We start from the raw sequence: 143,800 nt of genomic DNA on the forward strand, positions 1-143,800 counted from the left end.
TAATTTACCCGTCGGTCACAACCTCTGCAGGTCTCAGCTCCCATCTCTCTGCAGACTGGGTAATATTCACGTCCAGTTTGGAACTGGGTGTTTTTCGCCAGCACTGGGCTGAAATGGGACCCTCCAAAGCTTAACGGGTGGGTGGGGGATCCTCTGCCCCCGGTTTCTGGCAGGGTCCAGAATAATTCGCCCATTTGAGTGGTTTTGTTGAGGAATACGCAGGAAGTATCACGGGACTTGCACAAAACCCAAACCAAGCCGCCATCTGGTCCACACGGGAGGCGCGTGAGCGTGGGACGGGTTTGAACATCCAGGCCTCACAACCAGCTGGCGGGATGGACGGACGGACGGACGCGGCTCGGGGCTCACTGCTTTGGTCAAAATGAAACAAAGGCAGCACATCTGAAAGAGCGAGCAGCAAGCTGGTGGCAGAATGTGGCCCCACGTCTCCCCAGGGCCTCCCTAGCAGCACCAGCACGTTGGCCGTGGTGAAGAGCAAACCAAGCGGCTATTTTTAAACTCACTTGATTCAACACATACGGGCTGAATTCTGTTAGAAATAATGGCCTCCTGATGTAGTTAGTGAAATTGCCACTAGACAGAGCTGTTCATCTTATTTTTAACCTCAGAAATATTTACAGGCCCAGCGATGTGCTAGAAATCCAAGAGGGGTTTGTGCTATAGGCTCCTCCGAAAAGCGCACGTCTGCAACAACTGCACGGCGCTGGCAGCCAGGCTGTGGGGTTAGCACTGCACTATATATAATCTCGTCGCTGGGGCCGAGGGCTGCAGCTGTGTCTCATAAATTCTCCACCAACAGATAGTGAGAAAAAGATGACAGATTAAAAAAAACCCTGTTTTTCCTTGGTTAAACTGCAGTGTGCGTGTCGGACCTGAAAATAAGTGAAACATCTGGAACTCCGAAAGCGCCGGGACAAGTCCCTGACCTTTACTACCAAGCACATTTTGCCAGGATTCTGGAAAGGCGCAAACAACGGCACCTTTGGAAAACAGGGAAGTTGTAATTGCAGGTAGGGAACACACATTCAGAAAGTCACTAAGTGTGAGAGCCAGCAGACTGGATTCAGTGACTAACACTGTATTTTAATCACTAGGTAATGATGTATCTTACTGCATACTCGACTATCCACACACCCCACTGCCCATCACCAAGCAGCAGTTCTTCGCACTGAAATTACCCTAGAAATCAATGTTTGTTGGCGACCATGGAGCTACAACTGTTTGTATCATCCAATTATCTGCTCTTTTCTGATAAATGCAGGGTAAACCAGATTTTCTTTAAGGAAAAGCAAGCACTGGTTTTGGGAAGAAGCGGAGAGATGAGCATTCAGCTGGTTCTCCCCTGCTCACACCCTGCTTTGCATTGCAGGCAACCCGAGCAGGAATTTCTGGCATTTCTGCAGCTGTAGCTCCGGATTGATTTCATCCTGTGATTGCAGCAGCCGTGGAGCCGCCGCCAGCGCTCCCGTACAGCCCACGTGTGGAGCGGGCTGCGGGTGAGCACCACCAGAAGGTTTCATTCATTTCCCTGCTGGTTTTGGGTGTGGGATTTTAGGTTCTATTTCAGCGTCGGGCACAGTGAGTGCTGAGGCAGGTGAGGGCAGGGGCAGGTGAGTGCTGAGGCAGGTGAGTGCTGAGGCAGGTGAGTGCAGGGGCAGGTGAGAGCAGGGGCAGGTGAGAGCAGGGGCAGGTGAGTGCAGGGGCAGGTGAGTGCCGAGGCAGGTGAGAGCAGGGGCAGGTGAGTGCAGGGGCAGGTGAGTGCTGAGGCAGGTGAGTGCCGGGGCAGGTGAGAGCAGGGGCAGGTGAGTGCAGGGGCAGGTGAGTGCCGAGGCAGGTGAGTGCAGGGGCAGGTGAGTGCAGGGGCAGGTGAGAGCAGGGGCAGGTGAGTGCAGGGGCAGGTGAGTGCTGAGGCAGGTGAGTGCAGGGGCAGGTGAGTGCAGGGGCAGGTGAGTGCAGGGGCAGGTGAGTGCTGAGGCAGGTGAGAGCAGGGGCAGGTGAGTGCAGGGGCAGGTGAGTGCTGAGGCAGGTGAGTGCCGGGGCAGGTGAGAGCAGGAGCAGGTGAGTGCAGGGGCAGGTGAGTGCTGAGGCAGGTGAGTGCAGGGGCAGGTGAGTGCAGGGGCAGGTGAGTGCAGGGGCAGGTGAGAGCAGGAGCAGGTGAGTGCAGGGGCAGGTGAGTGCTGAGGCAGGTGAGTGCTGAGGCAGGGGAGTGCAGGGGCAGGTGAGTGCAGGGGCAGGTGAGTGCAGGGGCAGGTGAGTGCAGGGGCAGGTGAGAGCAGGGGCAGGTGAGTGCAGGGGCAGGTGAGTGCAGGGGCAGGTGATGGCAGGGGCAGGTGAGTGCAGGGGCAGGTGAGTGCAGGGGCAGGTGATGGCAGGGGCAGGTGAGTGCAGGGGCAGGTGAGTGCAGGGGCAGGTGAGTGCTGAGGCAGGTGAGTGCAGGGGCAGGTGAGAGCAGGGGCAGGTGAGTGCAGGGGCAGGTGAGTGCAGGGGCAGGTGAGTGCTGAGGCAGGTGAGTGCTGAGGCAGGTGAGTGCAGGGGCAGGTGAGAGCAGGGGCAGGTGAGTGCAGGGGCAGGTGAGTGCAGGGGCAGGTGAGTGCTGAGGCAGGTGAGTGCAGGGGCAGGTGAGTGCAGGGGCAGGTGAGTGCTGAGGCAGGTGAGTGCCGGGGCAGGTGAGAGCAGGAGCAGGTGAGTGCAGGGGCAGGTGAGTGCTGAGGCAGGTGAGTGCAGGGGCAGGTGAGAGCAGGGGCAGGTGAGTGCAGGGGCAGGTGAGTGCAGGGGCAGGTGAGAGCAGGAGCAGGTGAGTGCAGGGGCAGGTGAGTGCAGGGGCAGGTGAGTGCAGGGGCAGGTGAGAGCAGGAGCAGGTGAGAGCAGGGGCAGGTGAGTGCTGAGGCAGGTGAGTGCCGGGGCAGGTGAGAGCAGGAGCAGGTGAGTGCAGGGGCAGGTGAGTGCAGGGGCAGGTGAGTGCAGGGGCAGGTGAGAGCAGGGGCAGGTGAGTGCAGGGACAGGTGAGTGCAGGGGCAGGTGAGTGCAGGGGCAGGTGAGTGCAGGGACAGGTGAGTGCAGGGGCAGGTGAGTGCAGGGGCAGGTGAGAGCAGGGGCAGGTGAGTGCAGGGGCAGGTGAGAGCAGGGGCAGGTGAGAGCAGGGGCAGGTGAGTGCTGAGGCAGGTGAGTGCAGGGGCAGGTGAGAGCAGGGGCAGGTGAGTGCAGGGGCAGGTGAGTGCAGGGGCAGGTGAGTGCTGAGGCAGGTGAGTGCAGGGGCAGGTGAGTGCAGGGGCAGGTGAGTGCTGAGGCAGGTGAGTGCCGGGGCAGGTGAGAGCAGGAGCAGGTGAGTGCAGGGGCAGGTGAGTGCTGAGGCAGGTGAGTGCAGGGGCAGGTGAGAGCAGGGGCAGGTGAGTGCAGGGGCAGGTGAGTGCAGGGGCAGGTGAGTGCAGGGGCAGGTGAGTGCAGGGGCAGGTGAGAGCAGGAGCAGGTGAGAGCAGGGGCAGGTGAGTGCTGAGGCAGGTGAGTGCCGGGGCAGGTGAGAGCAGGAGCAGGTGAGTGCAGGGGCAGGTGAGTGCAGGGGCAGGTGAGTGCTGAGGCAGGGGAGTGCAGGGGCAGGTGAGTGCAGGTGCAGGTGAGAGCAGGGGCAGGTGAGTGCAGGGGCAGGTGAGTGCAGGGGCAGGTGAGTGCAGGGGCAGGTGATGGCAGGGGCAGGTGAGTGCAGGGGCAGGTGAGAGCAGGGGCAGGTGAGTGCAGGGACAGGTGAGTGCAGGGGCAGGTGAGTGCAGGGGCAGGTGAGTGCAGGGACAGGTGAGTGCAGGGGCAGGTGAGAGCAGGGGCAGGTGAGTGCAGGGGCAGGTGAGTGCAGGGGCAGGTGAGTGCAGGGGCAGGTGAGTGCCTCTGCTAGCCCAGGACAACATTTTCTATGAAGCTTTGGTGTGGAGCTGTGTTTGCAGGTGCACCTGTATTTCGGATGCCAGTCAAACCCAGGCTTCCTCCCTGTCCATCCTCCTGCCGTACCACGGTCACGCTCCACAACAACTGGAGGCGAGACAGAATACCCAGTGTGACGTGGGGTGACTCACTTCACCTTGAACAATAACCAGGTGCTGAATACAGTTGGCTTTGCTCTGTCATCCCCATTTCCTCCCCCCAGACGCCCCGGGCACAGCGGGGTCAGCACTGCCAAGGGAGCGGGTTCGGGGCACAGGTTCCTGCTCTCTGCCCACTCAGGACAGAAACACTGAACTCCACCTGCTGCCCCGGGCACAGTACGGAGCACAGCCCAGCTATGAGCACATTCAACGATTTTAATATACTATTTGCAATCTCCAGCACTAATTACTTCTCTAAAGCTTCTGAACTCTGTGGCATTTCTTGCATCTGTTACCTCCTCACCCCTTGCAGAATTTTAGCTGAAAGCAGTCAGGTCATATCCAGGTGGAGATTACAGCAAAGAAAGTGATGATGCCTTGTCAGCTCCTCTGATGATCTTTGGACACTGGCAAAGGGTTAGTCAGGTTTTGATGAGCTGTAAGGCAGAAGAAGGATCAACAGGTAAGAGAAACCCTTCAAGAAAGAGACATGAGGAGAGGGCAATGCACTGAACTTCTCTCACTAACGCCATTAATCTACCCCAAACAGCATTTGAATGCTTTGGAAGAAGAGAATGTAATAAAACAAAGAACACCACATGTGGTATCTACTCTGAAAGACAGACTTGACTTGAGTGGAAATCAAACCACTGAAGGCAGAGGAATGCCACGAGAACAGGCAATTCCTCCTTTACTGTTTTAGAAGCCACCTGCAATGTCTCGGTGGCCCAGCCAGGTCCGCTCTGCTGCAGCACCTGGACATGTGGGCTGAGCAGCCGGCGGCACCGACACCCACAGGGAATGGGGGGAGTTCATCCTCTTGGGACATGCAGAAGACACACTTTCTGGTGTAAAAGCTGGAAAGGAGAAGGTGGTACAACGGGCATGGAGAATAAAGCCTGGCCCATCTTTTCTGTTTCAAATGAATATAATAACCTGAAAAGCTTTTGCTTCCGAATTTGGGACCCAGAGCAAATGCCGTGCCGTGACTGCTCCTGACAGCTGTGCCACCAAGAAGAGCCGCAGCCGAGCGCTGCCACATCTTCCACAGCGCGTCCCCAGAGCGCAGGTCTGGAGCAGGACCTGCTGCACTGACCAGCTCGGCTCCCAGAGCCCTGCTCCGGATGCAAGTGCCTGCTTCGGGATTTCAACGGTTTCAGCCAATTTACAATTGAGAACATGGTACAGCCTAAAAAATATCTGGTACCGTGTAAAAGATCTGTGGATCAAAGTCAGGTTTAGATTAGGATGAAGCCAATCAAATGCTCTAGCTCAGAAGCCCCGAAAGCTCAGCAGAGCAGTTCACACCCCCCTCCCTGGCCAGGGGGCCTGCAGCCCATTCTGCCCCGGCTCGCACGCGGGCCCTTCCCACCGCTGAGGGCAACAGGTTGTGAACCACGGCCCGCAATCTCAGCTCCTCATTTCAGTAACTGTGTCTGTGTAAAGAGTTTTTACGTGTATCTGTTTCCCAGTTTCACCACAAAGCGGCACTACAGCAATTGCCATTTGTTTGGCTGGAGGATGATGAAGAACTTGTGGCAAACAGCTATTTTTTATTTCCCCTGCACTGAGTCCCCACTAATCACCCTCTGCTCACACCTTCATAACCCCTACAGAGGGTTCACTTCGTTAAACATGCAGGAATCATTGAGATGGGAGTTTCCTGCCTCGATTACACAGCAAAAACGTTTTCTTGCGGTACTTTCTGCTTAGTCCATCTTCCAGCACTTGGCTAATCTAAACTAATGAGAAGTCAAAGGAGACACTTCCTTCAGCAGAAATATAAAGTATCAAAGTCACCAGTCAGCGAGCGGTGGAAACACAACACTGGGAGAACAGCAATAGTCCCTGACAATCCACTGCACGTTCCTCCTCTGAAGACTTAATGGTTCAGGCCCATTGAAACTCTTGCAGAGATCTCCATTCCTGTCAGCATCAGATAAAGTTTATATAATTAGGTTTGCTGTTTTCTAGCGGGTAATACCTCAAATTTGTACTGTAGACTAAGGGCAACACACACTCCTTCCTTCAGTCCAACCATTAGAAGTTTTACCCCCTTACAAACCCATCATACCTTTGTCCTTATCCAGCCCCAGCTCAAGGCACCGCTCCAGCAGTCTCCCTGCAAGACTTTGCCAGCAATCCCAGATTTACTGGTAGTTTTGAGGTCTCTGGCACATCCGTTGGGAGTTTACCCTCTTCCAGCTCCCCTGACATGCTTTATCACCAGGGCAAGGGTTATCCTTTAGGCTTGGCCACCCCTCCTGTCTCCTCCCTCACCACCCGGAGCTGCAGGCACAGCTGGCTGGGCAGCCCTGCTCCCCCAGCCCAGCCGGCAGACACCCCCCGGCACCCTCCCACCCAAGGGCTGGTGCTGGCTGCCCTGCTGCCCCCAACAGCTGCTGCTCCCAGCACGTGCGGAGGGGCCCGGCTGGGGCCGCTCCTGTCCCCGCTGGGTGAGAGCTAAAGGACCACAAAGGGAACGGAGAAAAGGAGCAGAGAGGAGACGCCAGACGCTCTCAGGAAAAGTTCCCAATAAAAGGAAGAGTTTATATAAAGATGAACACAGAAACATATGTTGGGTTTTAGAACTGCATGACATGGCCCATGGGAGAGCTGCGAGGCTTGAAATGCTTCCCAAGCAGCACTGTGGTTCGTTCACATGGCACTACTGTCTGAAAGCCACTGTAGGTATCCAGTAGCCCCGCGGAGGCTGCCGGGGGGAGCCTGCACAGGGCGCCCACAGCCGTGTTCGGCACAGCGTGTCCTGTCGGCACCAACCCCACACGGTGCCGCCGCAGCTCAGCCCGGTCACCCGCACCGCTGCTGCACAGCTCAGCGGGGAAACCAGCGCAAACCAGCGCAAACCAGCGCAAACCAGCGCAAACCAGCAGAAACCAACACAAACCAGCACAAACCAGCACAAACCAGCACAAACCAGCACAAACCAGCAGAAACCAACACAAACCAGCACAAACCAGCACAAACCAGCACAAACCAGCACAAACCTGCACAAACCTGCACAAACCTGCACAAACCAGCACAAACCAGCACAAACCTGCACAAACCTGCACAAACCTGCACAAACCAGCACAAACCAGCACAAACCAGCACAAACCAACACAAACCAACACAAACCAACACAAACCAGCACAAACCAGCACAAACCAACACAAACCAACACAAACCAACACAACCGCTGCCCAGGAAGCACAGCCAGGACTTCACCGACATCCTCATTCCTGCAGACCTCGGCTTGGGAAAGTTTTCCCTTAATGACTCTTGGAACAATTAGCAGGGCTCAGAGACTCGCAGCATGCTGGGGGTGTGACCGGCCCATGGTCCCTCTTTCTAGAGCTCGCTGCTTTCATAGCTCCCGCTACATCATAGCTTGTCATTTATCCTCAACCAGTCATTTTCTAATTGCATTTATTAAAATCCATGGTTAGAGATATGTTGTGATGATAGAGTTATGACACACTGATATAATTCCGTGAAAATTAAAGCTTATTCCCAAAGAGGAAAAAAACCCACTATTAAAATAAATGCAGTAAATGTATGTATTTAAATAGAAACCATTTTCAAATAAATCAGAGAATTTTAAAATTTCAGAAATAAGGCTATGTCCTGGTTTTGTTAAAAACAAGTTTCTCTTTTAGTGAATTTGCCTGTCAGCTAAAGCCTTCATGTCAGCTGCATTTTCCTGGAGAACCCAACACATGTTTTGGTTAAACCCAGCAAGGGAATGCAAACTTATTGATAAGCACAGATGGACATCTCGCGAGAGGGGCAACGAGAAACTGATGACCGAGAGACTGACAAATGGTGTATAACATTCCATTCACGTGAATACTTCATATAAAAGTGGGAGATCACGAGGATCTCGGCCCTTTTTTCCCTTTTTTCTGCATGGCCGACATCAGGAGAGGACCTTGCTGGTCGTCCCTGCGAACTGAGGCCAGTGACAGACTGAATCCAGCTCCGGTTGGCTACAGAGTCCAATCCAGGACTTTGGGTGCTGGCTCTGCAGTTGCTCAGACTTACAAGATTGGTTTTGTATATTTTGTATTATTTTCTCTATTCTTATCAGTAGCATTAGTAAAACATCTTTAACTTTTCCAACTCTCTTCTCTCTGTCCTTCTTCCCCTCCCGATCGCCTGTGCTGAGTGGGAAGGGGGGAGAGGGAGGGGCAAAAGGGGGAAGTGGTGGGGAGAGGAGGTTGACAACACATCTGCCAGGGTTTGATTGTCACCCCGCAACCTTAACCCTCGACAGGCTAGTATGAGAAAACACGAATATAAGGGTTATAGACACTATGAGGATCATCCAAAACTCTGTTGTTAATGTAGAATTAAGGTGAAAACAGTCAATAATGGCCAGTGAAACCTGAGGGGGTGGGTTTTTATACAAAACCTCTGCCAGAAATACATGCAGTGCAATTTCTACCGCTGTCGATAGAAACCACCACAGTGCCTTTCCAAAGCGGAACAGGAGCCCAGAGATCTTGTTTAGGTGACGGGTCTTCTGACCAGCCTATTCTGCTTTGTCAACCACGTAACCGACTGATCAGAACACTGCGTCTGATACTTACAGGAGAGACAGGACAGGTGTTTGACTGGGGACAAACGTCCTTGGACCGTTCTCAGGGGGCACAGGGCAGGCCACGTCTGGGCTGGGAGGATTGCTCCACACAGCACGGCCCCAGCTCGTCACCTTCTCCGTGCTGGAGCCTTCCCAGAGCTGGTCTGATCAAAATAATGAGAGTAATAAACATTACAGCACAAAATACAGGTATTATAATAACTAAGGAAGAGCGTTTCATCTAACCAGTACACCTGTTTACCGCCCTCCGAGCTGCAGCAACTGCTCTGCAGATAGGTCAGGAACGTTACAAACATTTCTGATGGAGCAGTACGTAAGAACATGTCTGAGCACACTCCAGACTCTTATTACTGAAAATGCTCTAAAATTAGTCTGAGAGAGAATGAAGGACCCAAGAGTTCATTAACAAAAACCGATATCACATCACATTCTTCTAATGCTTTAGCTTGCTCCGAAAAATATGAGCTCACCTTTTAATTAACGTGGGGTGCAGTGCATTGAAATGACTCAAGTGTTTGAGACAGAGGACGCATTGTGTGGGCTCACCCCCCGGGCCGCGGCCAGGACGTGGAAACACAAACGGTTATGAACAAAACCCGAGGCAGAAACCAAAAGGCCAAATACCAGTAAAGCAAGAGAGGGAAACAAACCCTTACTTCTGAGGTGTATCAAGCAAGAACCAAGTACAGCTGCTTATTCAACCTTGCTACTGATTTATTCCATACACATCTGTGACATACATGCGACTTCAAAAATAAAAATCTTGGGGTTTTTGGGTTTCAGATGCCAGATGTTACTTTTATACTTCTGTAAATATGGACATGATATGGACATGTGTGTCATGTAACTGTGGTCTTGCCTGGATTCAAACTGAATAGTAATCACCACAGGAACCCCGAGCAGTGGATGTGCCCGCCAGACCCTCCCGCCAACGCCGCTTTTCCTGTGAAACCTGTGGGCTGTGGAGCCCAGCAAACCCTTGTGGAGCCCAGCAAACCCTTGTGGAACCCAGCAAACCCTTGTGCAGCCCAGCAAACCCTTGTGGAGCCCAGCAAACCCTTGTGGAACCCAGCAAACCCTTGTGCAGCCCAGCAAACCCTCGTGGAACCCAGTAAACCCTTGTGCAGCTCAGCAAACCCTCGTGGAGCCCAGCAAACCCTCGTGGAACCCAGCAAACCCTCGTGGAACCCAGCAAACCCTCGTGGAACCCCGCAAACCCTTGTGGAGCCCAGCAGACCCTTGTGGAGCCCAGCAAACCCTTGTGGAACCCAGCAAACCCTTGTGGAGCCCAGCAAAACCTTGTGGAGCCCAGCAAACCCTTGTGGAGCCCAGCAAACCTTCTGCTCCTCACCAACCGTGTCCTTCTCCACCTGAGTTCTTGCTGCCAGCACAGGGAGAGCCGGTGACCCCGAGTGCTCTCCCTGCTCGGAAAGCACACGCTCGCTTTCAAAACACCAGATCACTAAAAACTGCATGCACTATTCGTAGGGGTAAGCAGCTGGCTTCCCACAGCAGATTTGGTACTGCAGTCACATGCGACCACTGCCAGCTAAAACGCTACATGCATTTTAATACACATAAGACTTGATGTTTCCCGCTTTTTGGCCACAAGCCGCAGTTTCCGCAGAGCGCAAAGCTGTAGCAGTACAGCACAGCACAGCGGATTCCTGACAAGCCACAAGCTATACTAAATTGTCTCTATTTACTAACTTCTTAATGAAAGTGACATCTTTACAATGACATCATACTAGGCTAAATGTATAATCACATTATACTAGACTAAATGTTGCTCTGCTGGAAAAGATATTTCAATTTTTCTTTAATTTGTACATGTACAATGAAAACAGCGGAAAATCCGACTGAAAGTAATTTTTGTTACCTTTAACAAACAAGCTCTTTTGAAACAAATGCCAAATTTCCTTTCCAGGTTTTTCCCGAGTCGGAACACACCCCACACTGCACTGAGGAATTCCCAGCATGGGATGAATACAACAGTAAAATGACACAGCGCAGCTAACGTGGCACACGATTCCTATCGGGGCTCTGACCGCTCCACCTGTCGAGCTAAGCGGGACACACAGAATGAACTGTTCAGAATCAGCAGCCCGAGGAAAGCAGTCACCGACATCCATCCACATTTCATTTGTAACTACTAACCTTGACCCCCTAAATGAAGACGATGTGTCCTCTGCAATTCTTGCAGTTGGAAGTGGGATGAAAAGCCAAGAGCTTCAGGACTGGATGGTGACCACCCTGGTGCTGGGGGAGCTGGGACCGGCACTCATGCACCTGCTTGTCCTCGGCCGGACCTGCTGCAGGGCAAACGGGATTTCTGCCCCACCTTCTCTTGGACCCAGGGGATCAAATCGTTAAAAGTTAATGCAGGCTGTCTCAGACCCATCTGGAGTGGGCTCTTCCAAGAGAAACGGGACCAGCCACGGGAAGGACAAAGAAGAGGTGCCAGAGCAAACACGTACATTAAAGACCAGTCCTGAGCCCAAGTGCAACATGCTCAGAGGTTTGGACACTGAACGGCTTGAAGTTTGACATATTCCATTTACGGGGGCTGCCTCGTGGTGATGTGAAGACCAAAGGATGCTGGGGTGACCGTCCTGGGCCCCACGATGCCAAGGTGACCGTCCTGGGTCCCACGATGCCAAGGTAACCCTCCTGAGCCCCACGATGCTGGGCCAAGCACTCAGCGCAAGCCCAGGCAGCAGGGACAGAGCCACGGGGACAGCAGGACAGGTACGGACGGCAGGACAGGTACAGACAGGTACAGACAGTGAGGAGGGGCTCTGGTGAGCAATTACCTGCATCAAGAGCTCCTGGCATTCCATGGGCTTTGAAGCTACAGGTGTTCACTTTGTTTTTAATAGGAATGAGAAAAGCAATATTAGCTGTACTTGCTGTTGCTTTGTTACCCTTGGTTCGTGGAAATCCTTTTACTACAGCCATCTGCCAATTTGCAGTAAATGATTCAGACACGCTGAGTTTCTTCAGTTGCGCTAGAATGTTAATCTGAGCCATCTCGGCTGCGTTTCATCAGCCGGAGCAGCGTGTTCCCTTTTGTTGTCACTGCCGAACACATTTCCCAAAACGGCCCAACGTGAAGGACCTACAGTACAAGACTTTCCTCTTGATGCGTTGAGAAACTTCATCCTTCCGTTCTCAATGATTAAGCAGAACCTGGGATATGTTATTCTGATTTTTTCATTGAGGTTAAATGTATACTTAGCTACAACTTACTGTACATTTCTGTAAATAAGCATCCTTCTGCTTTCATTATTTTCCCCATACATTACAAGGCAAGATGGATTTCCAAAGCTTTGAAGACAAAAATGAATAATGCTCTGGATATTTAAGGTCGCCTGTTGTTCAGGCAGTTAATGAAAGCGCAGATCCACCCCAGGAAGGTGCAGCTGCTCAGGCCCTGCTGTGTCTTTGCATTTGGAGAGACACGTTATCACTTACAGCCCCGGAGAAGTGGGAAAGCTCTTTTTGTCATATTTTTGCCATCAGCAGCTGAAGACAGTCAGGAATCGCATGAACCTTCTAAAGAAAGCCAAGAATTTTCTCATGTCAAAACACGGCCAAAACTTTGCTGCTGATCAGGCAGATGTGTTGCACATGAAGAGGGTCCTCGGAGATGAAGTGGTAAGCGAGGATTCCCGGTGCGGCAGGCGCGCCAGGAACAGGGCTGACATCTGGAGCGGGGCTGGGCGGCCAGCTTTGTTCTGTCAGCAAGGCTCCACTGAAATAAGCGGCTGCATTCCTGCAGAATCAGAAAGCAAGGACCGCTCTTACACAATGATCCAGCCTCCAGCGCACACCCACCTCTCTTCCATTAGCTCTGATTCGATCTGGTTTGGCACAGGCTGGTGCAAACCCGACCGGCTTCATCTGCCCTTCAGGCAGCGCTGAACCTCCAGTGATTCCTGCAAACCCATCCCCGGCGCCGTGCCGCCCCGCACACAGCGAGGCTTTGGGCATTCAGGAGGAGAGCAGCTCCGGCCCAACACGTACGGCAAACGGGATTCACCAGGCAGGTCTTGGTGTGGGCTTCTCACAGCAAGCGATCTCTGTTCCCAGCAGTACCCAGACACGCTGCCCGAGACCAGAGGGTGGATTAATCCTGAGCAGCTTCCACCAGCTCGGTCAGGAGGTTCCATTCACAGCAGCGTTTCACTGCCTCATAACGCCACTGCTGAGCCCCCACCAAGCGAACGGAGCAGGAGTGCCCGAGAGGCTGAGCCGGAGCTGCAGCTCAGCCTTAACTGGGGTGGGATTACTGACACATCAGGGCTGTCTAAATGGCTTAGTACGGCCTAATGCCACACAAACCTCCCGCGACCTGGGGCTCTATGAGACCTACACAGATGCACACTATGGGATTTTCAGTGTTAGAGGGGGGATAAAAAGAAACAGCAAATGCTTTCCAGCTGGCATATTTAAATGCTTTTCATCTTCCTCTGAGACATGTGCAGGTTTATTTCAGCTGATGACAGATCTCTCATCCAAACGTTGCTCCAGATAACGTGAAGTCATCATACCTACCCTGCAATGAGCCTAAACAAGGGAACATTCTTAAAATCATATGTCTGTATCACTGCAATCATAACTCACACATATTAACTTTAAATATAGAAATAAGGCACAACACTTGAACCCACTGCCTTAAACTAATTCCAGACTTTCATAACGAAAGCCTCACAAGTTAAGTACCGAGGGAGTTAACACCTTCGAGACCAGCTGCTCTGGGCTGTGCTCTCCATGTCCTGCTGTTTGCGGTAAGAATAAGAAATAGCCTGGCTGCTAAAGCCACGTGCCAGAGACCGACCATATGGCAACGATGCCACCTACAATTAACAATAATACAGACACAGAAAATTAACGTCCTACGGTTGCCAGATGCTCTCCACGCACTGAAGAGGAAACAGAACGGACCCCACAGCCATTCGGTCCCTGCCATTCGTTTTCCCACTCTTGAGAGCTGACGAGCTCCACGTCCGGCTGTGGCGGGGACACGTTTGTCACCCCGCGCACAGGGACCAGCCGGCGCTGCCCGAGCCGGCTCCGTGCTCCTCAGACACACAGAACTCTCCCAGAGCCAGCGGTCAGGACCGGGCAGCTGCTGGGTCCTCAGCGCGAGCCTGCGCCACTGTGAAAAGGGTCAGTCATCCTTACCGGAAAGGGTCCAACAGAACTATGGACCCTGAAGGCATCTGCCGTAAAACACTGTTAACAAGAGAACGGCCCGTGGCATCCATCGGCGCAGTGTCTAGTGCTACTTCTTTGACAACCCAAAATTAAACAGGAACAGTAAAAGATGATGTAAAAAAATAGCTTTACAATATGTGACTAACTCCAGTAAAGCATATGTGCTCAGTATGAAAACATATAGTCTGTCTTCATCACACTGAACGCGGGCCAAGCAACAGACAATTCGGATTGTGCGGCTCTGTTTTTCTGAGCGAAACCCAGACCACGTGAGAACGCAGAAGCGTTTGTCATGTTCTGTCTGTGCGAGTAAAGACCACGTGCGCCTTGGGCTGTGCTCTCTCCCGGGGACTGATGATCATGAGATCACGCAAACGAAGCTGCAAAGCAGATGTAGCACTTCACTGCTTGTGGAAACGCAGAGCAATGGGAAAGCGGAGCAGAAAGACAGAGGCTGCGCTTCGGCCTTTGTAACCTCCCGGGCACTGTTCTCCAGCTCACAGAGGGGCAGTAAATCCAGCACAGGGATCCCTCGGTTACACTGTCTGTGCAGATTCGACGAGAGCGAGAGGAGTGGTAACAGGGACGTATAATGGGACCCTGTGGCAGGAAAGCTGCCAGAGCTGTAGGGCTGTAAACACATCCAAAAAGTCGAGGAGATGGTTCTTTCCGAATGGGGATGAGAACGGAAAAAAAGGTATTTGACATCCAACTTACATTAATCACAAGACCTAAACTGCCAACAAAATATTTGGAAATGACTCTTCATTTCTCCACTTATCAGGTACCCAGGAAATGAAGATTCTGCAAGTAGATCATTTGAACAGAGAAACATCCAAATGCTGCCTCAACGCACTGCTTGTTAAACGTCTCCATCAGCGTTCAGCGAAATCAAAGGCGATTCCCACCGACCTCCGCGGACAGGATCGCGGTCCCAGGGCCCCATCCAAAGACACCACAGCCAACCGAAGATGCTCATTGACTTCAACAGACTGGATCAGCTCCGGATCTCAACCAGTCACCACTGCACATAGGGGAATTTTGCCTTCAAAATGGAAATGAAATAGCTTTTCCCCCATATCATCAGGGGAAATTCACAGCATAATTGATGAAAAGGCAAGATGCAGTCAAAAATGATGTTGTCTTTCAGTGAGCAAGAATGGTCTCTTGGAAACAAAGGCTCTAACAAGAGACATCCATAAACAAAGCACTCAGAAAGAAACTTGATAGCAATCATACGCTAAAGAAAAAGCAATGAAGACCAAAGCCCTTTGTGTGTGTGCTCGGTGTCTCCGCTGGGAGCTGGGGAAGGACGCCCGGCGTCACTCACTGCGTGCTCAACTGCAACGTGCAGGCATTGCCCACACAGCACAGCCCAGCAAGGGGCTGGCTGCGCACTGCCCGGTTTGCTGGAGAACAGCTGGACAATTAACACCCGAACCAGAACCACCACAGTGCTGAAAAAAACGCAGAAGGAAGAAGGAAAAATTAGGGAAAGTTGAGCAAAATGGAGCTGCATCTCAGTTCTTGATTTCTTCTTATATCTTAAATCAGATTTTATCAGATAATAGTTTGATCAACAAATGTAATACAAATAGTAATTCATGCTGCAGCTTTATATAAAGACCGATATAACACAATATGGAGTCTATAAATTTAAAAGGGCAGGGATTCACAACTCTGCAGCATTTGCACCCTGACAGCCCTGGCGTGTTTGTGTCTCCAGCACTCCCCAGTCACCGATCCCCGACTGGGGCAGCAAATCACGGCAACCACAAAAGGAACCAGATCCGCCACCAAAATTCTTCAGTGATATCTACACGCAAGAGATGATAGTGTCAACTCTGCTGCTCTGCTCGCTGTGGAGCGAAACACTTTGTCAGTGCTGTGTCAGGCGCGGGACAGGACTGCAAGAGGCGAGCCCTGCAGTCACCAGCGGAGCCGCACGGCTCCAGCCCACCTCGGTCACCTTTGAAAGGGCAAATGAGGTCGCTGTAATTGCTTGATAATTGCTTTGCAGTGGCACTTGATCAGTTCGACAGATCCAAATGAAGATCTGAAATTGCGTCACTAAGCACCATCCAAAGGACACGCTTGCACCTCCCGTGTCACTGTTCCCAGTGCTGGCAAAAAACATTTGGAGGAATGTGAAATAACGTCTTCTCTTAGTGCAGAGAAGAACGGCCAGGGACGCGGCTGCGCCCCTGCAAAGGGATCAGGGATCTGAAGGCTGCGGTTAAGGGCCAAAGCAAAGACGGCAGCAGACTTGACTTGGCATGTGATGGCAAATCACTGGTTTGGAAAAGGCAGGTCACTACTGCAGAGATGCGAAGCAGGACGAGCGCTGGCACCACGCGAAGCTGAGCAGGGCGGGCGATGGCTGGAAGGAGGATCCGTGTGGGGCTGCGGGAGCTCAGCGGCCCCGGCCCCCAGGACCAGCTCCGGCTCGAGCACGTTCTGAACTCTGACAGTGCAGATGATGCAGGTTCCCCCCGTGGTTCCCGGCCTCCGAACAGACACCGTTCTCCCTAATCCACAGATTCTCTCCCACCAAAGCCTTTTTTTTCTTCTGGCAGATGTTGAACAGATGCTTTTTATTATAAACAGATGGAAAAGATTTTTCAATTACCAACTATTCAAAGTGACAAAAAGGCCCGTTGCGTAACTTAGATATTGAAATAATATTTATTCACATTCAAGAAAGAACATTAAAATAACATTATTAATCTGGATTGCATTAAAATTATCGCTCTCTTGCTCATGTTTGCGATCCTATCCCGCTCCAGTGTAACCCAGCGCAGTCCCGTGGGGAACGCTGCTGCTCCCCACCAAAACTGCGCCTGGCTCCTTCACCCATCCCGGCAGCGCCAGCGCCAGCGCGCTCAGCTCCAGCAGCACTGCTGAGCACCAGCACAGCACCTACTGACTCCAACTGCAGCTCCCAAGTGCAGCTGAATTTCCAACATCCCAGTGCCCAGCGGTTCCGAGAAGAACAAAAGCCTGGCTGACACGAAGACAACCCGTGGCACCCTTCCTTTCCCGTGCCCGCCGCCCGAACACACCTGCAGGGAGCAGCCACCGCGCCGCTCCAGAGCCAGGCGCTGGCTGGGAGGGCTGGGAACCAGAAACACACTCATTCCCAGCACCGCTACCTACAGTAGTCAATATGAACTACATCCAGGAAGTTGGAATGTATTTTATAAAGCACTGGCTTGAGTCTGAAGAAGAGAGAAAGAGGAGAAAAGATCACAAAACAAGTAGAAAATGTCATATCATGTTGGTGTAACGTTAAACCAAGCCTCTGCTTGCTCACTAACCTTGGTGATGGAGTGCAGAAAGAAAATGCAAAGTAACAAAAGCACAGGGCTGAAGGTCACCGCGCCGGGCGCTGCCGCCATCCTGGGATGGGATGGGCTGGGATGGGATGGGACGGGACAGAGGAGCCAGGAGCCCAGCAGGAAAACCGGCGCTGGGTTTGTGCGAGCAGAGCGGAGCTGCCGGGCCAGCAGCGCCAAAACCGCCCGCTCACCTCACAGCACCTGCAGAGCGATGGAGAACTAATGCTTGTTCACAAGCTAAACCTGTCACAGGGAGTTAATTCTACTTTCGGTACCACCAGCATTGTCTCTGCTACTGTTTGGAGTATTTTGAAGAAAAAAAAAAGAGGCGACACACTTCCTTGTAAGCTCTTCAGCACTCCTGTGAACTCAAACATCCTGGTACTGCCACAGCCCTACGAGATCCCCACGGGCACCGCAAGCCCAGTGATGTGCCCTGCCCTCAATCACTCGCGGGAGCAAAGGTGGAAAAGCTTCATGGAACGGCAAAGGAAAATCACAGAAAGGGACCAATTGTTCAGTTCCCAACCACCTTCATCAATGCCTCCAGCAATCGTAATTATTTGATTTTCAGCAGACTGCTTTTTCAAATATCAAAACAAGAACAGATTTTCCTCTCAATTCTTGTTTGATTGCAGAGGGGATTAATGTGAAAGGATATTCCTGGATATTCAAATGAGCCGCTAGAAATGGTGTCCCGTGAAATGTTTAGAAAACATACAAACAATGTGCATTCTTCAGGATCCTTTGTCAGGGCAGATGCAACAACAGGCCTCAGGAAACACAAGCAGGTGTTATTCTGCACACTCTTCATTTCGGAGTCTTTAGAAATTCATGAGGTCTTTTGTAGGTTTTGTGAATCTTCTAACAGGAGCACAGCTGCTCCCTCAGCCCCGCCGGGACGTCCTCAGCCGTTCACTTGAACCCGGTTTTGCAAGGCCTGGTCTAGAAAGGCCGAGCAGGAGGGTCTGGGGACTCCTCCTTCCCCTGACCGGGCAACTCCGTGGCCAGCAACCCCAGCAATGCCGGCTGTCCCATCGCCTCCAGCCCTGCTGCACACACATCAGGCAACCTGCTGCATGTTCCCACTTTAGACACGGCCAGCACTACCATTATTTTCTGATTTTACAAAAAGAATCGCCTAAGTTGTTAACAACAGCACAGAAACTCATTTACTGCAACACGCTAGTGCACGCTCATTATATTCTGGTCAGGCAAGACGCAAATCACATTGCAGATGGTTTCACTGCAAAATGTGCATTTGATCAACAACAACTGCACTGTGCCGAACCCGACGTGACTGCTCGGAGCCGAGCTGTTCGACACCGGCCCTCCCCTGGCAGAGCTGCAGTCCCTGCTGGAGCGTCGATGGCCAGATGGAATGTCCAGATCTTTGCTCATTCTGTTTTTGTTGGCTCACCTTGCATTTACTTCCAATTCACTGACGGTTTTATTTAGCTCTTTATATATTTTCCTAATCTTGAAAAGTGCTGCTTAATCTCACTCATGTGGTAACTGATGTAGTAATTGAATGGTCCCCAGAAGAAAAACATGTTTTAAATCCTCTGCCTCGCCACGCTCCAAAAGGTACAACAGTGCATCACAAGCTCCTGTCCTTGGTCTGCTTTTGAAAACCACCCCTCGATTGGCTGTAGTGCTCATTTCGTTTGCCACGAAAGCCAAAATGACGGTGCCCCAGTTTAAACAGGAGCAGAATGAGCGCTGTAACCACCGGTCAGCAGCAGCACTAAGTGTGCACAAAGCACCACACCGGGATTGTGCTAACTCCGCCAAGGGGATCCCCGTTCAACACTGAGACGGACCAGGCTCAAGCATTAAAGTCTCACAGAACAATTAAAATAGTGGTTGGGCAGGTCTTGATGGAATTGTGATGTGGAGACAAACACACCGAGCGGCAGTAAATGAGAAATCTCATTATGTCCTCCACCAGTAACCTTACTTCTTCTCATTTTAAAAAGCCAGGACAGCAGATTGTAACAAAGGAAGAGATGGTTCCTGTGGTTCCTGGAGAAGGATGCTCAGACAGCCTGCTGACTGCAAAGAGAAGAGAGGAGCGGGACAGGAGGAAGAGAGGAGCGGGACAGGAGGAAGAAGAGGGCCTGCAGGCAGGTGAGCGCTCCAGGCCCCAGCACAGGGCCTGGCTGCACGCTGCCCCTGCTCTTTGGCTTTGTGCCGCCAGACAGGATCGCTGGGAAGGGTTTGTTAGAGCAACGTCCCAACAAGCACAGCAGCTGCACTGATCTACAGGAAATGCACCTGAAGGAACGAAACGAAATCTGACAAGCAATAATTGCTATTTTCCCCAAAGGTCCTGCCCAGCAGAGCGAGCTCCCAGGGGGCATACTGGCCAGTACTGGTGGTGCTGGTGTGGTACTGTTTCTTCTTCCTCTGAATCTTGCTGGAGACTAGCTGAAATGGTAACTATTCTGATTAACATTCCCTTCATGATTTCAGAATCGAAGAAACCGTATTTTCCTTCTCTTCTAAAGACGACGCCTGCTCATTAGAGGTGGTGATGTCCATCTGTTTTCCCAGCTCAGCCTGCATCACTGCATATGGAATCGCTGGGAACAGCATCTCATCATGCGAAGGTGCTTAGGCTAATAAAGAAATGAGTTTGAAGAGACTGCCAGAGACACCAGAGCGTGTCCCTGGCGCTGCCTGGCGGCAGGTCCTGCGCGGGGACGCGGAGTCCCGGGGATGACCCCTGGGAGCTGCTTTTGGGGCCGTGCAGCACCCCCGGCCCCGCGGGACCACGTCGGTGCAGGGGGCAGCCAGCACCCACCGCTCTTTGAACGACGCTCACGAGCCCACTGGGCAAAACCATTTTAGGGAAAGAAATGAGAGGAAGGCATGTTGAAAGATACATTAAAACACCATCTTGTCCAGTAGTGTTTGCAATAGCTCAGGTCAACACTTAAAAAAATCCCCAAAAACCCCAACTTAATTGATAATCAAGTGCAACTGTTTGACACGGTTCTAATGGAAATAATATTGCCCTTGAGAATGAAGAACTAATTCCCTAACAGTTACCCTGGCACAGCTGCTATGGAGCATTTGTTGGACGGTGTTAATCCTTTTCAGCGAGAGAAAGAGATGGCCTTTTATTGCTCATTTTCATGGTTATTACCGGCCTCACACATACTATGATTAATTTCTACAGCTCTACACACGACTTGATGTGAACACAACTCTAAACGTGTCCGTTTCCACTTCTTCCATTTGTTTTACTTACATCCTAAATAAACAACTGTAAAACATACTTGTCCACATGGGGTGTTTTACAGTTTTTTAAACCTTTTCCAAACTGCTTTCACTTCTGGGCTGTCCAGGGACACCAACAATCTGTACTCAGCAAAAAGAGGACGAAAATAAATTCTGTGAGGCACAGAATCTGAGGAGGAGGGAGAGAGTGTGAAGAGAGAAGTGAAGGGTTCAGTGCTCAGAGATGCGTTAATGGCTCGGTGCGCTGTGTGCCCCTCGCCTTCAGCGCCGCCACAGAGCGCTCGGCAGCACCTGCAGGGGACAAAGGCAATGGGGGAGTTTTCTTTTCAGTCCTCGATGTGAGGGAACGCTCCCAGAGCTCAATACAGACTGGGGGGCAACTGTGGGGATGTTCTCTGAGATTCCTCGCAGTGACAAACAGCCCCAACGGCCACAGCTCAGGCCTGAGGCACCAGCTCCGACAGCGGCTCCGACACCAACTCCAGCACCAACTCCGACACCGGCTCTGGGAGCAGCTCTGACACAAGCTCCAGCACCAACTCCGACAGCAGCTCCAACACCAACCCAGCACCAACTCCGACAGCGGCTCCAACACCAATTCCAGCACCAACTCCGGCAGTGGCTCCAACACCAACTCCAACGTCAACTCTGACAGAGGCTCCGACAGTGGTTCCCAGCCGAGCTCTGGGGACATGGAGCAGGCAGGCAGGCTGGGGAGGGGACAGCAAACGTGCTGCTCTCTGTTGGGAAACCCAGCAACAAGCACTGTGTTCCAGGTTTGCTGAATCGCTAATGGAACAAATAAGTCAGACAGTTCAGATCAGAACTCCCACTTCCAGTCTGGGTGTAACCTAGGAGGCGACTGTCTGCCTTCGTCTTCATCCAATTCAGAGAAGATGACGTCTACACGGAGAGGTGTTCACCAGGGGGACAAGACTTTAAAAACTATTTTAAAACTCCCTGTGAATTGTAGGATTCTGACTTAGAGTCAGTGCACATCAGATATTTTTCAGTTTTACAGGCTTCGATGTTTAAGCAAAGTCTCGTCAGGCACTTTTACAGACAACATGACATGAAGAGCACAGCGTGACGCATGAACAGAAAACACAAGAGGAGCTGGGAGCTCCGGAGCTGGCGCAGTGTCGCACACAGGCACACAGCTCCCTTCCACAGCGCTGTTCGGCCACCGAGACGTGCAAAGCACGAGGTCAGGATCCGAAGCTGAGCCGAGCAGACACAGACTGGGTGGGAACTGTCACCCGGGGCAGGTGGGGAGCATCCCCACGCAGCTCCGGCTCTGCTGATCCCTGCTGCTCCCCGCAATGCAAACCACGGAGAACAAAACGCACCTCCAGGTTATCAGAGGAGACTATTCAATAAAAACTAATTGGCGGTGTTTCAGCTATAACACAAGCAGAGATTAATACAACCAAGATGTTACAGGGTAAGCCTCTGAACAAATTAAAACCACTAGTAATCAGTGAGAGCACAAGCAGCAGCGAGCCATTCAGGCAATCCGCGTGTGAAACGAGCACTAACCACATTAGGCTACTTTTAAAATGATCAGGGCCCAATAAAAACAATCCACCCACTCTCAAGCCCATGAAAACGGCCCAGGCAGCCGGAGTGGTTTAATCTCCTTTGGCTGGGAAGGAGAGCACAGCTAAGGCCCCGTGCTGCTACTGATCCAAATCCGTGCTCAGCACAGACAGACGGTACCGCCGCCCGGCCCGGGGACAGGGACGGAGAGGGAAACTGGGAATGCTCAAAAATACCTTTACTTACATTTAAAAAAACAAGGAAACATTACATTTATGCTTCTAATGTTATTTTTTTTCTTCCTAAGAATTAAACCCTCACCATACTAATGAAAGGCCTGAAAATGTCTAGTTTTAAAGGGCTTTGTCCTGACTTTATTTCTGTGTAATAAGTACTGGCAAAGCTACTCTATAATTTCGATTTAAAAAAACCAAACCTATAAATAGTTAAGTGTGGTTGATGAAGCAAAAGTGCGTTTCCAGCACAGGCGCACACACAACCACAGCACAACGCAGAAACAAAAGGCGCCACCCAGAGCTCTGCGCAGCACGTTGTCACCGTTGTCACCGTGCCCGGGCTCGGAGCCGCTGGCTCGCGGCCCTTCCCGCGGGTTGGGCTCCAGAGAGCTCCCCACCAGGGCAGGGCTCAGCGACAGACCCACACTGACTGCCTCTGGAATCCACTGATTTCTATCCTCCCCTTTCATCCCAGGCGCTTCCCCCAGTCACAGAGTCTCCGTCTGTGCCAGACAGGCCCCAGAGGAAAGGCCCGTGCTTGCCATGGTGGCATCGAGTCTGTGCCTTGGACGCGGACACACATCTGCTCTTCCACAGCCTATTTTTAGATCCAGTAGATCTTGAGAAAGCGCCTGAAGGGTTCCCCAGGGCGGTTTCCATCTCCCTCCGCGCCATGGGTGTCCTCGGACAGGAGGGCTCCATCCAGCACCTGCTGCCTGAGTTACTCACATCGCCGCTTCAGCTGAGGAATTAAACCTCAGAGCCCAGACTCCCACTCCAAGGGAAAGTCACACTCTTCAGTAACAAAGCCGGGAGTAACTCCTAATAACCGGAACAGCAACCAGAACCATTCCCAGCTGTTTGGGCTGACACACAAACACTCTGGCCGACTGCAGCCCGTCAGGGCCCTCTCTCTGCTCAGCCACGGCGGGCACGGACGCTGCAGCGCGATGGTGCTCAGACGTTTCCAAGGGAAGCCTTCGCAGAACAGACTACGGCAAAATTCTTGGGGTGGCATTGTTGGATTTTTTTGCAAGACTCCTACTGATCCCCTCAGAACCAGGAGTTTACCCTGCTGCTTCAAACAGCTGAGTTTAACAGTAAAGATGTGTACGGTATTTTAAACACAGGCTCCAGATTCTCCCCTTCCTATGAGAAATATTCTTTGTCATTTTGGTACTTAAAAGCTTGTTCCCACACTGGATATTGGGACGTTCTAAACTGCATTCACATATAAAAAAATATGTCCCAGTCTGCAATATCTCTGCTGTCAACAGAATAAAAATGGATAAGTGTATTTATCTACACGAAGAAACCGCCCTTTAATCTTATTTCAAACCCATGAAATGTAGGTTGTGTCTTGAGCCGTTCTGTGCAGCTGAAACAGGTGGAACTCCTCCGGAGTCTCCATTTCCCATGCACACAGCGTTATCACCTACAATCAGGCACGACACTCCAGCCAACACTGAGTTCACAGCCAAAGCACAGCGGTCTCTTTAATCTAAATTTGCCAGGCATTTTACAAAAACCCCCAACTACTTACTGATTTTACTTTCCTAGTTTCTTTGTATGTATAAATCATAAATAACTTTAATACTCACATTCACCAACTTAACACTGAACAATTCAATAAAATCTTGCTAAACACGGGCTAATTGAGCACGGTGATGTTTCTATTAAAAATATGCACACTGACGAAACCATAATGCAAAAAGGTTCCCTGGATCAAACAGATTTGCTGCGAGGGACCGTATCGTTTTAAAGGCTGTGAGCTCTGCCAAGACAGTTTCATCAGGAAGGGTTACACTCTGATCCCTTCCCCTGGCTGGGAATGCACACCCGGGATTTGCTGCCACGGGCGGCACTTCTGCTCCCACCTGGGATAGCAGGGCTCACGTTTAAGGTCTTTGTAAGCAACAAATGATGCAGGTTGTGCTCAATTCAAAAACTGCTTTAATTTATCTTTAAAAGCGACAGAAACAAAGAATACTTTATGTGCACATTAAGAAAATGTCAAAGTGTTCCCCCAAGGTATCCCAATTACCACGTGTGTAAGTTATGTGTCATTGTGCTTGCTCAGAACCGTCGGTGTGAACACAGCCCTGCGAGCAAGGGAACCAGTGGAACTAAACCCGGTTTCTGGAGCAGGAGCAGCGTGTCCTGCACAGGAACCTCTGCCGCCCGCCGCCAGGCCCTGCGCTCACCCCGCCACCTTGCAGCAAACGGATCCTACGACTTTGCTTCCGAACAGCATCTCCTTCACATGTTCTCAAGAGAATCACTTTCAAAGTATCATTTAAGCACCATCTGGACAACCCGTTTATTCACTGAATATGCAAACGGATATTAAAACGTAATGCAGCCAAGACAGTAGATTAATTAATTAAAGACATTATTTCCTTTGTAGCATACACCAAACCCTGCATTTTTTCAAAGCTCCTCGCTGTGGAAATTCTGCAGCATTGCCATGTAAGAGTTTATTGCTATGAACTCTTTCACAAGACTCTGTTTTCATTAAAATTCAGCCTAGAATATAATGGCCTTTCTAGGCAGAGCGTAAAGCTCAGGAGCGGGCCCTGCAGCTCCGGATGAACCCCTTGGTGCGCGGCCCCGCTCCGCGCTCAGCATGCGCCACACGCTGCTGCCTCCTAATGCCAGCACGCCTGCCAGTTATTGCCTAAACAAAATAGCTGTAGTAAGAACGTGCAGCTCCCAAGGGGGATATTCTGAGATCCACAGTGCTGCTCATCAGCGGCGCTATTGCCATGGAAAACAAGCATCAGCTTGGAAAATGGGATACTAATTTATAGTTTAGACTGTTGTTATTGTATCCAGCAAACCAGAAAAAGACCCCGAGATTTCTAATATTTAAGCTCCTTGAAGGAGCATCTTTATCTCCCCCAATCAGAACTTCCGCGAGCATCCTCTCTGAGAACGCAGCTGCTCGTGTGCTGTTTGATTCGGGTCCTGCCACGGTCCCTTCCAGATGCACAAGTGTGTGCAGCTTTTCCAGCGCAGGCTCGGCTCTGTCCATCAGGGAGACCGGGACAGATGACAACCGAACACCCAGCGGAGTAAAAGGAACAATATCTGGATAAGAAGCAGTTATGACATCCACAGTTTTGCAACGCAGCGCTGCCCAGAAGAGCATCCCGGTGCTGCCCACCTCTCATTTACAGTGTCTGATTTTAAAAGCTGGGCTCATCTGGACAAGGAACCAAGCGATTTTCCCTTTTGTTGCCTCCGGATGTTTTTAGGTGAGTTTGGAACATTCCTGTTTACTGTCTTTTAAACAAAAACCATTTTGAAATAAAGCTTCCTGCTGGGTGCTAGCGATGATTAACATGTAGTTTGTAAACATCATGCACATGCAACACAACAAACACTGGGCTATCATTCCTCGTTCCAGCCAGTCAGCTTTGCTTAACAGTGATGCTGTCATTTGGTTATTTGCTTTCAGCTTTGTTTTAATCAGTTATGATTTGATCCTTGTTGTATTCATTGCAACAATGAATGAGTTTAGGATCAAGTTGTAATTCCATCTAGTACTGAAATCCTGATTATTGTGCTTTGGTTTCCTGGAATCACAGGCGTTCTGAAATGTTTGTGAACCCTCAGACTCAGTTGAAAAGCAGTGTTTTCTGCAAACACCCATGAGAAGTTCTTGTTCAGTCCCGTGAAGCAAAGTTAACACGCACTCCCGTTTATCAGCCGATTTGTGTGTGTTTGGAAACCTGACGTGCCCAACAAGCTCGCAGCAGCAGGGTCACTGCAGGAAGCACACCCTGGGCGGACGGTGAGGGGTCTGGGCTGTCCTTTCACATTCACCTTGCTACCTTCTGCTGCTTCCGTTGAGTAAATTGATGGTTGATCTAAAAATTCAGCCAAAAAGAAAATAAATCCTTGAAGTTTCTCTAAAGAAACTAAACACATTTTCAAGTTTGTGAGGAAAAAGGGGAACAGGGTAACAGAACTACTACTTCTGGTGCTTGAATATGTACTTTGAAGTTATTCTGGCACAGTAATTTTCTAAACAACCACAGAGCATTTGGGCTGTGCAGTGCGTGCCCTCCTGCCCGCGCTGTGCACCGGCTGGGCTGCCCCTCTGCGCCACCACGAACCCGCTCAGGGTCAGGCGGCACACAACGCAGGGCAGAAGGGATCTCTGGAGGTCACCTAACGCAACCCCTTGGCCACAGCAAGGCCGTCTGACCCAGCTGTTTTCCTTCGGTAGCTACCAGTGACATAAACAACAAATAAAGCCCTCGCTGTCCTTTCTGCTGTGCCCAACTTGTGAGCTCAGCCCTGCTGTGGCAGCGGAGAGCGGTGGGTTGGAAGGTACGGATGATGCGTGATGGGTAACGCTGCTTCCTTGCAGTGTCCTGCGGAGGCTGCTGGGCGTCCCGCTGAAGGCCGTGGTTGTTCTGCAACAGCTGCTCTGGAACGTCCCTTCAGATGTCAAGTTGAAGAGCATCAGAGTGGGGAGGATCCACTTCATGTGAAAGGGATCCATTCTAGCAGCTTTTCCAGAGCTTCTGCCACAGCTTCTATCGACACTGACAAAAACATCACATGGATTCTCCTGGACAGCACATGGGTTCTAACAGTAAGAGGACTGTTCAAAGAAAGTTGGGCTTTTTTTCTCCTACAGCGCCCACTGCTATGTCAACAAGTACGTCGGAGCTTCCTAAACAACACTATCCCTTTGTAGTTCAATTGTTGTAGACGTTGCTTTCACAGCAGATAATATTATTGCATATCTTACTAAGGGCGTTACCCTGCATGATTATTTTCTGCCCATTTCATAGTTTCCACCCTTGTTCTCTTAACTGTTTTAGAAAGGCAAGCAAGTCTTGTCCATTCTCCCCACAGAGAGGAAAGGAAGCCACCTCCAATCCGTTCAGTGAGCCGCAAGCTTCAGCCCTGAAAACACGTTCCTGTCTGTGTGGGAGCAGACGAGACGCCAGGGTGCCTGAGGGACACGGGGGTCCCGCTGCCCCCGAGCCCGCAGGGAAGAGCAGCAGCAGCGGTGCAGCCGTGCCGAGCTTTGGCACCGCCAGCATCCCAGCGCTCCCAAAGAGCTCGTTTTCTGCACAAAAATACCGCAGCAGCACGTGGAACAGCACTCCAAAGTGCGCAGGATGTGTTCCAGCGTGGAACGGAGATGCCAACAGGCAGAAAGGTCTGTTCTGTACATCAGCTACCTGGGTATCTGGCTGCTGCTCTTAAGTTGGGCCAAACCTATTGGGAAGAGGCAGCAGTGAGAAACCTGTCAGTATTTACAAGCTTCTGGAACAGCTCCATTTTTTAATCAATTCTAAGCTTCAAGTAAGCAAGAAAGGACAAATGAACAGTTCTGACAACATCCTGACTGACAACATGTGAACATTTTTAAAGCGCTCCTAGGGTGCTTTCCAAATAGCTTTTGGAAGGTGAAAGAAATGAACAGAATGTGGCGTGTGCGGCCAGAATTACCGTGTGACGGCGGCTGCAGCGATTCTGCTGCAGCACCCAACGTTCTTTGGTTTGCAGAAACTCAAACAATCTGTCTCTGAAGAAACAGCTCCAGGATGTGCGACAGGAAGGAAACGCACTCTGTAAATGCTGAAGCGTCCCGTGGAACCGAGAGATGCTGTGTCTAAGGAAAACTGCTTAGGAAACGCTGAAGTAATACACGTGTCTGAGGAACAGGATTGATATGCCCTGAAACACAGAAAGCTGATAAATTTGAATTGCAACAAGACACATCTGTTATCCCACGTCCGCTACAAAAGTCATCTGACTTCTCATGCGGCTTTTTTGATTGCTTTACATCACCTACGTGTCAACGATGGAACGGCACAGAATGAGGAACGGGCTGTTTGCAGGAACGTTTGGGCCCAGACGGTTCATCCCTGCACAGCACCAGCAGCACCAAAACCAGGCCTCGCAGCTTCCAGGTGCTTCATCAGGCAGCACAGCAGCCCCGTCGGTCAGGAAGCTTCGCCATGTCCTGCAGCGCAGAGGGACCGCAGCGGCGGGCGGCCGGTCCCCGTGTCACCGCAGGGGCCGTGTCAGCCAGAGGCTCACAACAGGAAAAAACAGCCAACTTCAGAGAAAACCTCCCCACAAGACCTACGTGCTGGTCTGTGCCATCCTGACCCAGCGCTTCCTGCCAGCGCTCACCCAGAGGAAAAGCCGCCCTTGGGACTAAGGCACCCCCTGCGCGCACGCAGCTGGAACACCACGGAACGCCACGGCACTCCAGTGTGTCACAGGAACTGGGCACCAACAACCGGGCCACCTTTGCGCAGCTCATTCACAATGCAGAGCCAAAACGTAACGTGTTCTGCCACACAGCTACGTTACTGTAGGAACACTGTATTTACCAAGAGCGTTCTGCTGTGACACATTTGGATTTCAAATCCAGACAAAAAGAAGCGCTGTGTTTAAAATAGTTCATACGAGTACTTAACACACTTGAGTTTCTGTACCACTGAAGACACCCAGCTCGAAGATGGAAAAACGTGTGAATGCTTTTCACAGTGTCCTCGTCTACCTTGTGGACAAAAGTGACACCGATTTGTTCGCTATCCAGAAGCCCATGATGGGCATATTCCTACGTTATGCATCCTGGTGAACTGTATCGCTGTGTTCTGTGTGCGTTTCAGTTATTTTACAAGCACTCGTGTTGATGAGCATTTTTGATAAACACAGGAATACTGGTATGCCAATCCATTGTGATTTCCTTCAGGCATGGGAGTGGATCCTGCTCACTGAAGAAATTCATACTGCATACACATCATGGATTATTTAAAGCTTTTCTTTCTGATATTATTCTCATCTATCAGCACTTAAATGTACATGAGGTATAGAATGAACATTCTCCTTCAGCATGATTTTTCTAGGCAGTAAGAGCGGGAAGTTTTGATATTCTGTTCTAGTCTGTTCTGTTCTACTCCAGCTGCTGCAGCCCCCGGCACAGCGAGCGCTCCCGCCCCGCTCCATGTCCTCCTGTCCCACCGCTGCACTGGGCAGCCCCGGTCACCCGTGTTCCCGGCAGGACACCGCCAGCCGTGGGCTTCACACCAACCTCGGGAAGGTGAAGAACAGCAGCGACTTGAATCCAGAGCAGCAGGAACTGGGCTGGACGCTGCGAGCGCTGTTTGCCAACGGCGGAATCGCCCATTCGCACTGTCCCCAATGAACACTCGGGTTTAAGTGTCAAACTATAAATGCTGAAAGCTGTCTTGAACAACGGTGTCCAATGAAAACAAAACCATTCCACTCCAGGCACCAGCCAAAGGCTGTCATTTTCCTCAGAAAATTCCCCATTGATAGCACACACAAGAGCTTTCCCACCACCGGTATTTTTGACAATACTGCTTCTATTATCAGAATAACAAATGCAACCACTTGTGCTCTTGTGAGTGTTGCAACCACAGATTTATTCTCTCTATTAAACTGTCAGTAACTTTTCACTGGAACTGCTCTCATCTTCTGAAATCTCGTTGCCTCCAGGTTGAGAAACGAGGGGAAACTACCCATTCAAACTTGATGAAATCACTGCTTCACCAGTTCTCATACTGTATAACCATTGGTATGTCTTCACAATTGCTTAGCTTACTTTCCTCCCCCAAGAACATCACAATGAACACGGGCACAGGACTGACCTTGCTTGGCTTCTGCAACCTTAGCAGCTCTGGATGTTTTCTTACTGTGTCTCCTTACTCACTGTGTCTACAATTCAGACGGAAGCAGAAAAGCTCTGCGACTGCTTGAGAACCAGACTGGTAGGCTAAGTACGAGTCTTAAGAGCCAAGCAAGGTAAATCTAAAAACCACGAAAAGCCACGTAATAGGCAAGGGTGACACCTCATGTTAACGAGAAGGGATTCTGGTGTGCTAGATTGAGCATTAGAGAGTGTGAAACTTCAGGATGGTCGTGTAGAGCCACCCGTGCTGCACAGGAATTCAGGCTACATTTTACTGATCGCAATTCACATATTGTCTGAATGAACAGTCAATCGCATCTACAATAGCTAACAGGCTACAAATGGTAAGCTAATACACTGGTGGAAAACGGTGCCAAAATAATAAAGAGGCTATTAGAAAACAAGCAAAGTCAGACCCTGACCCATATTTAGGAGTTTAGTTACAGACCAGCAGGAAAAAATGCCAGGTTGTCAACTCTTTAGGCTTTCCTCAGGGGACACCGACAAGAGCCTGCAGGGCTGGGGACCAGAGGCGGGTGGAGAAACAGCGACACAAACCAAAACTTTGAACTCGGTACCGTGTGGAAGTTTGGGGAGTGCCGGAGCCTCCTGGGAGGCCACGTGTGGGACAGCGGGTGTCCCCGAGGCCCCGGAGCACGCGTGTGATCACCAGCACACACAAAAGGGGTACAAAATGAGCCATTGCAATCCAACACTTGTCAAGAACCTTCTCCAAGGTCTGGAGGGGCAGCAGATGTGCAGGAGGAGGGCGCTGAGCAGCGGGGGCACCTCGGGACAGCGCACCCACCTCGGGGGGGACGGGACGGAGCACGGGGGCTCCAGGACAGCGGTGTCACCGCAGGGGACACTGCCTGTCCCGCTCTGCTCCACCCAACCCGCTGACCCCTCTGGAAGCGCCTGGTCTGCTCTGCTCTGCTGGAACAGGGTGACCATGACCAAACGGTATGTGCGCTGATGAGGAGAACGGCTGCAGCAGGCGAACGCCCAGCAGCACCTCCATGGCTCTCATCCGCCCTGATTTCATCAGAAATCCAACTACAAGGGCAGGTTTTTACTGGGCAGGCCCAACCTTTTAAAAAGATCGGTCCCTAGCACACCATCAAACAAGTGAGTGGAAGTAGGGGAACACTGTTTCTCCACCCATTTTCCACATTTCATTTATCTTCTAAATTAAAGGTCACAAGCTGTAGCAAATGTGGAGTTTAAAATCCAATTCATTAGCTCTGAGGACTAGCAGCAACCCTTACCGTCATTTATGAACTGTATTAAGAATATAAGTTGACTTAGGGAGGAAAATGTCTCAGACTGTAAAGTCTATTTGTTATTTCTAAATGAAGCAACAGCTGTTGTCGAGGTGTTTTTATGCTAACTTGATTCACAGAGGAGAATGTCCAACGAGTGTTTTTCACAATCCAGTAAAATCGGAGCACAGCTACGATCTGCAATACAACACGTTTTCTTGTTCTCCCCCGATGCAGCTGCCGAGGCATGTGGGATAACAGCCCTCTGGAAGCCGCCGAGGCAACGGAAACCTCGCCCCACCAGCCCACACAAAATGTGGAAGCCCCAAGCCAGCACTAAATCCAAACCGTCAAGTGGCATTTGAAACAGTTCAGATAAAACTGCCCTAACAGGAGTGTGTAATAAATCCTTATCTGGAGTCATCCCGAATGTTTTGCAGCTCAGGATCTTGCTCCCTTCTTCCCATTGCCTGGACCCACGCAGGATGGGTCCACACGACTTGAGACATGAACCATGCTTTCATCATTATTTTCCCACTGAAGGAACACAGAAGGAATACTGCTTGCTTTGTTGGAAACTCCTCCTTTAGCTATTTTTGACCCACTATAAACAAGCGCACTCGTCCCAGAGAACCAGCACGCGTCAGGATGTCCTATCCATGGTACCAGCGGGGGAAGCCTCGGGCTGGGCTCCACGGGGATCCATGTAAGGGCCGGTTTATCCAGAGGCCCCGGGCAGGCCGTGGTGAGCGCTCAGCCAGGCTGTGCACAGCGCTCGGCAGCACCAGCAGCAACGCAACCATCTGTGTGTCAACTCACTCATGAAAAACGCGAGCAGATGACAAGTGAACATCTTGATTCACACCGTACTTCTCCTGCTTGTCAGTTGCTGGCAGTTATGAATAGTAACTTGAAAAAGTGCTAAAAATAACGCAGATTCAGGCCCTGGCTCAAAATTCTTCTTTTTCCTCCCATTTTCCCTTGGTACTGCTAATAATAGTTAGCGTGAGTCATAAAACCATTCCTATAATTTTAAAATAACAAAATAAATACATATTCCCTTTGAAAAAGAAGGTAACAGTTACATCTGGAATTCATTCTTATGTATCATTGGCAAGCTTGAATGATCTATAGCTACAGATCCGATGCGTATGTAATTGCACATGGAATCACTGCACGGCAGGTATTTCTTTTCAAATATAGAAGAGCTGGGAGCACGGCTGGGTCGCGGGCACCCAAACTCCGCACTGAGCGACCGCAGAGCCCAGCGGCCCAGCCCCTGCGGGCCCCGGACACCACACAGTCACCTACGGCTTGAGAGGTCACTTCGATCCCACACACGTGAAACTGCTCCTGGGTGACGCGCGGGCAGGCCCGGGGCTGCGTGTTCCGCACGCTCACGCCAGCCTGTCGCTCCGGACAGAAAACTAAACGTTTTTAAAAAGCCCCAAACCAACCAACAAAACTAAGACCTCCGGTACGGCCAGGAGCATGGCATTCTAAGAGCGAGCTGGCTCAGTTCTAGCACTCGTGTTAAGACTCGATCAGAACAGAAAAATATTGGATCAATAAAAACTTAAATCTCAACTGTTTCTGCCACGGGAGCACCTTGATCTAAAGCAGAAGTATCTTAGAATCTTAAAAGCTAATTGCTATGGGAGGAAAACACTGCACACAGCAGTTTCTCAGGGAAGCAAGGTGAGTGACATCCCCCCAAAGGAGATGGGCACACAGGAGCAGATGTGAACAGCAGGGTGAGCGCGGACGGCTCGAGGGTCCCCACGCCAGCAGAAAGCAGCTCTGACATTACCAGGGCCCAGAGGTTTACTGGAGTGTAACCCTTGCCAATAAGAAGCAGAGACTCACTTGCTCGTTCATAGAATTAAGAGTTGGTCCAAAGTTTCCTGAAAGTTTGTCACCATTTTTCTCCCGCGGCACAGGACAGGCTGCAAAGGTGACACATCCCCTCATCGCTCCCGCTTTCTTGACATCCTTTGAAAATTTCTCCCTCATTTCCCCTGCAAATCCCTGTGTAAGTACTTAGCGTGATAACCCTTAAGACCTAGCGTCTAGTCATTCGTTTTGATTCTTCACCACAAAACCAGGGCTTTCCAACCCAGTAATTTAAATAAAATAGCCTAGCGAACCATGCCATACTGTAAACCCCATCCCTGTTCCAACCACTACACACTATCATATCTCCCAGTTCTGCCCCTCTCTGCACTGGTGTCACTGGTCACCATTCCACGTCTGCCAACAGAAAGCAGGGAAGAGCAATGAGAGACGCTGGAGAACAGAGACAGAGCTTGAGAACTGCGCATATTACCGCAGTTATTTTACACATTGGTTTCAGTTCATCACTGAAGTGCGCTTCAAAGGGCATACATTTATCACCTCTAATATGGGAAGAGATTAATATAAAAACTAATTAAACATCTTGTTCTGATCTTATGACAACCTTTGCTCTATCTAGCAATTACCAGTAACTATGAAAAGTAAAGCACCTTTACAATAAGTGCAATGAGAATTTACGCCTGTTTAGCTGAGTATTTCTGGCCATTCTGCAGGGGAGGCAGATCCAGCACGGCTGGGCAGGGAACGCGTTCGTGCACCCGGAGCAGCGGGGCTGGAACGGGCGGCACAGCCACTTGGAGATGACAGAGCAGCGTCTGTCCAGAACATCCACAAACGTCTGCCACAGAAAACAGCATGTTCATGTTCAACACTTAGAGGTCTTCAGGAGACAGAGATTATTTTGTTTAGAACCAAACAATAAGAAGAAATGTTAACAAACCCCAGAACACCGCTGAGTTCACCCACGTCATACACGGTATTCCTGGCCTACCAGCCGCGCTCTCCCTCTTGTGTGACACCGCTCCTCTCCAGACGCCCCACAGACGCCCCAGCTCCACCACCTGACCGCAGGAGCACGTTGTGCCTGTGTGACTCTCATGCACGCGAGCAGGGTGATTTCAGACAGCTCACACTTCACGAGGCGACGCAGGGGAGCCAGCAGCTCCTGCAGCCCCTCTGTCCTGTGCCCCATCCTGCTGCTGGAGCTTCAGCATTTGCAGGGTTTTTCCAAACAGGTCCATGCAATGGGCTGCTTTGTTCACAAGCTACACAGCTATCACCCTTTGCGGTTATTTCCTATGTGTTCTCGCTCAGCTGTTTGTTTACAGGAAAAGCTCACTTCCATCCCACACACAAACAGGTCAGTTATCGCTCTTAACGCCTCCAAGCCCGACAGCCATGGCAGAAACATCACTGCATTTCCCACTTTCCAAGGAAAAAACCATCCAAAATAGGAACCTAAACCACATCATCGACTGTCACCTCAAACACATCAAAGGTCCAACGGAAGGCGTCGTTCCTCCCAGAGGAAGGCACGTTTCATTACATGAATATGCCAGCAGCAATTATCTTGCACAAAGGCTCCACAAGATCCTTGTCAGCATTTACAGACTGGTTCCAGCTATATATACAGTATTTTTTACAAAACTGGGTCTAAACTATGCATCGCTTTGTATGATGACATTGTGTTGTCTACAGATGGTTTCAAAACTCAAGAAATAAGGCTTTGAAACCCCCCAAAATACATTTACCTCTTGTACATCTTGAAATTACCTTGAGCATGTGATAAGGCAGAGCAAGAGGTCCAGTTAACTCGAGGATTATTCGGGAAGCATGTCAATTGTTGCCATCTCAGCAGAACTACAAACCTGCAATCAAAAAAACCATAAATAAATGTTTAAGACCTGTCCTTTCCAGTAAATTCAGAGGGAACTTTACACATCCCCTGAAACACGCAAGATGAACCTCACGACACTCCAGGACAAGCAAAATTAAGATGAGGTAATGACCTCAATCTCAGCACAACAACGGCTGCAGGAATTAGAAACGCATCACTGTAAATACTCATTTTATAGCCTCTAAACAGACCATGAACTGAAAAGCAAGAGATGAATTCAGTATGAACGCACAACCACCACAAGCTGTAAAAGCTGCTGTGAAAGCAGCAGTGACTTTACAGCTATTATCAAAGTTGATTTCATGCATATTGTTTCTCCAGCATCATTGAGAGAATATAATGTAAAATTCACACAGTGCCTTTTTTGTTTAATTATGATAACGATAATTTATAGTACTGGCATACAGACAAAAGAGAAAGGTGTCGTGAGACCTTAATCTGAATGTCTTTACTTACCCTGTTATTCCTGCTACAGGTTTCTGATGGTATTTGTCATCGAAGCACACAAGAAACCAGAGATTTAGGAAGAGAACGGGTGGAATTCAATGGGCTGCTTTAAGCCAGATATCCCAAAGAAGGGAAGCCAAGATACATCCTCACAAGAAGAACAAGTTTGTGCTTAGTCTCCAGGATTTTAGATTTGCTAAACAGATTAGAGACGCATCTGGTTCAGACCAGAAGTAAGGAGCAAGAGGAACAGAACCGGCTTGCAGAGGTGTAAACACACACAACACACCTCATCACACAAAATCACTACGATGAAGCACAGGATGATCAATCTTTCCAATACTGTCTTCCTAAATTTTGATTTTTACATAACAACTTTTTCATGCTTCAAGGTGTGTTTGCTGAATGAGGAGAATAAAGCAACACAATGTGGTTTGCTATCTGGAGAACGTGGGTTCCCGCGGAGTTTGGAGCTGGTGCCTCCCGGTACACCCTGCACACCCCTCCACGCCAAACAAGCCCAACGCCCCCTTGGCCCAAAAGGTGAACAGGATGGTGACCTCTGCCAGACACAAACTGTAAAAAGATTCACGGATCTCTTTGTTATCTACGCTAAATTCAAAACTGCACAGTGAAGCCTTCACACTGATCTTTGCTAAATGACAACAAAACAAAATAAGCTCAACTGATTTACTCATCTTTGATGTTTTCCAAATAATAGCTTAGAAATATCTTCTAGAAAAAGAGACTGCATCAAATATTTTTGGCACTTTGGACAAGGCAACCAACAAAAAGCGATGAAAGTCACCAGCCAACAAACAAATTAAACCTCATCTCTACTGCTGCAATTCACCATATATTTCTAAAAAAGGATCATGATAAATGGCACTATAATGTAAGAGAGTAGCAGAAAAATCACTCTCAGGAGACGTGAATCTCATCCTGCACTCTGCTGTTTCTTCCCTCGAAATTTAACCCTTTCCTGCTTTATTTCTCCCTCCGCACACCGGGAATGGCGTCGCTAACCCTTTTTCTTTTGATAAATGCTCTGACACCTGCCAAGGAAAGACTTGCACAGAGATCTGGGACCGCCCTGCGCGCACGGGGACACGGGGTGCCCACCCGGGGACACGCCGGGACCCGGGGCCCGGGCACCCAGGAACATGCCGGGACCCGCGGCACCCACCCGGGGACCCGCCGGGACCCGCGGCACCCACCCGGGGACACGCCGGGACCCGCGGCACCCACCCGGGGACACGCCGGGACCCGCGGCACCCACCCGGGGACACGCCGGGACCCGCGGCCCGGGCACCCGGGAACACACCGGGACCCACGGCACCCACCCGGGGACACGCCGGGACCCGCGGCCCCCACCCGGGGACACGCCGGGACCCAGGGCCCCCACCCGGGGACACGCCGGGACCCGCGGCACGGTCGCAGTGCCCGGGCTGCACAGGGACACAGCGCAGGGTACCAGACCCAGCATACGGCCACATCTCCAGCCTCACCACTCTGTCTCTCCTGTGCTTTCGCTCAAGACACGCTTTTGTAAAAGAAAAATATGTTTCCTTTTCAACAGAGACACATTTCTTCCAAAGGAAAGCACAATGTCAAACTTTTCCTGAAAGGACAGGAACACGGCAACACACGTTCAAGCAGAACATGGTAAAGATGTGTCCGACAGCAGTTGCGGCGCTGCCCAGAGAGGGTCTGTGTCACCGCCGCGGAAGCGGAAAGGGGCACCGCGTCTTGAGCGGAAACAGACTGGCTGCAGAAAGGGCGAGCTGGAGAAACAGCTGTCGAGACTGATAATAAATTCACTTCCTGAAATTCTTTAGAACCAGGGCTGTGAAAAGCAGGAAGCGCAGGCGAGGGAGAGGAAGAAAGGCACAGATGAGGAAGGAAAGCTCTCTCCCCCAAAAATGGGCTGCAATCATGCATGTGGCTATAGGTGAGACCAAAGGTGTCACTGATGGCATCTCTATACCCCACGAACACAGAGAGCCAGCAGTATCACTTGGGTCATCTGCCGGTCTTTCACTCACCTTAAGGATCCCCAGTGCAAAGAGGCGGTGATGGGATCCTCTCTGCCTGCCCCACAGCACCCCCTTTCCTTCCCTTCCCTTCCCTTCCCTTCCCAAAGAGAACAGCTGATGGGGCCAAGGACGCAGCAGAGCCCGACCAGGGTCCACTGAGCCCCAGGCTGAGTAACCAAACCCGGCGCTCCCGAAACAAGAGCTCTTTGTAAAGAACACCAGCTTCCCCAGCAATGCTGCATCTGAGGGGATGAGCACCACTGAATGGGATACTGCATTCCCAAATACAGTATTGTCAGAATACAGGATGAGAAGAGCATACAACGATGCAGATACTCTGTTTTCTTCTCTCTTTATACGCACTTCTATAAATCTTATACAAACACAGCACATCCTCTCTAGAGGCTGGTCTTTAAAATAAAAATCCAACGCGTTCCTCTGAAGAATAACTGTGAATCTTTGCAATTTGCTTTGGAAATCAAACTTGGCCAAAACTCCCCTCTTCCTTTGTTGGTGCTGTCATTTGGTCGGGTGGGTGGTTTGATTTGGTTTGTGTGTGTGATGGGCTTTTTTTTGTTGGGTTGGCTTCCCCACACCCTCCCCTTAGGAAAGGAAGTTCTGTTAGTAGCTGTTCTATCACAAACCGGACTTCACTCCACACTCCCAGACAAGCTGAGCTTAAAGGTGGTCCTGGCTAGATTTCCTGACAGAAACCTCCAAACGGGTGGTTTGACTTTTCCTCCCTACTGTGTTTCACAACACTTTTCCAGCTCACAGATCTGAACGGCTACTCGATCATTTCCCAGCACACGCTGTGAGCTGACGCCGAGTGTTCCGCCGCAGGCCCGGCCCTTTGCCGCGGTTTAGGGCGCAGCACGGCTGGTCCCGTCCTCCCCGTCCCCTCCGCTTCTCGCGCAGGGCGCATGGAGATCTCTGACCCCACCACGATGCAGCAATCACTTGTTAACAGTGCAGTTATGAGCGCACCACCGCAACCTTGAAATAAAACCATCATCCTTTTTGTTCCAGAATAAAACGTATTTGGCTTAGTCTCATTCCTTCTCTTTATATGGAGAATCAATAGAGTTCTCTATCAAATAAACCTCTGTCCAGAAAACCCAACGCTGCTTTCTGTTTCCTGAAGATGCTTGATAGCTTCATCTTATTTTGTGGTCTTGAGCCACATTGACTACTACATTTTAAAAGAAAAAACACTGCAATGAATACCAAGAAAACCAATAAAAGCATGTTAGATCTTTCCCTACATCTCTAAATGAAGGAAATGGATTAAATATACTTGAGCCAGGTAGAGGGAGGTTTATTATCTATTCCTGATTTCAACAGTGCTCCATAATCCCTCCGGAGGTTTTCGCAATGATACTTTAGAAGAACGGCACATTAAACCAGAGCTGGCCAAGCCGACCACAACAAGGACGCACCTTTGTGCAGCGGTGCGGCAGGGGCACGGCCGCGTCCTCGGCCAGCGGCGCCCGCTGAGCTCCAAAACCACCGCAAACGGCAGCCGGACACTGAACAGCAAGCAGCACCACCTATTTAGCGGAGACAGGCTAACAGCAAGGAAAACAATTAGGAACTATTATGCAAATTCTGCATTGGCTTTTCTATTCAGTCACTTTTTTCTTTGGCATCCATGAAAACTGCTTTTGTTCACACTAATATTTGGGAGAGAGGTTTTATTTATGCAAATAGATGCACTTCTGAAAAACCAAAATTGCATGTAAATGAGTGTATTTGTGCATCAATTAGTGAATTTGAGTTGTTCTTTGCTGCAAACACACATCCATTTCAGACGGCTGTAAATGACTAGTGAAAGAAAACAGAACTGAGTCAATTTTCCTGAGCACTCCATACACAAAATGCCCATTGTAGGAGGGACAGGGAAGCTGCACAAATGTGTGAGGACGGCAGCACAAAGCAGAGCAGGCCACAGAGCTGGAATTCCTGCTCAAGCTTTCAGGTCTGCTGAGACACAAAAGAACAAATGGTATTCTAAACAATCAAAGTTTATTCTGTCAGCATTCTGCAGGCACACAAAAATATATCCTTGGAAAGGGCATCAAAGATGTAACTAGGGAGATCTTTAAAAAGTGAGCCCGCAAGCCACGCAAAGCCAGTTGAACCGTGTCAGGCACCTGCACCCAGTGGGTGAGGCAAAGATGCTGCATTAATACAACGCATCGTTCTCTGCCTGGGTGCCACCACTGCAAACAGCCTCCAAGAGCAGCAGGAGAAAAACGGTGCTAAAAAATGGAAATGCGGCTTTTCCAACTTGTCAGCAATGAGCACTCCCGTGGTCACCGGGCGGCTGTGGTGACGTGAACGGGCACGGTGTGACCGCAGACCCTGCCCCCTCATTTACATTATTCTGGCATAGGGACAAGTCTCAAAAAAACTCATACTGTACCTTCTAAAAGTCACACGTGGCAAGATCTCTATTCCCTTCAGTACATCACTTCATTCAGTGTTATTAAAAGGCAGATTCCTCCTTCACCTGCAGGATTTCAGCAGAGATGTTTGTGTCCATGGCTGAGCTGAAGTTCAACGCAAGCTCCGCCACAAGGCCAGGTATTGGTCTCTTCACAAGCGCTTCCACCAGCTTAGGAAGTGCATGAAATGCCTCTGATGGTGGTTAAAGCACAGAAATACAGTGCCCACACCAAAATGAAACGTTCTGAGTTGGACAGCAGCTTGTTCTCCTGCACTGCAGGCAGAGCCAGGCAGCTGATCCACGTTCCCACCAATGCTCACTTCTCCATCCTTTCACCCACTGTCTGGGGAGATTTTTCCCAGCTAAACCCAGCACGTTCTTTAGGCTGTAATACGAAACATACACAGTGGGTATCTCAAAACATTCTGAAACCGTTCAGGCAATAATATTCTCATCTGATCTTAATAGTGATGTTTATGCAGCATATATAATTAAAAGCATTTTCAGTATCAGCTTAATTAATCTCAGAAGTTCAGTATTCAAAGAGCAGAGGAAATAAGCTTGTGCTACTCATTATATATATCATGCAATCATATAATGAAGACATCCAATCATAATTATGTGCCATAACAGTAATTCCATGTCAGAAAAGTTCCACATATCCACAAGAAATAAAAGCCCATGCCCTCAAGAGTTTGCCTCTAGCGCCTGAAGAGCCGGTGTTAGAGGCTCTCAATGCTACTGAAAGCCAAGGAGAAAGAAGGGGGGAGGATCTTGCCTCAGGAAGAAAAGGTTTTAAAAAGCAAGATTCACAGTGACCCAAATCCCAGGTGGCCCTTTCACTCCTCCTCCTGATTCTCTAAGAGATAAACATGCCAGCAATTTAAACAGAAATAGTATCTAAACGTCTAAATGCATATTTGCATTCCAACTCACCTTTCAAACTTGAGCTGTGCACAGGAACAGGAAATGAGCCAAAGCAAAGGTCCCCACGCCCCGCTGCGTGGGCTCCAGGACTCGTCCCCAGGACTCGTCCCCACGCCCCGCTGCGTGGGCTCCAGGACTCGTCCCCACGCCCCGCTGCGTGGGCTCCAGGACTCGTCCCCACGCCCCGCTGCGTGGGCTCCAGGACTCGTCCCCACGCCCCGCTGCGTGGGCTCCAGGACTCGTCCCCACGCCCCGCTGCGTGGGCTCCAGGACTCGTCCTCAGGACTCGTCCCCACGCCCCGCTGCGTGGGCTCCAGGACTCCCCGGGTGGGACGCAGGGGCCAATCCCACCCCGCGGGTGCAGCTCACAAACCACACCGCCCTGTTTCGCAACCTTCAAACCTTTCATTGGAGTCCTAGAGGCCAGAGTTTCCCGGGACAGCTGCCCAAGCTGGTTTTCGCACAGAGGACAGCCGTGGCCGATGGAAAAGCCCCTCTCCTGCACAAAGATCCTGCAGGGATTCTAATGTTGTGAATGATTATTTTTCTTAGTTTGACAGTTGACAGGGGAGGAGGAGGAGGAGTCATTTAAGGGCTACCTGAGAAAGGTTTCGTTTCCCTTTACTTGGCCCTCTTCCCTGTAAAAATACAGATCAAATTCTGAATATTCCATCTCGATGTACCTGTGGGTTGCAGAAAGCACCAACACAGCCTAATCCTTGAATTCAGTACAACATGTAAATTGCTCCTTTTAAAAGTACTATTTATTATCTGCCACTATATGCCTAGTTAAACTGTGAGGATTGATAAACTTTATCATCAATATTTTTGTCAACATTAGATGCATTTTCAGCAGCCAAGCCTGGATCTCAGCACAGCTATGATCTTGCCCCAAGGGCTGTGTCTCCACGTGCAACCCAAACGGCCCCAGCCGGGGCAGCCCAGGGCTGCCCACACACGCCGGCCGGACCGACGGACACGGCTGGAGCCAGACCGACGGAACACGGCTGGAGCCGGACCGACGGACACGGCTGGAGCCGGACCGACGGACACGGCTGGAGCCGGACCGACGGACACGGCTGGAGCCGGACCGACGGACACGGCTGGAGCCGGACCGACGGACACGGCTGGAGCCGGACTAACAGAACACGTACCCCACCTCTCCTGCCAACACGCGTTTCCTCCACAGCTCTGGCTCTGCCGCAATGCCATCCCAGTCCTCAGGGGCGGGAAAAGCCAAGCTGTCAATCAAGTTCAGCGTATCAGATACAAAATCATCACGTCCATACGCTGATATCTCACATTTTCTGTTAGAAACTGTTACTTCTCTTATTCTAATAAAGGCAAGCATTGATGTAATTAATACGGAAGGATAGGCAGATTTTTACTTTAAAACAAATACCATAGTTCTAAATCACTTATGTAAATAGATTCAGCTGTGCCCGATGAACACAGCCCAATGTGATTCATTCCAAACAATACATTTGTCAACTCCAGTAATGCTAAAATTCATCTGCTCTAACTCAGGGGAATTCCATTCTGACTTGGAGATATTTCCACGTGTAACGCTCAGCAAGGCCCATCATTTGCATAAACTAATAATAAAACCACAGAGCTCCATCCTAAGTGTCATTGTTCGCAATGATAAAAGCTCCTCCTCACTGTAATTTAGTACTTCTTTAGAGAAATAATATTAAGACACCTAATAGCTCATCTTCAATGTCAATATTGATTCATCTGACACTAACAATACAAAATAGTTCCAATCCACACACGACACCATTAGGAATGGTTGAAATTTGTGAATTAATCATAAAAGGAATAAGCATAATTTAAAGCAGAAAGAATAACACATACAAAATTAATGTATTAATTTTGACAAGCACACCTTAATTATTTATTCCAGTAGCTGCGCTGCACTAATGTACTGCAGCACATTTGGAAAATCATAGGACTTAAGACACTAAAACGTGCTACAGCTTTTTATATATTGATATATATTTATATATTGATATATTCAAGGGCTGCTAACCAGCTTATTAGGCCAGTGCAGTAAGCAGAGAACAAAGATACTGTGTTTTGCTGTAATTATGCACATAAGAAAATCCCGAAGGCAAGTTCATACTAAAGCATGAACTCCTGTAATTAGCCACACACAATTGCATAACGATTTCTCTGTTTGTCTTCTGCTAACCAGGATGTGCCATCTCATAGCACCCATCTGCAGAGAAACCAATCATCAGCCTTGCCCACTGTGCTGACCTGGTTGATCCCCAAACTAGAGCTGAGCAGAAGCCACGTATCCGGCTAGAAAACCAAAACTGGCTTATTTCAAGCTTACAGATTTGGCCAAATGCTCTCCCAGGCCGCTCCAAAATTCTGAAGCAAAATCATGATGTTAAATTGAAGCTTTCAAGCCCAGCAGTGGCCTTTGAGAGCCTGGAATCCACGCTGGGCTGGGGTGAGCTCGCTCCTCCTCTGCCCAGAGCCCGGTGCCGCCAGGGGAGGAAAACTGTACTGCAAAGCCAAGAGAAACGTAACAGTGACGGGATGGAAAAGCAGACAGAACATACTACAGTTCCCACAGATCAACAACTCCCCACCTGCAATAGCAGGTGAAATAATCGTTCAGCTTAAATCACAGTTCTGAGTACAGAGAAGGCCACAGGAAAAAAACCTCACTTTAAAAAACCCCCAGAAAGCTCTTGGCAGAGGGAAGCAAGCAGGTCCGAGGCAGTATCAAAAGGTCACCCACTGAAAGGTGACGAATCAGAAGGCTTCCCCACAGCCTGTGCTATTTCCACTATATGACACCACGGAGCTGAACAACCATTAACACGTAAAAAGGTTGGCTATGTAGTTAAATAATGAAGTAACCAACATTACAACGGCTTACACCGGCACAGAGCCTGGACCAGTGGGTAACCGCACCCTGGAGAGCGAGCCAGGCTCCCCTGGCAGCGGGCGGCTTCGCCCCCATCAGCCGGGCTGGTTTTGCTGCAGAAGCACCTGTCCCTGCTCCCAGGCACCGCGATCAAACCGAGGCAAACGCTCACCAGAACGGGCCACGGACACACCGAGCAGCTCGGCCCAAATGCTCCATCTCTCTCCCTGTTCTACAGTTGCAGCCCACCCTTATAATTAAAGCCTTATTCACTCTGAAAAGGAGCAGAACACGCCATTTCATGAGGAGCTGGCAGTAAAATAAGCAGAATTAATCCTTCCTTGAAAAGCCACAGTGTGATAGTGACTTTTGCTGAAAAGAAGCCATTAAGAGAGTAATAATCATCAGATTTTATGAATTCACGCAGAGATAAAATCTCTTCAGCTTGTACCCATTGGAACGCGCTGTGTGTTCGGCACCCAGCGCCACTCAGACCGGCGGGCAGGGCTGGAGCGGGGTGGGACGGGTCAGCACCGCTGAGCAGCCTGGTAAAGCACCCCGACATTTCACACCGTACCAGCTGCCGCCATAAGCACAGCATGCGCAAGGCACATTAGATAAATAAAATTAATTAACCTTGGCCTTGGGATTTTTAGCTGCCTATGCACAGCATTTGGAAAACCAGTTTGCCATGAGCTCTCTATACCATTTTTATATCCTTTCAGAGCCTGCGGCTATGCCAACCTGAAGTTTCCTTTAGCCCAAGATTGTTATACCACCTCAGTATAAAAATAGACTTCATATTTTTTAGTGCAAAGAAAGGGCAGAAACTCCCGGTGTCCGCAGGCAGTCTCCAGGGTGACAAACGTGCTATTTCAGTATTGTACTGCATGTACCGTGCAACAAGCTCAGCACTCCCACACACATTTCTGTCTCATACATTCATGTCTAAAAGACTTCTCGAGTCCCTGGGAACAATTTCATTTCTTACTATGAAATTTTAGGAGTCATCTAACCATTACTGGTTAAATATAGGTTTTGCACTTGCTGTACATATAGATGAACATTCCCATACTTATCCACAAAAATACATGCATATCTACATAGATTATCTGGAAACCGTAAAATCCCACCTCTTTTGCAAGAATTTCCACTCCTGCTGTGCAAACGACCCTAAGAGCCTACAAGGGGGACCCAGCATCTTTCCTTCTGCAGAACGGATTGACCTCCCGGGAAGCCCTGCACCCCGTGAGCTGTTCTGTCTGTCAGGGCACCGGAGGGGACGGAGGACAAGGAGGACGCAGAACGCTCCAGGGAGCAGAGGGGCTGTGGAAGCAGCGCGTCCCGCAGGGCAGCACGGCGACCGGAACGGCACCCGTTCCACGCTAACGCAGCCGCTGCTGCTGACCCTGCTCCCTCCGCACGCTCGGCTTCGCCGTCCCCGCATCGCGGGGTCAGTCCAGCGCTGGCTGCGGACCCCAGGCCGCTTGTCTTTGTTCCCGCACACAGTCACAGTGACAGTTTCATTTTGGAGCAGCCCACATGGAACTTCCCAAGTACCGCGTGTTCCTCGGGGAGGAGAGGCCGGTGCTGCTGCAGGTGGGGCTGGGGGCTCTGGCTCTTCTGCAATCGCCCCTTTCCTCTCCCGCAAAATCTGCTGAGTGTGCAGAGAGCTTACGACGACCCAGAGAGGGGAAAGGGCCCATCTTCAACATCGCACTTCTCACGCCTATGGCTTTGTTTGGCAGTGCATGAAGCACATCAGGCACAATCGTATTCCCAAGACCCGTAACGTGTTTGCTGGGACGCTCTCTTCCTGTTGGGTGAGGTACTTGTGTTAGCAGCGCTGCCCTGGCCTGAACTGCTCCTCACCTTCAGTGTGGAAGGAGATACAAGCACTCAAAGGCTCTCAACAGCTCCCTGTCCCTCCTGACAGCACGACCGCTGCCGAAGCAAAACCCTGAGCTCCCAAATAATCTTCCTGGAAAGGCAGTGGCAACCCTTACCAAGTACACACCTGTATATACCCCGATGATCTTCAAATGGAAGTATATGACAAATTAAAATTATTCCTTTGCCTTTCTACTTACGGCCTTTAGGAAGTATGGTCTGGGCTGTCAGCAAGGTCAGTCACTCACTCATTTTTAGATTATTCACTTTCTAGGCCTTACTCATCAGGATTGCAATTTCTGCCTTACTAAACCAACCCACCTGAAGTCAGATGCTTCTACAGAAAACACAGCTAAGCCTGGAATGCTGGACGGTGACAGAGTGCCTGTTGCAGAGGGCGATCCGGGAACGCCTCCTGAGCAGGCCAGCGCAGCTCCAGCGTGGCAGACACAGGAGATCGCAAACCTCTAGCAGGAAGGCCCGATGGAGGCCACGGCCCGATGGAGGCCACAGCCCGCTGGCTTTTGTGTTAACATCCATCACCAACACTCACCTACCACTGTTTTCTGGAAAACTGTTCTGTGCCATGCAGATTTTAAGACGTTTTAATTGTATCAATTAGTATGACTGAAATGCCTATTACATGAAATCAAACGTGGAGCTTATTTTTGGCTCTACCTTTAAAGCAGCAACTGCATTACCTTCATTTTAGCTTCCCAAAAGGTCACTGCAGCCTTTGTGACTTTATTTCTTCATAGCACAGCCAAGCAAGCTGTGAGCTTCACAGGTAACACTTCATACAATCAGCCACAAACATATTAAAGAAGTTAGGCATAAAATGCATACAGAAATTCATTGCAGAACTGAGGAATCTGTCCTGTACTAAAAATACAGCACAGAGAGTGTCTGGAGCATAAAGAACAGTACAGAGAAGAGATCAATTATTCAGCCTGATAACCAGTTGCTTATTTTCCAAATGTAAGAGTTACAAGTGCTGCTAGCACAAGTACATAGATATTCAGGATCTGAGAAGTAAAAATAGCAAAGTAAATGCTTTTTCTCCCCTTCTCTTTATGCTTAATTTCTCTTTTCTAAACGTACTTTGCACACTGTTAGGTAGATGTAATATGTGTGGGATGTATTGTTGAGGTTGCCATGGTTTCTCATTTTTAATGAGCTTTGAGGCTTCATAATCTAACCAAATACATTCATAATTACTACATCCCTTTTTCCTCCCTTCCCCCCTCCCTCCAAAGCACTCCAAAAATTACTGGTGGCAAAAGTAAAACTAGTGATCTGAAAGACACTAAAACATGGAAGTGAAAGCCCGCCCTCAAAGAGTTGGCAAACAAAAGCTCAGGAAAGTAACGGGAGAAAATTAGCAGCGTCAGACCTGGGGATCAGCTCCACGCCCTTGTGACTGTTCTTAACATCTACAGTCACACGGAAAACCAAGTCCCACTCGTCCTCAGAAGCGACGGCAAAGCAGTGAACGGCGGCTGCACCGCCCGCTGCGCCCTGCTGAGCGTTTGCTCGGCCATTGACAAACACAGCGTTCCGGCTAGGTGGCTTTCTAATCTATAATTCTACACAAGACAACAAAATGCTGCTATGTGTCTGCTTCCTGCAAAGTAGGATATCAACATGCTGAGTGCTGTAAAAACATCGGCTATTCCAGGCTTTAAGGATATGCAAGCACAGACGTGTGCTCTCAATTCTCAGTGGAATATTTAAAAAATAAATTCCTAAACAGCTTTATTACCACTCATTGCTTCAGCCTGCAATTACAAGAGAGCAGTTTTAATGTATTGCCAGTTTCAGTCAGAATAACCCGTTCCTTATCCAGTATCTAAAGCAGGGGATTATCATCACTGTTAGTACGACGGTACCAGTCACACTAGTCCTGATGGCGCCAAGCGCTCGGTTTCCATGGCAAAAATCACGGAGGACACATTGAATTCTGCCCACCTAAAATGAACCGATCTGTTATTGTTTTGGCAGAGTGACGTGAAATTCGAAGTTAAAAGCGCGAAGAACCCTCCTGACGCAGGCCGGCGGTCCCGCGGGTCGGACTGACCCGCCCGGCGCTGCTGCCGCGATGCTGAGCGGCCTGGTGACACACGAGGGGCTTCGGCAAGAAGAATAAACATCTGTGGTACTCACATGGTACCTGGGCTGCCATCTGACACCTTCCCAGCAAGGAAAAAGAAATTCTAAGCTTGCAATCAGTTGTGTCAGGTTTGGTACCCAGCTACATGAGACAACAGTGATGGCACCAGCTGAAAAGGAAACAACAGCAGCAACGAAAATATCCTAGCATCAGCAGAATGAGAAGAGATCTATGTTAAAAACGGTCCAAAATTCATTATGAAAAATAAAGACACTGAGGAAAATCGACTGTCACAGGCCCAGGGCAATATTGACTGTACTGATCTTTTCTAACAGCTCTCTGTTTAACTTGTTCTGAGAGACCAGTGCTAACAGATGCTCCACAGACTTACACAGCAATCCGTCCTTTTCCTACCAAAGTCTAGAAAGAAATACTAAAAACAGACTGCAGAGGACACTTTTTTCTTTAATATATCTGCATCCATAGACCCAAACTTTAAGGTAAAATCAGCCTGGTCTGAGGTGATTATTTACACACACGCTAAATGCGAGAAAGGAAAAGCTGAGACGAGTCCCAAACAAGTGAGAGTCATTTTACTGCGTATCTTTCCCAACAAGATTTTTATGCCATCTGTGAACAGTGCTATTTTTAAAAATATATCTTGTGCTTTGATTTACAACAAGTACTTTCAAGGCCGCGAGATTAAACCTGAACAGAATTCATCCCAACTGGTGCTGTCCCACCGACTTTACTAATGCGCAGCCACCCCGAAGCATGGAAGGTCCATTAAGAGCCACACAGGGTGTCCCCAGGCCTGCGAGCTGCGCACCAGGAGATGCTCTCGCTGCCTCAAACCAGCGCCCTTCCCGAGCTCTCCCCCAGTCGCACACCCCACTGCGCCACAGGCCATGTGTTCTCATCCTTTCTCGGTCACATACGAGCCGGAGCCCCTCCCAGGGGCAGCTGAACAGTCACCAGCCCAGGATCCACTTCAATCATTCCAATTCCAGCTATTCTTCATGCTGCATAACCGTAACAGCTTTTGCATTTGATATTGCTTCATTAAAGGTCATTTTTGTGTGACATTTGCATAACTAGTTCTCTAATTACATTGCTAACCACATGAGCAGCTTTTTCAGGAACAGTTCATTCTCCCTTGTCAAGCAGACAGAATGTAATGACAGAGTGGAAGCATTAAATAATGGTTACATAAAAAATACTTCTGTAAGTTCCTTTTAGTTTAGGTTTTGAATTATTAAAGGCCACGCTCTTATAAAGTCTGTAGCTTAAAGAGATCATGACAATTATATATCATTACATACTTCAAATTTGTATTAGTGGACATTGTTCATTCTGTCACAGATTTTGACAACAACTCGAGATTCCCAGCTGATTCTTTTGTGGTTCAGCAGGCGAAGGTTTCCGGCGCCAAGGCCAGCCCACACGAACACGGCTCTTGCACGCTGCAGCACTGCGCCTCCAGCAGTCGCTTTTATTCTAGACACTGACACTTCATTCATCTGTTCTGCTCACCACAAGCATAATCGTGAAAAAACAGCCGCAACTTTCTATAAAACAACTTATTCACAGTAGTGAGGTTGCAAAACAAAGCCCTCAAAACGTGGAGTCAGTCAGCGCACAGGAAGATGAAGTACACAGGTTCCAGTTGTGCGGTACTCACCTCTGCTGATGCCTCCAACCACCCAGCTCCCACGTACGAAGCACAGAGCGAGCTACGGTGACTCGCAGGCACGTAAGAAGCCCAGAGCTCTAAGATGGTGCCACTGGGATTTCTCGTCCCCGCTGCTGTCACCCGGGTCACCCAGCCAACCAGACACACAGAGCAGCACAAAGGGCGCGAGCTCCCCAGGTAACTGCTGCCTTCTTCTCTTGGAAAATCAGTATCTCAACACCACCTATTAGGAGGCTAAATTGATTTTATTTTACAACAAGTACAGCAGTTCATAAACAGTTCATTCCAAATCCAAGCATCACTTTCTAATGCAAATGTCCCTTTGTTTTTGTTTTGAGATGTCAGGAACAGCACATCTACAACCAACTCTGTATTACACTCATATTTCTGCCTTGGACGGCGCCATTTTTTGTCATGCTGTTTTATATCAAATTCAATTTTTGATTCAATGTTTGATTGCAAGCCACAAGCCTACACAAGGTACTGGTGTCTACTGCAACACCTGCTGTTCTCCCAGCTCTTCACTCATTTCGGAGCAGTGGTTTCACACACAGCCTTTGCCGTGGCTCAGAGCGGAACGCACAGAGCCTGCAGACACCCCCGCAGACACCCCCCCACAGACACCAAACCAGCCCCAGTCTCCCCAACAAATGCTCCGAATCCCACTGAAAGGACTGAGCGCAGAATGGGAGGTTTACTCAAGCTATTAACATACAACCAGTTCAGTCTTCGCGATTTTATTACCTCATTTTAGAGAGTTATGTGATTAATTTTCTTGCTTATTATTAGTCTTCGAATGGATCAATAAGAGCAATGAAATCAATCTATACCACATAAACCAGCCATATGTGAAAAGCTTCAACATGTGAGTTGAGAATCATAACCCCAGTACTAAGCCAAGATCATGTCACCTCCACTTGGGCACACAACTGATCTGTCACTTTCATATTTAAATATACTCTACTATCAAAAAATAAAGAAAAAGAAAAAATAAGAAAGTTATCATGCAAATAATTGACTTAATATATTGAAGTATCTTCAGAGAAGAGGACCAAAGAGACTACAACTTAATTAAATAGAAAAGTACTGCAAGGGCTGTATTAGAATATAAATTATTGAATTAGGTAAATGGGAGATGCAGGTTGCAATAAATACTGGATGTAAATATTTTTATACATAACTACGAAAGTAACATTTTCATATGTATTAGAAACAGTAGGCAATCTCAAAATACTATTTATATACTCTCTCTCTCTCTATATATATATATATAAAATTCAAATCCCTTTCACATGATAGAATGTTTAGGTTTAGATGCAGAGAAAATCAAGTATGAGCTGCACCCTGGAAAGCACATTGAAGGTCAGCTCCCTGCTATGGGTGCTCCTGGGTAGATTAGACAATAATACCTAACTTCTGTTAAAGCCTTTTATAGACAGATGTTCCAGAGCAAGTTTCTCTCTCCAGATTAATCCTGCAGAGAGCTCCAAACCCTTGGCAAATTCTGCCTGAAACGCACTTGTGAATGAAAGAGGTCAGCAGAAGAGCTGGTGGGACCCCGGTGCACGGACACTGCGCCAGGGACCGGGCAGCTGCCGGGACACGGGCACCGCTGACCTAACACCACGGAAACCAGCTCTGAGCGTCCATGGCAAGAGACACACAGGATATCTGCCCTGTGCCAGAAAACAGACCAAAACCAGCCTTAAATCATTCAAAGATCCAGAGACGAGGACATTTCTTTCTTATTATCCTCCAAACAAGCAGTAACAGACCCCAGGACCATACACACAGCTGAAAGGATGAAGGTAGTTTTAGGATGTATCTTCACGTTGTTTCCTTTAAAAACCCTCCCCAGTTTGATGTGTAAGATGAAAGAGCTCATCTACAGAAACACAACTCAAATTATCCATTTGCTGTAGGCTTTTAAGCACATTTATGAACTGAAATGTCACAGTTTGACTCCTCTGTGGCAGAAGGGGAGCCAGTGGGGTTTGTTCTTTTTCCAAAGAGAAAAAAAAAAGGACTTCAATAAAAATAAAATCTGTTGACTTTCATAAAAGACAAAATAAAGGTCAAGGAAAAGGTTTGAAGTCTTCTGGGAAATAAGAAGTTGGTCCTGTTCTCACAAAGCCAATCAGAGGCAGGCCCAGCCTGCTCTTCACCATCTCTCTCACTCAAGAAGTTTTATTCTCCTCTTTTTTCTGCTTACAATAGGGGTCACTGGAAATGCTAAAAGTACTTGAAATATCTTCCATTTTATTGCAATTCAAAATAGCGGAGTGGAAAATGCCCCCACAAACAGTTTACAATAGCTGAAAAGTGACAAAGGAGATTTTAAAAACCAATTAATTTATTTTTTATTGCTTCAGAATCTGTAATAATTTGCATTCAAGCAAACAGTACTATCTTTCATCTGGAAGATATTCCAGGCTAACGTATCTGTGGTTGATTTTTCTGTTTGCAGAGATTCAGTGGTTCGTTAGGATGGTGTTCAGATCACGATACTTCCCAGTTCTTTGGATGGCGATTCATCCAATCTCAGAACTGCTACCACCGCCTCTCCCAGCCACCTGGGCCGGCCTGCACAGCAAGGGACAACGACAGACAGAGCTGTCTGGGAACTGAGCAGCACTAGGTTTGCACCTAATGCAAATACTTAACAACCTATTTCCCTTCTGCTCTGTTAAACAACAACAATTGCTCTTTTTACTACTTTTTTAGAAAGACATTCCGATCTCTGAAATGCATTTAGTATCTTTTAAAATCAAACTTCTCCGCGCCTTGGCTGAGAGGCTCAGGACGACGCCGTGCACCAGTTCTGCCCAGTTCCTCACTGTAAACGCACACGGCCATGAGAACATTTATTACATTTATTGACTTGTGCTATGACTCTGAAAACTTCGGCTGGATTACACAGCAATGTGTCTCAGCCACTCACAGAACGTGACACCCGTTATCTTTTAATGACTCTTGAGATCTAATGAAAATCCCCTCCTAGAAAAACACTGTCACTGACTGCGGAGGCTCCCGGGCTGCCCAGCTCAGCTCGGCCGTTCTCACCCCGCTGTCTGCACCGCAAGGGAAGCGGGAAAGCTGCGCACCTGGGGTGCTGGGCCCGGGGCAGAGGGAAGGCAGCTCAGCACTGCAGCCAACCTGAGAACGCACATAAAGGAGTCTTGAAGGTGGCACCAGAGCTTTTCTGAGCATAAGTCAGAACACTTTTATCAGGTCTGATGGCTCGGGAAGTCTAATTTCACTAGGCTTAGATGGCCCAGCTTTCAGTCCTCCGCTGTTTTTTAACCCTTATGTTCTCCAAACCCAAAGTGCAGAAGGAACACAAAGCAGAACCACACTTGGCCCACGCTCTGTTCCCCCCCCAGCAGGCCTGAAAGCACCAGAACATCGTGACACTCAGTATCAGCAGCGGATCCCAGGAAATGCCGTAGGACAAACGCACACGAACGCGGAGCTGCTCCCCAGCTTTCTGCAACCCAGACATCTCAGTGGTTCGTGTTTCGGCAGCCTCGTGGCCACCAAAACCGCCAGTGCTGGCACGTCCCTCCCAGCAGAGGCTCGTCCACACCGTTACACCCCTGCACAGTAGGCCAGGGCGCAGATCTCAACACCAGTGTCTGTTCTGCTCTCGCACCAAGCTCATAACAGCACCCAAACAGTCCTAGTTGCTACTACAGGCACTCAGGACAAGCTTTTAAATCTCTTTTTTTAATGATTTAATTTACTACTCGGACATTCCCATTGCAGGTTTAAAGGACTTCTTTAAACTATAAAAAAGTTGGAAAAAGTGTGTCCATGGGAGGGCTGGCCCAGCTTGGTGAGTTCAGAAATAAAGAATGCCATCTTTTTTCAAGGCACTGCAGATCTGAACACACGAGGAGCAAAGCAGTGCTAGCAACAAACTCACTGCTGTCATAACAACCATCACACAGCCAGGCACCGAGAGCTGAAGGAGCTGTCAGGATTCTGAACCAAGAAAGAAACCCATTAAATCAAGCGATTCAGGAGAGGCGAGCGCCGTACCAGACACGCCTGCTCGGAACACACACGCTGGTTCTCAGTCCCCACCTGGCTGTGCGCGTTCAAATGCCACGTGAAAACATGGCAGAAGCTACACACACTGACACATCACAAAGATCTTTCTCCACCGGTCTGGACACCAAAGAGTATTAATGCAGGTAAGGCAGATTCATGAAAATGATAGGGGGTATGACCTTTACCATATCTTCCTCAGCAACATGAACCTTTTCTGCACACCTAGCAATGTCCCAAAATGAGTAATCACTGTGCAAAAATAGGGAAAAAATCTGACAGTGTTTAACACTGGACGTGTGAACGTGCTGCCGCACCACCAGCTGTGCCACCGCCAGAACCCTCGTCCTCGACCATTTCACCTTCCCGAGACCAACAGACAAGCCGAGGGCATCGCGTGCTCTCGGACTGACGGCAACAACCACGGGCACTTGTGAGTGGGAGTAACCAGGGAAAACGCCACCTCATTGTGCTTCACATAACACCGAAGGACTCGCATCGCTCACAGAAGCGCTCTTTTCAAAGACATCTATGTTTATTCCCGGGAATCAGGTTTCCACATATGTTCAGGTGTCTGAGAACAGAGATAAGTTTTGTAGAAACCAATGCAAAGTTATTAATGGGATATTTGACGCCTACAAGTTTCAGAATCATCACAAAGTATCTTAGAGGTTCACTAAAAGATCTTCTGTCTTTTGACTCTAATCTTCCAACCCAGCATCTTCCCAGCACCCGCTCCATCTGGATGTACAAACACACCCCATGTGCTTGTGCATTCACAGTCTATACACTCACAGCTGAGGTTCCTTCCACTGCAAAACATCTGTGTAGTAATCTACTCAAGCAGTAAACACACGCAAAGAGCAAAATGCTATTTGTTCTTCTTAGAGATTCAGTAAGATGTTGGTCTTGCACACTTGTAATTCTCTTTTTTTCCCTCTGAACGCTGGGTCTAGAGAGTTACCAACACTTACGGAGAGAACGGAGAGATTAATTCACTTTCTTCCCTCTGGTAATTAGAATTTTGCAATCAATTCGAAGCCATTCAAAATCTTGCCCTTGGTCTCACTGCAAACACAATTTTTTATGCAAAACCAGCAAAAATGTAACTAATGCAGGTTGCACATTTATAATAAAATTTGCTTATTTTCCAAGAGGAACTGATAACAGGAAATACTTTGAAGCAGCACATGAGTTATCTGTGAAAGAAGTTGCTGTTAATTAATATTGAGGTTATAAACTCAGTGGAATTCCAAGGAGGAAATCTTGTGGGAGTAACTCAATCAATCCACAACATTGCACAACGGATGCAATCTTTGAGCTTTAAGGCTGTAGCGAACCTGTAACCGAGGGAGAATATTCATCCTCATTCATGGCAAATAGGAGGCTTCTAGGGAAGCAAGGATTCAACTCCCTAAAACCTCTAAATCCCGCGAGTAGCCTTACACGTGTGGACTCCCCCATGTCAGTTTAGGTAAGCTCACGTTATTCCCACTGCTGACATAGCCTGACCTTAATCACGCATTTTCAAACAAATAAAAAGTTGCATATCGTATTTTAAGCCAGTAGACAGAAAGGGACAATGAGCTACACCTGAGTAATACAGTGCATAGATAAAAACACTTCATTAATGAGAAACCAGTGACAGTAATCTCCCTTCACTCATGGCCTATAAAAGCAGCATTTGTTGTTATCAGTGTATGAACAGGGCTATCAATTCAGATCTCATTAGTGTTTGAAAACGAAAAGATTGAAAGTTTCTGTAATTTCACAAAACAAGAACTGAATAGCGAGGGTTAATAGGAAATCATTTACCAACTACAGTGTGCTATTATTCCCAGTGATAATGCTTTTTAAAATTATGGGTCCTTATAGAAAAGTATTTTCCATAATAACCAATCAGTTGTTCTACAACATGCTTCAGACCAGCATCCTCCCAGTCATTTACCCTGGGAAACATTAGAATCCTGTCTGGTTTCCATTTGAAACCATATTAATACTGTCTCCTTGACAGGCATAAAGCCAGACTTGTGTTTTTGGCTGTGTTCCCCCCGCCGCCCCACGAGGGCTGACACATATACAGGTCTTCCACCAACTGAACTCCTTCTGCTCTATTATTTATGTTATAATGGATACAGGCTCATGGCCAACAGCAGGGATATGAAGCATGATGATCTGCCTGCTCAGTGGACACCAGATGAGGGAGCTCAGATGGATCTGCAGTACAGGGACAAACAGCAGGATTCCAGCAACTTTTCACTGGGGTGAGAATAAATATTTCCATAAATAGTAACAATACCAACCTCATTCACTGTATTCAGTAATGCTCTATCACGTGCTCTACAGTTTGCATTCAATCACTCAATTCAGATGTCAGTACTTTTGTCAGTGAAATACCATTTAAATGAACAAACACCCCACTAAAATGAAAACCAACAGGTTTGCCCAAGTATTTCTTGCACCAACAGCCACGAGGCCGATCCCAAGGCCTGCGGTTCGGCTGCCAGCAGCTGTGGCCATCACGGCCGGGGTGTCCCGGTGCGGCGAGGCGCTCCCGACCCGTGGTGCCACCTGTGCAGCAGCTGCGCCTGCTCCCGGACACCTTCCGACCCAGCTCACTCAGGTGGAACTACAGGGGCTGCTGCTCAGGAAACCGACAGTCCGACTGACAAAGAAAGACTGACGAAATGACAGCCCTGCTCAGCAACCTCCTGAGCTCTGCAGCCGGCAGAGGAGCCGGGTGAGCAGCATTCACAACTCCAGCATGAGTCCCGACACCGCTCCACATCCTCCTGCACACCTTCAGCAGCTCTTCTGCCCACTATACTAATTCTCTGCACATTCCAGATAAGTGTTTCCTCCTGTTGAATCCCTTGGGGACTCTGACATGAAAAGCATACTAGCCATGAACTCTACAAGGTTTCTGGTATCCTCCCCTTCTAACTTCTTTCTATCCCCATTATCTGCTCTGCAGAGATTCTTTATTTTCCCCACCATCAAGAGCCATCCCCCTACAGTGGAAAGACAGGCACATTCATATATCCCAGCAGTCTAAAAAGAGGGTGTTTTGTCACAACATAAGAATTTGCAGCACCTCAGAATAACCAGTTGTATCATTCATTTTAAATAATGTTTAGGTCAACTGTCAGCATTGTGTGAAAATACCAACCCTGGAGGGTAGATGTGGAGAAACCTGACGATAACTGCCCCTCAGCACAGCACCTGCACCCAGGAGCTTCAGCGACGAGCCGGGGGAGCAGCACCAGCGGCAGCACAAGTTCCTACCAGAGCAAACCCTCCTGCAAGGAGCAGAAGGAGGAGTGCTCGGAATTCACACAGCTCCTGGGCTGCTCGGTGTCTCCATGGTAACGGCCAGCTCCATGAAATTCCAGCAGGCATCTACACACTTATTTTACATTCTAACTAAAACATGAACAGACTTGAGAGTATCTGCTCCATTAATCTGGTGCCACTTCAGCTACAACAGTGCTTTAGGAGACAGAAAAGCTTCCTCCGTATCTACCCCATAGACCAAACTCCTCCAGCACAGGCAGTTGTACTGTCCGGGTCACGCTGTTCTTTGACACCAGTGTTTACTGTCCTGCCACACGAAGATGAGCCCTGCAGGACGCTGAATACTTCGAATGCATTGTTGAGCACCATTTAATAACAGCTGGCTTGTAAATAAACATTTGATTATCTTAAAAAAGACAAAAAATATTTTATTATATCAATAGCATGGCTTTTCATTATTCGCAAGAATATGGTGCATAGCATTTTCTCATGAAATTTGACAGAATTAATAACTCTTCTAATCCAAATTTAATAAAAGGCTTCTTAAAAGTAAAGTTTTTAATATTTGCCTTCATTTGTGGATCTGGAAAATAAAATTACATTAGTATTGCAGATTTCTCTGTAATAAATGTAAGCCCCCTGATAACTTAATTTGCTATTCTGAGTTAATTTGCAGGATTTCTTTTAATAGCGTGTCAGCCCACAAATATCTGCACATCTCCGAACAAAAGCCAATATCCTAAACAATAGCCTGTGATAATTATGATCAAGATACTCGATCTAATGAATGAACATAATTAGGGCGGTGTTGCACTGCAACAGAACAGTGCGATTTCATTATCATGCCATTTCCACTTTCAGTAATTGCCAAAGGAGAAAGTGAAACTATTTCTGCCCCTGAAGCACTGACCTCTCTGCTGCCTTTTGTTCCCCAAGAACAGCGGGACCATTGTCCCAAAGCCGGCGTTTTAAGCCCAGCTCTTCCCAACAACTCTTAGGCCTCACTGCCACTCTTTGGCAAAAGCCTTCACACACAAGCCTCCACTTCTGTTCTTCGCTTCGTCATACCAAAATCCTTTAAAACAAAGAGGAAAGTAGATAGATTCGGGTCTAAAGCCAGCAAATAAAAGAACCAACCCCAAAAGTGCATAAGGACCTATTGTTCTTTAAAGAATTTATTTTCCATAGCTTCACTTTTGTGCTGCTTTTTATAATTCAAATTAAGCTACAGTGCCAGAAAATGGCACACGTGTCCTTGGAAAAAATACCTGCAACATGGAACTATTTTTATGAGCAATCACTTCTCACGGTACCTTTGAAAGGAGCGGGGCAGCGGTGTGCTGGAAGCACATGAAACCATGGGAAATCTCAATCCAGTTTTGGCACTTTTGAAATCTTGTTTATGTTGCCTCATGGAGAAAATGGAGAGTTAGTTGCTGGTTTTTTAGTAACAATGTGAACAAAAAAGCTAAATTATCTTCAGAGCGACTCTTGCATGGATGCAGAGAGCTAGGACAAGCTCTGCAGAATGTGAATTGACCTCTGCAAGTAACATCTGAATTAAATAAAATATGAAAATTCAAACACCTAAACTTTGGAGGAAACTTCTGGGAGGACTTTTGTTCCAGTGAAGAAGGCAGAGTTCTGCTCTTTCCTGCAAACACCACTCACTGTACAGAGCCAGCCCTTCCAGCTCCACAGCCCCGCTGCCCTTCCACCCTGCCGGCACCCGCACAGGTACAGCAAACCACACAGCGCAGGCAGCGCTGTCAGAGTTACACCGGCCTAAGAGAGAAACAGACAAAACTGCTTCTGCTTGGAAAACCTAAAATGACATCTCAGTAATCAAAGAAACTGAAGCAGCTGTAAAATTCTACCTTGTCCTCTTTGCATGTGCTCTTGGTAAGGACTTGCACAAAACGATATTTACAGATTATTATTATCATTTCACCCCAGGCAAGTGGAGAAAGTGGTTTATTAGTATCTCACCTGCAAAGTCACAGAATCTGCATTTCTTATCAGAAGAGTACTAAGTTATTATTTCCCTTTCTCCACCCTTTTATTAAAATTCTATATATTGCCATTGTGCCCAGCACATCAGTGGGAAATCAATCTGATGTCTGAAAAGTTAGGAACTTGAGAATGCTTCGTCTTTCAGAGTTGCACAAAAAGAGTAATATTGAAAGACAAACTAAGAGACTATGAAAGGAAATGGAAAAGGAGAATTCAGAAAATTGGGAAATGCACTTTGATTACAGAGACTGTAGATAAGGGTAAGCTTGACAGTGAATCCACAGTAGACTCCAAAGACTCAGGCAGCCTATGAATTCTCACAGGTTCTCAGGCAGCTCAGCCTCGCTGTGCAGAGGCCGTGAATATTTTATGTTGTTTATTTCAAATATTTTTACTCGGAGTCAGGTCTTTTTGGTTACTAAAAATCCACACTAAGTTACCAAAAAAGCATGTGTGTTCATAAATATTGATGAGGAGCCTGGTTTCATTACTGTTAATGAGCCGTCAGTCAGGCTGCACAGCCAGAGGCCTTCGCTCACCTCCGGGCAGCCGCGAGCACACGGGGCACGAGCCCCTTCCCAGCCCAGCGCAGCCCCCGGGCTCTGCTCAGCACCACTTCCACGGCCAAACAACCGCTCCACGTCTGAGCATCACCGAAAGTCACTGTGGGATACAGCGACGTCAGGTCCAGCTGGCCAACCAGCCAATGGCCTTGGGATGGTTAACTATATTATAGCCCCTAAATTCCAGAACGCAGAAACACGGATGGCATCGTCACCCCGAGAGCAGCAGAGCGCACAACGAGCAGGGAGCTGGTCTCTCCTCTTCTCAATGACCCAATGAGCAACTGCTGCCACAAGAGCCTCACTGTTACCGCTTGCCATTAGAGTCCTCCCAGAAACACAGTCACATTGTATTCAGGCATTAATACTTACGGAATTAAATCTTTACTATGTACTTTAGAACCCATGCTTAAACATTCTGTAATTGTATTCCTTTCAAATAGATAAGACTTTGGGAGGGGGATCATTTTATTCTAGTAAGTAAATTATATTAAATAGGATAATGGTATAACAGATTATTATTTGGCACAGCTTTTACATTTTGCTGTGTAAGATCCACCACAAACATGAAAAATTAAGCTGACAGAAAGCACAGGTGTTACGTTTATTCACATTAGTTGTGTTTTTCATGTTTCCAAGCAAATGTTAATAAGTTTCTAAGTCCGAATAGTTTCCTGCAGCATTTACAGCACAAGCACCGCAGCACTGTGCCAGTGCACAAGACATTGAAAAACCAAACAAACCCCACAAAACCACACAAACCCCACAAACAAAAACACAAAGCAAACTCTCCAGAACAGCCATTTATCCTCCCTCCCCTTCAATGTCCCATCTCGGCTGTTCCTGCTCCCAGTCTCTCTCCAGTTTGTCCCCACACCACCACTGTGACAAGGGCTCGTTTACACACCTCCTCAGCAGGACGTGCAAGAGTTAGAGCCTCGTGGAGCCCTTAGCACGTCCCTGCAACTTCATTTACCATACTTGGAGTTTGGTTTTTTCATATATACTCCTTAGTTATTTTATTATGGTGGAAAGCCATGAATTAGACTGCAGAAGGGGAAATCTATAAGTTGTGGTGGGGCTGAAATTGCATTAGCTCATTAGAAGTGTACAGTGTGCAAGTTTTCTGTGTCCACAATTTTCATTTGATGAAATTTAAATATAAAATTTTTCAAAGTTCATCAAGTACTGTGCAGTAAAGTAGAAGCAGTAAATCTCTGGTATGATACTGCACAAACAACACCGTTTCCAACACAATTATAACTGTTCAGTCAGTTTTCAAGTCCTGCGAGGTCTTTTGTGTACTACAGAACTAGGGTATTTTGGTAGAGCAGACTGCATTCTGCAGCATTGGAGCAGGGACAGTGCACAGTAACAGCTCTGAGGACTTAGCTGGCAAACAGAATGCACATTTGTGTATCATCCTGTCTGTATCTTTAGCTGCTTGTTAAAGCTGCTGGTGAAATGCACCCAGATAAACACCACCGTGTCAATTGCTGGTGATCGGCCTCTTTTCCAGAATGCTGATATTCACACTACATGGGCAGCACAGTTTTTCCAGCACATTCTATTGCAGATGTAAGCAAAGAATCCCCAGCCTAGCATTTAAATGGACATAGCCCCTTCATTCCATTTATTTCCAATTCTTACAGCAAATAACTTCAAGTATTTCTTTTGCTTAGGATTAATGTTTATTATCTCCATTTCAAGATATTTAGAATGACTCTCTTGATGCAAGATCACACATGACTTTCCTGGTTCTCCCGGCTGAGTACGCGCAATTCTTGTCTCAAGGGAAGGTTCTGATATTAAAAAAAATAAATAAAATAAATTCTCCCAGAAATGCTTCCAATATTTTCTTAGTATTCACTGTAATAGCCTAATTTCACACATTGCTTTGTGGGATGTCTGAGACAATCAATGTAAAAAGTGCGAGAACAGCAAAGAAACAAACCAGAAGGAAAAGCTGCCCCAAAGCAGCACGTCCAGGGCCGCGGGCTGGACTGGGCCTGCGGGACACAACCACGCAGCTCTGGGCTACGTGCAGCCACAACCTGCAGGGAAAACGGCGAAGCCGTGCAGACATCGGCACCTCAACTACAAAGTCCGAGCTTCCCACAGTTACCAGGAACAATCTGCTATTTCCTACAGGTCCTACTTTGCAAAATAATCAGAAACCGTGAGCAAGAAAGCTCGATGCTTTTACTTCTGTTGATGTGTTTATGTTAAACGCTTTTTCTGCGGAAGGAACACAGCTAAAATTGCGTTAGTTACAGAATTATTCTGAATGACAGCTAAATACACATTCTTGAGTTGGCAAACATGCAAAATAAGCAACCACACGGAGCAGGGAGGGAAGAGGCACCCAGGAGCCTCTCCCCATGGGCAGCCTGTCCTCATTCATTTCTCCAGGAGCGTTTAGGAACGAAAAGCCTGTTACTCACTAACAGCAGCAGCACTTCAAGAGCACCAGCCAGGTTCGCCACCATGTCCCTGCTCTAAACAGTTTTAATAACATCATTTAAAGCAAAATTATTTTAACAGGATAGAACATTTGGCTGCTTTTCTCCACTGCAGATTCAGCAATCAGAAGTGCCAGCTGAAGCCAGCCTGTTTCAGACATTGGAATCACCACCGGCAGAAGGGTACGGGAAGCAGCTGAGGATGAAAACAGCTGCACCGGCTCTGGATGAGGATGCTCGACAGCCCCAGTTACCCCAACACGGTGAAAGGAGCCCACAGTGATATGGTCCCACCTGTTTCCCTTATCCAAGGATCACAACTCTTTTATTTCCTGGAAAGCCGGACCCAGATTTCACAGTAAGGTCTCCAATTCTCTTATCACCTGTTCTAACTGACAGGGATCGCTGTTCTAAGTCAAATGAGACTTATGTGTATCTTACACAAAGTAACTATAGCATCATTCTCCTGTAATTGACAGGAACTGAAGTTTGAAAAATTGCAATGAATGAATAAAATAAGAAGATAGTCCCACAGAAACACAGTTATTTTAATAGAACCCCCTGCATTTTGCCATCACTGAACCAGCAGCTTGGAGTGTGCACAGGATGGGGAAAACCTCACGGTAAAGAACACAACAGAGCTCTGCACAACCAGAATTTTCATTACCTGTAGCAGCAATCCTCAAGGGTGGTCCACTTTTTGTGACAATTCAGCGGTGGAACACTCCAGCTGTTGGAGCGGGCGTGCTTTGGATGTGCTCCTCAGCAGCGAAGGTGCCTGTGGATGAGGAGAGGAGCCGGCAGCCGTGCCGGAGCCGGGCTCTGTCACTGCCCGCACCCGCACTCCTCGGAGCAGCACACGGCTGTGCCTGCAGGCCTGGCTCCCGAGGGCGGGGGTGACCAGCGCCTCGGGGGTGACCACCGCCTCGGGGCCGACCAGCGCCTCCCGGCCCCGCCGCCATCCCGGGCGGAACAGGAACCTGCGCCAGGGCGGCGACCTCACCGAACCTTCCAGAAGGGCGGCCGCGAGCACCAATGGGCGAACGCCGCGGGAGCCCGGGCCAATCAGAACGCGGCATTCCCGCGTGCTCCCGCCCCCGCCGTGCGTGCTGCAGCCGGGCAGGGCCCGGGCCGGAGCGGGCGTTGTGTTCTGCAGAGTGGAACCCCGAGCGGCATGGAGGGTTCTGACGGAGCTGAGATTGTTACTGGGGAGCATGACGAGTTGCTAACGGCTCACCCGCTGGGTCTGTGTGTCTGAGTCGTGTGATACCCGGCCAGAGCAAGAAAGCCCTGGCTGATGTTTGGCAGAATAATCACAAATATCCACCTGAATAAAGCTCATTAATCCACCTCAACTTCAACTCCCAACATGTATATCTTGTAGAATGAATTTCGTAAGCACCAATATGGTATTTTGTTACCTCACCATCTAAAAATTTACTTGGATTTTCCTCTGGTTTTTGAAACTCCTCCTTCAGCTGAGTAAACCTGGCAAATGCGGCTGTTGATGTGCATTTATTCCCATACACTGGTAAATAGTTAACTTTAATTAATTACACGGGAGATAACGTTTCCCCAGCGCAGGAGGTCTGCCGGGAGGGACACGCGATGGCAGCACCAATCTCACCCCAAACACACACCGGACGGGACCCGCTCTGCACGCCGGCCGGGGGATGCTGACAAATCGATAATGTATATGTGTAAGATTAGGAGGTTAGGTTTCCATAGCTGTCTTTTCCGTTCCCTGTGCAGGCATCTGCTTATGCATTGGTCGGTCTGTAGCAAACGATAGATGGCAAATGAGGATGAATCGTGCCCCAGACCTGCAGCCTTCCTTCCGCAAAGATAAAGCTTACAAGCGGAATAAACTGCAGCATTTTATCGTGACGGTCTATTAATGTATTCTGCTAATAAATACACAGAAAACTGGAGTGTGCGCGAGCTGGAGTGCTAACTGCTCTTCACAAAACATGCAATTTCCATTTGTTATTAGTCAGGTCTTCTCACACTTTTCCTCATTAGACCGCCACAGGATCGTTGATTTTATTGCCGCTAGCTTATCTTAATTGCACTAAAACAAATGTTTTGGGTATCACGGACCGTTGCAGTAACAACTTCCTCCGATGGCTGTTTCCCCACTCCCGGTACCCACAGGGATGTTTCGGAATTGCTCCCAGTCGTTGCTGTGTGTGGACATCGTTAGTTGTTCTTCTTTTATGCTCATTTTAAGAGTCAAACTCAAATGGCCTACTAGAAATGTTTCGGCCTAATGGGTTTTTTTATTCCAAGCAGACAAAATCGCTGTTGAAATGCTCTTTAACAAAAAATATATTTTAATTAGGAAGTAAGCAGTGCTACAAATATTTTCAGTTTCAATATCTCAAAAAGCATGTTTCCTTAAACTGTTATTTGTAATAAAAATAACCCTCTGTATACGTATTGCTCTCCATCAGATCCCCGTTACACTGAAGCAGGAATTTGAATAAAGGGAAATGTGCTTCGTTATACAGTGAACTAGAATGTTAGCAAAGGAGCACAGTCTGCTGCCTTATATACCCATTTTCATTAAGATATTCTTGGGTTTTATTAAGTTTAAAGTGAAAAATTTCCCTTTTTTGCCATTCATAGTGCATTTTGAAACATTATTGTTGCCTAGAGACTCTTATAGCCTCTAAAACACGTTAAAAACAAGTAAGCATGCCTTTCTTAAAGCCTCTCTTGCTACATTCAGCGGAGAGGCTGCTGAGGTCTCGATTTTCAACACCGCGGGTTTGCTTGGAGCCGTAACTACAACCACAGAGCCCCGAGGCAGGCTGTGTTTGCCGACTGCTGCTCTCCCTCTCGTTGTTCCCCTTCTGTTCGGCCAGCGGTTTCAGGTTGTTTCCAGGCAGCCGGAGCAGCGCGGTTGTTCCGTGGATCGTGGGTGTTCCTTGGCGGGTGTTGGGGAGAAGCGGAGCCCTGACCGCTGTCTGGTCTCCTGGAGGCGTGCGGGACTGCGGGGAGGTCATGGCTCCGGGACCAGGAGCTGTTCTTGCAGCACACGGTCCTCTCCACACCCATGGGATCCTGGTTTGCCACGCACCTTAGGCCATTAGCGCTTCTGGTAATGAGAGGCTTTGGGCTTACCGGCTGACACATAAAAGTGGAGGCAGTTGCTACAACCTAGATCAAGCTTTAAGTGCCACTGAGTGTTCTTGTTTGCTGTGGAGACCGAGGCTTGTTGAGATCTCCCTGGGGTTTCTCAGGATGGAACGAGGCAGTGCTGGCTTCTCACCCCCAAACTGAGCTAAACCAGGGAGAAACCACAGACTTGGGCTTAGTGCTTCTGCTGCTTTCCTTGAGGGCCTTGCAGCAGATTCCATCGTTGTGCACAGAGTGACTGACGGGCTGTCCCACCATCAGCAAAGGTTTTGGCTGTAAAGCCAGTAACGAACGAGTTGCTTATTGAACATCCTGTATTTTGTCTAATCCTAGAAAGATACCTCTTTATGTAAAGCTGGGAAATTCACCTTTCAGCTGCGTTTTTGTTGACGAAATTCATTAGTGCGGAGCTGGGGCCTGATCCTGCTGCAGCCAGCAACAATTTCCCACTTGGTTCTTGCTATCGCGTGAGCGTACTGAGGGTACATCCGTTTCATTTCCCCAGCAGAAACATCTCTGTTTTATATAACATCAAAAATAAAGCTGCCAGGTTAGAAAAGGCAAAGATAAACCGCAGCCGTCCAATGCAAAGCAAGGCCGTGGAAAGGAGGGCTCGCGTTTTCCTTCTGTGCTGGTGCTGCTGGAGCCACCGTGGGCACCGCGAACCGCAGGGTCAACCCGAGATTGGAAAAACAAATCAAAATTCGAGGGGTAAACCCTGGAGATGCTCAAATTGCGATATGTAGGCAACCTCCGGTTCAAACCAAAGCTGAATAGCAACCAAGGCACATTTTTGATGAAGTATGGCTGGAGATACACAGCTTTGTTCTGGCTTGATGGCTAATTACAGTCTCCAAACAGTCAGATAGAACAAAACAGGCAGCCAAATGGGGTCTCTAATTAGCAAGCAGTCATTGGCCTCCCGTGCTCCCTTGAACAAAAACGAGACGTGAAATCCAGCAACGCTGCCTGCGACGCTGGAACAACACAGAAAACGGTATTGAATTGTAAAGCTATTTTACCTGCTTTTCTACATTGCAAACAAATGAAATAAAAATGAGAAATGCCTCTGTCCCTCCTATCTCCAGAGAGCAGCTGGGCTGCCCGCACTTCAGGTGCCGCATTGCGCGACGTGGAATGACGTGACATTGATTTCTGTCACCGAAATGACTTCCCGGTGACAGCGCGTGTCAGCAAGCGCGGATTTATAGCTGGGACAAGCGCATTCGGATTAATTAGCAGCATTCGCCAAATGAAGAAGCAGCCGCATGTCAGACAGACCACGTTATTTGCGAACTTTGGGGAAGGTGCATTTTAGCAGCAGAGCAGGAACAAAAGATCTGCTTGAAAGGAAAGGGCCGGCCAGGACCTGCGCGGGGCGCGGATCTTCAGAGAGGTTTGCGATACAAACTGCATCACTGGGAAGTGATCCAGCTCCCCCCGCTCCCAACAATAGTTACCACATTGGTAAAGATGAAGGTTTTTAGAAAATGAGCAACGCCAAAATGAGTATTTCAGACACAGGAAGCGTGCTTCAACAAAAATTAATAGTGTTGGGTTTTTTTAGTTTTAGCCTTTTAAATGCCAATAGTGGCACTGCAGCTCCCACCTTTCTTCTCGGCTCTGCTAATGACATGTCAGGAAGATCTTGTAGAATGATTTTCAGCTATTTATTAACTCTCTGAATCAACAAACTGCAGTCACATTGACAAAGACCCGGCAGACAGTGTCACCCGTCAGCGCACCGCTCAGACACGGCTCCAGCTCCTGGCAGGAGCTGACGAACACAGCTCAGGGGGAGTTCTGCAGCCAAAATGAACCACTAATCAGATTTAAGGAGCATGAGGTGACAGGTGATGTTCTTTCTATCCTAACGTTACTTTTCATTTGTTGAAATTATGAAAAATTAGAAGCGCTACAAGCCAAGCAAACCAGTCTGATTTAAAAATAAAAACTTCAAAAACATTAAATTAGATGTGTCAAAATACCCACTTCTCCTTTTTTTTTAACTGTAGGCTGTTTTTTCTCCCCAAATCAGCCTGGAGAAATAAAGGTCAGTTTAAGGAACATCTTCATGTCAGCAGACAGGCTTTTTCCTCCATAACAAATATTTCGATACCACCACCCGCGGAGCCGCTGTGCTGCGTTCGCAATAGGGCAGGTCTCTGCTCTCCCCAGCTCTCTCCTGTGAAAACAGCGATAAAAAGCGGGAGCTGCTCGGGAAATGCAGACAGGGAAACGTCCCCAGCGCAGGAAATGCCGCCTGACCCAGAGGTGCTCGTTGCAGAACTAAGAGAAGCTGAAAAGCAGCGTGGTGACAGCCCTTCCACGCTGACAACAGCCCTTCCACGCTGACAACAGCCTTTCCACGCTGACAACAGTCCATCACCGCTGACAACAGCCCTTCCACGCTGACAACAGCCCTTCCACGCTGACAACAGCCCTTCCACGCTGACAACAGTCCATCACCGCTGACAACAGCCCTTCCACGCTGACAACAGCCCTTCCACGCTGACAACAGTCCATCGACGCTGTGTCTGCCTTCCCAGGGACCCTCCGGTTCCAACCACGCGTGGCTCCCCGGCGGGACCTGCTGCTGTGGAACGGTGTGAACGAGACAACAGTGATGTGGGCAATGCAGGGAGTATCTGCCCTTTGCCTCATTCGTGGACTTGGGAGGTACCTTTGCACAATCTATAAAAACCAGGGTGTGAAACAATCAGCTTGAAGATTTGTTCTATTACAGCCGCGTGTAAGAAGACTCCTGCCACAGATATAACACGCTCACCTGCAACTGCAGATGGAGCTGAACCCCAGCCCAAGAGCCTGTTGAACACAGGACGGGTACTTAAAGCCTCAGAAGACCATGCATATAGAGTCTCACCATGGTTTGCATGCTGACGTGTACTCCCAAGAGCCAGGAGCATCATCGTCATCAATCCTTGGCCTCATTCTCAATAACAACCTGCACTCAGGTTGAGAAAACACAAAAGCATCTGCAGCTGCCACCAGGAAGAAAGAGACCCCGCTGTGTCCCTGCACTGGGGAGCGCGTCCGCGTGGGACGGCGCGGGGCTGGGGGTAATCGCCCAGTCCTGCTCGGTGGACATTTGATCATGTTCTGCTTGGAAAGACGAGGAAAAGCTGCTCCCTTCCCACGTTCACTTAGGAGAGCTACTTGGTGTCAAAGTGCTGGGGGAATTTGGTGGGACCAGTTATTGCTTCTTTATGCATAACTCTGAATTTGCTGCTCTAATGAGCCCTTCTCTATATCCTTCATGATTGTCACTCATCGTGGTGAAAATGACTTGGCCTGACAAATCCTGTTAAGCCTCAGAAATTAAATGAGATGTGACAGTGCCTGAGTCACAGCCCCGCTCCACGTGCTGTTCTGATCAGCGGTGTTGGCTGAGCAAGCTTGGAGGAAAGCCAATAAACCTCAGTTATCAAACAGCATCGCCAGGAGCAATTAACTGGGCCTGGGAATAACAGGTGCTCCCTGCGCCTTAGGGTCACACCTGAAACAGAGCGGACACCAACCATGAGCAAAGACAGAAGCTGATTACTTGGAGCCATCCAGCTCTGTTCTGGTGGAGGGTACAGTTTCCTTGGAGCCATCCGGCTCTGTTCTGGTGGAGGGTACAGTTTCCTTGGAGCCATCCGGCTCTGTTCTGGTGGAGGGTACAGTTTCCCCACTAATCAATCAGCTGCGAAAAAGAAATTTGTTTTAAAAAAAAAGTATTTAGAAAACAACAACAACAACGAACAAAACGTCTGGAGGGGGCGGCCTGTGGAATTGTCCCGTCTGTGACAAAGTGAGGCAGGAAAAGTTGGAAAAGAGGGGGAACATTGGGAGAAGCTTTTGGATTCAAGACCTTTCTTCAGATCCCCAAAGCAAATCATGCTTTGGAACTGCTGCTGACGGTTATCTATTCAATCATTTATTTGAACTGAAAGATCTCTAGTAGCAGACAAAAGTACAGTAGGGACATCAAGAAAGAGAGCTAAAGGAAAGCACAAAGGGGAGCTGAATTCTAGAGTGTTGATTTTAAAGCTGCAAAATAAAAACTGACCACTGAGTGTTTTCTTGCATTTGTAAGTAGATAAAGAGCACAAATACTGTGAGAATACCTAGCAATTCCTCTGTAGGTCCAGACCAAGATCAGCAGAAACTGTACCATGCTGGAGGCAGCCCCGGGCCGGCCCCGCGGGACAGCACGGAACGCCCAGAACCTGCGAGATGCCCCAAACCCTCCGGACTTGTCCGTTCCATGTCTGTACCCTCAGAGCGGCCACGGGGCCCTCACTGTACCGGGAAGACAAGGATGGTGATTGGAAAGTCTGTCTGTCTGGGTGCTGTGCTCTAGCGCTGGGACAGGCTGCTCAGGGCAGTGCTGGAGTCACCATCCCTGGAGGGCTGGACAGATGGAGATGAGGTTCTCAGGGACATGGGGCAATGCCAGGGGTGGTTGTGGTTGGACTCAATGATCCTGAGGGTTTCTTCCAACCGAAATGATCCTGTGACTCTGGGTGACACCCCCACAGCCTTTGCGAACGCTCCCTGTGGGCGGGAGTCGCTCCGCTCCCGCGGGGTCGCAGGGTGAGGTCTCTCCCCATCTCTTCACCCGACAGCTCCCGCCTCCCTGTCCCACCTGCCGGATTTAATCTGCTCCCACTCAGGAACTCTGCCCAGCTTTCAGTAAAGTGGAGCTAAGAAACAGGCTGTTGTGCGGAGTTACTGGGTTAAAGAGTAAAACCGCGCGGAAGAGCCGGGTGCGTTGGGAGGGTGGGTGGGCACCCGCCAGCCGCCGTCCGCAGACAGAATTCAAAGGCGGCTTTAAAGGCCACGCAGAGTAACTGACGTGGGCTTCCTCTGCAGCTCCGGCATGTGATTCTCATATGATTTCAGTGATTTGATGTGGGGAGCAAAGACAAGTCAGCACTTACACCAAATGAGAATCACTGTATCAAAGCGGCAGCAGTCGGAAACGCTGACCGCCAGAAAAGCGACTGTCCCGCTTCAGCTGCTGCGGTAAAGCCTCGCTGTGCAACTGCAAGCGAAGCAACCAGCTCACCAAGCTTGTGCCATCATTCTTTCTTTTTTAACCCTAACAGCTCCACAGACTCACGTTTTCAGTACATGCAGCTGCAGAGGTACAGAAATACTCTATCCCTGCAGGGCACAGCTCTCACTTTCCTTCACAGTGATCCATCGCTCTGAGCTCCGCAGGTGGATTCCAGGTCAGGATGTAACGCACCCGTGCAAACAGCCGGCCAGAGGAGCAGTAAGTGCCGCTGGTCCCCGTGGCCGTGCTGCCGCCAAGCCGTGCCAAGCTGGGTCAGGAGCGCTCAGGAGCGCAGCTCGGGGAGGTGACAGGTGCTGCCCATCCTCCTCCTCAGCACGTCGTGCTGGGGCGAATCAGTGCTGACTCGTGTGTCCAAGGCAGATGTTTTACTGCAGTTTCAGCCATAGGAGATTCAGATGGCTGTTGCACACTCAAGATCGCTACCAGTGCAAGAACAAGCCATGTCTGATGCAGCAGTATGAACTTCAAACCCTCACCATGTGCGACCTCTGCGTTTCTCTGCTTTGAGTGGATTCTGGGGATTTTGTATTCCATACTTAAGTGCCGAACACTATGGTTATAGTAGCATAACACATATTTGTTTGAATTACAACTGCATTTTTCCACATCATTCCTACAAGGAAAGAGAAAACATATGATGAGGTTCTTTCTTCAGTTGCTGGCAGTAGTGACCATCTGCTCCTACACGGTTCATTCGCTGCTCAAACACCAGTTGCACACCAGTAAGCACAGCCTCTACCAGCAAGTGTTGCTAATGGGCAGCTCCCTTTCTCGCTGTATGAGCTCATACCCTTCCCAGAGCTTGACGCCAGTCCGAGGGGAGCTTTCAGATGATAGAGCCCAGTGCATGTCGTTCACATGAGCTGCACTATGTGACTAAGCCTGACAACAGCCAGATTGTATCGGGCAGAGTTAACAGAGCTCCCCTTTGTCTGCATCAATACAAAATAACTCAGAAAACAGCAATGGGAACATTTGCAAACCAGCCTTACTGTCTCCCTCCCGCAAAAGAAAACTCCCTGTTAAGAACACAATGTTTAAGATCAATGATCCTATTTGCTACTGGAACAACCGATTTCATGCAAACAAACCTCTTTCTTTGCGAGCATGTGCAGTACATTTAGTGCACTTTTATACAGAAAAATAAATACGTATATTTATAGCATATGTTTAAACACTATATGTATACATACTTAAACACAAGATCCTTGGACGTTCAGTGCAGCCACAGCCCCTGCTCAGCACACACCCGCTGACCTGGCCGACACTCATGCAAAACCCCCTTCCCACTGCAAACAGGATTCCAAAGTCTCCAGTTGCTCTGAACGCAGCTGCCGACAGGAGACAGACCTTGCCACAGCAAGGTAATGGGCCCAACAGAGACAACACTTAAACGTGCTGGTTTTAAAGGAGGAATTAAAGGTGTGGACTTGTCCAGTCACTGGGGATGAGGCTCGTGGGTCTGTGTGGCCCTGCAGCGGTGGCAGGATCTCCAGGAGATGCGAGCCTGGCTGATGCCCAGCGTCCTGCTGCACTCTGCCTCACTGTAGCTGTGAAACAGAAAATGGGCAGAGCAGGAGGAAGGCAGAAGAGTAAACGATCAGAAAATAGCAGCAATGCATCACTTCTTTTTGTAGTTTCAGTAGCGAGCAGTCCTTTATATCCAGAGTAAATCAGAGCAGCCTAGAGGCTGCTCTACCTCGACAGCTGACGTTACAGATGTGATCCAGGCCCTACTGACCCAGCTGCTGTGCCAGCACAATGACCCCAGCTGGGTATGGATCTGGTGACAAGTCACGAGCAGTGTAGGACACGGAGCTGTCCCTGCGGTGGCCGGTCAGACATCAGCACAGCGCGGGTGGCAGCAATGCAGGGGGCACGGCCCCCCTGTCCCCGCGGCACCTGCCACTGCGGCACCGACTGCCCGTCCTTTGGGGGTACCCGGCTGTGCTGGGTGGTTGCTGTACTGACTGCCCGTCCTTTGGGGGTACCCGGCTGTGCTGGGTGGTTGCTGTACTGACTGCCCGTCCTTTGGGGGTACCCGGCTGTGCTGGGTGGTCGCTGTACTGAGTGCCCATCCTTTGGGGGTACCCGGCTGTGCTGGGTGGTTGCTGTACTGACTGCCCGTCCTTTGGGGGTACCCGGCTGTGCTGGGTGGTCGCTGTACTGAGTGCCCACCCTTTTGGGTGTACTTTTCAGGGGTACACAGCTGTCTGTCCCAGCACAGCCTGGAGCAGCATGCGGGGTGCTCAGGGCAGCTGCCCGGCCTCAACTCCAGCTGTGTTTGAGCAAGACCTTTCTCGCTGTTTGCAAAGGGCAAGGCTGTAAGGATAACCTTTAACACTGAGCACAGACAGAATGCTTCTCTGGTGCTTCTGTCATTGCCTCTGCATTTTGTCCCACACAGCAACTCACAACACACACGTAAACCTGAAAATCAGAGCTGTATGCCCAGGCCCTACACACACCACAATGCTGGATGCCGAGCACCAGCCAGGCAGAACCCTCAGCGGACAGCAGTCCTGCAGCAGGACAGACGGACGCCCGACAGAGGCCACTCAGGCATGTTGTTCATTCATAGCAATAAATCAGAAAAGAAGCCAAAGCAACCTTTTGGTGGCCCCCTTTGCATCGCTCCCCCTCTGAGAAAGCAGCGTTTCTCCTGGAAAAGAGAAGTCATGCTCTTCACTGATGGCTGATGTGCTTGATGCGATATGAAGCCCCCGCTCTTGCCGGGACCCCGGGCTGTGTCTGATGCAATATGAAGCCCCCACTCTTGCCGGGACCCCAGGCTGTGTATGATGTGATCTGAAGCCCCCACTCTTGCCGGGGCCCTGGGCTGTGTGTGATGTGGTATGAAGCCCCCGCTCTTGCCGGGACCCCGGGCTGTGTGATGTGATCTGAAGCCCCCACTCTTGCTGGGACCCCGGGCTGTGTCTGATGCGATATGAAGCCCCCGCTCTTGCCGGGACGCCGGGCTGTGTGATGTGATCTGAAGCCCCCGCTCTTGCCGGGACCCCAGGCTGTGTGTGATGTGATCTGAAGCCCCCGCTCTTGCCGGGACCCCGGGCTGTGTGTGATGTGATATGAAGCCCCCGCTCTTGCCGGGACCCCGGGCTGTGTGTGATGTGATATGAAGCCCCCGCTCTTGCCGGGACCCCGGGCTGTGTGTGATGTGATCTGAAGCCCCCGCTCTTGCCGGGACCCCGGGCTGTGTGTGACGCCGCTGTGGCCGCCAGGCCGGTGCAAGCGCGGCCGCGCGTGGGGACCCGCGGCAGCAGAGGAAACCCCGGCAGCGCCGCCCTTCCTTCCTGCACGGCACCCGCGGTGCTCAAACAAGCATCTGGCAACTAAATTTAGAGCTTCTTATGGAACGCAACCATTTTGCAGAATCTCTGAAAAGCTGCCTTGGATTTAATCGAAACATAAAACAGCACATGGTAGGAAACACATTCAGATTTTCCCTTTTCTTCACATTTATCTAATTCTGGACTTCATTTTGACCTTAGCGAAATGGTAGAGGTCCAAATTCACACAAATCTTGTTTGGACCTGTGAAGCCCATTATATATTCAGTTAGTTATTTGCAAAGAACAACCCACCTCTAAAACTACAAAGCTGCCGTCTGGATGCTACAGCATCCTGAAAGCTTGAACAGCAGAGCTGAGCAGGCAAATGAGAGATCCCGGGACAACATTGGCTCCCCCGAACCAGGGGCAGTTTTCCCTGAGAAGACCCCAGATCTACACTTTTAACTTCGTAATATTTTAACTTTTTTTTTCCTGTTACAAAGATGAACAAAAAGGCAGCACAACCCCCTGCACAGCATCATCACCTCCAGCAAGCAAAACCTCCTTCTTCAACAGACTTCACAGTAACCAAGGTTTTTTTTCTTCGTAATTACTGTTGCATTTCTTTAGACCACAAAAAGCGCAGCATGCCCAGGAGCCGTTCCTCCGTGCGCTGGGTAAGCGATGGTGTTTGGGTGTTTCCTATTGACAGACCCAGTTCAAACAGGACTGACTTGGCGGGGGCCTTTATTCACAGCCCCCTTGCTCCGCGCCCCGCTGAGCGGAGCAGCGTTTACACTCAGTGCCTAGAAAGTGTGTGTTCTTTCTGCTGGCAATAATCATCTTAAAAACTCACTCTACGACAGCCCCCACACAACCAGAAAACCCTCTGGCTGCATTGTATGGCAGAGCACGCGGTTCCAGGCTGAGGGACCGAACAGAATGGTTAAATACGGCTTGATGCTCTCAGCCCGGTGGGGCTGTTGGCAGCGCAGGGACCCAGAGGTTCTGCACGCGCGGCAAATTGCCAAGGTTTTCATTCCCGCTCTTTAAAACGTCTCTTTGCTTTACAATGGTATCATTTAGGTTCTATTTTTATTCAAATCCCTGATGAGACCGATTCAGGTCTATAAAGACCGATTAGAAATGCTTTAGCTCAGCAGGAGTATTACAGGCAAAAGTAAACAAGCTACGAGGATATATTTTTCTTGGCTATTTTCTCCACTGCTATTAGTATTTACAGGCAGACTGAAAAGTCACATCTTTTTCCTATAACAGCTTTTTCCAGCCTTATTTGCTACATAATCCAAGAAGCAAACCTCTCAGAGCTGCCACATTAGGCATCTTCCAAACTCCCAACATCTGCCGGACACGGACAAAGACGCGATCGGTCAGAACAGCAACGCCGCTCGGAATCTGGAGCCCTGGCAGAGGAAGGTGACACGAGCCAGGTTTCTCCCCCATCGATGCTGGTCCAGCCCCAGCAGCAGCTGCAGCAGTTTGGTGCTGGCAGCAGCGACAGTGAGCTGTGAGGAGCGATGCTGCGCTGCCCGCTCGTCCCCGTCCCGGCTGTGCAACCGGTGCTGTGACAGAGCCGTGGGGACAGGGACACAGGGACTGCTCCTGGAGCAGAGCTGCCCTTGGCCCTGGCCCATCTGCCAGCCCAGACGTGGCTCTGGCGGTGGGCAGCACACAGAAATTGGTGAAACCCCAGCACCGCCAGCCCCACCACGGGCCAGCCCTCATGGCTGCCTTTTACAAAGGCCAAGTTTGGCCATCTCCAAGAAAGCGGAGCTGATGCTGTTTGAAAGTGCCAAATTCCCCCCCAAGCTCATGTCCAGAGGATTACAGACAGTTGCTATCTATCTGAATAATTTACAAAGGGAAAAAGATATTGTGGATAAAAACCAGAGAGGTGGAAATGTAGAAGTGTATGACTGCCAGCGACGTACACCCCAGGAAAGAGAGAAAACGTTGCAGCAGGTGCTTCGTCCAGCGATGCCGTGGGGTGGGAGAGCCCAGCACCACAGTGCGGTTCTGGTGCCAGGCGCAGACACAGCCACGGGCCAGCTGGCCCCTCACAGAACAAACCCGGTCCTGGCGCTGACAAGGGCCCTGCAGCAGGGAGCCGCTCTGAAAACTCACACAAGCACTAGGGGACTCAAAGACCACGATACAGGATCCCTGACCAAAGTTGCTACTTTAAAATCAAAAGCTCATCAGCCCTGTCAGCACATGCATTTCTACTGAGTCTCACGTATTCTCAAGAGAGAGCTGTCTTGAATAATTCAGCCTTAGTAACCTCCCAGTCTGATTAAAACCATTGAAAACAATTTTATACATTAACAGCCATCCCTCCTCATTGCGGAAAGACTGGGATTTACACACCGAATCCTAACCCCCAATTTAAAATTTTAGGCTTTAAGTCAAATAGAAATGAACAGAAAACAAAGGAGGAGAGGGTTTATAATGACAAAAACATCTTGCAATGTTTTGATCATTGGCGATTTGGAAGACACGTGAAGCAAATGCAGGGGAGTGTCCTGTTCGGAACGCACGGCCGTGGCGATGCGCGCTCCCCGGCACCCAGACCGCCAGCACTGCCTCATCGGGCGAGCAGACTGCACGCAGCTGCAGCCCGAGCACATCATCCGGACACTGAACTTCAGCACGAAGCCCATTTCAACAGCATTACACCAGAAACCCATGGGTGTCCTCAGGGCGCAGCTGCGACCCAGCGCACGCCTGCTCCCGCGGCCGCCGCCCAGGTGAGCCCCGCGTGCCAGCGCCGGCCGCAGCCGCGGGCTCTTCTGCACAAAAGGGGTTAAGCAACTAAATGAGGAACACCAAGAAACAAGAAGCAAAGAAACCTTTTAGAAATACGGCACTTCTGATAAAAATCCAAATGCAAAGCCCGTAGAGAAGAACCGCTAAGCGGGTCGTTGTGAGCGGGTGAGTTAGCACGGTCCCGGTCACCCCGCTTCATCTCACAGCAGCTGCATGGAAATTATGTTTCTGCTGCACAGAGCACGTATGTAGCTAGTTATGCATATAAAGCAGCAATTCCCGATTCATTATGAGTGGCTCCTGGGTGACTGCCAGGGCACCAGAATACACTACGTATTGCATGGGTGCAATTTGAACAAAGAACCTGGAAACAGCCACAATACGCAAAGCTGGCTCACCCACCCATACGTGCCTTCTGTAAAACCCAGCTCCTGCCTGGTTTCTGTCAAAGGAACTGTCACCAGCAGAAATAATAAATCATATGCCTGCCTCATGCTGAGGAAACCCCTATGTGACTTTTACAGCCCCAGAGCAGGCGCCTTTTATCCAGCCCGAGTTTTTTCCAAAGTCAAATCATAGTTGATTTTTAAAAATACTACATTGTAGCAGTGCATTTCAAAACCAAGAAAAACGTGGGGTTTATATGGTGCATTAAGCGCTATTTTAATTTCTATTTTATTTTTGTATTTGGTAGAAGAGAAAGTGATAATAACGTCCAACATTCAGACACCACATATATACATTTCTAAGAATCAGATGCACGGAAAGGAAAACTATTCTTCCCTCTCTGGAAATAAATCTCACTGTGGCAATAAGATGCAGGTATTCACAGGGCCGGTTCTGAGTGACAGCGCCTGGCAGGTGACGTCACACCGACGCTCTGGGTTGTCATCTACTCAACAAGAGGGAAAACAACGGCACGTCATCCAAACCCCAGAAAAATCATTGAAATCTTTGCTATTATTGAATTTATGGGAAAGGACACAGATACCCTGGAATGATTGCAATGTTGTGCTGGAAAGAACCTTCTTTTCTATTAGTAGCTAAATAGAAAAATAACATTAAAAATCAAGCTACGTGGAAGGAGAAACAGTTGCAAGATGAGGTGGCTCAGCCAATTAAAAAAAAAGGTGCATTAGATCAAAATGAGAAATATTTTGATTTTTGTTCCAGCATGTTCACATTTAATTTTGATCAAATTTTAAGTTGAAGATAGGAGGTTTGAAAGGAAACTGTTTTTACGACTTCCTAAATGAAACTTGGCTTTGCAAATATGAAACGAAACGCTTCCGATCAGCTCCCGTGTCCTCTGCCCCGCACACTGCGCAGTGCGTGAGCTCAGGCGGAACGGCTCTGCTCCCGTCTCCCACCCCAGAACCTGGGAGAAGAGCCTTTCTCACCCAGCTTTTCTGCGCTTACACTGAAATCTGCTCTGTTACGTCCAGTGTTTGCAAAATAAGTTCCAGTTATTCCTGGACACAAACTGGTGCCAGCAGCCACGCAGGTTCTGGGGCTGGAACCAACGCAAACCCCAGAGGCCGGAGGAGCCCCCGTCACACTGCAACACGCTACATTGCTTACCGCCATTTGAAATACTGTGCGAAAAGGCACTCCAGTTTTTACAGCTGAGCTTGAACGGCAATATTACTGAAAGAAAAGCAAATTATTAAGTGCTCTGAAGCACCCCGATAGGCTAGAACTGGATTCTCCCACCGCCACACGCCCCCCGTGCCCAGGAACCCAGCAGAGTCCCAGTCTCTCCCGGTCTTTGTTTGGTTGGATATTTTGTTCATGTGTGATTAAAAACTGCTGGACAGGCTCCTTAATACTGAGCAGCCCCATCTTTTGCCATGTCTGCGCCCTGGACCTCCCTGCCCTGCTCCGGTGCCTCGCTGCTGTCCTGCAGGGCACCGTGTTCCCGCTGCAGCCTCCTCCTGCCTCCAGCGCTCACGTCTCCGTTTAACACGGGTCCTGCTGCCACGGGACGCACAGAGCGGCCCGGCCGAGCTGCCCTTAAAATATTCTCTGTGTTCATTTGCCAGTCGACTGTAATCAGAAATCCTTGGACTATGTATCTACGTTATGCAAGTGTAAATCAGCCTTTCCTTTGCCTTTTCATTTTTTAAGAAAGTCAATCCCTTTTTCAACGTTCCTGTGAATTATTCATTGCTCTGTCTGTCAATGCCGGCCAGTAAGGGAATTACCTGCAATCCTACGCAGCTGATTAACGCATGAGATAAGCTATAAAGATTCACCAGCCCCACCAGGCAGAGGAACCGGCAGGTCCAGGAGCCTTCGAGGCGCTGGGGAAGAACCCGCTGGTGCGCAGGAGGTCAGGATGGAGCCCAGAGGGACCAAACCATCCGTGTGCTCTGCAGCGAACCTCAGGGCAGCAGCAGGGACAGAGCCACCATGGCCGCTGGGCAAGAACGAGCAGTAAGGAAAGACCCGGGATTTGAGATAAAAGAAGGAATATGGACAGCTTAGAATAAAGATTGGTAAAAATAAAGAACAAAGACAACATTTTCCCCAGTCCTTTCCCACGTTCCGGCGCCAGCTCACCGGTACAGCATGGAAACGGTTGGAGCAAGCGATGCTGTGCAGGTTTCTATGGTGACCAGCACGCCCGCCCAGCCGCGCGTGGAAGGAACCGGCAGCTCCGGGAGCCGCGATGGGAGAGAACCCCGCTCCCAGCACGGGGAGCGGAGGCTGCACGGCGCGACACAACGCCCAGCGCCCAGGTACCCACTGGGCACTTCTGCACGGTTGATGTGGGAGCATCGGGAGTGCAGCTGGGTGGTAACTCAGAACAAATAACCCATACCAAATACACTAATTACCACCAAGTAATTACACTACATGACATCATTAAACAGTATGGATGCACACTAAATACACACAAAATATTTCTAACAATCTGAAGTATTGATTTATACACTAACACTATACACTAACTCAGACGCTTTGAGGTGCAACAGGAGCTCAGTTTGTTTCACACTTTTCTTTAAAAGGCACCTTGACAATACTTGCCATCTACCCCCATACAGACAAAAAGGCCGCACACGAAGAGCAGAAAGAGTGCCCAGGGCAGAGATCTGGGGGTGTCTCACGGTCCTCGGGGGAACGTCCCCTGGGGGAGAAATAAAATAGCAAAGGCGGATCTTATACCACAAAATGTGATGGGGAGGTTTTTAAAGGCCTTAAAAATGATGCTAAATCTAATTCTGACAATGGAATTGTCTGAGATTCTGCTGGTCTGTCTAATTAAGTAAATGCTCAAAAGCTGGGAGTGGAGCACAAAGGACTGGCCTATGCCAATATCTTCATGTCCTTCAATTGCTGTCCTGGCCTTAATCCCAGAACGAGTACGCTTGACAAAAGTAAACTGTGGTCAAATAAAAGTGGGCAAAATAAACACCAGGAATAAACCATAAAGAGGAATTTCTTTCAAGTTTGAGGGGGTCCATCCACTGGTTCCCATCAGCTCCAGGTCCACTAAAACCAAGTTACGGTCCAGGCACAGGAATCTTCTTTGTGGCACTTGAAGCCGGCACACGAATACTGCACAGGAACCTCCCACCGTCCGACCAGAAACACAGCAACCTGATTTTACAAGTGGGTTGGGAAATACTCCGTGCATCGTTTTCCTGTTGAAGCAGCTGGTTCCTTTGTGGCCCAGAGAAGAGAATTCCCGTGCTGGAGACCCCAGCAGCAGCAGCTGGCAGGGGCGGTGGGAGGTGGGCAGCCCTGGGGGCCACAGCACCGGAGACGGTGGCCACAGCACTGGGGACAGTGGCCACAGCACCGGGGACGGTGGCCACAGCACTGGGGACGGTGGCCACAGCACCGGGGACAGTGGCCACAGCACCGGGGACGGTGGCCACCAGCCCATCTGAGCAGCCACAAATGGCTGCTGAACTTCTCCAGAGAGCATTTTGATTTGGATCAGGCACAGAAAGAAAACACTTTCAAATAAATAACCACATTCAGTATAGAACACTGCTTTCGGGTTAAAAAGCCCCATCTATATTTACTAATATATCGGCACACCCAGGGAGCAACACACACACTATTTCTTCTCATTAATATATAGCATGAAATAGAAAAATACCAAATCTGAAATTTCCAAGCGAAATTCCAGACACTTCCTGAGCACAAAATATTTTCCACTCCATTCTGTGGAAAGTAAGTGTAAAAAACCAAAGCAAACCAAACCATCTTCAGCCTCGTACCACCCTGCTTTTGACACAACAGTTTCTATTCCTCTTTTCTGAATTTCTCTCCCCATTACCTGCTCCACTGGTTTTTGCCCCGAAATTAAACTCATGCACAGGGTAACAAGCTGCCTGTATAACCTATCTAGGCAGCTTTTGACTTCATGTTCACCGTCCTCGTGAGCCACGGCATGAAACCTTGTCTTTGTAAAAAACCCTTGTTGTTATAAAAGCGTTAGTCCCCTACAGATCTTTATGATGCTGAAAGAAAATCTCAAATCCCAAGGGGCACCCACTTCAGGCAGAAGCACTGATTACATCTGCTTAGGATGCTCCCAAAGCGAAGTGTGGATAACAGAACTGAGCGCTGGCAGCAAGACGAGCCTTGTTAATCAATATGGACTAAGCCACCGGCTGGGAAAGCACCGGGTCCCTTCCCCTTGCCAACCCTCCCCTGCGCCCAGGGCTGCCAACGGGGGTCAACACACTCGCCCTGCAGGAACCCAGCCCGGAATCTGCCCATTCAGATACAACTTGGAGTGGAGTGGACAGCCATCTAAGTCTAAAACCAACAAAAAGTACATTTACTCTCAGTTTTCCCCCAAACAAGCTTGGAAACACCAGCCAGTTTTGTTTTGCCATGCTATGCAGAAACATCAATGCCAGCTCCCAAAACATATTAGGAAATTAGTATGGCTGAGAACAAGGCAATAACACACACAGTGATTTTCTGTTCCAAAGTCAATCCCTCTGGTTCCCAAGCCTGCAAGCAGCAGCTGCAGACGCTGCGACAGCGGCTGCTCCGGAGCCCTGCCCCGGAGCCCTGCCCCGCTGCAGCCCCAGTGCCACCAGGTCACCCTGAGCACCCCGAGTCACCCGTGGCCACGTGCAGCCCCTGTGCTTCCAAAGTACCTCAGGAGTGCTGTATTTTGTGGAGCACCACAAGGGTTCCCTGCAGGGGGAATGAACCCCGCCGGAGCCGCAGCAGCGCTGCCGCAGGCAAGCCTGAAAAACCACAGGGGATGCCTGCATGCAAGATGCCTCATCAATACATCGTAGAAATCAGTGGCCTGTAAACAATACATCTACAAACTTGCTTAGTATTATGTTCAAAATATGAAACTTTTAACAGATAAAGGGAAGTCAGTAGCATGGGGACTACTTTTAATCAGAACAAACCATTTTACTTTTAAACCCCTTAAACTCTGAACATTAATCAGCATTTATTGCTTAAAATTAGAGACTGCAGGTTCCGTTCTGTTGCGCAGAGCTCGGGCACCGCATGTCCCACGCCACGCTCAGCCAGCGCATCTTGGTTCATCAGCTCCATAATTTTCTCAAATCAAGGCAGAGCTCGTCACGTGCCGCCTGCTCTACGCCTGCTGAAATCAGCACTGACTGGAATAACCCATGCTTGGAAATGTAAATTATTTATAGCTGTTGTGCAATCCTCCGCAGCCGGCCGCTCCGTGCTGCTGCGCTCACTGCGTCCTCTGGGACGGAGGAGAGGATGATGAGGAGGATGATGAGGAGGATGGTGAGGAGGATGGTGAGGAGGATGATGCGCTGCCCTTGAGCGCTGGGGCTGCGGAACACGGCAGAGCATCCCTTCTGCAGGGCAGCTGCAGCTGAGCAGATAGGACAACATGCGCTTCCTTCTTACCACCCCCAAATATGTGTTTAACCACCTTTGTTTTTTTCTGTTGTGGTAGAATGGCCGGAAGCAGAAGTACTTGTGTGTAAAAAGAAGAGGCAAGGAAGCAGAAGACAGTGAAATGTGCTGAGATCTCCAAATCTGTTCCTGCCACAGCTGTGAAGGGTGCAGGCCTGCTCATCCAGCACGGAGCAGAGGTGACCGAGCACAGCTGCTCCAGCAAGACCCCCCTGCCAGCGAGGGGCTGCTGGTGCTGCACACAGAGGGAGGCTCCATCGCCCAACAGCGGCCACAAAATCTGTGCAGCCTGAGCTCACCTGCTAGAAAAGCATCTGCTTTCAGTTGAGGACTGCAAGCAGTGGAGATTCCTCCCTACAGACATGGAGATTGTTTAAACACTTAGCTATCTGCACCACTTAAGATGAAGGAGAAAGAGGCAGCAGATGACTTGCATCCTCCCTCTGCAGCTTCTGCTCCAGCTGCCGCTCTTTCCAGAAGCCCGAAGGGCCCCACGCCTGCGAAACGCTCTTTTCTGCACACATACGTAGGGTTTCCAAGTGACCGAGTCACTTCGGACCCTCCTCTGGATGAGGAAAAGTAGGCTGGAAGTCACGTTCACAGGTGATGACACAGGATCCTTTCACTTGGTTGTTCCTCCCCTACCCCAGCTCCAGCTGTCGCTGCAGAATCCTGCATCAAGGACCTTAAGAAGGGAGGTCATGAGCCTCATATCTGATGGTAAAAAAGGTCCATCCTGTAGGATCCGGCTCTCTGAAGAAGCTGTGTGTGTTTCCAAAGATGGGTGACGAACTAACCCCACCGAACCCCGTGGCTGGAGCACCCACGGTGGGTTCCCTGTGAAACGCCCACAGGTGCAGCAACCAGAGCGCGGCAATCCAGACCCGGTGTGCTGCACCTCCAGCGCTACATCCGCTACGAGACGGCGAAGGACAGACACAGAGAACCTGGTTTGCGTTGGTGATTGAAATAAATGACCCTAATCCTCCCTGCGTCCTGCAGTCACTGGTTTTCAGACTGAACCTTTCCCGAGGGTTTTGAAAAAAACATTTTCTTTTTCCGTAAGGATGGTTATTGGACTTAAAAATAACACCCACCCTTGAAAGAAAGCTGGAGCCACAACTGAGTACACACGCCGTTACCTGTTACAATTCCCCTTTTTCAGCACTCTACCGGATCAGCCCTTCTTGTTCATTTTAAGAGCGATATGATGGATCATCACAAAAGCCCTTTTTGAAGTTAAGTGTGTTTAATCTTTCAAAGAGATTGATTTGAAATTGACTCAGTTTCAAGTGAATAAAAACGGTAACGGTTTCAAATTGATTCCATTTCAAGTCTACTCAGATCGTATGTTTTACATCCAACCTTTGGAGCCCAGCGAGAAGTATTTCCATCTTTCTTCAAAGCGCGGAGGGTGGGGCCACCCAAAGGAACTAATGCTTCTCTTTTCCAAGTTCCTGCAGCACACTGTAGTACTTACAAAGCCACACAGAAGTAGGGCTTCCCGAAGCACAGAACTGCCTTTTCTCTTTTTTACATCTTAGGATATGTGTTTTCATACACGTGGACCACACACCCCTGCAGTGCCCCACAGACCCCAGGGCTCACCCAGCTCACCAGCTGCTGAATGCAGGGAGGGCAGGAGGGAAGGGAAGCTCAGGGCACCTTTGTTCTCCCTCCAGCTCCAACATAGTTCAGGGGCTTATGTAGCTCTTGGCATCTGCTGTAAAACTAAAAACAAAGAAAAAGTGATGGTTTCATCTAAATGATGTTGTTTTGGTGGAGCCTGGAGCGGCGGCGGGGGATGCAACCTGGGCACTCGCGCCCGGAGCGGCGGCGGGGGACACAACCTGGGCACTCGCGCCCGGAGCGGTGGCGGGGGACACAACCTGGGCAGTCGCGCCCGCAGCGCCGCAGGGACAGCCGGTGGCACATCCAGAGCAGGACCCGCCGGAGGGAGCCCTGGGGCTCTTCTTCCCAGCTGCTGGCGCCAGCTTTCCACCTTAGCTCTATCGGCTTGGTTATTCCTTCTCCCCCTCCTTCTTTTTCCCCTTCTCTCTTCTTCTTCAAACTGTCACCAAAAGGAACTTCTACTGTTCGAGTCACCGTGTGCCAGCAGCCATTCAAACCACTGTGCTCGCAAGCCTGCCTCAAAATCCTGCGGGCAGCGTGGGGAAAAAGGTTCTTGTGTCATTTTCATAAGAAAAATATTGTTAAATGCAAACTAGACCTAGAAAGGTCTCAGCCCATGAACACCCCGGCCAGGCAGCGAGCAGTGTGTGTCACGGCCACCAGAACACACTGCTCCCATGGCTGCGAACTGGGTGCGAACAAACCTTACTGGTACTGAAATACAGCAGAACATCAACTCTCGGTAGAACGGGAAGAAACTACTGTATATAATTGCATAAAATTATATAGATCCATTGCCATTTCAAGATAGTATTCACAATGTACATAAACCCAGGATCACTTTGAGATAAGAAACACCCATAGAAAAAAAGTTTACATTTTAGACATCTGAAAGAGCAACTAAAGAAGGAGGGTTTTTACGTGGAATTACAACTTTTAAAAGAGCAAAGATCACACTACTCGGTGCATGGGGAATATTCAAAATGTAGACTGGGGTGAAATTCTGCTCTTGTTTGCTTAAATAGGACCCTGATTTCCTAGGGGTCACGAAAGAGCAGGGAATTCAGCATACATACATTTGTAGAATGAGAGAATAAGTCAAGCTCAGATTCAAAACAGTGTAAGTCAGCACACAGACACAGCTTTGGTCATGAAGTTACATTAAAAACTCTACTGTAGGCAGTTAGGATACCTAACGCGTTTGTCTGGAGTTCGTTTCCACCCCGGAATAATCCAGTCTATGTCTTCATTTTAGTGCGCGCAACCACTTGCCAAATGAACTCCAGTTACCCATCAATCAATTGCTGTTAACTACTCGGAGTGCTGAAGAACCCCGAGCGGTGTGCCAGGTCAAAAATGCCTGAAAAGAATCAAGAAAAGTCTTTTTAGTTGCTTATAACTGGCTAAATAAATAGGTGCCTGGGTTTCCACACTACTGGTCTGATATTGGCTGAGCCCAGCCACCCACTTCCTGATTTTCTGTGCTCAGAGCAGAAACGTGGATGTTCCCAAACCATGGACACCAGATACAACGTTGGACGTGTGCGTAAATAGTTATGCTTAAGAATCTGTAACTTTCATTCTCACTACAGAGGCTGAAATACAGTAATACTGTAAGGGAATGAATATCTAAGTACCTGAGAACACTCTAATTCACTCCCAGGCTGACCTAGTTCTTTGGTAAATAAGCTTTTTCAAGCTTTTTCCAGTCCTTGGAAATACCTCAAACTTTCAGTGTTCTCCTTACACTTGTTTCTATTGTAAAAAACACACGGGGTGCACGGCACGTGTTTCTGGAATCCGGGCAGCTCGTGCTATACAGTAATTCAAATGTGAATCTCCTCTTTTGTTTTTCCTTTAATTAAAGGAAGAACCAAAAGATCCAACAACCAAAGAGAAAGCAAAACCCACACTAAAGCAAACAGGACATTGGAAATCGAGACCTCAACCAGCAGAAACTTCATTACTCACGTACTTCGTCAGCATGCTTTCATCTTAACTTTGTTAATTATCAAGTAAACTTGGCAGCAAACTCCCAATAATAAATTGAGGTAGGTAATATTACTGTAGGTCGTTCAAGGAATATAATTATCATTAATCTCACCCTTAAATACATATGGCTCCCAACTATCTTGAGTCACATTGTAACCATCACTATTACAAAGTTCCACAGGGTTTGGAAGGGATTTTGGTGATTAGTGGGGCAGGGAAGCTGTGGAGCTCAGTTTAAACTTATAACATCAAAATCAGCCTTGGTGGAGAACATATTGACTGCACAAACTCTCCCTGCGCCCCAAATCTGCTTAGCATCCTAGAGAGGGAAAAAAAACCCAGACATTTACAGAATGATGTTGCTTTGTACTCGAAACAGAAAAATCCAACCCATGTTGTCGCAAACCCCCCTGTCCCAGGAAGACGTCGCTTCCCACCCTTCCACACAGAGCGGGTCTGGTGTCAGCAAACCAGCCCAGCGGGACTGGCCCTGTGCTCCTGCTGCCCCGGCGCTGCCGCCTTGCTCGTACAAATGCACGGGCGGTGCACTGTTTAACACACCAAATATCGCGGACACCCACGCACAATAACGCCCCAAACTTTCTTTCATCACAAACATGGCAAATATGGAAGGTGTGTTTGATTTCTGATGGCTCCCAGGACGCGAGGCAGCAGACCTCGCCACGGTGTCGGGGAAGAAACCACAGCCCGGGAGAGGAGCTTAAACAGGAGTCACATTATGTGTTTCTTGAGAAACACAAAAAGATTCACTGTTTAGGCCCCTAAAATAAGTCTATTTTATGCATATAAAGAAATTATGTTCAGGATATCTGCAGATGACTAATGTTTCAAACTGCTGTTCAGAGTGAGCAAGAGCGGATCCAAGGCGTGCACATATGGGCTCCTCAAGAGGCCAAGCTGCTCCTCTGAGCGCGCTGGACACCACGGCTATACGTTAACCACGGGAGCCACGGCTATACGTTAACCACGGGAGCCACGGCTATACGTTAACCACGGGAGCGTGCTGTAGGGTCTCCCTTCACCTTGCAGGAAACGGCTCTTTGGTTTTGCGTCCCCAGAGTGAACCCGGGGTAGGTCTAACAAACAGCTAACACTGAGGAACAAGGAGCCATGGCACTGTACGTCCGTGCAGCTCCAAGCACGACTCCAGCAGAAGGATCCCCCTTTCCTCCCGGGAGGCACAAACCCCTGGGCACAGCTGGGCAGCAGCCCAGAGCAGGGGCAACCACCTCCCGCTACAAGACTGTCCATGAGAAGCCATCTGTAGATTCTAAAAGTTACATTAAGCATTCTTATTTGCACTACCGTGATATTTGAAAAGGCTTTTGAATCTTTATTTCCAGTGAGGCCTTCAGTAAGTGAAGAGACCTTCCCTTCACGCCTGTTGTGTCCATCAGTCCCTACAACATGGAGATGTTCATAGTGCTAAGTGAATATAAATATTAAATCATATTTAAACACATCCCCTACCTGGTGATAACTATCACGATAACAAATCTTAGAATATTTAAACAAACCAAGGTCAGTGACAAATGACAAAGATAGTTCTCTGAAATCATTCAAGTACCATACCTCCAACTCCAACAGGTTTTAAGCATCTTTCCTGACTTAAGCAAGACTTCTGCTAGACACTCAACATTCAAAAACTGGCTTCCAACATTTAGGTCTGTCTAAGAGGGAAAAAAAGCCCCATAGTCCCAAGTGACAGCATCCTTTCTGCACGCTTGCTTGTGTCCCCAGTCTCTCTCAATCCTCTCCCTTTGCTACGTTTGGTGCTGCAATTCCAGAGTCAAATGCTCATACAAAATCAGATCGTGAAATCAACATTTCCACCAAACACAGCGGGAGAAACTGCGCTGTGGAAAGCGTTCAACGCTTGCTGCGGACATGCTGAATCGGTGCTGGAGCTGGAAAGCAGGAGCCAGGCCCGGCTCCACCAGCGGGCCAAGGCAGACCTGCCAGTCCCAGCTCTCCAGATCAGAGACGCCTGGTGCCCTCCGTTTCATTTCCAACCCTGTCACAGAGGGTATCAAGTCACGTTGCTCAGGAGCGCTTCCAGGTGGATCCCTTCCAACAGCTACACCCCGACTTCTCTTCAGTACCCACATCTGGCTCCGCACCTCAATATCTTGCCTACTAATAACAAAGCAAGTGCAAATATTCAACTCTAGCTCAGTGCTTACTGCCTTTCCCGCAATTCTATCTCTAACAAAATAATTCAAATTTGTAAGTATTTGTGCTAATTGTTTAAATTGGGATAACAGTAGTAACACTGCGGAAACAAAGCATTAAATGAATATACTCATAAATGAGAAAAACTGGTAAGGGAATACCAATACAAATGCTGTCCAGCACCTTTTCAATACCCAATTCAAAGAAAAACAAACTTACATTTCATTTTGGTTTTCCATCCTAAGGCCCATTTACAACCAACCTCAAAACTAACCCCCAACATCCCATTTAATCCCGGCATCATAATACAGCAGGATAACAGGGCAATATCAAAAGGCAACAAAGCCATCAATGTCATTCTGATCAGTCTTGTTGCTGCAGTGCTTCTTGCACAACCGTAATCAGTCCATCAAGTAGAGGAGAAACATCTGGGATCTGCCTGTTACCTGGACATCTGATCTATCAACTATGCACTTTTTATGACGTTACCTTTAAGAACTTTGTAGAACTAAATGGATTTAAAATCATTAAAGCTGAAGTGACACGTCAGACACCATTTTCCTAACAATATCTGTCTGTCGAGGATTACCAAAACAAAGCTCGGGATTCTTGGCCGCTTTTCCCCCTCCTTGCCCAAACCTCCGAAAGACCCAGAGACTGCCAAAACAAAACAAAGTCAGTACAGAACAGCTGCTTACAATATCTTGAGACTTACTAGAACAACTTGTAAGTTCTGGTTAAGTGACTTCTAATTTTATAGTGCTCTATAGAGGATCAAAGGCCCTGTTAGATAGTGCAGATTAAGTATTTACATGTAGTATTTGTTTCATGCACAGTCTGTCACCCACTGAACCACTGTGCTCTAGCACCAACAGTGTGTTAAAGCAGCACCTGATGTGTATTACAACAGTCATACCCTTCATAAAACTGAAAGCAACTATAGGGAAATTTTAAATCTTAAACTTTCTGCAGGTCAGTGTCTCTGCTCCAGCCCATCATGGGCCACCCAGCTCCAGTTTCACTGGGCGTTTTCTCCAGCATGGTACTGGCCACAGGCAGCACTGAGATCAGAGGCTGAGCTCATCCGCGCTGAGGGCAAGAGCTGTGGTTCTAGCACCAGTGGACTCGGAGTACACACACGCACACATGCACACACGCACACACAACTGGTACTCGGGAGGTAGAGCGAGATGCTCAGTCACAGACTAACAAACCCAGAGCCCACTCAAAGTGAAAAGCAAAACCAACAAAAATCCCCGACACACCCAGCCCCAGCAAGGCACCTCCACACACTCCTCATCACTACGACTCACTCGAGTATCCTTAGCTGTCTGCACTACACATCTGCTATTGAATCACTCTCATCTGCCACGCACACGTTTACCAAAGATTGTGAGCCCCAAATAAGAAGTTTTAGAAGCTGGACTCCTACGAAAAGGAGATTCTAGAACACCACGCTTTAACAGTGTGACAGGAAGAATCCTTTTAGCATCCACATTTTGCACAAGGCTACAAAGCTGGCAGGAGCAGCCTGTAAGTTCTGAAGATGGTTATTTAAAGCTCTTTCACCTTTGAGCAGGGCTCACACACGTATCTGCTTGCACGGCCAGACTCAGATCCCCCTGAGACACCCATGGGCACTCCAAATCATCATTCCCAAAGACGTGGTGACGTCTGGCAGGAACAGCGTCTGGGTTGCCTGTTATACAAACCTGGAGAGCCAGAGAGCAGGACAGCAGAGCTCCAACCGTTTTCCATTTCCAGTCGTGGGAGTTGTCCATTAACTTGAACGGGAGATTCAAGAGAACACACATGCCACTCCTTTTCACACAAAATTCTTAAAGACAATGGAAGTTTCTGCATTTTGTCACTGCTCAAGGAAATCTGAGACTTCACACCACCTGCACGCAATGAGTACCCACATGAAGAAGTCATAAAGAGCCAGCTGCCCTTTATTTAAAATGCCCTTTGCAAAAACCTTGCCGTACATTCTTTTGAGAGAAGCAGAACCATCGGGAATCCCACAGCCACAGAATTCAACATCCAGAGCCGAAAGCATCAACAAAGCCTGAGCATCATGTTGAGAACCACACTGTATTGAAAACGAGGTGGAGAATACTGCACGGTTACAGTCACGGAGACTAGGATTGCAAAGACACGCTTTCCTGCAACAGAACAAGCTTGGATTTTTAAAAATACAATCATTATGTACAGCAAAATATGTGGCCATCAGATCAGCCTTAAACTAAGGCCTTGTTTACACAATTTCTGTACTGTCAGGAAGTATTTTGGCTGGGAATGTCATTTTTCTTCCAAATCATTTCAATATTTGCAATTCTCACTGTGAAAAGAGCTATATACCACCTTCGTATTGACATGGGTATAACATATTCCCACAGGGAAAAGGAATAAGAGTACCTTTATATTGATACAAGATTCTCCTCAGTGTAGAAGCTAATATAGCTTTCGTTATACAGTCAAGTTAAAGCAGTATGACTTGTTTCTACTCTATAGACAAGGCCTATGTTTAACAAGCACCAAAACACTTCAGAGTATTTGGAAGATCAGACAACTGAGCTCTACTTTTGTACTGTCCTCACCAAGTCATAGAGAACATTGAACACATAAATACATTCAAAACGCTGGTTAGACCCACGCCATGGTTTCTTAAATCCTTCACTGCTTAACAAACACACCTTTTTGGCAAGAATGAGAGTGTATCTACAAAAATCCCAGCATAATCCAGCCCTTCCTAGGCCTGCCCTGAGCTGCTCTGCTAGGCTGAGATTAGCTGGACTTCACGTGCCGCTGTGCGCTTCAAGCACCCATTTTACACCATTCCTCAAGCACAGCACAGGGAAACAGGAGGCACTGGAACACACGAAGAGTCTGCTGTCTGTCGGGGGAACAGCAGAAACACCTGTTCTTGCTGCGTGGAGCAAGCTGGTTTCAATACACTGATCTAGAACAAGGCCTGCTGGGTGCCAAAAACTGCATGATCCCATTGAATTTAAGGCAAAACTGAACCATGGCAACAGCTGAGATGTAAATTTATGGCATTTTCTTTTTAAATGTGAGACACAGACATGGTGACAGTCGAGCTTTCTTAATGAAGTATGTTAAAATTATTAATAAGCACTACTCCCCTGCCCTTCTGACACTGAAGTCCTTGAGGAGCCACCTTCTAGTTCAGTTTTAGAAGTTTCCGAAAGACAAGCTGCAAAGGGGTTTTCAGTTTGCACTTCAAAACGGGGGGCCGGATCAGTTTGTCTGTTACATGAAGGCCCCAAGCTGAACGTGAGGGACCATCAGCAGGGTCTGCCTGTTTTTAACTGTGATTGTATCAGTCAGACTGATACAACCCGGCTGATTGTATCACAACAGCTCCTTGCTGTTTTGAAGGACACGTGTGAGCTCAGGAGAATAACTGAGCGTATCATCTTTTCAAAATTTTCAGTAGATACCAGGTGTTGCTACAAATAAGGATCCAATTTGCAACTCAACCACAGGATTATCATTTTAATTTCAGTCACTGGGATTTCAACACCTGGAATTAAACCAACGCTTCTTTCAGTGCTGAAGCAGGAAGTTTTCCTACCTAGAACAGAAGAAATGATCAGATTCATGGTAGGAATCACGGCAGTCAGCTCACAGCGGCCTGATTTAAACCCCCTTCACACATCATTGCTCAACCTTTGCTTTCATGTGGTAAAATCATTTCAAGTCGTAAAATCATTTCAAGTCTTTTTGGGACCAGGGAAAAAAAACAATCAAAAAACCCTCACAGAAATCAAACCCCACATTTGCATGTTTCGTGTGCTAATCTTTAAAGAAGGGGCTGAGAGGGAGGTAACGCAGGTAAACAAACCCCCTCCATCTTCCAAATGACAACAGGTACAGCTCTCCCACCCCAATCCTTCTGCAAACCTGGAACGAAATAACGGTTCGATACATCATTTTAAAGTGTTATAATGCAATGAGATTAAAAGCTGGCATTTTATAAATAATCGACCTTTAGAACTTCGCCCCAATAACCCATACTGTTCCCAGTAAGGAACCAGGGCATTACCTTACAAGGCCCTTTGCATTACAGCCACTCTGCCTTCCTACAGCTGCCTACTGAACACAGCGTTCTGCTCAATGTTGGCATCACACAGGGGCAGGACCTAAACACAAATGAAAAACCGTATTAAAATTACTAAATATTAGATAAAATGCCAATCTTTTGGTTTGTCTTCCTTTTTCTTTTCTTAACACTGTCCCTAGTTAAATCAAGCCACCCCCGCCTTGCACTTCCATTGAAATATAAATCAGGATTAAGAGTCTATGTGAAAGTCAGCGTTTCATGTAATACATAAAAGGGCACAAAGTTCTTTTCTAAAAAACAGCATTTGTATTAAAATTCTTAAAATGGATAGACATCTCTTAAATGCACGTCTGGAATCAAAATGACAGTCGTTAGAATTTTCTTGGTACATCACAACAATAGGATTTCCTTCTTTGCTGGCTGGAGGTACATCCCACAACAAAACCTACGGGAAAAAAGAAAAGCCCATCCCCCCTCAAAATCCCAGAAGGCTAAATTCTTGTAAATTTGAAGTAAATGAAGCCAGAACTTGTGAGACATGGAAATTACAGTTAAAAGGCTCAGAGGGAAATAAGGAATAAATTCCACTAACAATAGGCCCTTTTGTCCTGGCTTGTTCGGTGTGATTACCGCAAGGAAACTGTTAAGTAGTTTTCGGAGTAGTAGATAATGGGATTCTGTGGAGCTTTCACAGGTTGGCACCGGCTGGAACAGCTGAGTTTTGAAGGCACTCTATAGACACAGGGCTGCTGTCGGCCCTGCACCACATGGAGGAAGTCTTTGCACTTTAGAGAGCTAGTCATCAAAATCAGGTCCTGCCAACCCAAAAGAAACACCCTCCGACAACACCACGGCTCCCACCCGCCCAGGAAAACGGAAATAAAAACGAAATCACACACACACGCACACCTAAAAATTGTGCAGGTTTGTAACATTTTCACAGCTGATTTGAAAACAAAACAAGAAAAAACAACACGCTACCACTCTCCTGCAAACTCCCATCCGATACAGCAGGTAAACAAAATAGAAAATTATTTCACGAATCATCAGCAGACACTTTCTGGCACCCCACACTGTATTGGCATCAGTGTTTTAAGTTAAAAGTCCCAGTTCAGATGTGCAATTCTCCAGGCTGGACGCCCCGGCACAAACCACCCGACTTTGCATAGAGATCCCGGGGCCCGGCGGCGGGAGCTCCACGCGTGGCCGGCCCGGCTCGGCCCGGTGGCGGCTCCCGGCCCGGTGGCGGCTCCCGGCCCGGTGGCGGGCGGCTCCCCCGCGCTCCGCTGTCCCGGCGGGCAGGGGCCGCTCTCTCCCCCGGCCCGCAGCCGGCGCAGGGCAGCTGCCCGTTGCAGACACTGACAGGAAATATGCAACGACCAAGACTGGACGAAACGTACATGCCGAAAAAAGCCACATTTCCAACACGGTTTTTCTTTTTTTCCCCCGATTTTTCTGTTTGTCTGTGTGTTCGTCGCCGGCGGCCGCCGAGGCCGGCGCGCCCGCCCCGCTGCCGGCCGGGGCGCGGAGCCGCCTCCTCCCGCCGCCGTTCCCCGCAGCCAGCCCGGCCGCCGCCGCCCTCAGAGGATGGCGCAGGAGGAGCAGCACTGCTCGTCCCCGTTGGGCTGCGAGGCGTAGTTCATCTGCCTGACGATCTCCGCGAAGAGCTCGTCCACCGAGGCTTTGTTTTTGGCCGAGGTCTCCATGAAGGGGCAGCTCCACTCCTCGGCCAGGGCTTTGCCCTCCCCGAAGGAGACCTCCCGCTCGCCCTCCAGGTCCACCTTGTTGCCCACCAGGATCATGGGCACCCTCTCGTACCTCTTCACCCGGATGATCTGGTCCCGCATGGGCTTGATGTCCTGGAAGCTCTGCTGGTTCACCAGGCTGTAGACCAGGATGAAGCCCTGCCCGTTCTTGATGTAGAGGTCCCGCATGGAGGCGAACTGCTCGGTGCCCGCCGTGTCCAGGATCTCCAGCACCGACGGCGAGGAGTCCACCTCGATCTCCTTGCGGTAGAAGTCCTCGATGGTGGGGTCATACTTCTCGATGAAGGAGCCCGTCACGAACTGGACGGTGAGGGCGGACTTGCCCACGCCGCCCGAGCCCAGCACCACCACCTTGTACTCCCGCATGGCTCCCGGCGCGCCGCCTCCCTCGCCTCCCGCTCGGGGCTGCCGCTTCCCTCCCGCCCTCGCGGCGGGCGGAGAGAGGGAGGCGAAGGAGCGCGGGAGGGAGGGAGGGAGCTGGAGGGAGGAGCGCGGGACCGCGGAGGGAGGCGGCGGCCGCCGCTGAGGTAGAGGAGAAGGAGGAGGAGGAGGAGGAAGGCTGCGCTGCCGCTACCGGCCCCGCGGCGGGACGGCGCTGCCGCGGCCCATGGCGGCCCGGCCCGCCCCGGCCCATTGGCTCCGGCCGCCGCCGCCCGCCCCCATTGGCTTCCCGGCGGCGGGCAGCCGCGCGCGCAGCGCCCCGCCCCGCTCGTCAGGCCCCGGCAGGCGCGGGGCGGGCTCGGGGCGCAGCGCGGTCCCCTCCGCGGGGAATGGCGGCTCCCTCGGGAGCGGGGCGGGCTCGGGGCGCAGCGCGGTCCCCTCCGCGGGGAATGGCTGCTCCCTCGGGAGGGGGCGGTTCGGGGTACCCCGCGGATTCCTCCGCGGGGAATGGCTGCTCCCTCGGGAGGGGGCGGTTCGGGGTCGGGGTACCCCGCGGGTCCCTCCGCGGAGAATGGCGGTTCCCTCCGCGGAGAATGGCGGTTCCCTCAGACGCGGGGCGGGCTCACCCTGCACGGGCACAGCCACGCTACCCCCGGCCTGCCGGGTGGGCGAGCGGCGGGGCCCCGTGGCCGGCACGGAAATGGGTGAAGGGCACCGGGACCGGCAGCCCCACGTCCCCCTGCCCCGTATCGGCGGAGGGCACGGCCCGGTTATCTCCTCACCGCGGCTCTCCCGTCCCTATCGGCCCTCGCCAGGGGACGAGACACCCCCCGCAGCCGGCGCCAGGGCCCGGGCAGCTGCGGCTCCTCCCGCTCCCCGGGGGCCGCTGTCCCCTCGCGGGTCGTTGTTCCTCGCGGGTCGTTGTTCCTCACGGGGCTCGGGTCCCTGCGCAGCCCCCTCGGCTGTCCCCAGCACCTCTGCCCGGCGGGCTCCGGAGGCTGCGGGTGCCACGGCGTGCCCGGGGAACCAGCCCTGCTGGGAGAGGCTCCTTCACCCGCTGGGGCTGCACTGGAGCTGGCTGGGCTGTCTGCACCCCACCCTAGCCTGAGGAGCCCCTGCCAGGACACCCCAACTTCTGCGTTTTCCCCAACCCTCTGAAGTCGGGACCGGCTGATCTTTCAGGCTGAAGATGTGGCAATTGCCAGATGTTGATGCTGTTTGCACTCGTGGCCTGTGAAGAGCAGATTGGCTTGGCGGGGTTGACTCATGGGGACTGGCTCTTGGCCACTGTTTGTACAAGTCATTCCTTGGACTTTCTATCAATCAGACATTCCTTTCCAGAAAATATCATTAAGCTTTTTGGCACCCTCCAGTCTTTGCTTTTATATCCTACCCGGTTCTTTACTGTTCTGGGTATTTATTCAAGTAGTTATGGCATGCAGGTCCTTTGTACCACACCTTATTTACAAACCTAATTTAAACACAGTACTTCGGGAAACAAGCCCTTGTAGACAAAGACAAAAGGATTTGAGATAAGTTTTGTAAGGAGCATTCTGTTGTTTCTGAACAGTTTTCACAGAGACTAAATTCTGCTTAAATTATTGTTCCAGAATTCACCGTGGGGATTCACTCTGCTGGATCCGGCTGTGCTGCATCCCATGGTCATCTGTCCAGGGCTGCATTTCCACCCATCCTCTGGTGACTACGGCAGATCTGGTGATCTCCGACTCCAGGGGCTTACACTAACACCCCTGCTCTTGCTTGTGTAAGTCTTTGCAAGTGAAGCCACTCCTGAGGAACACAAAAGTTGTGTTCCGCCAACCCTGCTGTGGTGTGGGCAACAGTTTAAACAACTTTCTTAAATATTTCACGTATCTGCAACCCAGCACTCTCCATGCTCAGTGTGTGGGTGTAGGTCGTGCCCTGGATGGTGGGATGCTGCTCTGCCAGCTCCTACCTGGTGTCTGCACAGTCTTCTCACTGACCTGCAAGATTTGCCAGCTGCAGGCTGATCCTAAGCTAGTTGAAGGTGCTATACAGATCAATCTGTAATTAAGCAGGTATTTTATCTTATTGAGTCCTAGGGGCCTGGGCTCTGGCCATATCTCTGTTCTAGACTGTGCCTGCCAACCACATTACCCTTAGCTGGTGACAGACCTGGTACCATCTCTTTTCCAAAGTGGCCTCTGGTTTGGATTCACCAGCAGGATGCTTGTCGCTTGGTTTGGGGTCCTTTGGTGGGGGTCTGGGAAGGAGAAGATGACCACTTGAGCACAGAAATGGAAGTATTTGCATGTTCAAGTATTTGCAAGTTTTAATAACTACTTGATAAACAGTAGCATTTTATAGATTTTGTGTGGATATTTGATCAGTAAAACCTTCTCTCTCCCCTTTAACAGTAGCTAAGAGTGTTTTTGGTTAAGTTTGTCACAGTAGTGTCTAATAATATTGTCACTGGCGTTCAGAGTGTCTCTCTTGTTCCGAGACAATGACTTTAGCTTTCCTTATTTAATTTGGTTGCTCCTATTGAGCAGCGGTCCCGCATCCAGCACTGCACAAGGGAGACTCAGCCCTGAAAATCTGCTGGCGAGCTTTAACCAAAAACCAGCAAGAAAGATCTACGTGGTGGGTATGAATTTGTTTTAAGAATAACAGTGGAAGCAGGTGACTACTTTTAAAAACCTGTCCACATCCTGGCAATGGGGATCTCTGTTTTCCTGTCTTTGTGTCTCCTACTTCATCCTTCCTCTTCCCATACCGGTAACTCTAAACTCTGATCAAAAGGTAATGAAATATATTCCTATAATAAAGTAATTATGCAAAAAGCTGGACAAGTTTCTTGTTTATACAAGCGCACTTGTTTCCCTGCGTTCTACATTACAGAATATTCATATTTAAGAGAGAAAAGACTTTTCAAAATTCTTCTTCAAAAATATTCTGGCATTCCAATGGTATTAAAATATAATAATTAGCTTGTCTGCACCTAGAGTTATTCTTCATGATTCTATATGTGAATATGTATCTGATATAAGACTGCCTAATGGCTGTTTATCTTAATCCAATGGTATTAGCTATTACTCTAGAATCAAAATGTCTGCATATGGAGTTAAACAAGAGAGGCAATTAGGGTAATTCCATGGGTAGACTGAAACTGTTCCATCTGCTCAACACCCAGATAGTCAGAGAGGAACCGATAAGACAAATTGCTGAGTGATTCAGGCCAAAGGTGCCGCTCGGTGCTGCCGTGGGATGCGTTTGCAGCGTAGCAGCAGGAGCTGGTTTCTCTCCTGACTCAACCAGCCGAACCGTCTCCCCGTGCCAGCGGTTCCTGAGCGGGAGCTGCTTTGTGCAGCGTCATCCCTTCCCTGCGGCTGCCCCGGCACGTCTGGCCTGCGCGGCCCGCGGAGACGCGGACACGTTCTCAAATGCACAGTGCTCAGGTTTCACTTTTTCAAGAAATAATAGCAGCTGCTGGTGGGCGTAAATAAAATATATATTAAAAAAAAAAAAGTGACACATACACAGAAGAAAAAGTTCATTATTTCCATCAACAGTCCTGCCAGACATCTCAGTGCTATTGCAAAAATAACCTGTGCTGCCAGAATTTATTACATGTCACCTAGCTTGGATTGGTATGATAATGCCACTTTTTCTTTGTAAAGAATGTGTTTGATGGCATGTTTATATCCCACTCAGAGATGTGACATTTAGAGTCAAAATATGCATAATTGTCAAAGTTCAGGTCTATTGCTGTGTCCTTTATCAGTTATCAACCCCCTGCTGTTTACTACAGTAGCAGTTTACAGGAAAGGGGATGAGGGTCAGGGTTTGAGGTGTGTGTGAGCCAAGCGAGCACGCGTAGCTGTCCCCGCGCAGCAGTCAGCTGTGAGTGGGTGTAGTGAGACAGCCTTTGGAACCATCCCTGTAATCCTGATAGCGCTTGCACGGAGCCAGCGCTATTGTATGTTAATGAAAAGGGTATCATCAGCGAGAACTGAAACCAGTGACTAATTCCAAAAATAAACTTCCTGTCTGCAGCAAAAGCCCTTTTGTAGAAAAATGCGCTTTCTTCATTGCCCCATGACATTCTGTCCCACGGCACCACTGCTGCTGGCAGCAGCACTCAGATGGAGCAGAGTTATAATGTGATGTGGGGAGTTTTCACTCTTTGATTGTTTAATTCCTCCGTCTCCTGTGCTTCGCCTGACAGTGTCTTCTGTCAGGCGGCAGCAAGGAGTGAACACTTTCAGCTGTGATCTTATCGTGTTTCGTAAGCAAGGTGGGAGATTCCCAGCAGTCCCGGAGAAGCAGCGAGTGGTGTTTGCAGAACACTGGGTTCTGGGCTTTTCTTCGTGTGCCTTTGGGCTCACACTGGGGCAGTGACACCGTGGGCGTAAGGATGAGGAGTTATTGAGGTCTGGGGATCTTTCCCTAACTAATAATGAGAGAAATACATTTTCATTTTAAAAAAGAAGAGTACATCCATGAAAGGAAGTCTCCTGGATAAAACTGGAGTTATATATTCCATTTTAGTTGCCTGTCATTCCCACAAAAATTACGGAGTGAACCCAATAAACTGGTGAGTCCACAGCCTTCACATGGGTAACGTGGAACTGGGGTGAGGAAGGACTGACAGACGGGAGAGATGGGTGAACTCGCTTCCCCTGTGTACCACAACAAGAGAAACAAAAATGCTTATTCCATTCATCAACACAAACCAAAATAGTTATTTAAACAGAGTGCAAACATGTGAAAGGTTTTAATTTTCAGGGGTGTTTGTAGTTTTCAATGGACAGCATGGAATTTCCCTGTAGAATGTCATTTAATCAAAATATCTGTTTAACAGCGTTTTGTGGTACGTTTTGACTAACCCTAAGAGCAAGGAAGAAATGAATTGCTGCTAGTGCTTGCTTGCCTCTCCTTCAAATGATGGTGACATTTCCGCCAAGGTAAACTCTTTCAATTTCCTGACATTATTTCTTTTACTACACTTGAAAAACAGTGTGTGCAACATCTGGGCTGAGATGGAGCACCTCATGGCTTCATCACCCCCAGCTGAAAACGCCTCCGTGCACAGTTCTCCCTGCACCCCGAGCCGTGTGAGCCAGCTCGGCCCCAAGGCCCGGTGCAGTTAAACCTGAGCGCTGGCCTTGCAGGGCCTGCCCACAGCTCCCTTTTGCAGCTGCTTGCTTGTAGCCTCCAGCGCAGACTCGGTTGCAAGAAGAATGGGGGGAGCTGATGCTGAAATCACAGTAGATGTTTGCAAAGTGAATACATTTAAACACAAAATCTCCTTTTTTTTGCCACTTCGCTGTGCACTGTGAACATTTACAGTCGCTGCAGAGGGGAGATGCCATGTTGGGAGCATTGATTACAACAGACCAAGTTGAGTCATGGAAAAACTTCACTTATTCAACCTCCAGGGCCATTTATATAAATTCACATCGTACCTGACAGATCGATGTGAGTTTGCTGACTGACCCCTTGTTCTCTGTCCTGTGTTACTGTATTTTATCCATTAGGCTCCTGGGCCAGATCGGTTAATATTGAAGGAGACTTAAACCAGCATTTCTTTGATGGCAATGGCTGTGAAAGACAAGCTGCGGTTTGTGTCTCCAGGTTTAACAAGGATCGCACAGCAATCGGTGAGAAATCAGAGCTTTAAAACCAATTAAACATACAGAGTCACTGTCAAGGCCTTTTGCCTGCTTTGGTTTCTTTATTAGTGGTGAGACCTCTGCAAGAGAAAGCTGCAACACAAGCACATCTCGCTCTCTGTCTGAACCTATCCCTACGTTATTTTTCAGGAACAATGATGTTACGGGATTTGCAGTAGCTCACAAAAATGCACCCATTTTTAGGTGTTTGGTACGAACTCCTGGAATATCGACAGCGTGGCCCTCTAGGAAGCTGAGCGCCTCTAGGTCTCGGGGAGACAGACAAGCCACGGATCCCTGAGCACCACCCTGATGGAGCCCTGAAGACGGCAAGAGAAAAGAAATCAAACCAAACCAGAGGAGCTGCCTGCTCGATTGAGCTTCGTTTTGTAATACGCAGACAGACTGCGAGGTCAGCAAATCTCTGCGAGCTCCGTGGCCATATGGGCAACGGCAGTGTATGAAACAGCCCTGCCAGATTTGGCAGCCCTGGTGGTGACCACATGGCGGGTCAGTGAAAACCGTCTCAGTGCCAGTTGTGTCATTTCACTCTTCAGTCATCTGAGAAGAATACGCAAGAGCAGATTTTAGAAAGGATTGTGTCATTTCAGCTCTGAAACTCACCCTGTTCTTTACAGGGGTATGCACTTCCCCTGTGACCAGCAGAGTTCTTTGGCTATGTCTTAGATAATTGAACACTTTTGAGTTTAAATATTGTTACTCTTTACATGTGTGTAGCCTTGTATTTGGGTATTTTGAAGTAATTTGGGGCTAAACTAATTAACAAAGGAGATAAGGATTTTTTTGATAGAGAAAACTGAGACCCACGACAGGCTCAGGCTGGCAAGTTATTTGCAGCCCAAATAGCCTTCGAATCTCTTGAAGTTCTCCACTCCAACAGAAAGCCGTGCTTCCTGATTGTTTCAAAGGGCTGTGCACCGCTCCCTTCCCCGAGGCTGCTCCTGGCTGCTGGGGGCTGGCGGGATCCCGGTGGCTGCCCACCGCTCGTGTCCCCAGCACAAACCCCCCTTCAGCAGCCAGGCCTTCAGCTACGGGGCCGGATCACCGTGGATGTGGGAGCAAACGGAGCCTTGCGACACCCGACCCCTGCAGATAACCCACCCGGCCCAGCGGCACAAACGGCCCCTCCTGTGTGCGCGATGATCTCATGAGGACGAGCAGAGAGCGCAAACTGATGCTGATAGTCCTTGATCTGTAAGCCGCGTTGGATATTGTCAGGCGGAACGATCAGGAATGCTGGTGTGACCACAGGCTGCTGGAGAACTGGTTTGCAGGCTGGACATCGTCAGGCGCTGTCAGGACAGGGGCTGGTGCCCCAGGGCTCGGTCCCCGCTGCCCGAACCTCTGCTGGGTCTGCGGGAGCCTGTGTGCCCAGCCCTGTCTGCCCGCTGCTCTCCAGAGCAGCTGTAAAACACTGTCACTCTGAATGGAGACAGATTTCTGTTTCCGTACGCTGTGTTGTGAGGATTTCAGCGAGATGATGCCGCGGGCATACCGATGGCAGCTCATCAGCATCACCACCTCCATCGGTGGCACCGCGCTGCTTGAGGGCACCAGTAACACACCCAGACCAGTCCCATCATGTGAGGAAAATACGCTGGAACAACCAGACTAAAAGTGACTTGAAATGTGAATTGATTCTGCTTGTAATACATCACTTAACAAGGGCGAGAGACCTGTGGATCTCGCTGTTCTTCATTAAGTGGACTGTGATTTACCCCAGAATCACGCTGCAGTGAAAGTTGAGTTATATGGTATCAGGAGCTGCTACATAGTGAAAGGGAAAAAGACACAAGTTACTTTATTTACCTGGAGCACGTTTCCCAGGACAGAATTGAATTTAATTTATTGGTCCTGCTTGCAAACAGCAAATAAGATATCTGGTCCTAGGGTCTGTTACAATTAATCCTTCAAATGCTTCCATTCATTTTGGCCCTGGATTGTTCAAGAAGACCTGGACTCTGAGGTTCTCTTAGATCTACGAAGCAGATGTGGAATTCGAACACTGTAAGCAAAACAAAATATCAAGAGTTTCAGTTTCCAACTGTCCTTCAGGGTTTTTGCCTGGTTTCACGCTCGTAGTGAAGCCTGCAGGCTGCTTCACCCCACGAGTGGATTCTTGTTGCGTAATGGTAAACTGAAAATTGAAACTAGATACACATTGAAGATGGTATCCGAGGCACAGGGGTTTGTGAGCTCTCCAGGTTATCAGAATCACCGGAAATTCCAAGTGATTTTGATAACCAACCTGATAGCATCAGCAAATCTTGCATTTGGACCTGTGATGGTCAAGGCATTGATACAAATACAAATTGCATTCCAGATCGTTTGATATGTCTTCGAGTTTTAAGGCAGACTATTGATAACTACTCTGAATACAACATCATAATACAGAGTGTTTTTTCAAAGCAGATTTGAAATTGGGCCCATCTTTTTGAAACCCCGTGTATATCAAAATTGTTTTCTTAGGAACAGGGGACATGGGAAAAGCTTTTCTACAGTCAAAAATGCATCAGCTCCACTGGCTCCCGCTTAAAATGTGCGGCTGCTTCTCCGGACAGAGCCAGGAACAGCGTGCGCTGTGGTGTGGTTTGCTCAGGTCTGTGTCTGCATTCGCAGAAGTTTCTTAACAGGTTATTCTAGATGCTTTCACAGACTGTTTAATGAAGCATCGTAGCACTCAGCCAGGTCTGCTGACACTGAGGTGACTGGCTAATGCAAATATATATGTAAGAGCCGGTTTTGATTTCATTGTTAGCTAGCGCCTCGCTGTCTTTGTACCGTAAACAATACATTGCATAGTTTACATCAGATTGAATCCTGCAAATATAAGCAAACACATTCATGAGAACAGGAAAGTAAACTCTGTGGGACATTCATGGCTGCAGTGACAAGTCAACTAAAAATAGTCTTTTATTGTTGATGTTTTACAGTCAAGCCATCCAGCACTGTGGTGCATAGCGCCCAAAGCAAGAACAGTTTGGGGTGTGCACAGCCTGGAGAGGAGTTTGGAGGAGGGTTTGGGATCCGGGTGCTGGGATCCAGAAGGAATGCGCCCGTTCTCTGCATCACGAGCTTGTTCTGCGCTGTCATTGCTTGATACTGGGGAGCAGGATGAGGCCCCCAGAGCGCGGTTCCCGGTGTTTGGCAAGTGCGAGCCGCATTGCCGTGTGTCTGCCAGGTTCACAGCGGGGCGAGCGCAGCTGTGCAGCCGGGGGCCTGGAAATGCCACCCGAAAACGTGAGTCACCACGCCTGTATAGCGCTGAAAGCCATTCCTGGGACTGCAGGGAGCGGGGGAAGGGGACAGCACCTCCTATCTGGGACATTTGGTAGGGCGTGGTGCTGACTCAGGCTGGCTACAGCCAAATCTCACCATTCTCCTGGCCGATAAGCAGAATTAACTGGTAAGTACAAGAACAAAACCCCACGGCTTAAACATCAACAGCACAAAGCGGCCGTTCGCCACACCGTGTGAGATCTCTGAGCACCAAACCCTGTCTCAAGAGGAGGATGCAGCTTGGAACTGCCACAGCAATGCAATTAGCTGCTTCTGCAGTAACGAACATGGGGAGAATATCTCCACACACCACTAAACACGTGCCCCGGGGCTTTGGAGGGCCTTACCTTTCTACAGAGATCTGCCCCGCTCCTCAGCGGGTGCTTATCAAGCTCAGTCACGAGCAGACTGACATCTATTGATAAATTGATCGCATTTAAACCAAGCTGGCTTACCTCGAGCTCTGATAAGAGAGGTGAGCAGGAGCTGCTACAACATCAGCCTGTGCTAAGGAGGCAGAGCGCAGGGACGGGGCTGCAGCATCGCCCGTGCTGCCGCGCTGGGCTTAGCGCCGGCTCTGCACGGGCCCGGCTTTGCTGGGCCTGGCTGTGTGGGGAACGGCAGAGCCTGCGGCAAACCCCGTGCACCCTCTGCCACGTGCACGGCTGTAGAGAGAAGGCAGCGCCAGGAAAGACAGAACTGGGTTTGCTGCTTTAGCGACAGACGGCACTGATCTGAATGATTAAAAAATGCTATCCAAATGACAAATTTGTTAAAAGCTAATTCTCTTCTTTTATATGTAACACAGCCATTTATTCCCATCAGCAGCAGAAGCCTTATAGAAGCTATAATTATATGTAATTAACTTTTCCCTCTCTCCTTTTTTTTAACTAGCTGCCTAAAACCCTGTGATCTCGAAAAATGAAGCTGAACGTGGAATAAAAGTCACAGTCTCTTCGTGCTAACGAATGTGCTCCGCAGAACAGACACCCTGGGTTTTGTTTCAGGTGAAAAAGGGCAAGGCTCCGACAAGAAATAGACGGGATATTAGGAACTTTACTAGCAAACTTGTGTCTGATATCTATCACTCTACGGCTGGACACCCAAAGTGTGTATTTTTCGCTGCAAAGGAGTTAGTGTTATATTCCTGAGTCCTGCCTGTATTCCAGCCAGCTGAAGTGGCCCTCAGCGTACCAACCCTTCAGCAGAAAAGCAGTTTCACTTGATTTAATCACCCCGAATCCTCGGAACCCACCAGCAGCTGAAACTCTGCTGGTTGGCGTTGGTGGCACGAACAGCGTGACCATTACCTGGGGCTTGCGGGTGGTTTGGGGTGAAGAGGGTTTCTTGAAGCTTCTCCTTTGCACAGCCTCAAATATGAAAGAACAGATTGTGAAACAGGAGTAAAAGTCATGTGGGACCTCAACCAAAACCCGGTAAACTGTAGTTATTATCTCTTTATTGGAGATGTATTGTGAGCCTACAAATGGGCTGTGTTCTTACTACAGTTACTTCATTTAAAAGATACTGATAGTAGCAAAAGTAACATTTAAAAGTAGAGTTTGGTGTAGATAAAGACCAAACCACCATTCCTACGCTTACTTACCCTCTGCAAAACGCCACTGAATGTTACAGCTATACCAATAGCTGTAACGTGAAATGCCATTGAATGTTACAACCATACCAATAGCTGTAACGTGAAATACCATTGAATGTTACAACCATACCAATAGCTGTAACGTGAAATGCCATTGAATGTTACAACCATACCAATAGCTGTAATGTGAAATGCCATTGAATGTTACAACCATACCAATAGCTGTAACGTGAAATACCATTGAATGTTACAGCCATACCAATAGCTGCACTCATGGTACAACGGTATTCTGTCAATAGTATTTAAACATTGAGAGCAGGCCCTGATCGTTCCCCACACCGAGCCTGGGGTAAGGATGCTTTTTCAGCATCAGGAAATCTATTGCCTAATTAATGTTTTATGACAGTTTGAATATGTAAAGTACTATCTAAATGCAGAGCATGATTCAGTTGTCAGTATCTGAACATAAATTATGTTTCACGCAGGGTTTAGGATAAGAAATTCCATAACATTTGGCAAAATGGCTTATGCCTTCCCAGTAATTTTACATAAAATCTATTCATAGTGTCCATTGACTGGAAACAATATATGTGATTCTTTTAGCTGAACTACTTAATTCAGCAGATAACCGCTGCTGCTTCGTAGTTCATGGATGAGAATTGAAGAGAGCAGCTGAGCATACATTTGAATGTGATTAATGTCCAGAGGACAGAGGACACACTGTCCACTCAGCTCCAGCATGAAACAAAAGGCAAAGTGGCCACTTTGGGTTGAACACTAAAACCAGGGCTGGTCCTGCCTGGGCTTGTACAGGAGCAGGGACGAGGTGTGACAGGCACATCGGTGCTCGCGTGGTCCTGCCGAGTTCTGACGTTGAGTCGCAGTGAGACAGTGCTTATAGCTTCTGCTTCTGGTTTTCTTTCTACTTTTGATGATACCAGACTTGTTATGGCCTAATACTGTGCTCTTTGTCCATGCAAAATGAGAGCGGAAAAATGGCTGAGAGTAGCAAGGAGCAGGTTGCACGGTGCTGTGTCAAACACTCGCTGAGCTCTGAGCTGCACAGCGCCTGTGAAAGCAGAGTGTGGCCTTAGCACAGCCATTAGCAACCAAAACCAGGGGATGGTGACACCCTCAATGTATAACGGCTTCTAAAACTGATTCATCCAGACATTTCTAACAGCAGAAAATTGATTTCAGCTGTTATTTTAGGAAATAGTGTTAGGAGTCTCTCAAAAAATGAAATATTTATTCAGATCGCCTTTTTTACTCCATACTGAATTTCTCAAGAGATTTGGTGGTGATGCTCTGGGATGTTTGCTCCTCAGAAGACGAGAGTTGGAGCTCAAGGAGGAAGTTACTGCAATACACAGGGTAGCAGAACGGGCTCTCCTCGTCCATTGTTTGGACAAAATCCAGGAGATTTCCCTCAGGGAGCTGTCAAACTAAACCCCTGAGCTCCTGGTACCGGTGATTTCCTGAAGGGTGTATTTTCTGTTTTGCTTTCCCACTGCGTGCTCTCGGGGCACATCCCCCGTAGAACCCCCAAAGCCGGGAGGCAGCGCGCCCCGGTACCACCGCTGGAGTGAACACTCCACCCTCAGCACCAGTTTGCCCAGAGAGAACGCAAAGTTAGAACCCAGTCTAGTGGAGGACCAACTGATTAAAGTGTTCATGCTTTTCTTGCAGCTTCAGTTGGAGCACGAGAGGTCTGAGACTTGTAAGACTTCCTTCTGCTATCAGTACATCTGCAGAGACAATGAGAGTGTTACGAACACACGATGCCTTTCTTGTATGTTTTCATTAAACACAAAATACTTTAAATGCTCCTGGTGGAGCTGGGTGACTCACAGGACTGGTAATGGGATTAGATCATTGGTTCAAGACTAGTTCAGGAGCAATATCCTGTAATCTGAGACACATGGCTGAGCCCTGGTTATGTCAGAGGGGCTGGGCCGGAGATCCTGGTGTTCTCCTGCAGATGGGGTGCCAGGGGTAGAACACAGGCTGAGGAGCATTAGCACATCATCATTGGGTTTGCTCCTTGACACATCATCTTTAGGTTTGCTTGTTAGAATGTCATCGCTGGGTTTGCTCCTTGGCACATCATGGTTGGCTTTGCTGCTTGACACGTCATGGTTGGGTTTGCTCCTTGACACGTCATGGTTGGGTTTGCTCCTTGGCACGTCGTCGTTGGGTTTGCTCCTTGGCACCTCATTGTTCGGTTTGCTCCTTGGCACATCATCGCTGGGTTTGCTCCTTGGCATCTCATTGCTGGGTTTGCTTCTTGGCACGTCGTGGTTGGGTTTGCTTCTTGGCACGTCATCGTTTGGTTTGCTCCTTGGCACGTCATCGCTGGGTTTGCTCCTTGGCACCTCATTGTTGGGTTTGCTCCTTGGCACCTCATCGCTGGGTTTGCTCCTTGGCACCTCATTGTTGGGTTTGCTCCTTGGCACCTCATCGTTTGGTTTGCTCCTTGACACGTCATAGTTGGGTTTGCTGACGGCCTCCTTTCTGTTCCCAGCTCACCTTCTCCCCGCTGGGTCACATCATTAAACCGGTACAACCTTTTCAGCAACTGCACAGAGGAGGAGGAGAATTAGCTTGTGGTTATCTTCAGCTGGTTACTTCATGAGATTTCTGAAACCTCCTGAAGCTGCCTGCAAGTGGTCTTTGGGGTGGAAACGGAGGAGCCAAAGAGGAATGAAGCATCATCATTTCTGCCATCGCAGGAACAATCGAGTTTAAGGAAGTTATATATATGTGCATATATATTTGTATTAAAATATACATCAGGGTATTATATATTTACATATACAAATATTAAATAGATATTTAAATACATTATAGATTATATATTTGTATATGTAATATACATTTACATTCTATTCTACTATATATAATTATATATGTATTAAAATAGATATTTTCAATATTAAATATATATGTAAAATAATCTGGTCGCTATGTCCTTCGCTGTCCTGTTTCTAGGAATTACAAGCACCACCCTCATCCCCCTGCCTCGTCAGGACCGCTGGGACCCGCAGGGCCCAGCACCCCCTCTGCCCGCAGAGTCCGTCCACCTCCTCCCACGAGTCCCCTTTCTCTTAGGTTTCCTACTCCTGAGAGAATTGTGAATCGAGTTTCCAGCTCTTCCCAGGTGACTTGCAGAAGGCAGTGACAGGTTGCAATTTAAAATCCACTTAGCTATTTTTTGGTGAATAATCCTGTTTGACAGGCTTTCCTCGCCTCCCTCCTCATCGTCAGGCACGGCTGCGGCGCGGGCTGAGCCAGGAGCCAGCTGATTGTGTTGGTCAGGGACACAAATGACAGAGAGAGAGATTTCCAGCTACTGGAGATGAAGCAGGAACAGCAGAAGGGGTCTCCAGAATCCAGCTGAAAAGTAGCGTGGTTTGTTACACACCATGAACACCAATTAACTGGTGTTTGCACTGACATTGGAGAACTGTTTCACTACTCATTAAACAGAATACGGACGCTTCAAAACTGTTCCTGTTCAAGGCCCAGCAGTTAGAACAAATGCAGATAAAATCACTTGCTGCTGTGCAAAGTTGCAATTTTATTCATATAGTTCTTGACAACGATCTATTAAAGAATATGAATATATTTTTGGTTAATGCTTATGTTAATGCTTTCCAATAGCATAAATTACGCAATCTACTAGTCTTAAATCATATTCCTTCCCAATGTGCAGGAAGGGCTGGGCTGGGCTGAGTGCTCGGGAGCCGAGCGCCGCTCTCCGTCCCTCTGTCCCTGTCCCTCGCAGTGTCCGCGCAGCCTCTGTCCCCAGCAGCTCTGGCTCAGCCCTGGCTCGGGAGCACGACTGGCCTGCCCGTGCCCGTGTCCCTTTCGCTCCCAAAAACGCTTCCTGCGGTTCAGGTAGCGGGAGACCAGCCAGGAGAGGGAAGGCGAGGCAGGGCCAGGCAGCGTGCTGGGCTGGCGGCTGCCGCCCACGCGCGGGCAGACCTTGAGTGCTATACGCTGGGATGTATTTACCCTGCCTGGCCACAGCTTCAGTTCTCCAGAGACAGCGGGCGGCTCTCAGTCTCCAATTCACCTGCCCAGGGTGGTTCTTGCCCCCCGGCCCAGGCTGTGTCCCCAGGAAGGGACGATGCTCCGTGGGGACCCGAGGGACAGCGCTGCGGGTGCCGAGAGAGGTGCAGGGACGGCCCTTGGAGCTGGGGAGCTCTGTGGACCCAGCGGCGTGCGGGAGGGAGCCCAGCACCGGTGCAGCGCGAACGGCTGCGTGCGCTGGGGCTTTCTTCTTGGCGTTTTCCTCCTAGACCAAGCACGCATCCTTCAAAAGGCGCTGCCAACCGCTTGGCGTTTTTATTGCAGAAACCTCCATTGCGCCAACGTCCTGTACAAGCCAAACGAGATCTTTCTTTTTCCACTTAGTGTTTTTGACAGGAATTTTGAATAGGTTGGGATTGATATAATGAACACTGTGTGTTAACAACAGTTTAGCCTGGCTAAGTGATGAATTGTATGTGCTTGTGCAGTTCATCCATTCATGATGAAGCAGCCTGGGAAAATTAATTTATTTTACTTCTTATTGATTAGTTTAAAAGGTTTTTGCTTACCCTGTGCCCTGGAAAAGATAGAAACCCAATTATTTTGAAAAGCTAATGGAATTTTTCAAATTGTAATGGACATATCTATTGCCATCATGTTAAAGGACTATTTGCCTCGCATCCAGTTGTCCAAACCATCAACACACACAGCGCATACACTCTGATATGTTTGTTATTCTAGAGGAGAGAGGAAATCAAAAATAACCTCCTGCTGCCTTTTAATTGCTCATTTCCTGCTTCAGACAGCAAATGCCATTTTGCTGCTATAGGATAGAGAAATGGGTGGGATTTTTTGCACCCCATTAACAAGGCATTGCGTTGATTAATTATTACAGAAGCAAACTGAGAAAATTACTAGGAAAACAGACTAGAGGTAGCATTATTTTCTTAAGAAAGCAATAAATGCAGATGATTTCCTCCAAATCCACAAAGGTTCCAAAGTCACATAGCATGGCACTAATTGATCCGACCCTGAGGTGCTGGGCAGATGGGTTTACACTCGCGTCTCAAACCAGAGCCTCGGTAACTAAGTGGGTAAAAGCTCTGGCCTTGCGCCTCAGCTCCAGCTTTGGTTTAACAGCGACGTGGGGCTTTGCTTTCTCAACAGTTCTGACCCCTCATCCATGGAAGTTCATTCCTGACTTGTTATTTACATCATTAAACTCCCTTTTAAAAATGTGTTTCTCTAAGGCCTGAGGTATGATTGCAGGAAAACCATGAATTCTAGACTCCCTGCGAGATTTCTACTCCAGGATGGTGCAGATGTCACAGAGCAAAAGCTGGCGCGGCACAGCCGGGAGAGCAGAACCCCCTCCCCGGGGCAGCCGAGGCCGGAGCGGCGCAGGAGCAGGATGCGGCCCAGCGGTACCCAGGCTGCTGTGGAAGATGCTGCCGTGGTGCCTGGGGAACCAGCACCCGGGAGCCCACTGTGAATTCATCTGCTGCGCGTGGATCCGAGCATTCACCAGTGGGGAGGGGGTGTCTGGGTGTGTGACCCTGGGTGGCGGAGCCTGGTGCTGGGTGGGGGCAGGGCAGCCCCACTGCTGCCCAAGGATGCGGCCCCACTTTCCCACCAGGAGAAGGGCAGACATCAGCGAGAACAAACCCAGCTGCAAATTCCCCTATCAAAGGTGAGACTCTCCTTGAACAGCAAAGCCACCCCTTCCAGGGGAGGGAAAAGCAAGCAAACACAATTTTCGCTGCCCTGCTACATGTGGGTGTCTATGCGAGGCTGCAGAGGTGCTGGGGTGCAAGCTGCTCTCATGGAATGAAGGTCCTAGGCCCAGCTCAGCTGCTCTCTGCTGCCAGGGAGGCACCAGCAGCGCCAGCACGACAGTGCAAACCGCTTGGCTTACAACTCTGGCCACGTTTCGCCTGGACACGAGTGAACGTTTTCAGTCTTCCACATGCTGTTTGTGGATTAAGTCACACAAAAAAATCAGCAAAGCTCTTGAAACTAATTAAGAGCTACCATTTCTAAAAGTTCTCTGGGCATTGATAAAGGCTGCTGCTACGCCGATCTCAGCGCACGACATTTTTGCATCATCCAGGCGGAGAATGAAGCGAGTGGGAGTCGGGCACAGGAGCTGAATCAGTCACTGTAGAGCTGGATCACACGCTTAATAAATAATTGTGACAGATGTTGAGAAATCTGAACGCTCCTATTTTACTGTGGTGCTAAATTCACGTAGACATGTCTGTAGAATAAAAAATGAGAGTGCGCTGACCGAGCCAGTCTAAATGTACTGGAATTTCATCATTAAGTGTCTATTTAAGTATCGTAGAGTTGATGCTTTTGGGATAAGCAGCCAGAGCTGGGTGCCCGGTGCCTGTGCAGGCACTGGGACACGGTGCGGATCCCTGGGGGGCTCATGGGGTGACGTGGTGAGAGGCCACGGGTACCGCGCTGCTCCGAGTGCCGGGGAAAGGTGGGGTTTGAACACCTTCAGCCTCAATCCGCTGCCTTTTGGGGTCTTTCTCCGACTTTATAATAATCTGTGCTCCAGGCCTTGTGTTTAAGCAAAGCTTATTGCTGGTGGTATATAAGAGAAGGCAGACCCAGCAGCTGCTCGCACGCTGGGATTGCTGGTCCCAGCAGAGAACTGCGACTGAAACATCCCTGGGCTCTTCGGGGGAGCAGGGCTGGTCGCTGCTGTCCCCTTCCCCGAGCAGCCAGCGTGGTTAAAGCGGGCACTGTCCCTCGCCAGCACCCCTCATCTCCTGTGGAGAAGATAACCAGGAACACAATTATTTACATTGTTTGGAGACCTTCCACCTCCGGAAAAGAGCGAGGGTGAAAGAACGTTTCCGGAGAACAAACTTACACAGGTCACATACCCAGGGATGGAGAAGGGGGCTGACGGTGGCTGGTGCTTGTGAGCCCCATTCGCGTGAGCTGCACAAACAGGAGTCCTTGGGGTGACTGCAACCTCCGCCTGCGAGGGGCTGGGTGACAGTGAACTTCAGACTTTGAGCTGGGCATGTGAATGAGCCAGAAACGGAGGGAAGGTCACAGACTGTAATTCATTTCATATTTCTAGCATTAGCGCTGCAATCAGCACATTAGCAATCTGCCCTTGAGAAGTGTTTGGGTTTGTGCTGTCTTGTCTTTGCATTTCTGGGATTGCTCAATCACGTGGAGCTAGAGTTCATTTTACTAGAAAAAGACTCTGATTAACTTCAGTGAATGGTTTACAAATCCTGCCCAGCTTTGCTTTGGTTTTCTTGCGCTGGGGCACATTCTGTGCCGCCTGCCGTGCGGTGGGGGAGCCCACGTCCTTCACCCTGCCCTGGAAATGAGTGTCACTCATGCAGGGTGTCAATGGGCTGAGAATGCTTAACATCTTAGAAACCTTTTATTCATGTGTATGGGTCATTTTAGAGGTTTGCTAGCGTTAAGCTAAGCTCGTAGGTATATGGTGTTTGAAGGTCTACTGCAAAGGCTCTGCGTCACCAGCGATCCCCCAGGATTGCTCCTCAGCACAGGGCGCAGCTGAGAGCTCACAGCAAAGCTCAGCAAACTGCCCCGGACTGGGTGATCTGGGGAGGGAGCAGGAAAGCTCAGCAAACTGCCCTGGACAGGGTGATCTGGGGAGGGAGCAGGAAAGCTCAGCAAACTGCCCCGGACTGGGTGATCTGGGGAGGGAGCAGGAAAGCTCAGCAAACTGCCCTGGACAGGGTGATCTGGGGAGGGAGCAGGAAAGCTCAGCAAACTGCCCCGGACTGGGTGATCTGGGGAGGGAGCAGGAAAGCTCAGCAAACTGCCCTGAACAGGGTGATCTGGGGAGGGAGCAGGAAAGCTCAGCAAACTGCCCCGAACAGGGTGATCTGGGGAGGGAGCAGGAAAGCTCAGCAAACTGCCCCGGACTGGGTGATCTGGGGAGGGAGCAGGAAAGCTCAGCAAACTGCCCCGAACAGGGTGATCTGGGGAGGGAGCAGGAAAGCTCAGCAAACTGCCCCGGACTGGGTGATCTGGGAGGGAGCAGGAAAGGCCAGCGCAGGCTGGGGTTTCACCTCGGTAAACAGGAGCCTCCCCCAGCCCGGAGGGTTCACAGCCGGGAAGGTCCCGTCTGACACATGCAGAGACAATTCCATCGGCTGCTTCCTCCAGGCTGAACAATGGAACGCTGAGGCCCAACAACCCACCAGGAGGTTTCAAGCACCATTTACTACTCTTGTTTACAGTCTTGTCTATTTTAAAATCACTTCTCTTAGCCAAACAAGGTGACAAAAGGAGACAGATCAACAAACAAGATTAGTCTTCTGGCAGGGGTGTGTAAGCAGTTTGTCAAACAAACAAACAAACACAAGATGTTGAGCATTGGAAGTGGACGACATCCAAAGAGGTGAGCCCAGTGTGGTGCCTTCACAAGCATGCATTGGTAGGTACGTACTCGAAGGCTTCCAGCCGCTCAGGCAGGATCACACCCGAAAGCGGCCGCAGCCAAGGGACGGACGTGGCTGCAGATCGCAGGGCTGATGAGGGGGTTCAGGAGAAGCTCCCCTGTCCCATCGTGCGAGTGAACGCCCACGTAAGGATGTGGCACGCACAGAGCTTCGTCTCATCCACACAAGCACTGCTGCCACTTTTCACACACGTCTTGGTCTGCGCTGTGAAATGGGTGAGTTTGACAGGAATTGGTCATTTTGGTCCAGGTCCAACAATCCCCCAACAATGAGGACAAAGCAAGTGGAATTCAAGGACTTGGGCAGCAGCTGGTGGAAAGTGTTGCAATTCCAGTGGCTTCCACTGAGTTACCCCAAACTGTAAATACTGAATCCTGGGAGAGTTTGAAGCACTGGGAGTTAGGGCCTAATGCCACTGCATTGATTTGTCTGCCGCTGTTTTGGTTTAACCCAATAACAGACATGCATTTGGTCTCAGTTGTGGTGCACAACCAAAGTTTCTTCTGAAGTAAGTGAGCAACCAGCAGCTTTAAAAGCACCACTTGTCCTTTGTCACCCCCACACCAGGCAAGCTGTAACCCTGTGTCCAAACCCCTCGTGAGCTGTTGGTCACAGCCACCAGACACATGAATAAACGGTGTATTTTTCATCTGAGCTGTTAGCTGGAGGATTTATGTAAGTACAGGAGGGAGGATTTTCAGCGGGGCTGGGGGCAGCCGGCTGCAGACTTCGCTGGAGGCAGAGCACAGCACTGCCCGGCCTCTGCACCCGGCGGCACGAACCCTGCGCGACCACAGACACAAACCCCGGCGTTATTGTACAGCCGGTGCCAAGTTCAACACGGCACCTCCCTGCCTGCAGCTGTGCTTGTGTCCTGTTCGCTGCCCGGGAGCACTGTGAGCTGTGCCCAGCTAAGCCCTGAGCTGTGCCCAGCTAAACCCTGTGTGTGCTGTTAGCCAGCAGGGACCAGCTGGGAGCCAGGGCTGACGGGAGGAAGAGCAATCCCTCCTCATCCTCCTCTGCCACGCGTGGCCAGGGGCTCTACAAGCACGGCCTTGCCCGGCTGACTCCCTCCCAAATATTTGCCAGACTGCTACTCTCATCAGTTTTAAACCCGACGTGTGGAGCTGGAGCACATTAAAGAGTTGGGGTTGTCATTTGATTTGGAATCAGGCTGGTCTAGGGTGATACATACAGTGCCAACAGCCACGGGGAGCAGGGACCCCGACCAGCGCAGGTCCCCGCATTTCCAGACGGACGGTTCTGAGCTGTGTCTGTCGGTGCTGGGCTGGAGCCACGGGGACCCCGGCCATGCGGGGCGGAGCAGGGGACACTGCGATGCCACCGAGCGGGGCTGGAGCAGCTGGCACACGGGAAGGGCCGAGCTGGTCGGCAGCAGCTGCCCGCCCCCACCAGCTGGCACTGTCTTCTCTCCCTTTTCCCCCTCGGAAGCACCAACACGTGTGCCCACACTTTGCTTTCAGCGCAGTGGGAGCAGCAGTTGCCCCGTTCTGTGCCAGCCCAGAGATCAGAGCTGCTGCCCAAATTGTTTCTGTTTCCTCCCCAAAGCACCACAGAACTGCTGGAGAGAGGCGTTGGGCTAAAAATCACCTGCGGTGTGCCCTGTGCCTTGTTTTCTCACACCCGGTCTGCACCAGCCCCTCCTGGGTCACTGCCCCTGCGCAGCAGAACAGAGCGGGAAGGACAGACGGACACTGCTGCGCTGCCCAGGGGGGCACCCCGAGGGGACAACGCTGCAGATGGCAACACGTGAAGAAAAACACAGTGCTTTACCCACCTGCCTGGGCACAAAGGAGAGCTCGCACCTACTGCTCTATGGGAAATATCTCCAAGGCAACAGTGCGCAGCACAAGAAGCTGCGGTATATTCAGCGATGCGGGTTGAATGGACCTCGGAGACATGGGTAAGTGGCAGGATGCTCTCTGGCAGGTCGGCACTAACACCCTATGTGTAGCCTGTGGAATATTTTCAGCACTGCAACGCTGTGAGTGTATTTGTGTTTATTTTATACATCTCTGTCTCTCTCAAATTCAGGCTGGGTGTGGAATTGGTTTTAGATACAGTTATATTTAAAAACAGAAACAAGACCCCACAAAACCAGCTGCTGATCTTCATACAGAGCTGGAAGTTGGTGAATCAAAAGTGAAGGTCCAGTTTTAAGCAATATCCAACGCTCTTTGATGTAAAGAGCTTAAACTATTTAGCTTAACAGAAAGATAATTACAGTAACTTGATTACAGCTTATGAACATCTATAAGGAGAACAAACCCATGGTAGTTTTAGGTCTCCCTGGCATAGCAGGCAGACGTGGTGTAAGGTGCAGTGACTGCAGGCTGAAGCTCTGTGACGGCAGAGTGGGGCAAAAGCGAAAAGAGCCAGGATAACCAGAGTCCCAGCTCGGAACAGCGTCCTGAAAATCAGGAGGAGCCTCCTGCCCTTGTGGGTTTTTAAAACAAGGTATTTTTTCCCAGAGAGCTGCTGCGGGCAGGAATGCGGCCGGGGGAGCTGCAGATCGGGGTGCGGAGAAGGTCAGGTTGGAAAATTACAGGGATTTCTTCTGGCTTTGGAGTCTCTGAGTGCAGACTGTAAGCCTGCAGCCTGTGAAATGCAAACTAGAATACCTGAGTTAACACAGGAAAAGTAAACCAAGTAATTACTGAAAATTACAGGCCACTGTCATATGCTGTTTATTGCAGAGATAAGCCGCTTAACAGCTCACACCCCGCGCGGAGGCAGCGGCCTCGGATCAGCGTGGCCGTGTCTTCTGCGAGGTGTAAAGAGCCGAGTCCTTGTCCGGAAGGTGCTTTCCCACCACCGCGGAGAAATCGGCAGCAAATCCTCGAGGCATGGAACAATCGGTGGAACAGACTCCTTACACCCGTAACCAAGGGGGTGAAAAGGCTTCACCCCCAGCCCAGCCCCGTTCTCTGCGCACCCCCAGCCCGCGGGCTTGTCCCGCTCGGCCGGGGACCCCACGCGTGGATCCCCGCGGCCCCGCGGGTTCTCAGCGTGTGCTGTGGTCGGGAGGGACCATCCGGACGCCGCCGGCGCCATCTAGTGCCACCGGGAGCGGGGCTCCGCAGGGCTCCCGGCCGGGCCGGGCGGCACACGGCACCGAGCTGCCGAGGCCGAAGGACCGCGAGCGGAGGTGACAGCCCCCTCTGCCCGGGTGTGACCGTGGGGGCTGTCCCACGCGGGCCGGGGCAGCCGGGTCCCTACAAAGGCAAATGAACTTCAAAAGTTTAGATTTATTATTATTTTTTTGATACTATCAAGCCAATGCTATTTAACCCTTTCGTGCTGAAAACGTCATAATAAATGCCGGAAAGCTAGCAAGGGGAAGAACATTATTTGGTGTCGTTTAATCCCCTTCAGTGCTACAGTGACCAAAATGCTGGCAGGACCCGTTGACCTCAGTGGGCTGTGGGTGAAGTGACAAGTGACACGTCGCACTGGTGCTGGGTCTGAGGCTGTGGTTGTCAGGGTCTGTGTCGTTGTCCAGCCACAACTCCTCGGGGGTTTTCTGCCACGGCTTCCTGGCAGAGAGGAGCGCGCAGATCCTTGTGTCCATTTATTCTCAGCCATGTGCTGCAACTGCCGCTGTGGCCTCAAGTAACACTGGTTGTCACAGCCGGTCCTGTGTCGTGCCCTTTTCTCACTGGCAGGGGACGTCTGTGATGCTGTGGTCACCAGCCAGCCCTGGGATGTCGCCCTGGTGCTGGGAGGCAGTGGAGCAAGGAGGGTGATGGACGCTGCATCCCGGGACAGGAGCCGAGTGTCACTGCGGTCACTGTCCCCACAGCTGCACACGGGCGGCTGGTGGCTGGACACGGGTCAGCCTGGCACTTCCCACGGGTCACCCACCACGGGGTGACAGTTTTAGGATTGGCCCAGTCCTCTGCTTAATCCCGAATCACCAGGAGAGAGTTTAGGATATAGACAGAGCACAAAATGTCTTTCATGCAAAAGGAAACAAAAGCCCAAGCACAGTCCCATTCTTTCAGTTTGGTTTCTAATTAATTGCAGTGGTATAATATGTCAGCTCATTTCTGTTCTGCCGTTTCTAAGGGGGACTTCAGCTCTGCCTTTACGTATTTCCTGAAGTCTTCTAGAAAATGTGTTATTTAAGGCTGCTTAAATAAACCTTCCTGCACAGGACCCGTAACGCAAGGTGCCCGCTGCATAATTAGTGCTGAGGGGGTATGTTAATTACCTGGCAAACACTCTGTAGAGGTGGATTAGTTTGTGTGAGCAGCACGGTGGAGCTGGGGCTCCCATGAGGGTCCAGCAGGACCCAGCACGGTGTCCATCAACACCTGGGCGGTGGCGTGGGCAGGGTGCAGGCAGGGTTGGGCAGGGTGCAGGAAGGGCCAGGCAGGGTGCAGGCAGCAGTGTGGGCAAGGTGCAGGCAAGGCCCGGCAGGGTGCAGGCAGGGCCGGGCAGGGTGCAGGCAGCAGTGTGGGCAGGGTGCAGGCAGGGCTGGGCAGGGTGCAGGCAGGACCAGGCAGGGTGCAGGCAGGGCCAGGCAGGGTACAGGCAGCACTGTGGGCAGGGTGCAGGCAGGGCCGGGCAGGGTGCAGGCAGCAGTGTGGGCAGGGTACAGGCAGCACTGTGGGCAGGGTGCAGGCAGGGCCGGGCAGGGTGCAGGCAGCAGTGCGGGCAGGGTGCAGGCAGGGCCGGGCAGGGTGCAGGAAGGGCCGGGCAGGGTGCAGGCAGGGCCGGGCAGGGTGCAGGCAGGGCCGGGCAGGGTGCAGGCAGGGCCAGGCAGCACCCCCAGACCTGGGACCAGGACCTGGCACCTCCCAGCAAATACAGAGGCTCTTGTAGACCCACTTGCACCAGCATCTCCCCAGACGGTCCATGCGTTGCCCATGTAGAGTCGGGCATCCCCCAGCCCTGCTCCTGCACAGGTGCTGAGCGCATCTCCCCATCACCACTGCACCGCGCTGCCGGCTCACCGCGAGCACTGCCCTTTCTGTCCCGTGTCTTTCCAGGAGGTGACAAGCCACGGTTTGGGTGTTCGCTGGTTTTTATCTCAGCTTCTTCCACCCCACCGCACCACGTTTGCAGCTTTCCCAAAGCCCGGCCGCATGCTGCTTTGCCATGGCTCTTTGCCAAATGTTACTCACCACACAGTACAGGACTTATATATTTATCCAGTGCAGAGACAATATCATCAACTTAAAAATAGGCATAAATGAGCCTGCAGCTATTGCTAATAGCACCCAAGTATAGCAGAGAGGCTGTGGGTCACCGTGGGGCAGGACGGCACTGGGTGTGTGACCATCACCATGGGGCGCAATGCCAGCGCCCTTGTACATCCTGACTTGTGCTGAGCCTTCCCACTGAGACCGTGTCTGTGCCCAGGGCTGGCCCTGGAGGGGCTCTGCATGGCAGCCTGTACTGAATGTCACCTCATCCTCCTGTGTCCCCTCCCGCTCCTGCCCGGCTCCCTGAGCCCCGCCGAGCTGCGGGTGCTGCCCGGGCGCCCTGGGGAGTCTGCGCCCAGCAGTAACCATGGAAATGCCTGCGGCTCCAGGGTCCCACCTTCCATGGAGGAAGGAAGAGAATGGCTGCTCTGCAGGAAAGCAAACTATTATTTGCAATCATCCCCTTCTTATTCTTCATACTTCTCGCTGCATATCCACAGCAGTGCTTGGCTACCCTGGGTCTGCAGGAGCCGGGCTGCTCTGCCCAGCGCAAAGCCCACGGCGCTCAGCAGCCGAGCTGCAGGGTGGACGCTCGTCTCCAGGGTGGGACAGTTACCAGGCCCGTGCTGTGGCCCAGCCCTCACACCCTCCTGGCCCCTCTCGGTCCCTTGCAGCGGGACACAAGCAGCGAGTGGACGTTGCGGGGAACATGAGGCGTCTCGGGGCTGCTCGGGGAGGGGAAAGAGCCAAGTCCAGCAAGAGCTTGTTCACAAGCACTGAACATGTCTGTGGTTTCCGGAGAGGGGGTGAATCTCTTAAACCAGGTTTCACAGCAATTATCTCTCTTCGGAAAGAGTTTTGTCGGAGGCTTTTAACAGCACTAACTGCATTGGCCCCATTCAAAGGCATTTTAATGAGGCAGCTCATCTCTGGGATTGCATCCAGCTCTTCAGCACCACGATACCTAAAACATGTGATATCTAACTACAGCGGATCTAAAAGGAGAAAAAACAAGTATATGCTTTGCTAAACACAGCTAAAATCTGGGTCAGGATGAGACCAGCTCCCTGTAACAGTGAAAGATGTTGTCGTTCCCCGTCCATCCTTCGATGAGGAGACAACACTTGCTTCAACTGCCCAACGTGGCACCTGACCTGCTCCTGATATTTCTGCGAAATATGAGAGTACAAGCGGCACTTGCAAAACACACGATGTTCTGACAAATCACACATTGCAAAGAGCCGGATCACCAGGCTCTGCAAGACACGGGCCCGTTCCAAACAGCACACCCAACGGCGTGTGGTGGGCAGAGACGCAGACACCGCCATCCCTTAGCAGCTGGGATCCAGCCAATGCATTACTGTACCGACCGGGAATAAAAAACCTTCAGTGCTAAACGATGCTGTCTGGTGTATTTCTAAATTGACCTGCGATACATTATTTAGGAGCTCACATTATAAGACCGTTGTTGTTTTAGTGGGATTGGGACACTGTTAAGCTCAAGAGGAGAAATACATCATCTTTCCAAGAGTAAAACACTCATGATTTTAATGCAACTTCTTGTTACTGACACATCTGAACAGAGCACTTCTTTAAACTGCTGGGGCTAATAGAAGATTTTCGTTTACCCTGATTCCATCCTAACATATCTGCTTTTGCATCCGGATCGCCGCTTGCCGAGCACATCGCTAGAGCTCTCATTTACATTTTACCAAAACATCACGACTCCTTTCTTAGCCTCTTTACACCCACCTTGTTTTGCTCAGTCCCGAATGGCGGCGTTCAGCTGTCTTGTGCGCTGGCAGGGTTGTGCTCCCACTCTGCGAGGAATGTACAAATGCTTTTAATTGTGGCACTTCTGTGTTGCTCAGATGCACCTTTTCTGTCCCTTCCCCTTGTGGTCGGGTCACATCATCCCCTGCGGGGGGCTCACACAGCTGTGCTGCGATCCGAACAGGCCTGTGGGATCGAAACTGCCTTCTCAAACGAGACAGCATTCCCCACTCTGCTTCCGGGGCTGGAGAAAGTTCCCCGTCCCAAAGGAACAGCAGAGGAAGCCTTTGTCTCCTCTTCACGAGGCTGGGGACATTCACCCTGTGGCGCTCAGCCCCTGGGGAATGTCACCAGGCCCCAGGGTGGTGAGGGGACATCTGGGCTCCAGGAGTGCACGAACAGGGACACTCAAGTGAAACTCTCCTTTTTGGACATAATTTCACACGTGAAGACTTAAGGATCCCAGTTCTTGGTGGACGGAGGTTTTCGCTGCTAGCTGTCTATCCGCACCTTCAGGGTACAATCCCAGCCTCTCACATTTGACTTTTCCCATGCGCAGTTTTCCTCCAGCCCTGTGGAAAATCAAAGTATCCTTTGGGAAACCCCTGGTGCCCCAGGCTGCAATGAGTGTTCCATGTTTGACCTCTGGATTTCTCTGTTTCTCTGGCTGTGATTTCTACCGAGGTTTTGGCTGTGGGTGCTGAGCCGCCTGGGATCTGTCTCGTCAAAGATGCGCCTGCTCGTGGCAGGGGGTTGCACTAGATGAGCTTTGAAGGTCCCTTCCCACCCAAACCATCCAATGGTTCTGTGATTGTGTGTCTGCAGAGCCCCCCAGAGCCGGCAGGAGGATGCAGCTGATGCACTAATCCTGCTTCGCCCAGCTCTGCGCAGGACTCTGGAGGCGGCTGGCAGCTGGCAGCCCAACTTCAGAGGTCAGAGGAGGCAGGAGAAGGCTCGGTCCCTGCTGCAGGTCTGCGGGCAGCGAGGGACACCGGTCCTGCCGGGGTATGGCCGTGCCCCCAGGTCTCCAGCACGCCTCCCCGTCACAGCGCGCCAAAACAAGGGGCAGGCTTGTGATTAAAGCGTAATTGGCAGAAAATAGCCACTTTCTGGCTCTAAGCACAAAACAGCTTTCTAAGTCAACAGCAGCTTTTTCCCTCATTTACTTTGGGAAGCCTGCTGACTCGGGAATTGCTGCAGCCTGCTGCAAACCATGTCTGAAGTGCCAATGTTTCCTGTGTCCCAGCTCGGCCAGACCCCTGTCGGGTCACACTGGGGTGGTGGGGGAGGTTTTGCTGCTTTTGGTGGTCACAGTGAGCACAGCTTGATTTTTTAAAATTTAGTTACAAGAAAGCCGCTTTCTGCCACGTGCGCAGGGTCCCCTGGCCAGGCTGGGTGCTGTGGGCAGGGTGGCAGGAGCCTGTCCCGCGCTCCTCTCAGCGCCTCGAGAGGCTTCCATGGGGTCGGCCCTGGACAGACAAACTGGTGGAGCGTGAAAGTAGATTAAAGGTTTGGTTTGACCCCATGTGCTCCTTCTTCGGGTGCTGGAAGGGCAGGATGGAGTCCTGGCTGCAGGAGAGATGGGCAGGGGGTCACTGTCACTGTCCCCCTGTGCCACAGCCCCCGCTGTGGCTGTGTGGGCAGGGGGTGAGCAGCAGATCCAGCCTGTGCTGTTGGCAAAGCTCGGCACGGCCAAGTGCGGCTCTGGCACGGCAGCCCGAGCCCCGGCAGGAGGGGACCGAGGCTGCCACAGCGCGGGGGCTGAACAGGAGCCAGAAAATGCGGTGTTATTGCAAGAAAAGCAGCCGTGGGAGTGTGGGATCCCTCGGATAACATTATTCCTTGTCTATCATGCAATAATAAATGTTAGCCGAAGTGCAGCCGGAGCCACAACGCAGCGGTGGGTGCTGAGCCTGGGGAGATGCAAACCCGCTGCCCAAAGTCCAGGGGGCAAACTGAGAGTGATGGAGAGCGTGGAAAAGCTGCTTGGGGGGCCACGCTGGGAGAAGCAGAGCTGGGAAGAGGGGGGAGGCTGAAGAAGAATTGATCACAGGCTGACTCAAAGGGAGCCGGAGCAGCGGGAGCAGCGGGAGCAGTGGGAGCAGCTGCCCAGGCTTGGCGGCCACTGTGGAACAGCCAGGGGTTGACACGGGGGTTTGCTCTGTGATGGCTGGGCCAGGGTGACCCTCCTCTACACGCCGGGGACAGTGACGGCTGGGGCTGCCACGCTCTCCTGGCAGAGGCCGTGGGGTCTGGTGCGGGGCTGAGCTGCTCCCCTGATGGCAACGCTGCCACTCCCAGTGCTCCCAGTGCTCCCAGCCATTCTCAATCCTCCAACACTGGCTGAATAATAGGTCTCCAGTAGTTTGTTTCTTCACTTATTTTTAGCTTTTGTAGCCCTTATCTGAAAGCACAGCTTGTGCAAGGGCAAAAATAGAAGAAATGGTGTCCTGTAATGGGGTTTCGTTTCCCGCTGGAGTTCGGGCGCGATGCACTGGGCACAGCCCACAGCTCACGGGGGTCGGTGAATGGCATGTGGTGGTCCCTCGAGGGCTCCCTGAGCCCCTGAGAGGCTGCAGTGATGATTCCAATGTTGTGGGTTGTCATCGAACGCCTCTAGGAAATGTAAGCCTCTAATAATTGGTGTGACGATGCTGCAGCAGAGGGCTGAAGCGCTTGGGAAGAGCTGCGGGCATCGGCGCCCGTCGGTCCTGGGAGCGCTGGGGGCTGCGCACGGCAGATGGAGTCGGCACCCGGGTGAGGTTTAATCCCAGCACACGAGGCTTCCTGGCAGAGACGCTGCTTCTCACGGGGTCCAGCTGCGGCTTGGCAGGAATCAGGAGGTTTTCAAAGCAGGAGGCATTAAAACAACTTCAGTTATGCACAGTGGGACTTGCCTAAACCAACAGTGGGTTTGTGTCTCCCAGAGGTGACACGGAGCTTGTCTGACATCTCCTTGCTTCAACCCCTTACAGCTGTTCCGTATTTTTCCTGAGTATGTAATAAATCAAAAGCTAACCAAACCCTGGGACACAGGGATAAGGAGCTGGGCAGGGGATGGGCTCCTGCAGCAAATCTCTCCTAGCAGCTCCTGGTCCGGAGAAAAGAGGTATTTTTCTCCTGAATACATTTGGCAAAGAAGTTTTGCTAAAATATAGAATTCAGCTACTTTTTTTTTTTCTTTTTTTTTTTTCTTTTTAAATGGTGATAATCAGCTTAATGTAATGAAAGACGTCGTGCAGAACTTGCTTTGCCATATTCCTGGGATGAGGGTCCCTGGGGACCTCCCTCTCCCTCTCTCCCTCTCTCCCTCTCTCCCTCTCCCCCTCTCCCCCTCTCCCTCCCCCTCCCCCTCTCCCTCTCCCTCTCCCTCCCTCTCTCTCTCCCTCTCCCTCCCTCTCTCTCTCTCCCTCCCTCTCCCTCCCTCTCCCTCCCTCTCCCTCCCTCTCTCTCTCCCTCTCTCTCCCTCTCCCTCCCTCTCCCTCCCTCTCTCTCTCTCTCCCTCTCTCTCTCTCTCTCTCTCTCTCTCTCTCAAATAAACAGATTGCTAATTGCCCCACCCATGTCATGTACACGCCCCCTTGGTTGACAGACAGGGCCTTTGACCAATGAAATGACCACAGCTCAGGCTGAACTCAGGTATAAATGGAGTGGCTGGAGGTCCTTATGGTGTTTGCCCAGCTGGAGCAGCAGGTCTGCAGTGGGAGGCTCCTGCTGAGGACTGGGATGTCATCTAAGGGACGTTCCTTGAGGATTGGGACCCCTTGGCTTATTGGTGAGTGGTTGTGTCTTCTGGGACCCTTGTGAATCCCTACGGAGTGAGTGGGAAGATGAACACATTGAATCATCGCTCCAGAGTTTGGGATCCCTGGAGTGTGAACTGGCTGTGTACTCACTGAGCTCCCAACTGGTACCCACATCTGTGTTTTACAATGTTGTCAGAGTGCTGAATAAGTTTGGCTAAACCCCATTTCTAGTTGGTTCCCTGCTGAGCAGTTCTGGTTAGAATGAAGTCTGTTTGGAGTTCCTCACCTGTCCAAATTGAGTTTTGGGGTGCTTCCGCGACACAGATCCCGCAGTAAAGGTATGGCAGTGCCAGAAGCTCCTTGGTTCTGTTTGATTCTGGTACAATCAGATAATCAGTTGAATTTAAAAACCCCTTTCTCTGTGATTATTGCAGCCCGGAGCGTGGACACAAGCTTTCATACACTTTGTCTGTTTCCCACTTGCTGTGCCTGAGCACAGGATATAGCCCTGTGCCTTCAGCTGTAACATTGCTCTTTGAAAAGCCTGTGCACTGATTTGCTTTTGGCACCGCTTATACAGGGCATTCAGCTCCTCGGTGGCCATCAGGGTAAAAAATAAATAAACCTGATATTAAACCCCTCCCGAATGTAATCTGTATGCTTGCGCTGGAGCAGAGCAGCCGTACATGTGCACAGCCAGCTCCAGTGTGTCTATAAACCAAGGCGGGTGGATTTATAAAGTGGGGTCAGCTGTGGGCCCTTTGCTGGGTGCAGGTTCTGGGGGATTTGCTGCAGTAACAGGGCACGAGGGGTCCTGCCCCACCCACTGGGGTCCTGCCCCACCCATTGGGGTCCTGCCCCACCCCGGGCACCCAGGAAGGGGTGAGCCCTGCAGCCCTGGGGAGCAGTTTGCTGCCAAAAGTGTAAAATTGCATTGCCAGAAGAAAAATGAACATGTTGCGAGTGGCTGGGAAGCACAAGTGGCAGGAGGTGGCCCTGAGCAGCTATTTTAGTGTTTTCTGTTAAAAACACAGGCAGTGAGTGCCCCTGGCAGAGCCGGAGATGCCAGCGTTTCACATACATGTGTTGAAGAAAAGAGAGAGGGAAAAAATCCCCAAAGATTTGTGCTTCCTTAGGAGGTTTGCAAATGTGGTCTTTGGAGGACTGAGGATGCTGATTAACTTGAACAAGCAGACAAAGACCCTGACATCAATTAAATACTGCTGATGAGGTGAGGTCAGTAGTAATTATAACCTGCTTATATCTTCAGGCATTACAGAAATGTTTAATCTTGTTATTGCAAAGCTGTTACTGAAATGGTGGTATGATAATTTCCTACAGTGTCCTGTTTCTAATTAAGTAGTTGGAAATGCAGTGGATTGCACTTAATTGTCTCTGCTTCTGTTAAATCCTTGCTAAAGAAATGCCTTTTTTTAAAATTGTATCCTTATAAGTGGCTTTGAAAACGGAGAGCACCCATGTATCAGTATTTATAGACCCATCCCAGCTCTGAGCCTTGGAGTCAATGACCATGGGACATGCGCACCTTTGTGTTTTACAGGGAAATCCATTTGCTGTGTGTTTCTGGCGTTGCCCGATGCTCACTGAGTACCAGGTTACTGCTAAAAGCGCAGAGGACATTTGCTCAGCAATTAATCACTGTCAGCGTGCGGCCGGCTGGTGTCTGGGCAGGTCCCTGGAAATGTCGCATCGCGGAGCCGCAGGGGGACCCGGCTGCCACCTGCCCGGCTGTTCGCTGCCTCCTGGGCATCCCCTGCAAAGCAGCTTTGACCGGGGCTGCCCAGCCCTGCCCAGCTCTTCCACCCAGTGCTGAGCCCACCATGGAAGATCCTGATCTTCCCTTTTTCCCCCCCTCTACCTGGGGAAGTGCTGCCTGAAGCAGAACAAGCCCTGGAGCTGCAGCCAGGGGGATGAAGGTGCTGGGTGCTTTCTGGGGACACAGGAGGGCATGTGAGTGCGATGGGCCATGCAAAAGGTATTAACTGAATTCTTTGAAACAAGCTCTGAAACCTGACTGTGCTTTAACCCAGACAACTGAGAGAGCACGACAGCCAGCAGCTAAATATAGCTGTGGAGCAGCGGCGGCAGCAGGTTTGGGAGGATGTTCTGCAGGGAGCTGGGAGAGCGAGGCGCGCTGCTGAGGGGGTGTCCGCCGGTTCACGCTCCGCTGCCCGAGCTGCAAGTGCAGCCGGAGAGAGAACACAGCTCCTCCGTCACGCTGCCCGCTGGGAACACGCGTCAGTGCACATCGCCGATCTCAAATCTCTGAGCGTCCATAGCTGAGGTGAATCCTGCTGGGAGAAGCAGCACTGGAGGGCAAGGACCTGAACCACGGGGCTTCTCTTCTACCTGCTCTCCCAGGTCACACCGGCAGCTCGTGCTTCTCATCCTCTTCTCCTCTCTCTGCTTATTTTCCAGAAACTGTGAAGGGATTTGTCTAAAGTATTGGTTACCTAATGCGGTGGCAGGAGGTGTCTGACATTGCCTTGAGCATTGCTGCTCGTGCTGAGGGTGCCAGGGAATGGAGAGCCGTGCTGCGCCCAGAGCTTTGGGACCATTGCCGGTGCTGCCTGCCCCAGCCGGGGCTTGTGTCGTTGGTCCCGAAGCTGCTGGTTGTGAGACGGAGTCACTGCTGCCCTGTGAGGACCCTGGGCCATCTGCCAGCAGCTTGTGCCCATGTGCAGCTCACGTAGGCTGGGCTGAGCTCTCAGCCTGGCTCTCCAGCTGCCCGACATCCCTCAGGCTCACTGGTGAGGATGTGCTAATGTGGGTTTTGGAGTAAGTTCATTTAATGGTCACTTGGCACTGAAACAAATGTATTAGATTTGTTGGAGAAAATGTAAATGCAGTTAAGTGGCTCTTATAGTTCCATCCTGGCTGAGGGAGATGATGTGGGGGTTAGTGCTTCTTGACTTGGGGCTTTGCTGTTCCAGACTCTCCATGTGGTTTGGGACATCCCCATCCCTCCTCATCCCCTTCTCTCCTGGTGTCAGCATTCCCCGAGCCCAGGGGAGGGCTGAGGGGAGAACCAGGGGGTGAAGGCACTGAGGCTCAGACACAATGGTGACCAGAGAGACTGAGACGCTCTCAGTGGCTTTGGTGATCACTTAGGAGAGGCAGGGATGTCCTGCGAAGGTGAATGCTGGTGCCAGGGCCTCAGCACCTCCAGGGGAGTGTTGTGCTGCCCTGAATAACCAGCTCTTGACGTGCCAGATGTGTGGGGATAGTTAATGAAGCCCCACAGATTGTTACGTGAGCAAAGACAAGCACTGTGAAGTTCTTCTAAAGTTACTTAAATCAATCAGTGCCAGCAGCCTCCAGCGCTCCCTTCCCTCTCATCATCAGTCAAAGCAAAGCTGGAATAATAGCGCACATCTCTCTGCAAGCCATGAGACAGCGAGTCACCGGGAAGAGGCTGAGAGCAGCTCCTTGGAGCCCGTGCTGCTTGTCTCCCAGCATCCCGGCTCTTCTGGTGGCGAGTAATGACAGCCCTGACTGGCACCGGGCTGGAGCAGAACTGCTTTATTTTAAATAAAGACTTGGGGAAACAAAAGCTGTGGTCTGTCCCTCTTCCGAGCCGGAAAGGGCCCTTGCCAGCCACAGCAAAGCCCATTAGAATGCTTGCCATGTCCGCGCTGGCATTAGAACTTCTCCTGGCAACTGTTGTTTGCACGGTGGCTGCGTTGGCCGGGCTCAGAGGGCTCTGTGGGGGTGATGAGGGACGAGTCCTGTCCCTGCAGCTGTCAGGCAGGGCAGCTACTGGGTGGGTGGTGACATTGTCACACTCCAGGTGCTGTGGGTACCATGTGTGTCACTGCATCTGACCCAGCAGAGAGACGGGGCTGCCTCTTCCTGCCCGTCCCTCGCTGCCTGCGTGCCGTGTGTGCTCAACTCACGGTGCAGGTTCTGCCAAATCCCTGCTGTGCATCTCTCCACACGGCTCCCCAAAATCCCCAGTGAGCTTCTTCCACCTCTGCATTTTCCCTCCCCCGTCGCTGTCCCTGCTGCCGGTCTGCATGCCAGCAGCTGGAGGGAAGGCGAGCGCCTGGGCTGGCCCGGCTCCTCTGCCAGCACCAGCATGAAAGGGGACAAAGTCTGGTCGCACAGCACAGCTCTCTCCTGAAACAAGGCTGCTTTCTTCTCCGTGGGGTAAGGATGAGCTTGTGCTTGCTAAAGGCAGCTGGTGAGAGCAGCCTCTTGCAAGGGCTGTGCACCCGGGGTGCGGGCACAGCTCTGCATGGCCAGGGGGCTCAGGGCTTGTGCCACAGCCCTCGCCAGCCCCCTCCCACTCAAGACGTGCCCATCCAGGTGGTGTCATATGTTTCGGTAACTGCTGCAGTGGGTCCCACTGAGCCCGGCCGTGGGAGTGAGCTGGGATCCGGCTGAGCCTCCGCGCTGCTGCCGAGGCTGCGCTGAGCAGCCGCAGAACGCGAGCAGATGGCAGAGGGGCTGGTTTGGCAGCCGCCCGCCCGAGAGGTGTGAAGGCAGCGGAGAGGTCCCGTGTCTGAGCCACAGGGCGGGGAGATCTGGCCTCTACACCCCCTGCATCGCTGCCGCGGGTCCTGAGGGGGCATGGGGATGCCCACCTGCTCCGACAGTGCCGGATGATGATTGTTACATTCAGCTGCACATCACAAACCCCACTTTTCTCAAAGTGGAACCAAAATGCTGCTCCCCTGCCTTGCTAGAGGTTCCATTTGCTCTCTGCTGTCTGTGTGTGGCGGTGGGGAACCTGTCACTGCTGCCCTTGCCCAAGTGGTTTGGGGTGACCCTCCTTGCTCAGTACCTGGAACTGCACATTCCACATCGCACCTGCATATTTTCACACTAAAGTCTGCAAATGCAGCCTGTAAGCAGAGCACGTGTCTTCAGGATCAGCACATAGTTTGCAAGGGACCGAGTCCAAGCAGATCCATGGATGGGGAAGCGGTGCCAGCCCTGACACATCCTTCCTGCACAGAGCTGAGCAGTGCGACAGGGACCTTTTTTTTGCTTTTGTTGCTGTTGGCTTTTCTATAATCACAGCATCAGTGCTAGCAAGGGCACCAGGCATCCGTGAACTACCCTTCACACACTGAGGGTAGTTCCAAAGATTTCATGACAATTGCACCTCATTTTACTGGATAAAATGTGTTAACACCATTACAGGTTTGAAGTCAATGAAAACAAGAATCACGCTCAATTTGCAAAGCAGAGATCTTGAAAACCACTGGCAGCCTGACACACTTCTCCATATGTTATATAAAGTAACTGTTTACAATATGACCTGGCAAATATCATATAATATAACTAATAATTAGATGACACTGAAATATGACTCATTTTGAGTGATCTCATATGCATATTTATACCCTTATAAGTATTACTAGGAAAAAAGGGCAAAAGCTTCTTGAGGAGCAGTGGCCTGGCAGGCGAGCTGCTGCGGCTCCCAGCTGGGGATTTCTGGGGGTGCACGGCCCCGATCAGCCCCAGCATCCCGGGGGATTTCTGGGGGTGCACGGCCCCGATCAGTCCCAGCATCCCGGGGGATTTCTGGGGGTGCACGGCCCCGATCAGTCCCAGCATCCCGGGGGATTTCTGGGGGTGCACGGCCTGGATCAACCCAGCATCCCGGGGGATTTCTGGGGGTGCACGGCCCGGATCTGCCCAGCATCCTGGGGGATTTCTGGGGGTGCACAGCTCAGGTCAGCCCCAGAATCTTGGGGGATTTCTGGGGGTGCACAGCCCAGATCAGCCCCAGCATCCCGGGGGATTTCTGGGGGTGCACAGCCTGGATCAGCCCAGCATCCCGGGGGATTTCTGGGGGTGCACAGCTCAAATCAACCCAGCATCCCGGGGGATTTCTGGGGGTGCACGGCCCGGATCAGCCCAGCATCCCGGGGGATTTCTGGGGGTGCACAGCTCAGATCAGGCCCAGAATCTTGGGGGATTTCTGGGGGTGCACGGCCAGGATCTGCCCAGCATCCTGGGGGATTTCTGGGGGTGCACAGCTCAGGTCAGGCCCAGAATCTTGAGGGATTTCTGGGGGTGCACAGCCCAGATCAGCCCCAGCATCCCAGGGGATTTCTGGGGGTGCACAGCCTGGATCAGCCCAGCATCCCAGGGGATTTCTGGGGTGCACAGCCTGGATCAGCCCAGCATCCTGGGGGATTCCTGGGGGTGCACGGCTCAAATCAGCCCAGCATCCCAGGGGATTTCTGGGGGTGCACAGCCCAGGTCAGGCCAGCACCCTGCAGGATTTCAGGGGGTGCCCAGCCCAGTTCAGCCGCAGTGTCTGCGCCCCCTTGCTGCCCACGCTGAGGAGGTGCCCTTGCTGCTGCAGGTGCGGTGCAGCACATGCAGCTCGAGAGGCTCGGCTGTGAGCAAACCGAGGAGCTGTGCTCTGGCAACACTGAGTAGGATGAGGGTATCTCAGAAGGCTCAGAAAAACTATACAAAATTAGTAATTCGCAGCACTTTGCCATGGGAGAATGAACCTGCTGTCCTTGTTTTGGCTAAAGCCCTCTGACTTCTTCTTCCTAAATCCTTTTGTGTCCCAGCAGCGGCTGGGTCTCTCCCCTCCGCTTGCCCCACACAGAGCAGTCGGGGGGTGCAGCTGGGATGGTGGAGTCTGCCTCAGCCCCTTGGCCACATGGGCCCAGCCTGGAGCTGAGAGCACCCGGCTCCGAAACCCGGCTGGGACACTCCATACCCTGGCGAGGCTCCTCCGGCAGCCTCCGTTCTGCCACGTCACCTGCTTCGCTCCAAATATGAAATGTGGTGTTTAATTACAGGTAGCGATGACAGCGATGTTAGTCACGCTGCAGTCATTCAGCCCCAGGTTTGGGTCGCTGGCTGCCATGAGGCGCAACCCCACGGCAGGGAAACTGAGGCAGCGGCACCCCCAGCGCCTCCCCGGCCGCAGTGTCGCACCGGTGCGATGCAGGAGCGTTTGACAACGTGCAGATTATTCCCGGGGTTTGCTGGGGTAAACCCTGTCGCAATTTAATTCCTTTTAGCCTAAGAGGTAAATTCCTTTGTTTGATATTTTAAATGATTCATGTTGAGTGGCAGAGCAGAGCCCAGCACACAGCCCCTCATCTTCTCGGAGCCGGGTGCTGGTGAAAAGGACGCTGGGGCTGAGTCCCTGTGAGCCCAGGGTGGTGCAAACCCTCTCAGACAGAAGGTGCAGAACTTCTCTGGATATGGCAGGAAGCGATTTCAAATGTGCCATTTAAACTGGAAAAAAAATCATGTAAACTATAATTGGATCTTAGCGTTTTAGGTACACATGCACACACACGTAGTTGCACACACGCTCCCCCCCACTTTGGTATGTATGTATGCGTGTGGTTGATGCGGTATTTTTAGGTACAGTGTAAACTGATCCTATTTGTAAGCTCTCTGGTTAGGATAAATTGCTTAAGAAAAGCAGCAACTGGAAGCTTTTGTTTCTACAAAAATGTAAAGTAGCCATGCGACTCTGGGAAGGGAAGAAAATTCATTTCCGAAGGTTTACTTCGAAATGCCCCCGGACGGCTGGTGATTTCCCCCGGCGGTGAGAGGCCCATGGGCTGCGTTCTGCATCGCACCTCCAGCTCCGCGGCTCCAGGTTGGGCTGACACGCTCCCGGCAGGCGGGCGAGCTGCACGCAGGGCTGGGCTCTATTTTGGGGACAGATAACTATACTTAAGGCTGAGTCATCCCTTCCAGTATCAGTTGCAGGAGAACTTAAATGAGCAGAGCTGGTGAGCAAACCCGCTGGCGAAGGTTGGGGACCGCATGCCAGGGCCATGAGGCCAACCTGGAGCCTCTGCTGGCGCCAGCAGCGCCAGTTGGACCCATGGGTGACAGTGCGGGGACCAGGTCTGACCCCTTTTCCCTGCCCAGCCCATAGAGTCACAGAACAGTTTGGGTTGGAAGGGACCTTCACAGCCCATCTCGTCCAACTCCTGCCATGAGCAGGGACACGTTCACCCAGACCAGGTTGTATTCACTGGTATTCACTGGTGTTTAAGCACTCTTCATTTAGCAGCCTATTGATCCCAGAGCCAGCCCAAGCGGCTCTTCAGGGCCCTTATTAAGACATGTACGTGAAGCTGGCCATTGCGATGCTCCGTATCGCTGGTATGATACCAGTCCTGCCAGCAAACAGCAAAGAGAAATGTTTTCCTTTGCAGATTTATTCCCCATGCAGAAAGGAAAGGCTAGAGAACATTTTCATTGAATCGCATCCAAACAGGCAAGTCAGCCTTCTCCATCTGCTTCAAGTGAGGCTTTAGTTGTTAATTTGCCTCTGTGGGTCTCTCTGTGCTGTTTTCTGTGGTGCTACATTGGACACCTGTAGGTCACTTTGCTCCTGACTCTTGCTGCGCTCGGTTACCGCTGTCAAGTCACGTTTTGCCCAGTGTCTGAAGGAGAGGGAACAACATAGAAATATTAATAAAAGATCATTTTGGTGAAAAGCTATTCAGATGACAGTGAAAGCCAGCTTATAAAACCAGAGCTTTTACTCTGAATCAAGTCCCTTAAGTAATATCTGAATATTGGCATTATTTTTTTTTTAATGTGCTTAACATTGGAAACTTTATTTTTAGCGTGTAAATGTCAAGGAGAATGGCAGCCCTTCAATCTTCCCCTGGCTCCTCCTGCTCCGTGCCCAAAGGTCCCGCTCCCCCCCAGCACCCTCCTGGGGGACTGGGAGCCCCCTCGGTGGGGAGGAGGAGGAGGTGGCACCGCCTGGGTTTGGGGTGATGGACTGGGGGGTCATGGGTTGGGGGGTGATGGGCTGAGGGGTGTCAGTGCCAGTGGGTGTCAGGGTTGGGGGTGATGGGTTTGGGGTGTCAGGGTTGGGGTTGATGGGTTGGGGGTGTCAATGCCAGTGGGTGTCAGGGTTGGGGGTGATGGGCTGGGGGTGTCAATGCCAGTGGGTGTCAGGGTTGGGGGTGTCAATGCCAATGGATGTCAGGGTTGGGGTTGATGGGTTGGGGGTGTCAATGCCAGTGGGTGTCAGGGTTGGGCGTGATGGGTTGGGGGTGTCAATGCCAATGGATGTCAGGGTTGGGGGTGATGGGTTTGGGGTGTCAGTGCCAGGGGGTGTCAGAGTTGGGGTTGATGGGTTGGGGGTGTCAATGCCAGTGGGTGTCAGGGTTGGGCGTGATGGGTTGGGGGTGTCAATGCCAATGGATGTCAGGGTTGGGGGTGATGGGTTGGGGGTGTCAGTGCCAGGGGGTGTCAGGGTTGCGGGTGATGGGTTGGGGGTGTTGGTGCCATCACGGGACGGGGGCAGGCAGGGAGAGGAAGCAATCCTTCTCCCAGCTCTCCCCCTTCCCTGAAGGACTTTGTTTTTAAACAAGTAGTCTTTTAAAAATCTAGGGCAAGTCAGTCCCTTGCCAAAATTAGTCTTTGTGCAAGAGCATGAGAAGGAATTTTAATGGGTGGCTGGTATGTGAGGATGGAGGGAAATGACTGCTTTTACTATCTAAATGCTGTTTTAAATACGGCTGTAATATCAAACAGCTTTGCCACGCTCGCAGATATGCTTTACAGGAAGCATCACTGCCACCGCTCAGTAATACACAAGAATGTTAAACAACAACTTACTTTTTCATTTGTGCCAAACGTGTCCTGACACATTGCCGAGGCAGACGAGAGCTGCAGCTCCGACGTGAGCGCAGGCAGACCCTGTGTGCTGCTTTCATCTGCCCTGCTCCTTGTCGCCGTGTTGGTAATTGCTGCTAAACCCTACAAGGCCACTTGTCATGTTGGATTTGCCTGACTGCAGCTGAGGGGAGCGGGGAGAGGCAAAACCCATCCTTGGCTGCGCTGGCTGCGTCCCGGGGCCCTGTGCAGAGCCCACGGATGGGATGGGGACAGGGACGGGGATGGGGATGTGGGCTGGGATGGGGACGGGCTGGTTCACAGCTGGGCTCCAGCCCATGGCCCTGCCTGTCACTGCAGCCCTGAGCATCTGCTGTGGAGGTACATGGTGAAGCCATGGCCGGTTGTGGGATGAATATCATAGAAAATAGGGAAATGGGAGTTGCCAGGGGAACAGTAATTATGTGATTGCACGCCCAGCTCTGTGCTGGCTCCTGCCCTTTGTCAGCGGCGTCGCCCTGTCCGGCTGCCACCCCTGCCCGTGGCTCTGCCACCCCTGCCCGCAGCTCTGCCACCCCTGCCCACGGCTCTGCCGGCCCTGCCCGTGGCTCTGCCGGCCCTGCCCACAGCTCTGCCACCCCTGCCCGTGGCTCTACCACCCCTGCCCGTGGCTCTGCCGACCCTGCCCGTGGCTCTGCCACCCCTGCCTGTGGCTCTGCTGGCCCTGCCTGCAGCTCTGCCGGCCCTGCCCGTGGCTCTGCCAGCCCTGCCCGCAGCTCTATCAGCCCTGCCCGCGGCTCTGCCAGCCCTGCCCATGGCTCTGCCACCCCTGCCTGGCTGCCACCCCTGCCCGTGGCTCTGCCACCCCTGCCCGCGGCTCTGCCGGCTCCTCCGGCTGCTGGAGGCTCAGCAGTACCCGAAAATTATCTAAAGGGCCTGCACAGTTGTGATTTCTTTTTGCAAAAATTATGTTTGATTTCGTAAACTAAAATTCACAGGTACAGCCGCCTCCCTATAGCAAAGTGGTTTGTCACTTTTACCCGGGGTTTTAACATCTCTGCCCGTGCTGATCCCAGGTTTCCTGCCCAAGCTCCATGTGTCCCCCAGGACGTGCTGCGGGGCAGCACCACCAGTTCACTGCTGTCAGGAACAAACTGCACACAGTGAACAGTGTCCTGCTCCTGCTGGGCATGGGCACGTACTGGTCTTTCTGCACCCGAGACAGACTCTCTGTGACTCCATTCCGCGTTCATCTGTGTTTCTGAAGGCACCTGCTGTTCCAGGTGCAGTGTTGATGCTTGGCTGCATCAGGATCATCCCTTCCCGCCTCTGTCAATCCCTTCTGGCCATTTGGGTGGCTGGATACCAAGAGTAGAGCCTCAGCACTGTGATAATCCAAGCACTGGCTCATGGTGTCCTGCAGCTCACGCTGCCTGCTCAGCAGCCCAGAGTTGCTTCTGTGTTCACTCCATAGCTGAGTCGTTTCTCAATCACTATCTTGGAGAAAAAACAGTTTCCCACAAAAGGCTGTTATTTGCAGTGGAAGGAAATGCATTTTTAACCAACCAAGCCTGCTTGCACAGAGAAATCTCTGTTGGAGAGCACAGCCCAGCGTGGCCATGTCCGGGGTGTCCGTCCCTGCGCCGCAGCCGTCGTGTTCCTCACAGCGCAGCGTGGGACTGCTCCCACCAACGGGCAGGGACACGTGTGGGGACCTGGCTTGGGCTCCTGTCACCGCTAACACAGGGCTGTGACACTTGTCCGTGAGCGCAGCAGCGCTCTGCCGATGGACCACAGCCCACGGCAGCAGCGTGCAGGGCGGCTGCTGGGGCTGCTGCTTGGAAGAGCCATAAAGCGAGCGGAGAAGACTTGTATGAATTATTCACATCAATAACTCTGCTGTTCCTTGGCTATACGGGAATGCCAGGAAGGGCAAATGGTGTTTGGAGCACTTTAAAGGAGTGGATCTGCTGGCGGTCCTGCAGGGACGGTGGATGCAGCAGTGCAGGACGGGGTGACAGGTTTCCTTGTGGGAGCTGCTGCCCGGTTCTCGGCTGGGTCACTGCTGCCGCAGGACAGGGACACTGCTCCCCAAGGAGCTGTGTGCTCCCAGGGGCTATAAATACACCCGGCGCTTCACTGTCCTCCTGGTACCTCACGTAGCGGCACTGGTGGCATTTGTGACACCCACACTCAGCTGCCATGGAACTCATGAAGTCTCCGGGTATTTATATTTCTGCCGGCAGACATGGTTGGTTCAGTCTCGGTGGCACCGGACTGTTTTGCATCTTTCCCACCTTGTCCCAGGTCAGGGTAAAGCCCTGCGGGGCTGCAGGCAGGGCTGTGGGGGTGCAGGCAGGGGTACAGGCAGAGCTGTGGGGTGCAGGCAGGGCTGCGGGGGTGCAGGCAGGGCTGTGGGGTGCAGGCAGGGGAACAGGGGTGCAGGCAGGGCTGTGGGGTTGCAGGCAGGGGAGCAGGGGTGCAGGCAGGGGTGCGGGGGTGCAGGCAGGGGAGCAGGGGTGCAGGCAGGGCTGTGGGGTTGCAGGCAGGGGAGCAGGGGTGCAGGCAGGGGAACAGGGGTGCAGGCAGGGCTGTGGGGTTGCAGGCAGGGGAGCAGGGGTGCAGGCAGGGTGCAGGGGTGCAGGCAGGGCTGTGGGGGTGCAGGCAGGGGAGCAGGGGTGCAGGCAGGGTGCAGGGGTGCAGGCAGGGCTGTGGGGGTGCAGGCAGGGCTGTGGGCTGCAGGCAGGGGAACAGGGGTGCAGGGAGGGGTGCGGGGGTGCAGGCAGGGGAGCAGGGTGCAGGTAGGGGAGCAGGGGTGCAGGCAGGGCTGCAGGCAGGGCTGTAGGGGTGCAGGCAGGGCTGTGAGGTGCAGGCAGGGCAGTGGGGCAGGAGGTAGCCCTGTGTGGACAGCTGGGTCCGGCGGGGCTGTGTGCTGCCCGCCCACCTCGCTGCCAGCAATGGTTTGGGGTAAATCCCACGGGACCGTGTCCCTTCCCGCCGCAGTCCCTGAGTTCAGCCTGGAGCACACAGCGGCTTTCCCGTGCTCCTGCTGCAGCATGAGCCTGTGCTGGCAGAGACACCGGAGCTGCACCCTTTGAAAACCCCCAGTTATTTAATTATTCATCTGTTCAGCTCATCGCCTATCATCATGGACTTGCTGTTGATTTTCTGGTGCTATACGGTCATTTCCTTTTTTAAGTATACAAACAAATATTCCTCATGACCGTGCACTGCTTCACGTCTGTCAGAGTAACAGCAAACATCTGCACACAGGCCAATGTTAAAGGAAGCCGGAAACAAACGCGCAGTCGGGTCAAGTGTTAAGATACGGTGTTTACATACTGTGTCTTGCTGCTTATGTTCAATATAATCAGCAAGAGCAGAGCTTCACAAACCCCAGTGCTCCCAGACCTGACTTGAGCACTGGGAGGTTTCTCTGCCAGGCGATCCAAACCGTGTCCTGTGCCGGTGCTCGCAGGAGCTGTGTGAGCATCGTGCACCGTGCGCTCAGGGTGGGAGAGGCGGTCAGGCCTTGCAGGTGGTGGATGGGGATTTCCATTTGTTGCAGCTGGAATCCATTTACTGATAAGAAAATATCATTATTCGAGGTCCCTTCCAATCCCTAACATTCTGTGATTGATTATAATTAAAGGGATATTACACCAAAGCTAAAAGGTTCTCATGAAGTGCAAAGATAAACCAAGGATTAAAAAAATAAAAGAAAATTAATTAAGTTTAAAAAATTAAAATAAAGCAGGTGAAATGAATGAAATACAGGTCTGTGCTATCCCATGTTTGCACCACAGCGTCACTGTCAGTGCTCACATCTGCACCTTCAGCGTCAAAACATCTGCAAAATCAGAAATCTGTCCCTCCCCTTGCAGCGCCACTCAGGTCCTTGGTCTGGAACAGAAACAAGAGGTCAGGAGCTGTTCCCCGCTCACCCGGGGCTGCTGTGCTGCTGTGGGAAGGCGAGACGTGGGGCGGCAGAGCAGAACTGCGCACCGCGTGGGGCTGCGGAGCTGTGGGCAGCGAAACAGCGGGATGGCAGCGAGATAGAGGTCCACATCAAATCTGAGATGCCTATGCTGTCAGGTGAGGTATGGCTTAAGGAAGGGGTTAAACGTGTAATTAGCTTTTGAATGTTAGGTTGTTTGGGAAGGAACAGCCATCCTGCAAGAAAATCAGCGCGCAGCAGTCACTGCCAGCAAGAAACAAGGGGAGTTTCTGCAAAGGCAGATTCAGCTCTTGATCTGCACAGCCCGGGGGAAGCGTTCCACGCTGTCAGGTTAGGGCTGCCCAGCCTGGGCAGTAACGGGGGGATAAATAACCCGAGGTGGAGCGGGAGCTGCCGGGGAAAGCGGAGAAGGGGACGGGAGCGGGGGAGCGGGCGCTGGGCCAGCGCGGTGCCTTTACCTGGGGTAGGAATGGGTCACTCGCTGCCACCTGCGACGCTGTCCCCTGGAACCCCAGAACATCGAGCATCGTTCATGTCCTCACTTATTTTGATTCTCAGTTGATCTGCCTGGTTCTTCTGAAGGTTTTACATTTTATATGTTTTGCGAACCTTTTATTATCTACTTTTGAGTATGTATCAGTGCCTGAAGAATCACCTGGAAACATGAATTAACTGCAATAACACAGAAGGCAGAAGAAAGCGGTTGATGGTTTTTATTGGCGCGGTTTCACAGCGAGGTTGCTAGGTACGGTGCCAGTGACTCTGTGCCTGCCGTTCTGCTGCCACTAAAAATAGTTACAACTTCAAAAGCCATGCCTAGCAGTAAATGACATGCAAACAACCTCGTGCTTCATTCGAAACCAACATCTTTTTATTTATTAAAATTATAGACAAATACGGGGATTTCTTACTACTGTGTAATTAAAGGAGTTACATAACTTGAGCTGAAATACCAAGTAGCACTGTCTGCAGATATCGCAGTCAAATTTCACTACTATTTATACCAAAATTGTACTTAGTCAACAATATTGAAATCACAGTACAATAGAAAAATAAACATTTTCACGTATATCCTTGAAACACGCACTCTAATTCACAGCCACTAAATAAGCTCAGGTTTTAATTCACAAGTTGTACATCTTCAAAGTATTTCAAATCATTGTGCCAATGCAGGTGGGCTCCAGAAATATTATTCTGTAGTAGATTCCGATTCAGTGCAAAGCACCTGAAATTAGAACAATACAGCAAACATAAATAGGGTGAAACACTCCTTTTCAAGCAGCTATAGTTGTGGGATTTAAGCTCAGGGCTTTTCATGTTGGTCTGAACGTCCACCCCAGGGCCAGCGTTTCCCCCGGCTCCGCTTGCACCCACCCTGGTTTGCACTGGAGTTGTCGAACACACGGGCGCTTAGGAAACAATTGTCAGATTCAGATTCAACTTCATGCCTATAGCTTCCTTCAAAAATGTTACCAGAGGTGGAGCCTAATCACTACGGGTAACTAAAATGGATGTATAGACTTGAAAAATAATGAGCTTGTCACAGAAATAAGTCCTGTTTGCATGAAGATGTATCGTTCTTCAGTAATGATGTTTTTGTCCTGGTCCGATCTGAAGACAAAGACGAGTAACAAGGCAAAAAAAGCATCCCAGGAAGACAAGGAGGGGGTTTTGTCTCCTGTCGCCCCAGTGTGTCCAGCTGCTCCAGACCCGGTGTCCAGGTGGGACCGCCCGTGGGTGGCAGCGGGAGGAACAGCCCGTTCATGCACCGCAGCCGGCAGAGCCAGCGCCCTGTGCAGCGCCAGCAGCTGGAACAGCTGGAACAGCTGGGGCAGCAGTGCTCGGGGCTCTCTGTCCCCCGCTGGGTCCTTCCTCAGCGAGGAAGAGGAGGACACCAGGCTCGGGAGAACGTGGCGTGACGCCTCTTTGGGCTCAGACAGCGTGACCCCGAGGGTCTGGTCTATGGAAGCAAAGCCCAGGTCCTGTCCCGGGCGCGAGCAGCGGGCAGCGGGATGCTCTGGGCATCCTGCGGTGGCAGCAGCCCAGCCATGGCCCTGCAGCCGCCCCCGACGCCGCACAGGGGACTGGGGTGCAACGCGGCTTCCTGGGGCGTCCAGCGGGACTTCCACTCACATTGGGGTAGGGAAGGTGCTGCTGGCCCCCTGTGTCTGAGCGTTATCTCAGTAACTCGGTGTCATATGAAGCAGATTGAAACAAAAGATCCAAGGTGCTACGTTATGAAAATGTACAAGCTGACAGCAGATCACATGTAGGTTTCATACTGATTTCATTTTGTTTTAAAGATTACCATATGTGGGAGTTAATGGGCATAAATGAGAAAAAAACCCAACCTCTGTGAGCTGAAGAAAGCAAAATACAGCTAATGAATAATAATTTGGCTTAGCATTATAGAATGCTTTGGCAGAACTTAAGCTCTAAATAACTATTTACCTGAAACCTTTCAGCGTCTTCAGTGAATGATTCGTAGTTATTATAACCTTCCCAAACATGCCCGGAGGAAAAATAGGTTAAAGGCATGATCAGGAAATCAGGTGTCTGGTCTCATTCGCTGGTAAAGGCTAACGCAGCCCGAGGGAAGCTGGGACCTTTGGGTGGTCTGTCTGCAGCAAGACGAGGACCTGAATCTCACTCCTAATAAACACAACCCATCATCATCATTGCTCATTAATTAACAGCCCAAAGGCTGTGGCTGAGCTTGTGTTTGCACACCGGACGGGTCGGAAGGAAACTCCAGTCACACAGCTGAGGGAAAGGAGCTTCACCCGTTGCCATCGCCGAGGTTTCTGTACCAACACAGGGACCATCTTGGGCCTCTACGTCGGCTGGACCGAGTGTCTTCCACAAAAACATTGCAATGGGGAAGTGCCAAAAGGCAAATATTCAATGGGACTCGCCGAGTTCCCTGGCAGCCGACGGCTCCAGCCATCACGGCGCTGGAGCAGCTCTGCTCCGTGTCTGCCCGCGGCGCCCAGTCCCCCGGTCTGCCCGGCTCCCTCTGACGGGACAGCCCAGCAGGGGTGACTGTGTCACTGCGGGTGAAAAGTATCCGTGTTGCAGGAGAGGTGGATTTGGTGTGATTTTTGCAGTGGTTCTGACTGCTCCATGTCAAACATCGGAAGGCCTAGAAAAAGAGCAGGACCTTGACGTGGGCTTGCGCGGCTTCTCGTTCCCACAGCATTCCCAGGGCTGTGCCGGCTCGGGGTGTGCAGCAGGGACCTGCACCGGAGCGGATGTGGCCAGAGGTGTTCACTCTGCAGGTCACGGGATCTGAGAGATGGAAAACAGACTCTGTGTCAAATGTGTTTAATGAGCCTTCTCGGTGTGCGGCGGGAGGCTCCCGATCGCGGCCGGGAGCTGAGGATGCCGAGTGCAGCTGCTGCCACGGCTGAGCATCGGGAGCCGTCGTCATTAAATAACCAGCACAGAGCTCGGGAAGGAGCTGGTGAATCATCGGGCCAGTTGCAGAGTCCTCTGCAGCGAGGCAGGAGGAAGAAGGAGCTTCCAGCGGTTCCTGAGGAAAGCACAAAAACCTCGCAGGTGTTCAGATGCAGGAGGAAACATGAGAGTCAGGGCTGTCCTGAGCTCCACAGGCGGATCTCCTCGGCTGCGTGTCTGTCCGTCTCCTCGGCAGTGTGTCTGTCCATCTCCTCGGCTGCATGTCTGTCCATCTCCTTGGCAGCGTGTCTGTCCATGTCCCTGGCATTGCGTCTGTCCATCTCCCCGGCAGTGTGTCTGTCCATCTCCCCGGCAGTGTGTCTGTCCATCCCCCTGGCATTGTGTCTGTCCATCTCCCCAGCAGTGTGTCTGTCCGTCTCTCTGGCGGCATCTGTCCATCTCCCTGGCATTGTGTCTGTCCGTCTCCCTGGCATTGTGTCTGTCCATCTCCCCGGCAGTGTGTCTGTCTGTCTCTCTGGCAGCATCTGTCCATCTCCCTGGCATTGTGTCTGTCCGTCTCCCTGGCATTGTGTCTGTCCGTCTCCCTGGCATTGTGTCTGTCCGTCTCTCCGGCATTCCGTCTGTCCGTCCGCGCCGTGGGTCTCTCCCACAGCACACCCAGCTGCCAGGCCCGCAGAACCGCGCTGCATTTGACTTTGCCAACTTTTGCAGAAAGGCAGAACAGCTCCGTCCGGCCCAACCTGAGCGTGCGGGTTTACATTAGACTGCGGCTGTTTAGGATCTTTCTTCAGACATGGACTAGTAGAACATTTCCTTTCCTAACTGAGCGAAATAGACCACAAAATGCTGTAAATGGATACGATTTTAAACCTAGAGACGCAGATTCGGAGAAGGTCCTATTTTTATGCTTTCTCTCCCTTGAATTCATCTGCCATTCCAAACAAGACATGCCTCGGCTGAATGAAGTCTCGAATAATCACATAATAGGAGAAGTCATTTATTGTGAATCAGGCTCATTCTCTGGTGATATAAATAGGCTGTGCTGTTCCACAGCCTTTTGTCAGTAGGGATTAATTAGCAATTGACCCTTGGCTGGGATTTCTGCACTACCTCTACATTTTTCATCTTACGGGGCTAAATGAGATCTTACCATTGCTTTGAGAAGCTTTGCTTCCCAAGCAGCAGTTTAATTTATCTCCAGGCTATAAATCAGAAGCTTAATTTATCACTAGGTTGCGTATCAACAGTGAATAGTCAGGGTGGAATCGAGTTTATTATAAAGATGTTCTGTTAGAAGACACAGTACTACAGTGATTGAAACATGCTGCTCAATTTTCCATTAATGCCCAATTTGGAATATGAACACGGAGAACCACACTTTACATACTTTACATTTAGCTTTCTAATAAATAAGTTCAATAAATAGGGATTTTGCAGTTAAGAAGCTGTACGTGTCAACAGAAGCTGCTTTACAATGTTGTCAAAAATAACCAGAGCTATTCTTGTTTGTTACCGATCACTGGAAATTAGTAAGTAAAATAGAAATATTTTACTCTTACTATGAAGACAGGAGGAACAAAGATCTGCTAAAATCACCCTTAGGATTACACAGAACTTATTTTATACACTGAACTTACAATTTTGAGCATGCTTTCATACCATTGTTAGCACACAATATTTTCAAATACAGTTCTTAAAAAGATGAGAACCGAGTGAGGCTGCCCATGTAAGATCTCATCTGCTCTGAGCACCAGCTCCTGTGTTACACAATAGTGCAGTTTGCCTGATTTTGGGTGCCCTGTTCCACATTTGGAGAAGACATACACTAAAGGGCCAGATTTAGTCTGTAGTATATTGCAACATCTTGTTAATACAGCACTTTATTTGTCACAGTACAAAAAAATTAATTCTCCTCATTTATGTATATATATAACATATATAATACACTTATCCATTTTAATAATTATTTTCTTGGCAAACAACTCTTACGCTATCTCTACAGATTGCCAGGAACAGAAACATCCTTGTACCAAATGAAAACGCAAGTAACTCGAGCAACCGTAGCTCTGCTCCCCGGGAAGCGCAGTCGTCTCCAGCACACGCACCCCTCGTGTCACCCGTCGGGGGCTCCCGAGGCCCCGAGGCCGCGGTCGGGCGCCGGCGCCGCAGCGGGTGCTGCTGGGTCCCGCGGTTCCTGCTGGCGCACGCCGGCTCTCCACGGCAGGATGGGGCCGGCGGCTGCTCAGCCCCACGTCACCCGGCGTCTGTGCACGGACCACGTGCAGCACAGGCGGACCCGGGGGTCCGTCAGCCCGCCCAGAAACACCCTGCCGCTAAGGGGGCCAGGGTTTCACAACCAGCCACCGCAACCTGAAAGCGTAACCACACACGCACCAGTCAGCCTGACTTCTGAGAAACACCGGCACTCGGCGAGGACCGGGTCATAAACGCTACCGAACTACCAAATAATTACCAGCACTAGAAACAGATGAAGAAATAAAACTGTAAAGGTGAGATAACTGCATCATGACTTCGATTTAAATACTCGATTACAAGTGAGCAAAAGGTTAGGCATGTGGACTGAGCCTCAGAAGAGAAGATACTGCTCTTTCTTATTGTTATTCCCTATTTTTAAAGCGAGGCTGACTGAGAACCTTTTTGAATGTGGGAGACTAAGCCATTAAAACAGAAGCACTTAGATTGCTTTCTTCTTTTAGGGGATTCACTTCATTTTACTGTATCTGACACAAGTCAGAAAGAAATGAGAATATTGTAATGAGAAGGAAAGCTGAATTTTGACATGTTATTTTCCATTGAAATTCTTCCGCTGACTTTGTTAAGCTTTTTCTGTGATCAGAAAAGGAGGCTTTACCAAAAACAAATCTGAGAGACTGGTAGGTTTTCCTCACACTTGTAGCACTACGGCATCCTACCGTCTCAGAGCGGAAGATTTTGTCAAACCGTTCCCAAATCTTTTGCGCTCGTTCACAAACTCGTATCTCCGTTCTGTTTATACTCGGCTAAAATATTGAGAGTCATTTCC

At 50.3% G+C, this 143,800-nt stretch overlaps 2 protein-coding genes across 5 annotated transcripts in view; both read right to left on the minus strand.

The window, feature by feature from the left end:
* Positions 1–4,287: 4,287 nt before the first annotated feature.
* RAP2B (RAP2B, member of RAS oncogene family) lies at positions 4,288–94,297 on the minus strand. 4 transcript variants are annotated; one of them, XM_071812786.1, is made up of 4 exons: positions 93,709–94,297; positions 34,856–34,950; positions 8,684–8,837; positions 4,288–4,528 (listed from the first exon to the last, which is right to left on the minus strand). In XM_071812786.1, exons 1-4 carry the CDS (start codon positions 94,020–94,022, stop codon positions 4,510–4,512), a joined length of 582 nt encoding a protein of 193 aa, XP_071668887.1. In that variant the 5' UTR covers positions 94,023–94,297; the 3' UTR covers positions 4,288–4,509. The 4 variants fall into 4 exon arrangements, 3 of the variants coding, with proteins under 3 accessions (XP_071668887.1, XP_071668890.1, XP_071668889.1); XR_011740568.1 differs by lacking the exons at positions 4,288–4,528; positions 8,684–8,837 and adding exons at positions 24,232–26,145; positions 27,749–27,976 and having other exon boundaries at positions 93,709–94,295; XM_071812789.1 differs by lacking the exons at positions 4,288–4,528; positions 8,684–8,837 and adding an exon at positions 11,023–12,469 and having other exon boundaries at positions 93,709–94,294.
* Positions 94,298–142,008: 47,711 nt separating this feature from the next.
* P2RY1 (purinergic receptor P2Y1) overlaps positions 142,009–143,800 on the minus strand; it is a 3,575-nt gene continuing 1,783 nt past the window's right edge. Inside the window, exon 2 of the mRNA XM_065844332.2 lies at positions 142,009–143,800. This exon is cut by the window's right edge and continues 1,102 nt beyond it. Within this exon, the coding sequence (XP_065700404.1) occupies positions 143,743–143,800 (58 nt within the window). The 3' untranslated portion in view covers positions 142,009–143,742.

The sequence above is a fragment of the Patagioenas fasciata genome, chromosome 9 (assembly GCF_037038585.1).
Source record: "Patagioenas fasciata isolate bPatFas1 chromosome 9, bPatFas1.hap1, whole genome shotgun sequence".
NCBI classification, from domain to species: domain Eukaryota; kingdom Metazoa; phylum Chordata; class Aves; order Columbiformes; family Columbidae; genus Patagioenas; species Patagioenas fasciata.

Excerpts from the sequence above, each read along its gene's own strand:
- RAP2B (XM_071812786.1), bottom strand. The coding sequence starts at position 94,022 with ATGCGGGAGTACAAGGTGGTGGTGCTGGGCTCGGGCGGCGTGGGCAAG. Across the intron at positions 34,951-93,708 it reads CAGATCATCCGGGTGAAGAG|GTTTGTAGTTCTGCTGAGAT; the intron begins GTACGAGAGGGT and ends TTTTGATTGCAG. Across the intron at positions 8,838-34,855 it reads TGCCTTATCACATGCTCAAG|ACCAGCTCTGGGAAGGCTCC; the intron begins GTAATTTCAAGA and ends TATTTTGATCAG.